Source organism: Podarcis raffonei, chromosome 7 (genome assembly GCF_027172205.1).
Source record: "Podarcis raffonei isolate rPodRaf1 chromosome 7, rPodRaf1.pri, whole genome shotgun sequence".
Lineage (NCBI taxonomy): Eukaryota > Metazoa > Chordata > Lepidosauria > Squamata > Lacertidae > Podarcis > Podarcis raffonei.
In genome coordinates this window covers 46,349,621-46,456,318 of record NC_070608.1, presented here as the reverse complement: position 1 = coordinate 46,456,318, position 106,698 = coordinate 46,349,621, and the positions used below count along the sequence as shown (strand labels likewise).

The window sequence follows — 106,698 nt, the reverse complement described above, 5'->3', positions numbered from 1 at the left end:
TTATTTTATTTTTATTAAAAATATTTATTTTTAATTTAAAATAAATCAAAAACACATTTGCTTAGGCTACATTCACCTCATACATTTTAAGTACATAACTTCCCCCAAACAGTACCCCTCACAGAGCTACAATTCCCAGCATCCTTAACAAACTACAGTTCCCAGGATTCTTTGGAGGAAGCCATCTTCTTTAAATGTACAGGGTGGATGCAACTTATGAGTGACGATAAGGGCCACCTTCAAGCAATACAAAATCAAGGCAAGCCAGCAATGCAGGTGGGCGGGCATCAATAACAGTCTCAAGGACCTGTCTACCCATTGGGCAAGCCAGATTAATGACTCAAACCAAGTCTTGATTGGAGTACAATATAGAAAACACAGGGATGCAGCAGTTTGTCAGTGATGCCATCTGAATTCCTCATAACTGAGTGAAAGAGGGCCAAACTACATGTGATGTTGATCAAGTGTTTTGCCCTTAACTTGGTTCCCCCCCAAGAAATAGGGTGGGGGCAGGGGAGATTCTGGCCAGTGTTTTGGAGTGGGGTATCAGGGAGCTTTAAATCTTTAAAAGGTAAAGGACCCCTAACAGTTAAGTCCAGTCACGAAGGACTCTGGGGTTGCGGTGCTCATCTCACTTTAAAGGCTGAGAGAGCCGGCATTTGTCCGCTTCACAGACAGTTTTTCCGGGTCATGTGGCCAGCATGACTAAGCTGCTTCTGGCGCAACGGAACACCGACACCAGAGCAGTGCATGGAAACGCCGTTTACCTTCCCACCAGAGCGGTACCTATTTATCTACTTGCACTTTGATGTGCTTTTGAACTGCTAGGTTGGCAGGAGCAGGGACCAAGCAACAGGAGCTCACCCCGTCGCGCGAGTTCGAACCGCCAACCTCCTGATCGGCAAGCCCGAGAGGCTCAGTGGTTTAGACCACAGCGCCACCTGCATCTTTAAATCTTAGACCTATGCAATTTGCATTGCAAAAAAAGAGCACCCACTGAAGCAAATGGGAACTTTTCATCATGCAAATTGCAGAAAAGTGAGGGCCTCATACAAATCAGCAGCAGTAGGGGGCAAAGGCTGGAGTCCTCCTACTCACCTATTTTAGAGTCTCAATCCAGATCACACTCACACACTATTTCTGAAAGAGATATTGTGCCCTTAGCATTACATGAAGTTTGGCTGCCATTCCAGGGGAAATGAGTAGTGTGGAAGCAACCCAGCTACATCCAGGAAGCAGGAATAATCTTGCATCATAAACTAGCAGTGTTATGACAGTGAGCGAGCACAGAATAAGGAAAGCATCTGTTATAAAATATTTGCTATGATAAAATGTGAATTACTGAGAATAAATGATCTGTTAGAAAATGCGTGGATTCCAAATATTAAGGGGGAAAGAAATGCATTATTTTACTCTAAGCCACCCAGGTTGTGACACAGCATTCCAGCCCCAAGTAATATGACATGGAATGCACAAAGGTCTGCAAATTCCTTTGGCTTTCGTTGTGGATGTTAACATAGTAAAAAGTGTGTGTGTGGTGTGCATGGAGGGGGGGGCGAGGGGCGAGCCACTTACTCATGAAATGTGTGAAAATGCCTTGTGGGAATTAACAAATAGTAAATACCCTTTTAGGAGACAAAGATGTTTGAAAGCTTTTTAAAGGGTATTGGAAACATTCAAGAACCTTAAGTCCCTAAAGTGAGAATATGTGTTGCAATTTTTTAAAAAAAAATCTCATTCAATATTCTTAAAACTTACAAAACTGTCTCAAGAAATTTGGTTTGGCATGCACCCTATAATAATAAAATTCCTACTAATGTCTTATACCATTTCTATTGTTATTGTTTGTTTTGCCCAGAGTTGCCCAAAAGTAAATTAAATTAACATGAAGAAAATTCTTTTGTGTGTGTGTCATCCTCTGATCCAGTGATAATGTTCTACATGCAGAAGTAGGTTCCCAAAAACAGATGCGCTCTACAAACCATACAAAAGGCTACTGCAGGAAGCAAGCGAGCAAACAAACAACTACCTCCAATACCCTACCTCCACACACATGCAGCCAAACAAATTCTGGGCACTATTATTGCTGCAAGAATTCCTGCTTGTGCAACTGGATTTTCCCTCCATCTCCTGCCCCTGTGTGTGCCTTGCACGCTCTCCAAATCTCCTTAAGAGGGTTGGGACAAATTTGATTGGGGGTACAGAGAAGAAAGGGAGAGTATTAATTGTACAAGCAGAAATCTTTACACTGAGAGAACATTCATTTAGCGCTACATTGGCTTTCACCCTGTGAGTGCTATAAATTCCAAGAACTTTATCTATTTCAAATAGTACCTGTTGCCACATAGCATTTCTCAGATGGCTGCGACAGAAGGTGCCCCCCTCTCACTGCAGCAATAAGTCTGCTCAGTCAGATACCACCCCAGATCCCTTGTCTTGGGCTAAGTTTGTAATATTGTCATGTTTCCAAAAGTCTAAAGGGGGGGGTGGAATTCCCTTATGACTGATGCTTAAAAGTATCACTTCTTCAAAATATTTTGTATGACCACACCCTACTCATAGCTGCAGCTGAACAGAAGTGGCTTCAGGAATCAGTTACAGTTCTGCCTGAAACTGATGGTTTTTTATTTATTCTTAATCCCCTCCCCCAATCTACATTTTACTGATTTCTGCCTGGAACAGAATTCCACTAAATGGGGAGAGAAGATATGATTTTTGCTGATTCCCTCTGCCCCGCTCCTAAATCTGTTCCATAAAGTTGGGGATCCTCTAGCGCAGCAATGGAGTTGGCCAGCAAGAGAAGGAGAAATCAGCAAAAATTGCCTCCTCCTGTTCAGAGGAGCCTCACCTGGATCTGATTTGGCTAATGGAAGGAGCCCTTCTCAACATAGAACAGCAAATCTGGATCCAACCCTTTGTAAGTTATAATAATTATAAGCAGTATAAAGTTAATTCCAGTTTTAACTGTACGAAGTAAAAGTTGCTGCAATTTAGAATGATGACTTGAAGAAGAAGAGAAGAAGAAGAGTTTGGATTTGATATCCCGCCTTTCACTCCCTTTAAGGAGTCTCAAAGCGGCTAACATTCTCCTTTCCCTTCCTCCCCCACAACAAACACTCTGTGAGGTGAGTGGGGCTGAGAGACTTCAGAGAAGTGTGACTGGCCCAAGGTCACCCAGCAGCTGCATGTGGAGGAGCGGAGACGCAAACCTGGTTCCCCAGATTACGAGACTACCGCTCTTAACCACTACACCACACTGGAAAAGAGTGTCTTTTCTTTAAAATTATCTTACTAATGTGTGTTTTTACAGCTAGGGATTTGACTGCTTTGCTGCCCATTTATTGCTGGCATGTAATTTCATAATGTTTTGAAGTTCTTACATATAAACACTGGTTGTGGTGGGAAAAGATGGAACTCATCATTGAAGCATACATAGATGGAAGGAGAATTGCCGGGAGGATAGGTAAGGACTACTATTGTGGAGAATCAACAGAGAGAAAGTTAGAAAGATGAGCTCACATATATTCTGGGAAAGAAATATTCAGTGGAAGTACTACTTACTGCTGTAAGTAGTAGCAGCCATAGTGAGTGGAGTCATATACCTGAAAGAGCAGAGAAGGAACCTGTGGCTTTCCACATGGCGTAGGACTCCCAACGCCCCTAAACTATCCCTTAACTGAAGTGTACAGGTGCTACTGATAACCTTTTTAAAAAAATATGCTGAGTTGGCATTGTACTGCAACCTTCCCACCTCTGTTACTACCAGCAGCCACCATTTTTTGCTTACCAGTCATGCCTTGACTCCGCATTATCAATAATCTTCTGCGTTCAGCGTTTAGAAAATGGCCGCTGTATAGAAACAAGCATGGTAGTGCCAACCTCCAAGCTTAAAGCTTTTGAATTCTGAGGTTGCTGGCAATGACGCATAGCTCAGGGCAATGTTTAGAGGGAGCTAACCAACTATTAATCCTGTCATAATATCCCCATTACTAGGCTTGCCCAATGTCATGTTAAGATTCAAAACAGATTGCGTTTGAGGGATGTCTTGCCTGCCCCCATATGTTTCTTATAAAGGACAATTAGAAGGATATTAGGGGGAAAGGGGATGGCATGACTCTAAATCTCACTTTCACTGGCTAGGATTCATTTTCCCATTGTAATTTGCCACTTTGCTTTGAGTCACGCTGCCCTCAAAAGCAATGAAGCATGATCCAATATATATCGTTTTACATATCAACTTAAAGAGGAGTTATTATATCATTTCCATAGACCCTTTTAACGTATGAACTGATTTATAAGATGCCTCTCATATATCTGCACAAAGTTCCCATGAAGTAAGACACTGTTGTCGCCATTTTTCAGGGACAGAGTTGTGCTCTTGTACTCTTATGAGCTGGTTTCCTAGAAATGTTTTGGGTGTGGTGGATCATGCCTTCTCCAGCTCTTATTAAGGCCATGGCATTCAACTCTGGGAAGTGTTGGTCCAAGCTGGAAACTCATTTGGACAGAGCTGGATACAAGAAGTTTGGTGCTCTAGCTGAGGAGTGGTGACCACCCAGCCTGAGGGTCTGATTCATCCCCTGTCCCTGGCAAGTGATTTTCTGTAGATCCAAAAACCTCCCAAACATTTTTCTAAAGTTTGCAAACTGCATTGGGGTTCTGCAATGGAATGGAGATCTTAAGTGCTGTGGTGTAAGAATCAGCATCATTTTTCTTTCTTGGATCTACAGTGCAGAATGGGGTCTTTGCTGTCGTGACCATGGCAGCATGATTGTATCAGTTCCACAACTGCTTCCACATTGCTGAGTGCCATCTGAGCACTCAATAGTCTTTGTATGAACGCATCTGCAGAGCTAATAATTTTTCAAGAGAGACCTCCAGGGTGCCCTTCCTAGTCAAGGCAGAAGCCTTTAGTACTTCTCAGAGCACGGAGCACTTTCCAACAGAGCTCATTTCAGATCAGGGCCCCAATCAGTGGAGAATTGGGCAAATTGCCTCCTGTGATCACTGTGAATCGCAGATCTGCAGAGGAGCAGAGAGGGATGTGTTTCAGCACCTCCTGAAAACCTTTCCTCACAATGCGTGCAGGGTGTTTTGATGCACATAAGAACAGCTGGATCGCAGCCCATATCTGTGTAACTTTTAACACAGTTTCACTGATGCATTCTGTGTTGTGGACTTGGTGAGATACTTGAGAATGGACAAACAGCGCCTGTCTGTTGGTATGCATGTTTATGCCTGTGTGTGTGGCCCCATGTACTTCAGCACACAACCCCCGGGGGCTTTGCCACAAGGTGTTAGGCTCCCCAAAAAAGCTTAGCCACCCTTAGGAGGCAAGATCTTCCTATTGATCCTGGAGCTCCTCTCCATCTGTTGTTTCTCCTTCACAGACACCTGCTTCTCACACATTCCTGCAACAACTCTTTGCTTCCTGAGCCTGCTGATCCTTAGGGACTGGCAGTCTACTCTTCACCTACCATCCTTCCCAGCTTGCCTTGCATGCCACTGACCCTCAGCTATCTATTCTGCCACCACATTTGCTACCATGCGCATTGAGCTTTCCTTTCTATGGTGGAGCTTGACAGAAACATGTATAACCCAGAGCTGAGAGATGATTGAACAGCTATTATGTGTAAGTCCATGCATTTCATTGCCAGAATGTGGGCCCTGCACAAAGTTGCCCTAGACAGCAGGCAAGCCTAGTAGATAGATCTGCTTTGCTGGGATCTAAAACCAGGAGCTGACTCTTGTGACTGGACAACAAATCCAATTAGTTCACAGACCTGAGATAGCTGTTTGCAATTAAAATTGGTTTAGAATTTTTAAAACTGTTAAACCACAAGATGACAGTGGGGGGAAGCTACAAATACAGGCAAATGAGGAAATGTTTCTGAACAAAGTAGGGAATGGTTCTCTGTTGTCTTTTCAGTGCCTATTGGAAAGGGTTTTTAAGTAGAGATATTTCCCAGTCTGCATCTGTATTGGAATTGCGTTTGGATGGTTTTGGATGTATTGTTATTAATTTGTTTGCTGATCTGGGTTCCTTTCAGAGGAAGGGTGGCATATCAATGTCAAAAATAATAGGGAAACCTCAAAGTTGTCTCTGTTTCTGCTTCCAAAACTGCATATCTGTTCTTTTCACACAGAGATTCCTTGCTCCTTCCCCTGCCTAAATGGAAGAAAGAATATAGACCTTCTCTACCCTTTATCACCTCTGTGTTCTTGTGCCATGTTAGTTCTCATGGCAACATATCACCTTGAATTTACCTAACAACAGGAGATACTTAACCATGTCAGGGTCTGGAGTTGTTGTTTAGTCATTTAGTCGTGTCCGACTCTTCGTGACCCCATGGACCAGAGCACGCCAGGCACTCCTGTCTTCCACTGCCTCCCGCAGTTTGGTCAGACTCTTGTTTGTAGCTTCAAGAACACTGTCCAACCATCTCGTCCTCTGTCGTCCCCTTCTCCTTGTGCCCTCCATCTTTCCCAACATCAGGGTCTTTTCCAGGGAGTCTTCTCTTCTCATGAGGTGGCCAAAGTACTGGAGCCTCAGCTTCACAATCTGTCCTTCCAGTGAGCACTCAGGGCTAATTTCCTTAAGAATGGATGCGTCTGAAGTTATCACTTCTTCAAATAAAATAAACATTTGAGGCACAAGGATTATTTTGCTTTGAAGAAGATTCCTGTGTCTTGTTCTACATAATCCCATGATGGATTTCTCATGATAGGTGACTTAAATCCTGTGCCAGTAAAGGTGGTAGAGGAGTAGGAGGAGGAGAGTAATAGTTATAATTTGACATCATTATAAGAAAATGGAACTCCTAGAAAACCCACTGAATCAAACTGGACCCCACCAACTACATTCATCAGCAGGCAAATCTGACCATCTAAAGTAAAAATAGCCTGGAGACCAAGAAGTTGTACATCTAGCAAACTCAACACTTGCACACTTTCCCTTTCTTTCTCTCCTCATTCTCTTTTTATGTTTTCATAACCTGCCAATTGCCTTTTTTGGCCATTTCTCTGCCCTCCCCATCTACTCAGTAGGTTATCTTATTAAAAAGCTCAAGAAGATTCCCAATTATCAGCAGACTACCCTCTAAACAACAACATTTATATGTAACAATAGCTGCCATGTATTAACTTGGATAATAAACAAGCAGCCCAATAAAACAGATGAGCGACAGCTATTACATCCAGATCAAATCCATGAGCGACAGAGTTGCCAAGCTCATATGTCACACATAAAACTATTTTTTTAACGCAAACAAGCAAAGTTAATGGGCACGCTCCTCAAAGCTCCCACAGCACTCAGTGTCATTGTGTGAACCTGGGCTTATGATTTGTTTTCCCCAAGCAAACCACAAATGGTAAGCCCAGAACAAATTTTGATTACTACTATACTGATTTGTTTGGAAAGAAAGAAACCATGCACCCAGGTTCATTCAGATGACGCCAACAAGCTAGACTGGCTTGTTTCATCCAGAACATTGTGGCGGCAGCAAGAGGAACTTTTCAGGAGTGTGTTGTCCTCTAGCATGCTGCTTGCTCACATTAAACCATTGTATGACTGAAACTAAGGTTTAATGTGATATGTGCTGGGTCAGTGAAAAGTTAAAAAAAGAGAAAAATCCCACAGTGCAAATTTCAAAAATTACTAGGTGACTGCAGAACTCTGAGGGCTCAACCCCAGAACCATTTTTAAAATACCTGGGTTCATTTCTGGAATATCTTAAGTTATAAGATAGAAACATGCCTCCACATGTTTGCTGTTAGAAACTGACCACTGCATATCTGATATTTCAATTACAGTACCCAGGAGCATGCAAACCCCATTGATTTCAGTGTGGTTTATGAGATTTTGATGCAATATAAAGGATGTGTTTCATATCCTTTAGATAATCCACCACTGCTCTCTTTGCCTGTTAACATTTCACACATTTAAGGATACAGCAGTAATCTAAAGCAACTTGTGCTGTGGCATATCCACACTGATGAACTGCATATGATCTAGATTTTAAATGTTGACAATTTAGATTCCTTCTCTTCAACTGTTTAATGTATATGATTCCAACTGATGCATTTGCCTCCACAAAGAAACAAAATGATGAAACATTATACCCTTTCAGTTACAAACCTTAAGATGTCCATGAGTGTGCATACTATAGTTTATTCTTAAACTGATATTCTGTAACTAAAAAGAGAGCCAATGAAAGATGTCAAATGTTTTTATTATAGATATACAGTGGTACCTCGGGTTACATACACTTCAGGTTACATACGCTTCAGGTTACAGACTTCGCTAACCCAGAAATAGTACCTCAGGTTAAGAACTTTGCTTCAGGAGGAGAACAGAAATCATGTGGCGGCAGCGCAGCAGCAGCAGGAGGCCCCATTAGCTAAAGTGGTGCTTCAGGTTAAGAACAGTTTCAGGTTAAGAACGGACCTCCAGAACGAATTAAGTTCTTAACCCGAGGTACCACTGTAAACTGTTTCATGAAGCTTTCACCTTATTAAACCCGATTGTGGATGCTGTTCTGCATTATAAAATCCCGTCTTGAATAAGAAAATGACAACGTGGTTTTAATTGTCTCATAAATTGCTACTGCCTTATTTATTTGTCCAAAAGCTAAGAAAGATGAGGTAGTGGAAAATGCAGAATTAATAATATCAGTCTAAAGCATCTATGAAGGAGGCAATGGCAAACAAAACACCAAAACATAGTAAACAGATATATTTACTTGTACAATGGTTCAAATATCTTATAAACACCAACATTTCCATCTCTGTTTAATGCCTAAAATGACATTCAGAACTTAGAATTCCATGCAGATTTCTCAAGGTCAAAGACTATTGAAAGATATTTGCTTCATAGCATTCCAGCTGGTCATTTCGTATATGCTCACTTCCTGTGCCTCTTTTATCTGCCTCTATTTATTTATGTCATTATCTGTCAACAAACAAATGTACAAATCAGTTCTATTTTGCTTCTAGTTCTACAGTATGACCATTGAGACTTTAATCAATTTCTCGGAAATTACGTATGATTTTTTAAAGAAGGCATACCAGATGTTATCAACTCCATGCATTGAAACCTTCAGGGTTTTGGTGTAACTAGACGTTTTCTTCCCCGTGCCTGTCAAAAAGAGTTTTAAACAACATTTTTCAATACTAAGCTTTATGCCTGTTTTTAGAAGGCAGCAGAGTTGAAAGATGGTATCAAAGCAAGTAGGTTAAGCTTGACTAATCAGTCTTACCTAGTTCTATTAATAGTGATGGCAGAAACATTATTCCATTATTCTGTAGACTCTAGAGGAAAACTTTTAAGGCAAAGTATAAGCTCTTCCAATATTGAAAAAGTGTAACATGCTAATCCTGAACATTCATACTGTGGCTTCATGTATACATTCAATAAAATGCAAATGCACATAAGTGTGCTTAAAATAGGGCTTCCATCAGGCAAGCATTCCTCAAGTGCTACTAAAAGTAAATTGATTTACTTGAATATGTTCCTTTTTCTTTTGTTATTTTAACCATTAAGGGCAGTGAAGTCACCCATTGGAAAGCATATCTTTAAAATGCTAGCATTGTCTATTAGAGTAAATGATGCCATCTCCTTGAATATACATGAAATCAAGCTTGTAAATAGCCAGTGGCTTGGTCATCTGTGACAAATAAGAATTGCTTCTAACTAGACATATCGTGGGACGTGAGTGGCGCTGTGGGTTAAACCACAGAGCCTAGGACTTGCCGATCAGAAGCTCGGCGGTTCAAATCCCCGTGACAGGGTGATCTTCCATTGCTCGGTCCCTGCTCCTGCCAACATAGCAGTTCCAAAGCAAGCCAAAGTGCAAGTAGATAAATAGGTACTGCTCCGGTGGGAAGGTAAACGGCGTTTCCGTGCGCTGCTCTGGTTCTCCAGAAGCGGCTTAGTCATGCTGGCCACATGACCCAGAAGCTGTTTGCTGGCTCCCTCGGCCAGTAAAGGGAGATTAGCGCCGCAACCCCAGAGTCGGTCACGACTGGACCTAATGGTCAGGGGTCCCTTTACCTTTAGACATATCTGGAGATGAGTTGGTTCATTATTTGCTTTAAAGCTTTCAGTCCTAAATGACTAACGGCACAATTCTATGTCTGTCTACTTAGAAGTAAGCCCCATTGGCTTCAATGAGACTTATTCCCTGCTGCTTGTATAGAGGACTGCAACCTAATATAGCATTAGGTGTGTAGGCAAGCAGTCTAGTAACTTTTGTGTGCTGTTTACAAGGCAGTTCTATTTCCCAGACTTTAACTGATGAAACTATGGAGGAAAGTTTGGTTCAAGTACAGATTTGTATTCAGTGACATCAGAACTGCGTTAAAACAGAAGGTACCTTGGAACATTCACATTTTATGAAATCTTGTTCATTCATACAAGGTATCTTCACAAATTATATGATGTATTCATATCATATATTCTAAACATTGCAACAAGAAACAAAACACAAGGGTGTGTGTGCATACATCCCAGTGGTGTCTCTTTGTGCATATCTCACTTTAGTGAGTACCTGCCATTTACCTGCTTGTCGCTGCAGTCTCACCTGTCACTGATCTGGGCAATCATTTTGGGGAGGGCAGGATTGTTCAGCTTCAGACTTCACCCCCAAGGCTCAGCCCTAACTACAGCACTGCCCTCATTCCACTGACAATGATTGCCACTGCTCTAGTCGTGTATTAAAAACAGCTGCTTCTAGATGGAATTACTTGGGGAAATTAGCTGCCAGGCTTTAGTTTCGATATTCAATATATTGTTTTCTGGAAACCAATTATTTTCTCTGGTTATTTTTTAAAAGTTAGTGAGATGTGCTGATGAATTTTATGGAAAAATAAGTGATCTTCATCTAGGGAACCAATGGTATTTTTATTTTTCTAAGCCTGAATATGGGGACCATCAAGACAATGACGCTGACATTTAAAACATAGACAAATGTAAACAAACCTCTAGATACATTAGCTGGTTCTGTAATGTTTCACAGTCCTGAGGATTTTGAGGAAACCACATTCCACGAAGCTGATCTGCTTCTCAGCTATGCCAGTTTTGCTGACTAGTCTTTTTAAGAGCCAGCATTGTTGTCTAATTGCAAATAAATAATCACAAAACCAATCCAAGCTTGCTGTGCTGTAACAGCGTTATTATTTGTTACTTTGGGGAAAGAGATTTCCCTAAAAAGTTATTGAAAAATTCCATTGTGTTTGTGAACCATAGCAACTGTGATGAGTTAAAAACAAAACAAGCCCCCACCCTGTTTGGTAGATGTTACAAAAGTACAACCAAACACTTTCTGTGCATTCTTATTTCGAGGGGAAACGCAGGAGTCATATGTGATCTGTAGAATACAGATGACTGAAAGCACTCACATTTCCCATCTGTGAGTCTGTCTGCTGTTTCCTTCTGAGCCACTTTACTGGCATAGCCAAGAAAGTTGATGTCAGAAAGCATGTTGGGAAACTGTCACGTTTCTCCTGGGGCAGTAGCCGTGGCTGGAAGAGTGGCAGAGGCAGAATGATGTTCCTCACCTGGCTTCCCAATTCCCAGTACAGTCGTACCTTGGTTCTCAAACAGAATGCGTTCCGGGAGTCCGTTTGACTCCTGAAACTGTTTGAAAACCAAGGCACGGCTTCCATGGAAACATGGAAGCTGGGCCGGATGTTCGGCTTCCGAAAATCGTTCACTCACTTCTGGGTTTCGATCATTCGGGAGCTGATTTGTTTGGGAGCCAAGGCGTTTGAGATCCAAGGTATGACTGTATTGCTGCAGTTAACCAACAGGTAGGGGCGAAGCATGGGGAACTCAGGGTGCAAGACAAAATCGCAAAAAAGCAAAAACAAAACCCCAAAGTATATACATTAGGAGGCATGGGTACTGAGATGCTGAGGATTTTTGTGAGGATCTTTCCACAAAATAAATTACAAACTGATGGGGAAAAGTAGTGGACAGAACATGAAATTGAAAAACTGAGGGAAACAAAAGTCAATATATTTGTCCATCCCAAAACCATATGTAATCTATTTTTTTAAAAGAGAGAGAGAGAAGGGGGATAATATAGGAACTCTTTTAATTACTTAATTAAAGAACTTCAAGATATTCTTGGGCTACCTTCCTAGCATTTTCAGAGTGTTTCCATACTCTTAGTATACTCAGACTGTTAATAAAAGCCACTAACAAATTTACCATACCCCACCACATACAGTGAAGTTATTTAAGTAATTAAAAGAGTTCCTATATCAAGTAACAAAGGAACCCTATGACAGAGGAATGTGTCTTGTTTGTAGATTTTTCTCTTACAGTAAACCATCCACATTTTGAAAGGGAAAGAAGAAGGTTGTCCGCTGGGATGAGGAGTCAGGAAGTCTAATAACTGCCCTTGGCACAGCCACTCTCCTGCTATGTGTCTATTGACCCTAATAATTTTTATTTTAGTGTTTTACTCTTTAAATCAGTTCAGCAATCACCTATACAAAAAGCAGCAGAGGCAAATTTTAACTGATTCCACATGGAAGTCCCTTTGTTTGTAAATGCAGTTGCCATTCACGGGACACATTGTATGGAATGCAATGTTGTGTGGCAACTTTAAGGCATTTTATATATATATGCAGAAACTCATTTTGCAGTTTTAGTTAGTCAAATGTTTCTGTGTCTAATGTCTCCTATAAGGGTCTCCATAGCAGTTCCCAAAGTTACTTCTAGCCCACGCATAGACCCAGTAGCAACTTTTAATAGTTCAATGTATAGTTTTGATATTTGATTCTTGTGTGTTACTGAAAAAGAAAATGTAATGGAACACATGCCTGTAAACACAACTTCAACGTTACTTATAGACTGAAAAAATGGATTTGAATTTTCCAGTGTAATTCTCAGCTATAAATTATATCAGAAATGCAGCAACAGTGTGTTCCGTTCAGTCTGTATCCCACACTTAGCACACAAAGCTCCAGTGCGGCTAACAACAGACTTCTCCTTTTGTTTACCTGTATCTTTACTTCAGGATTGTAAGCCCCTTGGCCAAGTTGCCTATCACACCTGTAATCTGTAAACATGGTGAAAAAGTAAAGGGACCCCTGGCCATTAGGTCCAGTCGCGGACGACTCTGGGGTTGCGGCGCTCATCTCGCTTTATTGGCCAAGGGAGCCGGCGTACAGCTTCCGGGTCATGTGGCCAGCATAACTAAGCCACTTCTGGCGAACCAGAGCAGCTCACGGAAACGCTGTTTACCTTCCCGCCGGAGCAGTACCTATTTATCTATTTGCACTTGATATGCTTTCGAACTGCTAGGTGGGCAGGAGCAGGGACCAAGCAATGGGAGCTCACCCCGTCGCGGGGATTCGAACCACCGATCTTCTGATTGGCAAGCCCTAGATTCAGTGGTTTAGACCACAGCGCCACCTGTGTCCCATGTAAGATGGCACTAAAGAAAGAAAATAGTAAAACAGTACAATTGACTTTTTTAAAAAAGTGACAAGTTTTGTCACTTAAGTCTGTTCCTCAAACCACATAATGAACGGCTGAACCAGGGGTCACCGTCTGCCAGGACAGCACCCAACCTGCTCTGGCACCCATGAAAGGTGTCAGTAAGTATCTTCTCAATGCACAATGAGTGAGAGACTGCTCCTGCTCAGTTAATATTTTGACCGGATCGACCTCTTTTACACCCCTTACAATTGCCATTTTGTGTTATGCCACATCCCCATGACCAGCCATTTTGTGACTAGCCCCCTCAGCAATTCCCCCCCCCAAAAAAAATTCCAGATGTCCCCAATATCCCCTAAAGGTGACCCCTGGATAAAGAGGGAAAACACTGATGCGAATGGGATTCCCCCCCACCATTGAACTATTATGGAAAGGAATATGAAATGCAAGGTAAAACTGTGCAGCTATGTAGACTCTGCTAGATGGCACTGACACATGGATGATAAATTGCCTGTCACCAGCCCTATTTCTCTCTGAATAAAGTTGTGAAAGGGAGAAGCAGGAAGCATGCTTGCCGGGGCCATCCCAGCATCCTACACCCAATGGACAGCAAATGTTTGCACCATGAAAACTGTACCCAGGGAGGTTCCCCATGTGATTTAGAACCCTGACTGTGCAGGGGAGAGGTCAAATATAGGAGAGTTCAGTGACATGGATTTTCTGTCTATAAAATATCCAGTAACGCTCTCAAAAACAAAGTTTAAAAATCTACTTAGTTGCTGTTATTCAGAACTACTATGGGGGCCCTTAAATAGCCATGCAACCATATGGAAATCTGTGATATTCTTCCTGTTGAAATAACGGATGCAGAATTAATCACACATTCCTAACACACCACTGAGGTACCATTACAGTAGCTCTCAATCCAGTGTTTGTTTTAAGCAATATATTTTCGTCCTCTTGCCAATAATAGATTCATGGAATTACAAACAGATACTTATAAAATGCAGATCTAGGAACTATATAATATTACTTTATTGTTATTTTATGTAATACATGAGCTTTTATTCACCATGGGAACACTAAGCTTTCTTTTAATTACAAATTATTAAGTAAAACTTCTGGCTTATTTGCCATGATCACAGTCCACCATATAATTTGAAAAGGGCATCAGATTGTATCCAAACATAAGGTTCCTTTGAACAGGAGGAGGCAATTTTTGCGATCCAAATGCTGATATCTCTCTCTCTCTCTCTCTCTCTCTCACACACACACACACACACACACACACACACACACAGTCTTGGATGGGAGCGAGAGGAAAGTGGAACTTTCTAGGAAAACTATAGCACACATTTGCTGACCTTGTTTCATACTCTTTCCTTTCCCCCAAATGTCTTGCACCATGCGTTTTAAGGATTATGGCATGTCTGATATATGATGAACCCTCAATTAGAGGAGAACGATCAAAAGAAATTATTGCGTACCTGTTCATTACTAGTTATATTTTTTGCCTTTGAAGATGACTCTAGAAAGCTATTCACTGTCTTGCACTTACCATATCTTTCATTATGCTGAAAATGGAAATGTGCTCTCACAGCACAAACACAGGGTATCTGCAGCAGCTTTCATTGGTCCAAAGGTGACTTTAAAATCATAATATGTAATCCAAGCTATTCAGCTGAATGCAAAAACATTCTGCATGCCAAGCAAACAGTGCTCTGGTTTCTCCATGCCCAAAAATTGGGATTGGGGAAGAGAGAAAGAAACTCAACTTAAATAATTTAAAAGTTTGAGCCAAACTGTGTGGTGATCAATGGAATGATACATATGGCAGTCATATGTTTTTACTGGGTTCCAGTTTCTCGTTCACATTCATGAGTTACTCAGTACTACTGATGAAAGCATGTGTGCACTATCTGTATATAACCAGCACCAGCTCCTGGAAAATTGGGCGGTTGTTCAGGTTTGTTCATAGCTGAAGGGTATTTGACACAGCTATACCTCACGCCCTGCAACCTGTTCACTATTCTCTTCCTACTGCTCACTGACACCTCCAAAAGGGGAAAAATGGAAGTACTGTAGAGCAATCACTATGGGATGTCCGTGCATAAGTCTGGAATCTTGGAAACAACACTCCTCTCTTCCTTAGCACCAAAGCTGAAGAACAGTTGGATGAAGATGATACTTTGAAAACTCTAGTGGCAAACCTGTAGCTGTTGAGATGATGTTGAACTCTAGCTCCCATGAACCCCAGGCAGCATGGTCAATGGTCAGGGATAATGGAGTTACAGCCCAACAACCTCAGGAGGTTGATGTTTCCCCAACCCCCTTCTTTGAAAATAAGTCTGATTTCATTGTTAACAGTTTTCATCTGAAAGCACCGAAACATTTATTTGCCAAGCAGATAAATTAGCCATGTCTACATATCTCAAACAAAGTTAACCCTTTTTTAAAAAACTGCATTTTGTTTTCTTTTTGCCACTTTTTCAGTTTTCTGCTTAAAAGCTGTTCTAAACATGTTGCCTAGGATATGGGGAGCTCTAGGTAAGTCACATGCAATTTCAGGTTTAAACAAGCTGCGCTGCATAATTGATTTTTTAGATTCTGGATATTGCTGCACTGCAGTCTTTCTGTGTTTTCATTGTAGTGGCAAAAGTGTTTTTAGCTAACATGCTCGCCATGTGGAAATCAGTGACTTAATAGGAATAACATTACAGCAAAACTTCAGAGTATGCTGGAAAGCTTGCAAACATTAATAACAAAAATATGTTTGTAAATCAAATACACCAAGGTCTTATTTTTGGACTGCTGCTTAGGATTTAGCTTTAAAGCAGACATTTGTTCCTGAAAGAGAGAGCTTTGCAATTTATGTTTCTAATTTGAAGAAGTTCCATAGTTCACCACATACATTATTTTTGAAAGGGCAGTGAGGGAAAGCAAATGCTATGTTAAATCAAACACAGATGAAGTATGTATTACCTTCAGCACTCTACCTTATACTACGTGTGCTTGCCCATACTTTGAAATCATCACCAGAGGCCATCATCTGCATCTTTGCCAACATCTGAGGTTTGGCGTGTAGCTGTTGCAGAGAGAATATTTTCAGTGGTGGCACCCGAGCTTTGAATTCTCTCATTGGCATCCACCCTAATGTCTTCCTGGTGTCAGACAAATATATTTTTATTCTCACAGGCATTTAAACACAGTTGGATCTGTATTACTTGCATGATCTTTATGCTACTTTAAAATATTTTTTTATTTTATTGGACTACTTTTAATGATAACTTCAGCATTTCAGTATGCTGTTCTGATAATGCATTTGAAGGCTGAGATAAAAATCTAAATAAATACTGCGAAATATATTGCATGCATATAGGGTAACTTCTCAATGTTTCCTGGAAATTATGATGATTTAGTATTTGTCTTTTTGATGCATTGAGTCCTGAATCACTTAGGACAGCCCTCCTAGAACAATAAGGTTGCACTGCAAAATCACACACTTGTTATATTCAATAGAATCACCAAGGGTGCTCTGCTGTCTGTGCCAGCACAGCAGCCCCCGCTTATTGGAGTGCTCACTTGCAAGCAGAGACTTCTCGCTTTGGTTGAGAACTTTGTGGCTGACTGGTCCCACTCCACTATTTAAAAACAATGCAGGAGCAAATATCCTTCTTAAAGTGTGATGCCCAGAACTGGGCACAGTATTCCAGGTGTGGTGAATCTGGTTAAGGCAGAATAGAGTAGGACTATTACTTCCCTTGATCAAAACACTATTCTTCTGTTACAGCTGGTTCTTCCTGCCTAAGTGCAGGAAATTTATGGAAATTTATTTTGTTCGTTTGGCCCCAGTTCTGCAATCTGTTAATCCTGATTCTATCTTCTGTGGTATTGGCTACCCCTGCCAGTTTGGTGTCATCTGCAAATTTGGTGATCTTAAAGTCTGAACAGCCCAGATCTTTTGCCCAAGGGTGGGAACCAACACAGCCTTCACCTCCAGATGTTTTGGACTTGCTGGCTGGGCCTGATGTGAGTTGTAGTCCAAAAGATCTGGAGGGAGCCAGGTTGGCCAAGGCTCCTCTGATACATTTGCTGCTGCTGCAACAGCAGCAGCAGAGCAGCATCGCTGTCACTCAAATGAATGGGGAAGCACAGCTTGCAAAGAATTCTATCCACATGCCAGAGTCCCTGCACATGTACCAGAACTGCTGAATCAACATTATATTTCATGTTTTCTCTCTGGAAAGATAGAATGTGTGTGTGTGATGGGGGAGCCAAGCCTTAAACTGGATTAAAACTGATGAAGCTACAGTGGCTTCATCCCTCATAATTTGTCCTTACTCAAAGAAAATAAAACCTGTATGATGGCCAAGGGAAAATGCTTTTCAAGATACGTACCTGGCTCTGTTCCTAATTATACTGAGCTGATTTTGTTATCTAAGCTACTGCAGGTCACAAATGCATTGTGATGCATTTTTTGGCCAGTGGCAATTAACAAATTAAAAGACACTGAAGCCTTGTTAGAATGTCTACTCTCCCGTTTCCCCTTCTTCAATGGATTCCACAATTAATTGTCTTTTTTGACTAGCTTCTTCTAACTTCATGTGCCACTCCATTATTTATAGAGGAGCTGTAGCAGATGTCCACAGTTTTCCATGCCATTAACCCCAGGGTGAGCTGCAAGCACACAAAGGGTGATTCTTCTCTAGATGCCCCTACCCAGAGTTAGGGGGAAATTATCCCTCACAAGTAGAGTTTGATGAGTTCCCTTGGCTCCTGTTCATAAGACTGGCTCCAGTTATTGCCAGGATCATCTCCACCCACCTACACACTAACAGATAATGTTCCAGTGAAACAACAAAAATTGCAAGCCAATGTGTATAGTGTCCTCCTGAGTACAAAGGAGATTCCAAATGTGTGAACTGAGACTTTTTCTTTCTAAATGTATGAATGAACTTGAGCAATTCTGTTCCGAAGGCGATTCTTAAATACATGTGTAGCAAACACACACTTAATGCATTGCTATTCTGAAAAAAAATATATTAAAAAGTGATAGCAGTCACAATTAAAAATTACAGGCCAGATTCAACTAAACAGTTGCACTAGTGGAAGCCAGCACAACTAGCACACTAGTTTGAGGGGTCTTTCCCTCTTCTCCTCCCCTCCCATACATCCCCCACCCAAATCAGTTCTGGGAGATTGTGAGGACTGCTGGGGGAGGGGAAGAGATTGTTCTATCTAGCAAGACGAAAAGCTTGCACTGATGGAACTATTGTAATAGTATGATGTTGAATTCCACCCCATGCCTAAAATATCATTTATCATTAATAAATTAAGGGCTACTGTTTTACAATGTGAAAATGACTGTGTGGCAGGAAAGAGAGACACCTTGACCATGAGACCTAAAGCACACATGGAGGTGCCAAGCATTGCTCCCCCTTTCACAATAATGGCAAAACAGTTCTGTTTCTGCATGAAACATAAGCGTCAATGCCGAACAGTTCATGACATTGCAATAAATGGAGGAATCTGTATGTGCATGCACTAGTTGTTTCATATGTTCATTGGAACACCTGCATGCAGGTTTACTGCCCAAATGTAGCAGTCTTATTCTTTGCATACTAGGCTATGGAATAGCAGCAGGCAAAGCAGGAGGCTATGTAGCAGAGCTGAAATGTTGTCTCCCAGAGATCTGGGTTACTGAATTTCATCAAGGGATTGGGGAGGGGGCGTCACTGTCAGAAATGGAAATAGTAACACACCAGACAGGGGCCCCAATTTCCCTTACTGGCACAATGAATGGAATCTATGACAGTGTCTGGGATAGTTGTTTCCCATGTGTCAGGGCAAATTTGAGGCATCTGTAATGTACATCTGATCTATGTAATCTGCACTGTAAACATCTGGAAATCACTACTGGTGCAATGCTACCACCACCCTTCAATGCTAACATTCAGAAGAGGAGCCTGCTATACTTACTACACAAATGTGTGGGGCTGGGCATTCTGAAAACTTGACTATGACCATTGCAATGATGGGTGTGTTTTTGTGTGCCACCATCTCCCCGCCCCGGTTATTACATTGTGCATGCTTGTTTCTTCATTTGCTCTGTCTTTTAACATGCACATCTCCATGTCTTCCCACCTCACCCTCTAGCAAAATCTATCCAGGAATTAACAGGTGAGCAATTGGGATATTGGGAATGAGAGATGATGCATGGCAAATGGTGTAAGCCAGTGGTTTTCAACCAGTGTGCCATGGCACCCTGGGGTGCCTTGAATGATAGTTCAGGGTGCTGCAGGCAACACTTTCTTTCCCTCCCTCCCTCCTCTCTGCCTCCCAAAGTCTTGCACACCTGTTTGTTGCAACAGCCTTGGCTAAAAGCTCCTTAGGTGAATGGTGTCTCTGGGTCTGGCCAGGAATGCTTCTCAGGCCCCAGTGGGGCAGTGTGAGGAGGCACCTCTTTTGGGGGCAGGATGGGGGCAGCTCAGAGACCAGCGGCGGCAGTTATAGCTGTCCAGAGAACTCCCAAGAAGAGAGGAAACTGAGGAACACTCCCCAAGGGAGAGTGTTTGAAAAGGGATGAAGGGTTGCTGGCTCTGCAGGCAAGGGGTGACATATGCGGGCTCCTGAACCCCACAGGGGTGCCGCAGAAAGAATGTAGCTGGTCAAAAAAGGACCCAAAAGATTGAAAATCTCTGGTGTAAGCAACACATATCCAAAATGTGCAGAGCAGAAAAGGAAATACTGTAGTGCCAATACAGCCTAAGAGAAAACAAAGGGAGGCAGAGTTGCTACTGTAATATAGATTGAGCAATATATTAGAGATTTCTTCCTTTCTTCCTTCCCCTTCTTATTTGGCTGCATATAAACACATTCCCCTTGTCCACTAAGAATACTGGAAACTAGTTTTTTAAAGGGTGTACTGTAGTTTTAAAGGGGAATTGTGCTGTAAAGGGCAAACTACAGTTCCCAGGATTATTGGTGCGTGTGTGTTTTAAATATATGGTGTGTATGCAACCTTCTTCTGGTATGTCTGTTCTTTCTGAAGCCTGCTCAGCTCCCACCCTCTCACCACTACTCCAAAACAATCAAGGTCAAAGAAGAGTAGAAACACTTACTAAAGCAGTTATCCTAGCCAGGAAAGCAAAACATCAAAGGCTCAGTACATTCATAAACAGTCATTTACATGAATTACAGAGGCACTGACCAAAATACTGTATGATCAGCATCATGCTTAAATAGTTTACAAAGCCTTTGTATGCTCTCCAGTTTCAAATTAGGAGGGAGTAGTGTGTTTCAACACTTATTTTCTCTAAGCTTAGTTATGCTTGCTTTCTGGATGGTAAATGTTAATGACTGCAACTGGAATCCGCAAATATTAAAACAGGATACTTGAGTAACAAATCTACTTTTCTTGCAGTGATCTTACCATCTTGGCAAGTTTATACATAATCTAAGGTCCAAACATAGCTGTTGATTGAGGCCACATTCCATAGCAGATAAAAGGAACTACAATGCCTTTCAGATATAAGTGTTTCATCGTCTAAAGAAACATCCAGCTTTTGTACACAGCATCACTTCTTAAGGAATGTTCTTCATATCTTGTATTTATTTGATTCTGCATTTTTTAGGCTTGTTGCTGGTTTTCCAGTCAACCACTTCTAAGGGGACATCACTGTGATTTAGGTAGTGTACACACTATAGCTTTTAAACCACAATTGAATCCTATTCTTTGCCTCCAAGAGTTCTGGGTACTGTAGTTTGTTAAGGATTTCTGGGATTTGTAACTCTGTGAGGGGTAAACTACACTGCCCAGAATTGTTTGATCCTTCAAATGTGCTTTGAAAGTATGGCATGTATGCAGGTTTAGTTAAAGAAGTTCCAGACTGAGGCATTTCTGGGTAAAGCAGAACCGAATCAGTATATCTAGCATGCGTAAGTCCATCACACAGATATTGTGTCAGCTCCTGTAATGATATCTGCTTGTTCAATTGATGGAACTAACACATGCACTACAAACAGTCCGAGACTGTAGCACAGTCTCCCTTCAAACTGGTTATCTGTGCAGATGGGGACCATTCCTCCCACATAAAACTTGTTTAACAACAGCTGTTAAAAGCCCTGGGGGTCAGGGACATTGGCAGTGTGGAAGTATGCTGGAGGGTCCTGCTCCCCTTGTTCATTTAAGGAGACCTCAGGATCAATTTTTGAGAAGGACTAAATTCTGACACTAACTTAAGAGTAAGTCCCATAGGATTCAGTGGGGCTTCCTTCTGCCTAAACAAACATAGGATCAGGCTGCACTTTATCAAGTTTCCCAGTTCAATTTATTGCTTAGGTAACTGGGATGAAGATGACATACAGCCATATCCTGTGCAAGTTTACATAGGAGCAAACTGTAAATCATCTTACGTCCAAACATTCTGTCATAACTGGGTTGTGGATCGGCCTGCTAACACTGTGTAAACCTTTTTTTTTTTAACTTATTCACCTTTAAGTCATTCTTTCTGGAATGTAGACTGACAACATAAATGAATCAATATGCTTAAGAATGTAAACAGGCTTATTAAAAATAATGTCCATGTCCATTTTTCTTTTAAGCAGACATAGTTTATTCTGTGAACCGCCGTTAGACCTCCAGGTATATGGCGGTATTTAAATTCAATAAATAATAATAAATAAATGCACAATTCAGCAAGGCCTGCATTACTGTTCTCAATTTCCTAAAAATCACATCTCGACAATTGCAAATATTGTCAACAAACACTTCATCCGGAAATATTTTAGATCTCTGCTCTCACGATCCTTACTAATACATCTAATTATTCTTAAACAATATTATTCTTTTTACACCAGTTCTGACACATTGTAATGGGAGTAGGAGTCCCCTTCTCAGATGCCAGAATATCAAAGGTTCTCCAACATTTTTTATGGTGTTGTTTCTATGACACCCCTAGTGCCCTGTCATATCTAATGTGTTTTGAAATGAGTTTTTTGTGTATTGTGTAATGCCCAGTAAAAACTATAATGAGTGCACCTGCCTGCAGCATCCTCGGAAATTTGGAACGCGTGAATTAAAATGCAATATAATTACTTCTGATTATGTACCCGTGGAATAGAATTGTATACATATAGGCTGATGCCCCCCTTTCCTTATCTTTTGTTTTGCCATTTTTGTGGGGAGCTGTTGGTATTTGTGGTATTTGTTTCCTTTCTTTATGAATAAAAAACCATACACACGCTGTAAGCACACAAAATGACCAAGGAATCTCTGTTAAAAATGACACAGTCAGCAGCCCCAAATCAAAGGAGATGAAGGCAGCAGCATGCACATTGAAAACAGTATTTAAACGTCTATCTCCTCTGTTGACTTGCAGCCTTGCACCTCTTCTGGTAAGGATGTACAGGTCATCTCCACTTCATCTGCTTTTCAGTATCAACAGTCAACTCCAACTCAGCACTTCTGGGCTGTCGATTTGGCAACGTTGCTTGAAACTTAAAATGGTACTGTCCCGGGGAGACTGCACCATGCAATCCTAGATCTCCTCTACAAAGAAAGAAGCAACACAGCCTATGCTGAAATTGCTCAGACTAAGAGTGTGTAGCTAGAGTCATGGCCAAGGGGTGGAGATGACTGCCCCACTTTGACCTCTGATCCAAGGGGTAGCCAACATGGTGAGGGCACAAATGCTGTTGGACTACAGCTCCCATCTGCCAGAGCTAGTAGGGCCAATGGTCAGGGATTATGGGAATCATAGTTCAGTAGCATCTGGAGGGCACCACACAGGCTACCCCTCTTATCCCATGACTAGAAAACTTATTCGAGGATCTTTTGTGAGAGACTGTCTTTGTCAAATGTTCCATATATTTGGCGTCTACTAGATAACCTCATGGCTTCTCCCAAATAGTCCTGGGAATTGTACTTCTATAAGGGGGGTAAACTATGGCCCCGGGGGGTTTTTTGAGGAAGCCATGCGCTTTAAACTTACACTGTGAATGTTGACTACAACATGTGTGAGACTGCAGAGCATGTTTACTGGCAGGAAGCTTAACTTATCCTATGTGGTTTGTGCATGCGTGACGGTCTGGTGCCTTTGTTCTTATTTTAAACTGACATTAAAAATTGAACCTATGTTTTTCACATCGTTTTATAAACGGGGGGAAACACGTCAACATTTTTTTTTAAAAAGCCATTTGTGCTGTATTTTCGAATGAAGACCCAATCGAAGCTGAAGCGACATTAGCTACTTCTGTGGTGATTCTTCAACCTTCAAGATACATGTGCCTCGATTATTCCTCCATTTATTTATTTTAATTCACGAGAACCGAGACTCCCCACCCTCATGGGACGGAAGGAACGAGCCTATATCAGCAGCGAAGAGCTGACAGTGGCTAGGCTTTTCCCTCGCTTTTAAGTCCATCCTCTCAGAGCGCTTGGGCCAAGAAAGTTTACACCTCCGCCCTGCGCCAAACCACCACTTTTCGCCTCCCTCGGAGCCCGCTGTGGAAGAGTCAACCCCGTGTCGTGGTGACGGGAGAGCGGCTGAGAGTTCAGGGATTTTGCAGGACAGCCTGGAAGTCAGGGGAGGCTGCGGTTCCCAGTGTGAGGGAACAACCCTTCTTCAGAGCTTCTCTCCTCCTCCTCATTCGACCTTCGCCTGAGGGTTTATTATTGCAGACTCTTCCCTTGCCTCAATTTACAGCCCAACTCGTGAAAGAGGCGGGGAAAACTGAAGGTGGGGGGAGAGCTGCGGGGGGAGAACTGTGGAGCCAGCAGCTTTCTGTCGTTTCCCAAAGCGAGCAGAGATTGGAAAGGAGGGGCAGAGGCTGGTCGTGTGAGTTCAGGCCGGTGGGGAGAGTTGCAAAGTTTACTATTCTGAGAGACCAGAGGGGGAAAGGCTGGTGCTCCAAGCAGCTAGTCCAGAGAGCTCCATCCACCCGCTGATCAGAAGCTCCAGGGAGCTGCCCGGCATGAGAGTCTCATAAAGGAGTTCTGTGCAACAAGGAACAAACTTCTCCAGCGTCTGAAAGTTTCCTATGTGGCTGCCCTGCCTGCCAACATGAAAGGTAAGCAAGGGAACAAGGCGTATGGCTCTTCCAGAGAGTGTTGGGGAAGGAGCTGGGCTGTGGGAGCAGGAGTCTGTCAGCAAATGAACATGTGGTGCTTATTGTAGGAGCAAATATTTTTGCAAGCGTGTGCGTGTGTTAAACTGGAGCTGCATCAGGTCCGTGCTCTAGTCCATTAATGATGAAAGCTGCCATTTGTTCCTCGAGAAAAGTCTGAGCTCAGCTACTTGCTAGTTGTTTACAGGTCCCCCTTTTGGATTTTTTTTGGATTGGAAAAATCTGTCCAGGAGAATGAAGTACTCACCCACACAACAATTTCTGCTTTCCCCAGCACATTTTTCTTGACCACCTATCTTTTTTTCGTTCCCCCCTTTTCCCCTCCCCCTGCAGTTTTTCAGAGAGCGCAGTGGGGGGTTGCCAGCGTTTCATGATGTTCTTAGTATTGCTTCTAGACATCTGGCAATGATTAGGTTCTAGCAGAGGCTTAACTGGCTTGTGAAATATACTTGGCATTCCCCCCTCCCCTTTCAAGACTGGAAAATATTTAGTTTGTAGGTTGCATGTGCTGAAAATCTGAAGTTTAAAGACTCGCCTTCACTTACAAATCACACTTTGGCATGCATGGATTGATTATGTTCTATAGCTTGTGACCACTAAGTGTCACTTAAATCATTTATGCTGCAGTCCTCTACCCACGTACCTGGAAACATATCCAATTGGTCTCTCAGTAGCACTTACTTCTGAGTAGATGTGTATAAGAATGCACTCGACAATGAAAATGAAAAGTGAGGACCTCTGAATAAGTTCTGGACTTTGCGCTTCAGAGAATAAGGCATCAAAGAATGATGTTTAGGAATGTTTAGGAAGTAGTTGTGAAGCATAGTTTTTCTTTAGCCACAGAAATAAATCTAAGTAGGCAACAGAAATATATACTGTATAAGGAATCTGTGGCTGAGTATCAGCCTGTTGCTTAGCTTGTGCTGTTTAATTCTAGACGCCAAGAGGGCAGTAAACGTTGTGATAGTTCTTTCCAGAGGCCAATAAGAATCCTGAGGTTGTTGACTTAGCTTGCCAGAGAGGCAGTCTATAGGAGAAAGTATTTTCTTTCACTGAGCCCACACACATGTGAAAACAACTTTTGAATGTCATCTTGTGGGGAGTAAAGTACAGAACATTGGAGATGGTTAGCAATTCAAATGGTCTGTAGAGCCACCCGTACTGTTATTTCTGATAACGCATGGCACTACAGTGGTACCTCAGGTTACAGACGCTTCAGGTTACAGATGCTTCATGTTACAGATTCCGCTAACCCAAAATAGCCTCGGGTTAAGAACTTGGCTTCAGGATGAGAACAGAAATCATGCGGCAGCGGAAGGTCCCATTAGCTAAAGTGGCACCTCAGGTTAAGAACAGTTTCAGGTTAAGAACGGACCTCCGGAATGAATTAAGTTCTAAACCCAAGGTGCCACTGTACTAGGATGGATGTAGTGGCGATAACAACTGAGAGGCAATGTACTTTTGCGCAATACCTTATGATGTTGTTGTCATACTGTGCAAGGAATTAAGTCCATTGTGGGAATGAGAGCGGACTGTAACCCCAGCTTTATTCTAAATGTTACAAAGTGCACTGGTCCCAACAGAAGTTTTTCATTGATTCATGCATTTGGGTATAATTTAGGTCACATGGGGATTTTAGTGTGTTAACTGCATTGTACACAAAACATCTCTTTCCCTTGACTGGTACTGTGTCCACATGACATGCTGCATATATGATAAGCTACCACATGATGGAGATTTGAGGTAGCCGCAGCTATCTTAGGAAAAATGTTGCTTTAATGTTCTCATATGCATGATTTCTGCCTTCTTGCTGTGACACCTATAGCCTGAGTTTATGCATGTTTGCCAGGAAGTAAGCTCCACTGAATTCAATATTACCTACTTTGAAGAAAATGTGCATTGGATAGCAATTCTAGTGAGATTTTTCATCTGGAAAAAGTGGAAAACGTATCTGAAATATTGATGCTTTTAATGGAGATTCTATTCATGTTGGAGGGTTGCATGTTCTCAGTCTTCTTGGTAGGTCATAATGACTCTCTTTCTGTAAGAAATTGCACAATCACTTTGTGGAGTGTTTTTCCAGAAACTTATAAGAAGGCCAGTAAAATGAAATCTTTAAATTACAGAGTTAATGAGAAACATCCTTCAATGAAAATGGCAAATGAACTGGTAATGCAAGAGTTATGAAAATCATAAGCAGTGCCAAAGCACCTTCCCTCTCTCCTGTTGCATCTTTAACACATACAATTGATTTTCCACATTTTTTTGTTTAAATCTCCTCCTTCATAAAAACTTCTGAGCTTTTATGTTTAGAATAATCACGTGTTCTATTCATGAGTAACAGCAGAGTTGACCTGCTGCTGCAGTAAACATCCAACATCCCTAGAGAGCTGAAGATTATCTAAATAATTACATCACGAGTGATTTGCACAAAAATACATTGGGCTGGATCCAATCTTCGTCAGAGTAGACCTATCAAAAGCAATAGGATTTAACTTAGTCATGACTGACAACTGTAAGCAATTTTCACATTGTGTGCCAAAATAATTTGGATTAACAGGTGAAGCACTAGATAGGCCACAATACAGGATGGTTGGGCCATATCCGCAAGTTGGGTTAGTTAGAACAATTGAAACATTATTTATGAAATGCATATAACTTTTGTTTTATTTATATTGGGCTGTGTCCAACCAAGCCATACTCAATAGATTTAAATGAGATATGACATTTAAAGCACATGGCTTCCCTCATGGGAGTTCTAGTTTATCCATCACCAAGCTATAATTCCCAACACCTGTAAGTACTGGTAACTACAGTTCCCATGATTCTTTGTGGGAAGCCATGTGCTGCATGGTGAAGAAGCCAGACTCATCTCTGGGAATGCCATAACTTAGGGGCTGCCACGGAGAATACCCACACTCAGACCACCAACAGCCCAAACTTTTGTGAAAGTAGAACTGCCAAGATCTTCTGATCTCTGCTGATCTTCAGAACTGTTAGGGTCTGTAAGGAAGAAGGCAGTCTTTAATATACAGCATGTAGCAAAAGCAATATGACCTGAGTGCTTAGCTTCCAGAAGTGTTCTAGCTGCCACATTCTGTACCATTTCCAGTTTCAGATCCATTTTTCAAGGGCAGCATCTGGAAGTTCTCTGTTCTGTAGAGATTTGCCACATTAACTTTTAAAACAAGAACTGAAAAAGACCATCACGTAGTTGGGCAAGAAGATACAGTCTCCCTCTAGTCACCATTAAAAGTATTCTAGTTTTGGATTACATAGCATGCCTCCTACACAAGCAGCTCAATTTCCTTGCCAAATTCCAACTTGACTGAATTTAAAGAAGGAAAAGGTCAGAAGATTTTCTCTCTCTTATGAGTGAAAAATCATTCTCCTTGAATTACTAAGTATTCGTTACAATTCTGCCTTGCATTAAGGACATGGTTTATCCATGCTTTGATTACAATTCATAATATTGCAAATTTGCAAATTCTTATCTGTTAAAGATCAAGAATTATTATGGAAATTATCCAGAAACCTGAATTGCATTGTACCTACCCCAATGACTTACAAATGGAACATTTTGGCAGGTAATATAGTAGCATATTGTAGTTAATAACGCAATCTTAAACATGCTAGTACGGGATCATAAAACAAGATAGCAACAAAACAAGTATTCATGTTTCTTGGCGGGAGGATTGGAAAAGAAAATATAGTTGTGAGTAATGGGAATGGATTTACCCATTGAAGCCCATCATTGGTGTATCTCATATTTTCATTCATAAGGGATGACCCTGCATTGTATATCTCTTTATGTATGTGAAACTTCCCCATGAAGTGAATGGGAAGAATCCCCACCTGCTGTCGCAACATCTTTGTATGCTCATTAGAGCACACACATAGATTGCTGGAATTAAACTAGACTAGACGTTTTGGTACTGATTGGCTCTGCAACCCTGAAGCAAGGCAGCATATATTGCACCTAAACATATCCAACAAGTAGCTGCCCAACCCTTCCTTCAGAACCTCCAGGGTGGTTATTTCACTCTGGAAGCTAACAACATTTGGATGGGGGTGGCTATGCCCCCTAGAAAACTGATGGGAAGTAGACACCTTCAATATACATTGTTATATTGCATCTTCCCTTATGTTCAACCTGTATACATGTGCAAATGAAACTACATATTACAAAAATGCTACTAATGACCTCATTCCAAGGAAACATAATCCAGGTATTCTGGAGTTCTCACTGCTCTGAGAATTCTAACAATACAGTATATACCAATTCTCAAATCAATAGCAACAAAAGTGACACAGTTAGGATGAAGAGAATGACTTAGGAGGTGCCCTGTGTCAGGGGTGGATATTGGTCTTTCAAACTTCAGCAGTGCCCTGTGCAAGGCCATAATTTGGCGCACACACACACACCTCTCGCCCTCCATTCTGCTCAGTTCAGTACGACCATCATAGTTGTGATGCCCTCTAGTTGTGCAGTGCCCTCATGGCTCAGTGCCCAATGCAGCAGAACCAGTCATGCTGTCCTAAATCCACCTCTGTCTGTTTGAGCAGAAAGGCGCTTGCATGTGCATAAGGCAAGCGTCCTGAATTCTGTTGTAGCTCATTGGACTAGGGCACAGTGGGTTTCAGTGGGGAGGAGGAACCAGAAAAACCCTGTTGTGTGAGCTGAGTTTATCTTGTGCTTAATCTATCAGTAGCTGCAGCTCAATGTTTCAAAATTCTTGCATCAAGCTATCTAGATTTTCAGGATACTTTAACTTTTCTGCATTAAATTGTTTTGAGTTTTCAAAACATGGGTGCATGAAAAGGACAAAATGTTTATGAGAACTCAACATGGTAAAAACCAGGATGCAGTTCAAGAAGAAGTGAAATCTGTGTGCAAAAATATCCAGCTCTTTAAAGTGAAGCAAGCAATATGGAATGGCTATGTGAATGCATTAGAAGGGCAGGATATTGATCTTTTGAGTAAATAAATAAATGGAACTGGCTGAAATTAAAACAGGCGGAGATTGGAATCTGTTTTTTAGGACTGAGGGATCAGAACACAAAAATACTTTCCCCTATGCACTGCAAACACATCTAGTAAACACCCAGGATAGATTTACTGCATATTTTTAAAAGTCATTATTATAGCATTAAGTATCAAGTGCAGTCTCTTATCAGTAATATGCTGTAAATCTAGGTTTTTAGTGTCTCCCTGTTAGCTGTTCAAATGTTAACAGAAAATTGACCTAGCCAATTCAAATTCTTCATTAGTAACCAAAATAGGAACTTGCTGAGATTTGGTAGAGAAATGAGTTTTGTTTCAAAATCATTTTTTACTGTAAAAGCGTCATGCTTAGTTTCAAAACTCACTCTTGTATACATGTGGTCAAATCCCAATATAGCAGTGAGTGGTGGTTGCAGTTAGATTATTAATAGTCACATTTGCGCTTAATGATTCTCACATTCTGAATACTCTTCACCAAAAACATGTTTGGATTACTATTTGTATTTAACACGACATGTGCAGCAGCTCCCTCTCACATGCGCCAAGAATGACATCAATAAAACTTCAGTAAGGCTGTAACAGTCCCACTGAAATCATACTGAGATTCAAGGAACTCATGGGCCTGACAGACTGCCAGAGAAGGCTGAAAAGCTATATGGGTAAGAAAAGTTTGGCTTCAGCCTCAGATTTTCTTGGTCACACATGGCCCATGACAAATGTACTGTTTAAAAATATAACACCGAAGCACAAATCACACCATTTTACAGATTTGTGTGGTGCTGCAGTACTTGCAAATCTCTGTGTGCGTATTTAAAGTGGAAATAAAACTAACCAACTTCCCTCAACACATCCTTTCTGAATGCCCACTTCCATAAAGTGTTGAGCCATAATAATAATAATAATAATAATAATAATAATAATAATAATAATTATTAATAATAATAATAATAATTTATTATTTATACCCCGCCCATCTGGCTGGGCCTCCCCAGCCACTCTGGGCGGCTTCCATAAAAACCAAAAATACAGTAAAATATCACACGTTAAAAACTTCCCTGAACAGGGCTGCCTTAAGATGTCTTCTGAATGTCAGGTAGTTGTTTATCGCTTTGACATCTGCTGGAAGGGCGTTCCACAGGGCGGGCGCCACTACCGAGAAGGCCCTCTGCCTGGTTCCCTGTAGCTTTGCTTCTCGCAATGAGGGAACCGCCAGAAGGCCCTCGGCGCTGGACCTCAGCGTCCGGGCAGAATGATGGGGGTGGAGACGCTCCTTCAGGTATACTGGACCGAGGCCGTTTAGGGCTTTAAAGGTCAGCACCAACACTTTGAATTGTGCTCGGAAACGTACTAGGAGCCAATGTAGGTCTTTCAAGACAGGTGTTATATGGTCTCGGCGGCCGCCCCCAGTCACCAGTCTAGCTGCCGCATTCTGGATTAGTTGTAGTTTCCGAGTCACCTTCAAAGGTAGCCCCACGTAGAGTGCATTGCAGTAGTCCAAGTGGGAGATAACCAGAGCTGTGTCCCCAGCCCCAAATAAATAATTATATTTAGAGTTTACTCTTGTTAAATTTTGAAGACTGGTAGTTCATAAAAAGAAAATCTGAAAGATACCTAATAATTCCACTTAGATATGCTAGGAGGGTTGGATTAAGGAATTTGGAAGTCCCATGCTTGGTCATGTTTCAAGATCTCATTCACCAAGTAGGATGCCAACCATATATATGCCAAGGAGAGATAGGCAGATCATTATATTTCCTGTTTGTGCCAGTCTCTCAAATGTTCATTCATAAGTCTGTTCTTTCTGACAAAAATGGAAACAGAAGGTGCTCGCTTATTTGGCCCATGACTGGAACAGAAATCAATCCAGTGATTTGGAACCTCCAAAGATTGTGGGAAGCAGCACTTCCTCTGCGGAGGAGGGAAGCCCCGCCTCTAGTGGGGAAGAGCTGCAGGGCTCAAAGGATGCAAGAAAGAGCCAAGACACCGTGCATGAGCAAAGCAGGGAGGAGGGAGGTCCCCCTTTACCCAAGTCCTCCCTGCACAGTAGGTTTTCGCGCAGAGAGGGGAGGCGTCGGATGGGGGTCAAGAGACTACTCTGCTGGGAAAGTTTAAGGACCGCCCACTCTCAGATTCTGCTAGTGACTGAGCAAGACATGGAATTGAGGCATTCTGCATTGTAAATATTTTGCACCAATAATAAAGCCTTTGAAAAAACCAGTGGAGATCTTGCCTGTTCGCTCTCGAGCAACCACACCGATAGGCATAACAGGTCCCCCCCATTTAAATTATGCTTTCTTTGCATTGATTGAATTGAGTGGAATTAATTATGTCATTAATTATGTTAAATTCATAACTTACATAAATTATGTAAAATGACATTAAATAGCAGACATTAAGATGAATAAATGGTATTTGGTAGAAACTGAATTGTGGTAGAAGGGAAACAGCACTAATTATGATGAAGGAAGATGGGAATGGAAGTTGCTGCCTTCTTAAATGGCTATCTGCTCCATGCCATTTCCACATCTATCTGCATTTTAAAAAACTTGTTTTTCATTCATTTCCTCTCAAAGATTCATCTTTACATGTGTTATAAATGGGTTGTATACATGGTTGTATACATTTCAACCCCAAATATATGTTTTATAGGAATTTTGGTAAAGGGAAAATTTGTTCCAAACCATGTGTTAGTCTGGGAAGTGTGAATCAGATCAGTTTATGTAAAATGTGGACTGAATGAAATCTTGGAGCATCCCAAATGCTGAGTACTGCCCTTAATTTGTAACATGAGGGGTCCTAGGGTTCCAGCCAGCCTGCTTAGAAATCTTCTCTTTCTCCCAGAGGTGTGAGAGCTGCTTATAGTTATTCAGTAGTTAGGTAAATGTGGCACATGCCTATAGTTAACTCACTTCATGGCTGAGTTTGAGCAATCATTTCATGGGGATTTTAAACAGTTCTGTAAACTCAATGTGTATTTGTATTTATTAAATGTGTTGCATGTGTACATGGTTTTCTCCTTCTCCAAATTAACATTTTAACATCACAACAATCCTGTGAGCAGTGCCAGATTAAACCCTGTGGAGACCCTCAAGGCAGTCGCAATCTTAGGCTCCCTCTCAAAAATTATCTCCTAATACGTTTTTGTAATTTTATTTCAAGATCAAATCAATATTATTTTGATCCATTGTCGCAGGGCCCCCAAAAGGCCTGAGGCCCATAGGCTGGTGCCTACTCTGCCTCTTTGGTAAGTCACTGCCTGTGAGGTAGGTTAGATTGAAAGAACAGGAATGCCCCATAGTCACTCTATAAGCCACATGTCTGAATGGAGATTAGAATCCAGAGTTCCCTAGTCCTCTAAGCATTACAGTACTCTGGTCTCTGGGGTACTGAACAAATGTCATACTCAAGTGGCATTCGCCGAGTGTAGACAATTCACTGGAGTTTCCTTTGTGATCTATTCTATGCCAAAGAATTCATGCCAAGGATTAATAAACCAAAGGTCCAGGGCTAAATTCCAGCGCCGGGATTCCAGTGCTTCATAAAAGAAGGTGTACCTGACTTCCAGGTCTGGGAATCTAGGAACTCAAGCCTACTTGGCCTTGGCTAGCAGTACTTGTGTTTCATTGAAGAAAAGGAATGCCTCACCTGGAGCCCCACCACCAATTTGTGGTGTCCTTACATCAGCATCTCATGCAGCAATTAGGATGATTAAAACAGAAAAACAAAATTTCCTTTGCTTGACTACTAGACTTTTTAATATTAGCTGTTTCCAAGCAATAGGGGATCTTCATAGACTTAACAGTTTGGAGAAAGAGGGGGTTAACCCTTTTCACAAAGATTGCCCCTCCCCTCTGGCAATTAGGTTTGGAAAAGATGCATTGGTTTTTTTCAAGCCTCATTGCTGAGGAGGTATGTGTGTGAGTAGGATGAATGAATAGTTGTGGGTTATGTGTAATAGTGGGTGTGTGGTGCTTGATATGTGTGGATGTGTATGAAAATGCTGTGTGACTGGGTGCATATGAGTGGGAGTGTGTCTGTGGTGGCCTTTCCACTTTTTGCATGTCCATGCCCACCCATGGCATGAGGCCTCTGGAAGTTTAGCCACCATGGAATGCAGGTCTGATGTAATACATAATTAACTGCTGGACTTAATTGTCACAAGATGTCATTTTTTCTAGACCCTACAACAAAAAAAGATTAGTCAGATTCATAGAGGACAGGCTTTGTCAGTGGAAACTAGGCATAATGGTGTTGTTTTTAAGCCCCATTCTGAATTTGGACCCTGTTGCACTCCTAATTATATCTTTTAGGGGACTTAATGGGGCTGAATCCTTTCCCACATACTCTACCTGCAAGCTCCCTTCTCTTCTCACTTACTTACCTTGTAGCAAACAGCCTCTCCCTCTGTTGTCTGGCATGCTGTAGCAGCAGCCTCTACAATGCAGTCATACCTCGTGTTGCGTTCCGCTCATTACGGAATTTCAGCTTACAAAAGTGTTTACTTCTGGGTTCACCGCCCACGCATGCACAGAAGCAATCTGTGCGCTTTGCGCACACGCAGAAGTGCTCAATCGCGCCACACACATGCACAGAAGAGGCGCTCTAGTTGCGGACTTTTCAGGGTGTGAACGGTACCCCGAAACAGATTAAGTCCGCAACTAGAGCATTGTACCAGAAACCCTGAGAAATGTTGTCTAACAGACTTATGTGCCTTAAGAAAGTTGTGTTTTCCAGGGCTTCTGGCACCACTGCAGTGAGAGAAGGTGGCTTGAGGAGTCCAGTGTCAGGCAGAGAGGAGCCATATCAGGCACCACAGCTCTGGTTCAGTCCAAAACAGAGAAGAATAAGAATATGGGGAGAATTACTGTGTGCCTTGTGATGCAAACATATTATGAATGGGAAAAGTTTGTATCTTGGTCTAGGTGTTTTGAAGTTTGGCTTCGTTGATCATTCAGGGGAAGTATACTTCTGACTGGAAATAAACAACAGGTGACTGTCACTGTTGTGCCCTGCTTTTAGTGCGTAATATTTCTGCTGTAACTGCAAAAGTTGCAGCAGTATTTTTTCAGATTACAGCTCATATACAAGTTCTTTTAACATGTTTCTAATTTAGCTAGTCTCATACTTGTTTTCATTCATGCTGCTTGTTTATTTAGAATTAGAAAATGTCATGTATTGTGTGTTCTCGTTTGTCTAAATTGGTCAACAATCCCAGTAAATTAATTCGATTTGTGTCCAGCTTGTGAGTTTCCCAGAGAAATCTCAATGGCCAGAGTCAGGACTAGCAAGCAGTCACCTTGTCTCTGTTGCTTTGAATAGGATGTTGCAGTATATGCAGCCAACACTTGCACCATCCTAACTTGACTAAACTTGAATAAAATCCTTGAATGACAAAGTGTGAGCCTCAGCTTTTGATTCTTAGTAGATTTGGCCCATAATCTTGACACCAGACATTTATTTATTTTACTCTTTATTATTACATTATATTCCACCTTTCCTCCAAGGAACTCAAGGTGGCGTACATGATTCTCCCCTCTTTCCATTTTAATCTAACAACCCAGAAATTGTTGGATTCCAGTTCCCATGAGTCCCACCCAACATAGCCTATAGACGGTAAAGAGGGTTATTGTCCAAAACGTCTGGAAGATACCAAGTTAGGGAAGACTGATACAGATTTAGGCACAACTTCTGCAAGTATGAGGCAGAGGTTCTTTTTCATTCACAAATGATTAGTGCTGAACTTCCTAGGTTTCTTAGAAACATCTTTCGGATCAGTAAAAAGGTCATGGTGGCTATGCATAGATCATGAGTTACCTAGGCCATTTTCAGATAGCACACAACCATGTATTCATATTTTGAAAGCAGAAACACATGCTGACATACATTTATGGCTCTGTTTCTGTATTTGTCTTAAAAACACCACAAGTGCACGCCATAAGCAAAAGATTTAGCATGAATCATTACAGAGTCTTACTGCCAAGCAGAGAAAAACTATGCTTTAAAAAAGAAGTCACACTCTTATAAGGTTGCAAAACTAATTAATGCAATGGTCCAGGATAGCTAAATAAATTCCTGGCAACGCTGTTGGGCAAACCATGAGTAATTAATTGGCTTAAACAAACCATCTAGTGTTTGGGGGGTGGAGGTGTGGATTTCCAGAAACAAGCACAGCTGGCTATTTAACTCTTTCCAGGCCTTACATGCCAAGCTCTACTTTGCCTTGCAGATCTACTGTAGTAATGACCGCTCCCCGCTTAAAACGGGGGGCGCCCTTTGCGTGGACGCGTGCAGCCCCTAGATCTGGAGCGGCTCCAACAGCATAGGCTTGGCTTTGCCTTCCCTCAGGTGGGATACCTGGAGGTCTCCGCCTACCTCAGTCAGTTGTCCAATCCCACCTGGGGGAAGCGTTGCCAAGGAGACCAGGCCAGGTAGGGGAGGGATTACCTGCCCACACAATAGAGGGAGGATCTTACCTGGGAATCCTCACTTGGCTCCAGAGCTTCTCCCACCCTACCCACCCTCAGTTAATGTCTTATTTTGCAGGTTAACTTTTCTTCACAGGTTTTGCAGGTTAACTTTTCTTCACAAGTATGCGGGCGCTGCTACGTTAAGGTCGCTGTTAAAGGGCCGGAAAGGAATTTCCCTGCATTGGCAGGTTTCGCCTTTCCCGTAGCAAAACGTCACAACTTTGGCGGTATCAGGCTTTGGGCGGAATCCTTTAGTCCATCTTCCTCTTTGCGGCGGCGATACCAGGGTTCCCCGTTAAAGGGGTTTTCTGAAGGGAGGCTTTGACCGTACGCCGAAAGGTTGTCATTGCTCTCCCCTGCGGCGGCGGCGTAACGGGGGCGGCTATCTCTGCTTGAACATATGTTTTCCAGAGCCGGCCCATCCCCCCCACACACACTGGATAACCCTGATGCTCCCTAGGTCCCCGGCTGGGGACTGGGGAGGGAGAACGCCCAATGCCTGAGCCAAGGTCTACCCACATTTGAAATTTAATAAAGTTGTGGCCAATTTAATCCCATAGCACGTTGTCTTGAGTCGTTATTCCACATGACGGGACCGCGCGGGATCTGGGGACTCCGCCTGTCCACGCAAAAGCACCATTAAGAATTTCACTTACTCACAGCACACATTCTTTGTGTCTAGTCATTCAAATTAGTGTTGATTAATAATAGAGCTGAAGCCAATACAGCTGTATGCCCTGAACAACTGCACTTTCCATGTTAATAACTGTCTTGTGCCATGTGTCAACACAAATGCTAAAGTTATAATGAATGCCAGATATGTTTCTTCTGCATTAAAGACATGTGCTAGTGGTGTTTGGAATGGAAGAAAAAGGGTGAGGAAAGGATAGTGTCATATCAGTAATAGGTAATGGAATTGTTGTTTCTTTCCTTATTTGGTAAAGTCCAAAGCAATTTAATAATTTCTATTGTTCTCAAGAAAATACAAAAGGTAATATATAAAGGTAGAGGTAAAGGGACCCCTGATCATTAGGTCCAGTCGTGACCGACTCTGGGGCTGCGGCGCTCATCTTGCTTTATTGGCCGAGGGAGCCGGCGTACAGCTTCCAGGTCATGTGGCCAGCATGACTAAGCCGCTTCTGGAGAACCAGAGCAGTGCACGGAAACGCCGTTTACCTTCCCGCTGAAGTGGTACCTATTTATCTACTTGCACTTTGACGTGCTTTCAAACTGCTAGGTGGGCAGGAGCAGGGACCGAGCAATGGGAGCTCACCCCGTCACGGGGATTCGAACCGCTGACCTTCTGATCGGCAAGTCCTAGGCTCTGTGGTTTAACCCACAGTGCCACCCGTGTCCCTGACTAGAAATTACACTTCTGCCTACAAGCCAACAAGCAATCTGAAGCAGATTACACGGAGAACATAGGAGCCAGCTGCACGGGGCCCTGGGTCCCTGGGTACCCATAATAATAAAATTGTGGGGGCTGGGCACCCACAAAGTCAATGAGAAAAGCCAGCAGGTAGCAGCGGCGCTGCCTCCAAGAGAGAAGCAGTTCAGCTCTGTCCTCCGCAGCCAGCCAGTGAGGCCCTCTTTTATGGGGGGGCCCTCAAACACTAAGGCAGTGTCTCTGCCTCTGAGTCTGAGCCCATCACCACAGAAAAGGGTCCCTCGCTGGTTGTAGGTAGGAGGAGCTAACACCACCAGCCGCCACAATGCAGTATGTGCATGTGATGTCTCATGTCCATGCTGTGGTGGCAGGCACCCACAATCTTAAGGACGAGATGGCACCCCTGTTGGACAGCAATACTGGAAGCAAAGTCCCTTAATATTGACTGGATACTGAAAACCCTTAATGATAGCAGCAAAATAAACCCCACCCTTACATGGCACTCCAAAACCAATCCATATTAGGGCAGGAGATATATGTGTTCCAATGCTGGACATACATTTTTTGTAGGTATGCATGCAGACACAAACACGCACACCCGGCTTTGAGTGTATGAAGTGTGTAAACTTTCTCTCTTACCTGCCAGGGTACCCAGTAATTTGGCATAGTAGTTTCATAGAGAGTATGTCAGGGTTCAGTTGTAGATCTCAACAGCTACATAAAACCACTGGCAGTTGTTGTTTACAACTTTCCCCTTTTGGGCTGTTTGGTTTCAACAAAATTGTTTTCTATGTCTTCTTTATTTGTTTTTAATGTTGTCAGTTGTTGGTGTTATATTAATCTAACTTATTCATTCTATATATCATCCACTGATATTAGTGAGGCCTAAATTAGCCATGACCAATTTATGTCCCACTGATTTAATTGGGTCTACTCTAAGCATAAATATCTGGATCCAACCCAGCAAGTTTAGACACTTAGCAATTTATAATAAATGATGATGTCAGATAAATGAAAACCTGGCAAGCCTGCTGATTACAGGCCTCGTTCTGTCTATGGAAGAACTAGACCACATGAAGCATAAGATCAGAAACTTCAAAGCATCTTGCTAGGAGGTCTTCATCCTCATTCATAAAAGATCCTTCTTTTTTCTTCTAACACAGGACAAGGGTTAAATCTCTGTATTTGTTTGCCTTATTGTAGTTGCAGCAGTGATGTATTTCAAGCCAAGTATAGCTTGCTTTCTTGGATATTGTTTGGTAAGTGAAATTAGTCTGTTCTATTAAACTATGTGCTGGACCACCCAATAATTTCCACACACAAGCTGCTGAGCATGACCAGATGGTTTTGTACTTTTGATTCCGACAAACAGAACTCCAAAAGTTATGTATCAACTAAAGATAGATGTTTCAAGGGGTGGGTGGGGAAAATGCCCTTGATATTTTTCAGATCCCACTGAGGCAAAGATTTCATTTAAGTGCAAATTCTAAAAAGAATTGTCTACAAATGTTCAGTTCAAACATATATTATCGTACACTATATTATATGCCAGAGACTGTCATATACTAATATAAAATTCTACCTTTGTTTTTTATATGTATACACAGACGATTTTGCAGAAGAAGAGGAGGTTCAGTCCTTTGGCTATAAGAGGTTTGGTAAGTTAAATCCTCACATTTTCATAGTGTTTAAACTGAGAAGAAAAACTTCTTCAGACATAGCACAAAAGTGTTGTGAATGTTTACAACTAGCATGTAATTCACACTTTAAAAGGAAGAGACAAGATATTTGACTGGAGGTTGAAAGTGTTGGAATACGTTTGGAGAAGATGTGTTAGTTGTATAAAGTTTACTTATTATAGGGAACTGTTTTCATCACTTGCTTATTTATGTCATTGTTTTTGCCAATCATTGTGATTCAGAAGGAATCGTTCTTTACTAGCAACAGAGAGCCATGCCATCTTGATACTATGACTTAAGTCACTTCCTGACATTGGTCTTAATAGTGACAGTAGCAACAAGAGAAGGCATGAAACACAAAGTGCATTATAAAAGTATTGTTTCCTGTTGTGAGTCTGAAGTACCATCACTGTTCAGGTCCAACAATAGCCTTCCCAACTCTGTGCATCTCCTGCTAGCCCATGTGGACTAACACTGAGCAGAATGGGGAATTTCCCCCTTCCCCTCTACCCATGTGGTTTGTGAGTGCTTGGTATCCTTACCTAGTACCTTAAAGACCATTTGCAACAGCTGATGATAATTAATTTATTAATCACCTTATATCTATATATATCTCAAGTTGATTTACAGATTATCATAAAAGCAGCTAAAACGGTTTTCAAAATAGTACAGAAACAGCTGAAAATATAACCACATAAGCTTTGTGTAAGCGAGTCATAATGAATGCTCAGTAAACAAGACTGGAGGAGCCTTGAGTTTTAAATTGGAAGCCTTTCCATTGACTTCCAGCATGGTGGCTTTGTAGTGTATGAAAATGTAATGTCCTGTGAATAATTTAAAAATACTGCTCCGCAATACAACGAAGTAATAATTAAGCATTGCAGCTGAGAAGCATTTTCAAGATCTATTATGTGACAGAACAGGTACAAATATCTTAAGTTTTCTTTTGTCCCCCATGAATTGACCCACTTTAAACTATAGTAAATCTCTTCTGATGATTTCAGAAGCATCATATTACTAACGAGAGAGACAGTAGAGTGGGAAGCTTTTATAGTGTTGGCAGCAGGAAGGAATTTAACAGACTGAACTAAAACAAGGAGAGGGTAAAGGCATTTTTACCTCATCCCCCCTCTCCTCAAATACACTTCAGGGACACCTCCTCACTCTAGGATTCTGTGTTCCTTAGAGGTTGAAGGCAATCTTATATTTGGAAGAAAGCCCTTTTAAAATAGTCTAAACAGTGAATTTTCCCTCCCTCAACAAACATGCAATCCCACATCCTCTGTCCGTGGGATCACTAACTTATTGAGTTCACTTGAAATGCCAGATTATGCTACCATTCCCTGCAATAGGCAAAACCATAGTCTCGCTGAATTGAGCCAAAAGAGTATTAAATAACAACCAGTGTGGACTCTGGCCTTCTTTGAAAGTGCTTGGAGAAATATGAGCTTGTAGTGTGTGCTCTCTCTCTCTCTCTCTCTGTGTGTGTGTGTGTGTGTGTGTTTATTTAAACAGTGGAGGAAAGTCACAAGGTTAGGAGAAGTTCTTTGTCTAAATTTTCATCTTCTTCTGCATTTAAATTAGCTTAGAAAGTAGATGACTGAAGGGACATGTTGAATTCACGAGTCGGAAGGAAAATAAAATAAAATAAAACAAGTTCTGTACAAGTTCAGCGCCATCCAAGGCTTAAGACAATGAAAAGAATCTAAACATCTTCCTTAAAACATAGAGATTGTATGAACATACATATAAGTGCAATGTGTCAGTAACTCCTATCTATGAAAGTTTGTTGAAGTACAATCTCCTTTTGCCAGTGCCACATACCTCTGACTGCAAGAGGACGAGACCACAACATGAGTAATTGATTTTCCTGGCATGTCCCTGCTTATAAAAACTCCCCATGACATCTGGTTGACCTCTGTCAGCAGATGCAAGAATGCTGAGTTAACTGGACCACTGACGTGACCCAACCTGGTGATTTTTATGCTCTTAGGAATAGCTCCTCAGTGACAGAATGGTGTGTTCATCCATTCCAGGGATACTATGGTGTGCAAAGGAATCGCCAAGAGTGACCGGTTTGCTGATTCAGATGTTCATTATTCTAGTCTGCCGTGTTAACAGGATATAAATGACAAAGCACCTTTTCTTATCACTCTTAGTTAGACATCAGTCAGGGAGTAGCTTCTTTGAAGGCAACTGCTCCAGATAATGAACCAGAGATTTATGTATATTCTGGGAAGCTGCCACCAGAACGAACCCCTTCCTAAACCAGGAACTTTTTGTTTTAAAACACCCAGTGAAAAAAATTGTGGAAGATGACTTGTCAGAGATAGAGTTATACATGTACTTCCAAAAATTCCCTTTGCTATTTATTTATGTATTATAAGGGAACATTGGTTTTGATGATACATAATTGCTTTGCATTTTAAATCTAGAATTACACCCATCACGATGGTGATGATAATGATACCATTTTCCTGGTTGTTCCAAATTGTTGTTCTATGAGGGGGTGTCCTGTGCAGAGCCATCATCATCATCATTATTATCCCATTTCCTACTGATAGTTCCCATATATTTTCACCCATTGCAAAGATGTCCCTATAGCAAAAAGCTACCACCACCATTTTGTTAATTATTCCTCTATAGCCCTAGTATCAGAGGTAGTGTTATCATGAATTCGGGGGGGGGGGATCTAGAAAGTTGAAAAAACTATTTTACAAAATGTTTTGATGGCTGTTCTTTGCTTCACAATTCTCATGGTCATGAAGAAGAATGGGGCAGCTGTGTGTACCATGCACTGTTTTCCAGCCAGTGGTTCTTGACCCCATGGGTGTCACAGGATGGGTTGAAAAGAAATTAAAATGATGTACTAAACCAAAGTTTATATTTACACAAATATATTTTAATATAGGAGTACAACATTCTTTTTCAGTCCTTCAAAAAGATATGTGTGTGTGTTTGGCATCCACTAGATAGATAGATAGATAGATAGATAGATAGATAGATGGTTTTGTTGCTTTGTTGCAAAGATATGATGCTGCAGGTGGGATGCAGCTTTTTTTATAAGTTTGTTTCCAAGTGCAACAAACATACAGTATACCTCAAATAGTTACAGTATTTTTTTAGCTTTGCCTTTGGGTTAATATATAGTATCTGCAGTACTACACACAAATATGTTACCTCTACTCCATTCACAAAAAATGTTAAAATTACACATTATCAATTAAAATACTTTTTAAAAAGTGTGATTAAACTGGCCACCTTATTTTGAAGAAATAGCTGCCTTGAGGGACCCAATCTGGATTCATTGCAATTTTCTGCTGAAAGTCACTTTCTTTAGCTGATACCCAACCCCACAAGGCAAACAGCATCTTTGGGTACAAATAACAGCCTGGAGTGGTGGTCACAAACTATCTGGGTGGTGGTCACAAACTATTTTTCAAGTGCAAAGAGGATCACTAGTCTAAAAAAGTTGAAAGACTCTGATATTGTGTGGGGTACACACACACACACACACACACACACACACACACACACACATGTTCTGTAGATTTGCTATGATTCTGCTGACCTTAAATCACAGTCCTAAGGAATGTTACCATAGTATAGACCAAGTTTCCCCAACCTGGTGCCCTCCAGATGTTTTAGACTAAAATTCCCAACTGCTGATGTAGAAGATAGGGGAAGGTAGGGGAAAGCTGCTATAGAAAGTGCAGAAGTAAATTACTGAAAATTCTTCATGCTTGGTTGCCTGTGGCAGAGCTCAAGGAACCCCATATTGCTTTTCTGTCAGCACAGTGAAACTGTAACCAAGCCTTTATCCAAAGTGCAGAGATCCTAAATGCTAGCCAAGAAACAGCAGGAATAGTAATTTTATTTAGTCTTGCCTCTTTTGAAAATGTCATTTGCCCTTTTGCAATGAGCTATCCAAACAAGGAAACAAAACTTTCTCTTGCTTGTTTTGAGCCCATGTGGCTTTCTAGATGAATGCTTAAGCATGTAATGAAAGATATAAGAAATGGGAGACTTTGGTAAAGAAAATATGGAAGAGTGTTGAGCAATAGCTTCTATTTTATTTTCCATTTTCCATACATAGATTGATGCCAATGATTCTACCAGAAAACCTTAGTGTTGGGGATGGGCAGTGAAGCTGAATTTGTTCAGTGAATTATTGGAACTTCCAGAACAATTCATTATTTGGACCTGTCTGCGTGAGGTGTTCTTAATGTCTCATTTTAACATGAAAAAGCAAATTATTATTTTTCCATTCTCTAAGGTGTTGTCTAATGTTGTCACACATACAAATGCTTTGTTTGCCTGATAGAGCTGCCAGGTTTTTGAAAGACAGCTTTCGTGGAAAAGAGTGGGGAAGGGGGAAATCAGAGTTAAGCACAATATATCTTCTTCAGTCAAACGGCATGACTTTTGAGGCAGCCACCAGCTGCTTCTTTAGCTGTCTTCTTGGGTTAAAGTTGTCCCTATTCTGAATGAGGCAGGCCTGTCTTGGTTACTTCCCAAATGGTCATTATAAACATGTAACTGCTAGTCAAAGTAAGATACAAGCCCTTCGCAAAATTAAGCAACACCCATTTAAACATGTGGCAGTCTGCCTACACAAGCTCAGTAAAACATGTTATGTAACAGATTTTGGCCACTGTGTTTAAAACTCGTGTGTGTTTTTCCAGTGGCACCATTTCTTCTCACTTCTGTAAGAATACACCTTCTCCCCCCCCTCCTTTTTAAAAAAGTCAGTGATAAAGACTTTAATTTTTTATATTTTTCTTGCATACACCTGACCATGGAACAGTCCAAGTAGATACGATTTCAGTGTGTTACTTGTACAGTGGTACCTCAAGTTACATACGCTTCAGGTTACATACACTTCAAGTTACATACACTTCAGGTTACAGACTCCGCTAACCCAGAAATTGTACCTCAGGTTAAGAACTTTGCTTCAGGATGAGAACAGAAATCGTGCTCTGGTGGCAAGGTGGCAGCAGGAGGCCCCATTAACTAAAGTGGTGCTTCAGGTTAAGAACAGTTTCAGGTTAAGAACGGACGTCCGGAATGAATTAAGTACTTAACCCGAGGTACCACTGTATGTGCTTTCATATATCCATAAGTTACGAGTGAGACATTTGTTCATACACCTGAATGAGCACACCCACAGTGCAATCCAATCCATATCGGCTCAGAGGCAAGTCCATTGAACTGAGTGACACTGAGCTCAGCCATTGTTTATTTTACATCATGGTTTAGTCAAGAATGTGTCTGCTGCCTCCAGGCCACACACACACACACACACACACACACACACACACACACACACACCAGTCCAGCTTATCCCTGTGAGCAGCACAAACAAGCCATAGTATGGTTTGTTATGTTGTGCAAACCTGAATAACAAACCGTGAGCATCAAGCCAGAAATAGGCCCAGATTTGTTCTTGGCTTATGGCTCATAGTTTGTTTGAAACAAACTACAGTCCGAGATCACACAGCACGACAAGCTATACTATGGCTTGCTTATGCCATGCACGGCACCTGCAGAGGTAGGAAACATATTCACAGTTAAGACATAAAATGAGCACAGCTACTTCTGGATAAGTAGGCATAGAATTGTAGTCTTAGGTTGCATGTAAAATGTTGTTTTTCTCAATCAGAAATCATTCATGCTCATCTTCAGCATGTGACTTTCTAACTATATTGATTCTAGATCCTATTGTCCACAAAGGCTGGGTGTGGTTACTTGATTCCCATTTGAAAACACTCACCTTAATTACGTAATCCACACCTTTTCCTCCCTGCACATGATCCAGCTAAATAAGGAAGGAAGTAGTGATTACATTCCTGGTATATGCCCACCCACAGTGTTATTGGGACTGCCATTTGTTTTAATCTGTTTTCAAATGGGCACACTGCACAGTAATGCAGAATCAATTTGCAATGAGCTTTTATTTTCTGAATGAAACCCGTCTCTCAATAAGTAAAATACTTATTCAGGGGCAAAATACTGTGTGTGAACTATGTGGGGGGAAAGCAAATACTCAGTCACCGTTGATTCTGGAATTGTGTGTACGGAGTCTTCATTCCTAAAATCCAGCCTGTCTTGATGTAATCTACTCATTAAAGAATCCTAATAACGATCAGTCTCCCTCTCACACAGACATGTGGTTGAGAGAATCTTCTATGATACACAGTGCCTTTGTTAAAGAGTCTGCATCCTCATTATGGCCATCCAACCTTCTGTTTTGTTGTTTACTCTTAAAGATAAAGGGTAAAGGGACCCCTGACAATTAGGTCCAGTCGTGGCTGACTCTGGGGTTGCGGCGCTCATCTCGCTTTACAGGCCGAGGGAGCCGGCGTACAGCTTCCAGGTCATGTGGCCAGCATGACTAAGCCACTTCTGGCAAACCAGAGCAGCTCATGGAAACGCCATTTACCTTCCCGCCAGAGCGGTACCTATTTATCTACTTGCACTTTGATGTGCTTTCGAACTGCTAGGTGGGCAGGAGCTGGGACCGAGCAACGGGAGCTCACCCCGTCACAGGGATTCGAACCACCGACCTTCTGATCAGCAAGTCCTAGGCTCTGTGTTTTAGACCACAGCGCCACCTGCGTTGCCTTGTTTACTCTTAAATGTAATCCTATTTCAGCTTTCCACAGAAATGCATCCTATTTTAGCTTTCTTCATACATACATATAGACTAAACCTTTATTTTGCTGGGCTTCTCTCTTAATTAAAGCAAGCAAACAAACAAACATTGAGAACTGTCAGTGATCAACAGGTGGATATGGAGAAGAATGGCAGGTTGTACTAGTTTCTCCAAGGTCAAACTAACGTCCTTTTTCTAGTACTTTTCTGGTTGTTCAGCTGACCATGACTGCTTGGGGAATGATATGCAATAGGGAATTGGGAAGCTCTGTCTTCTGCTTTCCTTATGTGCCTAACATTTGAAAAGTACACTATACTAAAAGCATGTTGTTGCTATTATTTCTGGGCCACCCTTTCTCTCCATTAGGAATGTAGCACAGTGTACAGTAGGACCTCAGGTTATGTTACCCGAAGGTAATGTAAAGTTTAGGTTGCGAAAGTGGCCAACCCAGAAGTGTTTCACCGCATGCACAGAAGCGGTCTACCGCCGCGTGCATGCGTATAACAGTGATCCTCAGGTTGCGAAAACCTTGGGATCCAGCCAGACCTCCAGAACGGATCCCGTTCGCAACCAGAGGTACCACTGTACAATATCATCAATTAGCCCAAAGCGCTTATGGTCAAAACCCATAAAAACTCCCTGAGAAAGAAGCTAACTTAAAACTACAATCCATATTACAACTGATGGGAGCATCTACCTTCCAAAAGTCCTGGTGAACTTGTACGAATGTTTTTCGCTGACACCTGAAGGCTACCAGTGAGGAGATTCCTCCCCAGGGAAGAGATTCCATAATTGGGGTGCTGCTACCAAGAAGGACCTGTCTTGTGTAATCACCCTTGGGCCATCACCATTGGCAGCAACACAAGCAGAGCCTCTCCCACTGAACGTAGGGTATGGGCCAGAACATACTGAGGGAGGCAATCTTTTAAATACTTGAGCCCATAGAAATTCAGGGTTTTGTACATCAGTACCAACACCTTGAATTGGTCCCGGTAGCTCACAGTCAGCCAATGCAATGCTTTAAGGATGCTATTAAAGTACATAGTCAAAATCCACTGAAAAGTCCCCCTGGCATACCTCACGGAAATAAATGAGAAATGAATGAGGGCCCTTCCATGCTTTTATGCAATTCATTTCCTTTGAGCAGTGGATTATGGCTTTTATGATTTCTGAACAGAGCTCCATAAATTGTTGGTGAATACTTCATAACACAATTGGCCTTGGATGACAGTAAAGTTTCTTGTATCTTGAATGCCACAAAGGCACTTCAATAAATGAAGAGAAGGCAATTTCAGATTGTACAGATGCAATTATAATGGAAAATACTACTAATAAACACATGTTTTAAAAAATCTCTGTAGTGGGTGAAGTAGGAATATTTCTCTAGCCCTCTAACCAGCATCTGGTTCATACTCAAAGACCATGCTGTAATATTGGCAAAAAACCAGAGGTCATCCTTTACCAATGGAAATTGCTGCAACAAAAATGATATCATATTTCTTTAGTACTCCTTTTGCCATGGCAACAGCATTATATTGCATTAAGTCAAATGGAATTTTATTCCAAAACATACAAATAAGTTGGATTACTACTTCCTACATTTTTTAGTATGAAAGCAGAATTTTCTCCTTGGTTTCTGCAACATGTTTTTTTTAAAAAAGTATATTTCATATCTTGTGGAAAGCACGAAGAAATATTTGTATTCATGATTTGAATAGGTGGGTTTCCAAACACCATCAGTCCAGTAAATCTGCAGATAAACAAACAAACTCATATCCCAGTTGGGAAAGAACTTGACAGCATAATGTCATAAGGATCAAGCTAATCGGCCTTTTCATTTTAAAGAGAACTTCAAGATACTTGGCTCAGTCAGTTTCATCACATGTTCCTAGTCTGGCACTCCAATATTGTGCAGCTGGTAGCACAGGAAATATCATGGGGGAAAGACAGCAACATGTCCCCTAGGATAACTCTCTGCCACCCACTGTAGCTGCCCATTATAGTGGATTATCTCTAAGCACCCTAATGTGCTTTGTGGACGAGCACATGATCAGTCTTGGATCAATGTTGTCCAAAGTGTTATCTCTACCACATAGCTATATTTGTGGGAGTGCTGGCAATTAAAATATTCTTTGCTATCTTGGAGTGCATCATACTGGAAATACTAGGTAAAGGTAAAGGGACCCCTGACAGTTAAGTCCAGACGCGATCAACTCTGGGGTTGCAGTGCTCATCTTGCTTTACAGGCCGAGGGAGCCGGTGTTTGTCAGCAGACAATTTTTCCGGGTCATGTGGCCAGCATGACTAAGCTGCTTCTGACGCAACGGAACACCGACACCAGAGCAGTGCACAGAAATGCCAATTACCTTCCCGCCAGAGCAGTACCTATTAATCTACTTGCACTTTGATGTGCTTTCAAACTGCTAGGTTGGCAGGAGCTGGGACCGAGCAACGGGAGCTGACCCCGTCGCGGGGATTTGAACCGCTGATGTTTTGATTGGCAAGCCCAAGGCTCAGGGGTTTACACCACAGCGCCACCCACGTCCCACTGGAAATACTAGCAGGTGCCAATTTAGTATTAAGACGTCATCCAAAGATAATTGTGCAGCATGGCTGCTTCAATGATCTAAGACTGTGATAACACAGCTAAATCAGCATGCACAAATTCTGGGTTCTGCTGTATCAACCCCACTTTTTGACTACCTTACGCATAGGGTAGCTTGGAATATTTCTTGCACATGGCAGAAATATTCCATGCCTGTAGCAAATCACAGCCATGACACACTGAAGTATGTTATAAACAGGTCTTCAGTTTAGCAAAATTCCAGGTTATTGGGGAGGTCTCCTCATCACTCAGAAACTAAAAACTTGAGACAGTCTGCTTCCTTACTTATTAGTAAGTAGTAGTGCTTTAACAGACGAGTAGAGCCTACTCCTAAATTATTGTACCACAGTGGAAATCCTGTGTGGAATGCAAATTGTGTATGCAAATTGTTTGATGGAATCTGATGTTTATATAACTTGGTTAAAATTATATATAGCGATATGCTCTTAGAACTGTAGAGTTAATCTAGTACATAAAAGGCGACCTGTTTCCTGTCTGCTAGGATGCATTTATCTCAGTCACCAGTAGTTAAACAGTCCAGCCTCCAGTTTTTGTTGGCACCAGGTTTAATAAAACCGAATGAAGACAGCTATATTTTTCGGTCCAGTGTTTGATGTGTGTAGTGCTGAGAACAGCAAAAATGGAGAACAAAGTGCAACAGAGCAGGAACAACAGTTGTTGCAGAAACAGTTGTGGTTGGTGAAGGCATCTGATGCTTCAAAATTTGAAAATCCCCTATTGTGGAATGATGAAAAACAATTTGTTGTTGAGCAAAATATAAGCTGAGTTTTTCATTATAGCAGCATACCTCTTCCCGTTGTTTTGGACACATTTCCTCAAAATACATATTTCTAATACTCATTCATAGAAAGAAATATTAAAAACTTCAACTGCTCCAACTGGCATGTATTAAAGTTCTCTCTTTGCTCTGACTTGAATTGTTTTGGTTTATATACTGTACTTAACTTCATCAGATTGGAATATGTGATACAGACATATTTCAAGACAAGGTTAAAAACATCTGCAGTTTAGAAACAGGGTCCCTAGGGAGGGTGTTAAATCCAGAGAGTGCTGATCTGTTTCCTGTCTTTGTTATGATTTCTCCACTGTAACTGAATATCCCTCTGAGCTACAGCAAATGAGAGTTATCCTAGTACGGCTGTGTCAGCAGTCCAAGAATTGCTGGCATTACCTCCCCCTTTCACGTATTCCTAGCTAACTTCCAGAATCCCAAAGCAGATTTTTATTCATTTACATTTTAAACTGTTCTATCAGAGGTTGCTTTGAATGAAATGGACATTTGCCTCATGCTCTCATCCTCTGTATGTTAAAAGAACAAATGTAAGTCTTAGTCCAGAGATACCTATGTACCCAGAAACATAGAATTGTAGAGTTGGAAGGGACTACGAGGGTCATCTAGTCCAACCCTCTTTTTCCCCACCATGGGGCACGAACCCATGATCCTGAGATTAAGAGTCTCATGCTCTACCCACTGAGCCAACTGACCAAAACTACACAAGAATGAAACACAAAACATTGCTCAGTTTAAGACACATTGCATGTTATGTCCAATTAAATTAAGACAACCTAGTCCTGGTCAGGTATACCCTAGTACAGAGCTTTCCAAACTTTTCAAGTTGGTGACACACTTTTTGGACATGCATCATTTTGCGACACAGTAATTCAGTTTTACTAGCAAACCAGAGGTTAAGCTAACCCTTTCCAACCCCAAGAGGAGCATGGGGAGCATTTGTGCAACACACCTACACACTGCAGCTGACACACTAATGTGTCGCGGCACACAGTTTGGAAAGCTCTGCCTTAGTACATTTAGTGAACAAGAGGACTGCAGTTGTGCTCCACTCAGAATTCAGCAAGGTCACAGGACATCCTTATAGGATTCTCAAGGGGGAAAGAAATCTGCCAGAAGGTGTGTAGTCAATGGTTGGAAAAACCCATGCAAGGCATAGCAATAAATGGGTCAACAACATAACAGAAAGAGCTGTCCATCATGGTTCTGCAGACGTCAGTGTTGTGGCCAGTACTCTTCACTATGTACAACCAGAGTTCATTACATTAAAAGTATTATGTCCCAAGATTTAGGAAGTAATATTATTAGGTTACATAGCACTGGTAACACAGTGGTACCTCGGGTTACATACGCTTCAGGTTACATACGCTTCAGGTTACAGAGCTTTGCTTCAGGATGAGAACATAAATCGTGCTCCGGCGGTGCGGCGGCAGCAGAAGGTCCCATTAGCTAAAGTGGCGCTTCAGGTTAAGAACTGTTTCAGGTTAAGAACAGACCTCCAGAACGAATTAAGTACGTAACCAGAGGTACCACTGTATATTGTTTGGACTGTGCTGAATAATACATGTCAAACAACTTGGAAAAGATTCAGAAATGTACATAAATGATAAAAAATTTAAATGAAAGACCCTGCAAGGACAGGTAGAAAGAACTGGATTTGTTCACCATATGTGGAAAAGAGTATGAGAGGAGGATCATACAGTACAGTTAAAAACAGACTAGCTTTAGATCAAGTTGCAGAAGAAACTTGTAATTTTATTTCTAGGAAGTTTTCAAGGGAAGGTTGGGAATGCTTTACTACAGGACTTACTGCTTCCCATTCACTGCCTTCCACCATACAATTTAATGATCGAGATTAGAACAGATTTGTTTAAGATGTTCTGGTTTCTTAGGCAAAGAAAATTAAATAGCTGTAAAAATATTGCAATATGATTGTGGAATTGGTTTGGATGATATCTTTGGGTCCCAACAAAGCCTTTGTATTTGAAGACTGAAGTAGAAAGGACTGCTGTTAGCCAGGCCTGTAAGCACTTTTGATTTTCATGTCTTAAAAGTTGGAGAAGAGCAGGTGTGTTACCATTAAAGACAGCTGGATGATGATGCTTTTTCAAGAGGGGATAGGCCTTTACCATCCCTTCAACTGGCTGGAGGCCACATCACCTAGTATGCAGGAGAACAATAAACCAAAGAGCTAGTCTTTGGTCTTTAGCTGAAGCTGGGAGCTGGAAATGAGATGTAAAGGCTTGTCTTCCTCTGTGATGAATCCAAAGCAATGACTTTGAGGACCCCACCCCCATAAAAACCTAATGCAAAAGCAAGATCTGTGGAGTGTTAGTGCCATGTACCTTTCTATCTTATGCCCAGATCATATATACAGTGCTCCCAAGGCCAATAAAGTGAGATGAGTGCCGCAACCCCAGAGTCGTCCGTGACTGGACCTAATAGTCAGGGGTCCCTTTACCTTTACCTTGGGTTAAGAACTTAATTCGTTCTGGAGGTCCGTTCTTAACCTGAAACTGTTCTTAACCTGATGTACCACTTTAGCTAATGGGGCCTCCCGCTGCTGCCATGCTACCACCACGCGATTTCTGTTCTCATCCTGAAGCAAAGTTCCTAACCCGAGGTACTCTTTCTTCGTTAGCAGAGTCTGTAACCTGAAGTGTATGTAACCCGAGGTACCACTGTATGTGTAAATAAAACAATATATCCTAAAGACATCACTGATTACAAAATTATTGATGGTAGTACCTACCAAACTCATAGTAGGAACTATAGATTTTGGCTGTGTGCTACTACTAGAACAAAACTGAGATGTTTATAGCTCATCCTTTCATCTTGTAGCTGATGGTTTCCCCCCGTTGTTTACTTTTACAAACTTAAGTGATAATTTACTTTAAGACTGGCTTTGCAGTGATCCTTTCCTAAATCCTTTGTTGGGTGCCGGAAGATTATACCTCCCCTACTGGGTTAATTTTGTTTGTTTGTTTTCATTCTTCCTTGGTAGAGAGATGGACATCTGGCAGCTTTTTGATGCTTTCTGTAATGATCTACGTGTTCTCAGGCTGCTTAAGCTGCCAGGGCTGACCGCCACTGAAAGACAGCACAGCTAGTCAGCATATTTCTTGGTCTTGGAAATACACTGCTTGGAAAGTCTGGAACTCACATTGCTTCGCCTTGAACTAAGCAGTGGAGACTAGCCAATAGATTTCCAGTAAACTGTACATATATTTAACACAGAGGAAGTATTTGAACCATGCCCTCTGTGAGACTTCTGCACAAAATGAGAATGGTGCCAGAAAAGACACCAGTTCTAGGAGTGACATGCAATTTATATGCCCACTCTTCAGGGTAGGCAAAATATATTTTGAAAAAATGAACTTAACAGACTTCAGTCCATTAATTTCAATGGATCTGTCCTGAGTGTTAACTTAGTTTGATACAGCCTACTGTACATATATTTTGTGCAGGAAATGTAAGATTTTCCTTGGTTTGTCCTACTGTTTCTTGCATTTCAAAGCAACAAATAACAAATTCCATACCATCAATTTTCCAGAAATACTTGTGTGCAGAGGTGGACTTAATACATTATGTGAATAATGCATTTACTCATCCTTGCTCACATCTGTAGTTTCCAACAATACTGAATACCTGAGGAACAATTATATGTTAATGTGAACAGCATTGTTGTTGTTGTTGTTGTTTTAAAAATTGTATCTTGTGTTGCAAACAAGTTTATTATTGTTGTTTTTGTATCTTTTATTTTGAAAATAGAGGTAGGTAGGTAGGTAGGAGGAAGGGAAGGAGGGAGGTTGACCTGAGGGGAAGAAGAGCCTGCTTTTATGTAATTGTCTTCTCCATCTTCACAGAGATGGTGATCAGTGCTGCCTAGAGATTACTGTACCAATTATAATGCAGTGAATGCACCTGCCTGCTGCAGTGTGGAAGTATTTATCCCTTACAAAATCATTTTATGAATGTGGACCTGATATGGAAAGGCAGTTTATATGCAGGTCTGTTTCTATTCCTGTGGGTGATCCTTACTAGATCGGGGTATAACTTTGATGCAGACAGGCTTCCTTACAAACACACACATGTTCTTTTAGGATAGTCACTAATTTTTTTAAAAAGTATTTTGACAACTTTTCTGGATGTGGTATAGATGCAATAGCTACGGCACTGATTTTTTACTTTAATGGTCTGAGTCATAGTCTTGTTCATATACTATAAACCAGGGGTGGAAAGGTTTCTTCAGCTTGAGGGCTGTATTCTTTTCTGAGCAACCTTCCAGGGGCCATATGCCAGTCAGTGGAGAGTGGGGGTCAGGGGCAAAAATGGGTGGAGCAACGAATGCAAATTTCACATCTGTACAGCAGGCTAGTTTCTACACACATTCATACACACACTCTTACAATTCAGACAAGGAAGAGACATTTCCAGATTTCCAGAACACATTTCAACCAGGCAAACACTCAGGGGTGGGTGGGGGTGGGGGTGCATGGGTGGGTGGATGGATGTAGCAGGGCCAGTGAGGATGTGGCCTGGGGAGAGGGCTAAGAGAGATTTCCAAGGGCCAAATAGAGAAGCCTGGAGGCCACATCAACATCTGGTCCTGAGACTCTCACCCCTGACATATATTGTTTAATAATGTATGTCCACATATCAAATAGTAATAATTGTTCCTCCAGTGAGCAGAAAATGCATTGCTTTTGCACCATCTCTCAATTAAGATCACATCATGAAAATCCAAGTCTTTCCATTAAGAATAGTACATTCATGGTAGTTCCACCGAAATAGCTAATTTGCTTAGTTTCTGTCTTTCCCATATTGATCTGAATAAACCACAGTTTAAAAGAGTGAAGTAACTTCTTCATAATTGGCACCTTCACTGCTGTTTTTACTTCCAAAAGGAAGAAAATAGGGCAAGGGGTTACTCTTTTGATTTATTAAATTCAGCAAATCTGTGTTATATAGCTTAGAAGCTTGTTAGTTTGCTAGAACAATTTCCCGGTTGTTTCCATAAGAAATATTTCTGGCTCACATTCTTTAAACAAGCTGATTGTTTTGTACAAGTCCAAATTCACATGCCTTTCTAAGTCCTAGTTCAATGAGTCAAGACAATAGGAAGTGCTAGTTTCCTATTACTGTAATTGAATGGAATCACCGCTTTGTACAGATTTGGATTTGAGAAGCAGTCAGACAGATCTCCCATTATTTCCTCTGCAAATATAGGAGCTAATAGTGCAATCAAATGCATATATAATATGAAATAAGCCCCGCTGAATTAAATGGAGTTTACTTCCAATCTTAGGTAAGTGAATATAGCTTTGCTGATTGTGTTGTGTAATACATATAATTTTCTAGTGTGTGCGTTTAAATAAGCATATATATTAATGCCAGGAGAATGATGGACAGCTGTACTGCACATGTGGTAATGATAACTGGGTGATAGATTGCCACCTCACCTGCATATGGCATAGAAAGCACTGCCCCTCCTCTGGGGATACTTGTAACATTCCAAGCTCATGAGTAGCTTCAGGCTGCTGCCAATTTTGTGAAAACTTAACTGGAGAAAAAAAAACCTCTTCTCTCAATACATAGATTTGTTCCGTGATATTGTACTGAATTCAAGTCAAAACAAAATGAAGAATCCATATGTAAGAAGAAGATGGGTGTTGCCTGTGTTATTTTTCTAGAAAAACAGGTGCCAGAACTCACCATGAACGCCTCTCTTGTTCTCTTATAATGGCAATGGCACACACCTGAGAGGTGCCAGAACTGAATTCCAGTGAGTTCCAGCTGAAAAAAGCCCTGGGTACTGCCTGAAATACCCTGGGTATTAGCTTGAAAGTTAGAATGTAAGGATCACATTTCTGTCTCTGGCATTGCTGGTTCTATCAGCACTAGCACGGAAGATGAACCAACTGGTTGTTGAAAGTATCATATTCACATGTAAGCAGGTTTTTGAGTTTATGTTTCTTCCAGTGTTTCTGCTTCATTTTGGCATAAAATGAGTAACCAACCTTTGGAGGATGAGGTTCCTGAGGCAAATGAACCTGCCAGGGTTATCTATTCATGGATAGCAAAGCATGCAATTCGGGTCTGCTTGGTTGATTTCCGGTTTCTTAAGAAGAGCTTTTCAGCTAATTTTCTTTCTTTTTCTTTTTTTTACAATAGTTCTAGATTCTATGTAGAAAACAAAGTACTCATTCTCCATTGATCCTAGAACAAAATGTTGTGTGTAAGCAGCCTATAACATCTGGAAGCATTCCACATAACATTCTAAGCAAGGAAGTTTATTAAATTCCCAGCAATGTTAGGTGTGTGATAACTTAATTTCCAATAAGGTTTTTGACCTTGCTCAGCAGGTTCATGCACAGCTGGGAACAACATGGAACTGTTTCTCTTTTAGTTTAAGAGGCAGCATTGATCGATGTCCTCTTGGCTGGCTAAGAATCAGGAGGTTTTGGTAGAAAGCATTTTGCACCAGATTGGCATGTAATTATGATTTGCTTTTGCTGAATTTAACAGATAACTATGCAGCCAGTTATGCTAAACCTGTTTCTGGATGTGTATCACCTCAGATTGCTGGTCACATTACTGAAGGTTCCTACATACAAATTTCCTACGTTCAGTCCATCTCCAAGAAATGCTAGCATTTGTGTGGAGGGAATTTTTTGTACGGAGGAACATTGACTCAAGAGAGTCTGAAGTGGTTCAGTTCAGATACAGTTCAGAGAACCAGAGATTTTAGGCTGATTCATACAATTTAGTCTCTTCATCTAAAGGTAATATTGCATTTGATGTGTGCTATTTCAAGAGCAGGGATGTGAATGTGGGGTATGGATTTTAGATATAAATGTATGTACTGAAGCAGCAACAGTTTCTGGCTGAGGTTTTTTTATTTTGTTTTTATGCCCTTTCTCTCTTACCCCTTTCTTCTCCTTTAAGTGGTCCTGTTCTATATACATTGGTGATATAAGGCTATTTTGCAAAAATATGTTAAGTATTTTTCCTTTCAATTAAAATAAAATAGAATTTTGCTGGTGAGGAGGAGGGTAATATTAATATGCATGCATCCTTGGTATCAGCCACCTGTAGTCAAAACATAACCTATGAATTACAAGTTTCCCTTTTGCTCCTTAACAAAGCATTTTGTTAATGAAAACACCTCTCCTGTTTATAAAATAGGGATGGAGCACTGTGGAGACAAGTTACAGAAAATGAAATCTTAATTTGTGCACAGAGCTACAAAAATGAACGATGGACACTTGAAAATGTGCAGGGGCCTGTCCTGCAGTTGTTGTGACTGCAGTTACCCATGAGCACAATCTACCAAAAACATTACTGCTGTGCATCAATTTTCCATTAATATTAGTGAGATTTGAGCAGGAGTTTTGTTTAGTTGCACAGCAGCCCAAGTTGGTTGGTTACTTTTTTTCTTTTTCTTTTTTTTTTTTGCTTTTAACATGTATCCTTTCCCTGTTAACATAAACTTTCTCATTTTTATTCCATCCTGCTTTGCGAAAAACCAAATTTTCTGTTCCAGATGACCTGGGTTTAATTAAATACAATCGCAACAATGTCTTGTCAGTGCTTAGCAACAAAACACATTATGTGTCTCATAAGTTACCACAATGCACAGGGGTAGATGGCAAAGTTAGGAAGATAACTCAAGCTGATACATAACAGAGACACTAGCTATACAGAACTATTCTGGCTGACATACTAGGCATGTTAGTCATGGACCATTATTATTGATTTAAGTTTCCTACAGGTACAATAAAGAAACTAAGCAGAAAGGGTTCTCCTAGCTGCCAAAATGACATCAAGAGGCAATTTAACATGTGCATGATGTGATGATATGCACATAGCACGATTTTATTTCTTCTTTGTATTATCCACAAGAGGGGAGGAGATTTGGCTCCTCATATAAATTATTGAGACCAGCATAGCAAAGCAACAGCAGGTGGAATCAGTCATTTATGTCCAGCCATGAATGTATATTTAGTTCTCCCAGTCAGTGTACAGAATACAGCCGCTATCCTTCTCTGACCCTGTCTGACCCATTTTGGGTCATTTGTTCAGTTATTATGCATAAGAGGCTACTATTCAGGTTAATAATCCTTCAAAGTCTATATCACCACAACTTGTTAAAATCTGTTTAATTTGAAACAATCAAGGATACATAGAGCCCCAGGCTAACCAAGTGATGCTTGGTTTTACTTTATAAACAACAGCCTTAAATCTCCCCAGTCTATTTTTGCCCATCTAGCCCAGTATTTAGTCCCTGACTGGCTGCCCCAGGGTCTCTTTCACATCACTTGGCATGTGATCCTTATAAGCAGAAATTCTAAGGACTGAACCTGGGAACTTTCTGGATGCAAAATGTGCTGTACAACTGCACATTGTGAAGTTTAATCAGTGTCACTGATTCAGACACCTTGATGAAAAGCTGCCTAGGGCAACTGACAGTCAGGCCCAGGCCTGGATTTGAATTTCGGACACAAGATGAGCCTAGCTAGTATTAGCCCCTGAGAACTGAAATGGAACTCAAAATCTTAAGATCCATTTTCCAGTTGGCTGAGGAACCAGACCAGCTCCCCTCAACACATAATCTCGGCACTGCCATGCCTATGCATAAATACACGTAAATGTATTCTGCATGTTCTCCCCTATTCCCAGGTCATGCTGCTCTAGAATGTGAGTCAGAAGCTAGAGTCACATAGGAATGCATACCTCTGAGCACCTCATCACTAGATATCTTGTGGCTGGGTAGGAGAGCTGCCTCCATTGAAAAGTAGTGTGTTTCATTTTATATTTTACTACACATGTGAAATACTTTGCAAATTTAGAAAAGGTGTTCCATAACAGTACTACATTTTTATTTCAGACAAGTCATTGCTGCATATAATATTTGAACAAATTTAAATGTGACATTATTAAATGTGCAGTGATAACATGGAAATGGTGTCTGCTGTAATGGTTTCACACATGTAAGTCATCACATGGTGTTTTTGCTACTGAGTAATGAACATGAATGTTTGAATTCACCCATTCCTGTATAATAGGAAAATAGTCTCCAAAATTCTCTTGTCTCTTTACTTAACATTCAGTTCTATCAACCACAGACTGTTATTCCCTTAAGGTGGAAAGGAAGAGGATATGGAAAGTACAGCAGCCAACTTCCTAAACCTGATTGACACAATTTGCTGTTCATATCAGAGAATTAAGTGCATCAGATTTGTATCAGAACAATATATAAATCTTGCCCCAACACTTGCCATCTTCTTTCCGCACCGTTTGAGAACCACTGCAATAGAGGGATAGAGAAAGTGGAGTCCTGCAAGGATTGATATTGAAACTTGTGTTTTTAAACTCGTTCATAACTGATCTAGAGTCAAGGGTGACTAGTGAAGTAGCCACGTTTTGCAAATGATACCAAATTTATCTCAATGAAGGTGTTGACCCAGTGTGCAGCAGATGTAGAAAAAGTCATATTCCATGCCTGGGATCCTTAGAGAAAGGATTGAAAACTTGAACTGCTAATAGCATAATTTCATTATACAAATCTATGGTGTGACTACACTTTGAATACTGTGTACAGTTCTGGTCAGCTCACCTCATAAAGGATACTGTAGAGCTGGAAAAGCTACCAGAAAGGGAGGCCAGAATGATTGAGGAGATGGAGCAACACCTGTGTGAGGAAAGGTTACAGCAGGCTTCCTGAACCTCAGCCCTCCAGATGTTTTTGGCCTACAACTCCCATGATCCCTAGCTAGCAGGACCAGTGGTCAGAGATTATGGGAATTGTCTCAAAACATCTGGAGGGCTGAGGTTGAGGAAGCCTGGGTTACAGTATCTGGGGCTTTTTATTTAGAGAAAAGGAGAGCTGTCCCTTATTTGGAGGGACAGTCCCTTATCCCAGCGCCATGTCCCACTGCTGTCCCTTATTGATGGATGTCCCTTAAATTTCCTGGGTTTCAAAGGAAGCAGCTCCTCTCCCTCCCTCCCTGCCGGCCAGGGAGGAGGGAGGCTCCAACTGTGTTGCTTGGCTGCCTGGCCCACCCCCCTCCAGCCTCCTCTCACCAGCCTCGGCCCCCGGGAACCCCTCCCTGCTGGGACTGGTGGGAGCCTTGGGCCCTTCCGCCACCATCCTCCTCGCAGCTGCTGAACTGAGCGTCTCTGCCTGGGGCCTGCCCTCTGCCTGTCACCGCCGCTCCCGCTCCTGCTAGGCCATACTGCGGCTGTGCCGCCGAAGGACCCGAATGAGATGGGCAGCCTGGCATGGTCTATGAATTGATGAGGAGCCTTGAGAGGAGAGCGAGGGCAACCATAGAGAAAGCAGTTCAGAGAGAGGAGGAAGAGGAGAAGGCGGAGGCGCGGGCAGGTGTTCCAAGGGCTACAAGGGAAGGACCGCAAGCACTTCTCCCATAGATTTGTAGTGGTAGACTAGCATAGATGGTCTGATCTGCGGGTTTACTTCGGGCGCTATTCCCCCCCTTCCTCCCGCCCCACCTGATGGAATTGAGAGCTGCAGATGGAGCACGAGAGAAAATATACAGAACTACAGCAGCAGCATCGTAGCTTGGACTTCGTTTTGCACAAAAAGTGGTTGCTGCTTGTAGTTATTTAATTGCAGTGTTTCATCGGCTGGTGTCTTGAGCAGCAACCTCTGGAAACGAAGGGCTAAAAACCGGCGCTGCTCTCCAAAATTATCTGCTTGACTAAAATCCCTTATTTCGGCTGCTAGTCCCTTATTTTCAAGGCGGCTGGTCCCTTATTTTCAAATCTGTAAGTTGACAGCTATGGCCACGCCCCTGAATCATGCCCCCCGGGGGGGTGCCAGCCACACTCACGCCTGCTCTCCGCCCCCGGTAGTGGAGCATGCAGCTTCGCCACTGGACCCAGCTCCCAATCTGCTGCTCCTACAGCCTCCAACTCTGTGTCTGTATCACTACTGAATTCAGGGATCATGACAGTCTGTGTGCTCTTAGATGGGAGAGTGAATATACTGAAGATAAGACCCATTAAGTTTATGAAACTAAAGTACATTGTAGAGCAAAATCTCACCACAACAGTGAGAGTTCCTAAGATGTAATAGGAAAAGTCTTGAAGAATTGCAAGGAATAGATAAAATGCAAAGGTAGGAGCATCTGAATCTGATTTAGAAGGTTTTTTTAACAAAACAAAACAAAGCAACTTGTAAAACCATGTGTGAATTTCAGACTGGGTAAAAATAAAATAAACCCACATTACATACCTACTTCAGATCAGGAAATGCTACTATCATGGCGACAGACTGTCTTTATTGCCACCTTGGCAAGGAAATTGCAAGGGTAGGCAAGCAAAAAACGCTTCTAATGTTTGATGCTGGCCAAAGTGAGCATCCATTATATATGATGCCACCAGATCTCACATCTTTCATTTGTGGAATACAAATTAAGAAACTCAAAACAACTTTCTTTGGTAACACAATAAAACAGTAAGCATGAAGACTGAAATTTCAAAATTAGTGGAGAATTATTTTGGCTTCCTTGGAGACTGCATCTGTAAACAATCAGGCAGAAGCTTTTCCATAAAACAACACAGAATAATCTCAAAGAGCATTTAAAGTCTGCAGCATTTAAACAAGATTTTTAACCTATAGGGAAGCCAAAGTCAACACAATACTTCCTGCACATAAAAGCTTGGAATGTCATAGCCATGTGGGGGCAATAAATGGCTAATATATTTGCATCCTTTAAAGGAAAAAAGAAAATCTGTTGATATGAATATTGGCAGAAAAGAAAGAATAATGTGATTTATGAAGGGCTGACTGGAGATATTGGCAATTGTGGTACAAAAACAAGCCATGTGAGATAATTCTGAATTCCCAAAGATCAAAAGCTGATTTGATCCAGAGATCAAATTCTATAAAACTAACTAGAAAAAACTACTACTAACTCTATTTTATAATAGGTCAGAGCAAGAGGACAGAAGTATATAATGTGGGATGGTCTACCTAATACTTCAAAGCCCCGCCAAGAGGGGCTGGGGAAACCCAGCCAGATGGGTGGGGTATAAATAATAAAATTATCATTATCATTATCATCATCATTATTATTAAAATTAAGAGCTGTCACTCAAGATCCTAGACTCATTTATCATGATCCAGTTCTGGGTAGAGGCATCTGAATGTGCACACATGGCTGATAAAGCTATCTCACTTAAAAAAATAAGTATCTGTATGCTTTCTTTTATATGCTCATATATGCCCTTTCCATTAAAGGCAGATAACCCCCAAAATCTGAATACACATTTGCACTCCAATCTCTGCTTTGGGGTAATTACATGAAAGTCAGGATAAGAGTTCTATACAGTGGTACCTCGGGTTACATACTCCGCTAACCCAGAAGTATTACCTCGGGTTAAGAACTTTGCTTCAGGATAAGAACAGAAATTGTGCTCCGGCGACGCAGCAGCAGTGGGAGGCCCCATTAGCTAAAGTGGTGCTTCAGGTTAAGAACAGTTTCAGGTTAAGAACGGACCTCCGGAATGAATTAAGTACTTAACCCGAGGTACCACTGTACTATACACCTACCTATTCCTAACTCACTAATTTTAGTGAATCTTAGGTTTGGCTGCACCTTCTGTGCATGCAGAAGGTCCCAGGTTTAATCACCAGGTAGGACTGGGAGAGGAGCCTGTCTAAAACCCCAGAGCGCTGCTGCCAGTCAGTGTAGACAATATTGAGCTAGATGGACCATTGGTCTGATTCGGTATAAGGCCGCTTCCTATGCAGATGTAATGTTTTATAAATGGAACTCACAACATGAAACATAAATTCCACAATGGAAAGGGTGTGTCTTCTGTCAATGGCAGCTTCCTTCTTAGAGTAAATAGCAGCCTCAGAGGGACAATTTTCATCAGGACTGCAGTGAGGTGGGGGGAGCATTAACCTCTGCCTTCCCATGCTCTGTGGTTCTGATCCTGGGATGTTTCACTCCCTGCTTCTTCTTTCTCTAAAAAAGGCATGTGAAATATGATCATGGATTGGCTGTTAATCTCAGCTAAAGAATGTTCTATGATTGCATTATGTTTTACTCTGAGCTTACCAGTTATACAAACAAGTAATGGATTCTTCACCCGTTAAGTCTTTGCTTTAAAAAGTAATGTTATAAATTCATTTGGGCCTATCTTTATATAATAGAAGTAATCCTGTAGCAATGGTATCTTATGTACTCACATTTATTTCAAACTTTTGATTTCCTTCCTTTTAGATATCCTCCTAGTCATTCACATAGCGTTACTTCCACTTTATTGGAGGCACCCTTGCTATCAATACATAGGCTTTTACCCAGACACCTTTACTTAAGCCAAGACATTCTTTCAGATTTCTAGCTGGTTCATACTCCACCCCACCCCCAAAACTTGAAATATGCCATTTTTCTTGCATGTGTATATGTTGACTAAAATGAATTTTTTTTAATGAACCTACTTGCAGATCAATACCATATGTGTGAGAATGTGTGCCTTGGTTCTATTTCTTCTTTGCAAATAGTGAAAGTGATTTAAAGAATAGGACTGTCAAGTCTTCTGATGCTGGAATGTACTTGAATGTACATTGGAATGCACTATCTCTTATAGACAGATATTTGGCAAGCAAGCAGGCTATTATACTTTAAATGCACTTATTTAATAAGTACATTCATTCTGAAAGTATAAATAATTTTGCAGGAACCTTGTTAGGGGAAAGAGAAGGAGCACATTCACCAACATGAATTAAATATCCTGCTAATTTTCTTTCCTCTTTCATAAACTCCAGTTTGGAGTCATAAATTGGCTTATTTCCCACAAAAGGCAAATTGTGTCTCTTCTCTTTCCAGGTCATCCACTATTACTAATGGGTTATAGTATTAAAACTTCAGGCTAATGGTATGGCCCAACAATCCTGAAACTCTTTCTAATTTTCTCAGTGGTCTGAAAGATTTGTTTTGACATTCTCTTTCCGATAATATGTTCAGAAATGAATTACAGCTTTTAAAAACTGTATTTTTAATACCGTTTTTTAGAAAACCTTTTAATACTATTTGTACCTACAAAGGTTCCCAGGGAGCCATACTGCTTCACTCACAATGGCTGTATACAGTGCTTTTTTCGGGGGGACTCAGGGGTACGCATACCCCGAAACACTTTGTGAATCTAAGTTTGGCTTCATTGAGGGGCAGTATTTCAATATGAGTAGGAAAATGACAGTACCCCTAAACCTTTTTTTTTTTAAGGAATAAAAGCACGGGCTGTATATCTCCAGGTTTCCTGCTACAATCTATTAATTCCAGAAATGTTTCTGGAGCAGTGAGGAGGTGTCCTGCTTTTTTGTGCTACGTATATTGAAATAGTGCTGCTTTAGATGGCAATAATGTGATAACACTGGGGATGTATTGCAGAAGAATTAATGAAGTAGAATGATGTGTGGGTGGTACAATATAAATCCACTACAAATGCACTATTATTGCATCAGTGACATGTTGCGGAATATACTGCGGGGGGCGGGAACCATTCTGGAGGGGGCCATTGTCTTACCACTAGGAAAACTGTCTCCTTGGTCATGATTCCTCATACCTCATTTGGTGGGGGCACTTGGAGTGGAGACTTTGACAATGAACTCAGGGTTCAGGTAGGCTGATATGAAGGTGCAAAGGTCCTAAACTGTAAGTTTAAGTAATTAAAATTACTTAAATTAGAAAGAGGCCTCAGTTTCTCTGGGTTATGGCCAAGTAAGTCCTACTCAGAGTAGACCCATTGAAATTAATGGATCTAAGGTACGCATGAAAATAATGGGTCTACTCTAAGTAGGACAAACATTGGATACAACACTCTGCATCCAAAATATTTATTGTGGCATATAAATATTTGTATATGTTACCTATATATATATTTGCTCTATTTCAATTATTTTGGTCATTTACAGAGATGAAGATACCTCAGTTGTGAAGCATCATAACAGAACGCTCATTTTTCATAATCATTTTTAATTATTTGGATCCAAACTAAATTGGCTGAAATTAGTGGAGTTAGTCAAGACATGTCCTAATGATTTCACTGGGAACTAAGCTCAATTAAATTGGTCTGGATTCAACCTGGTGTCTGTTACTTCATTGATTTGCTATGTGAGTAATGGAATAGTAAATCAGCCTTGCAGATACATAATATAGAAATTATGGAATTCCCAAATTATGGAGTCTACCCTCTTTTTGGTGTAGTTTAATTAGGTGGGTGGTATCTCTGAAACTATTGTTATACGTTGTGGGTGGTGAATGCTTATAGCAGGAAACATAGCATTTTCCTCCTTGTATTTCATTTGGCAATCTAATGCCCACTTTTGGAGAAGCCAGTGTCCCTGGGCTCAGTAGGATGCACTTTATTCCAAAGTGCATAGATACATAGATTTAGATTGTTAGAGTAAGGGTGACTTCACTTTATTTCTTGGATCTTGTTTCTTTTAATGCTGGATACAGAACAGTAGACAAAGGCATCCCACATATTTACTATCATGAGGGTTAAATAACCAAGGCTAAACAAAACTTTGGCTTTTCCATATTTAGTGTAACGGTGAGCTGTGGCTCCAAACCTTTTCCTCTCTGAGTATAGCTTCTTAAGAAAAACAAATATAACTATGGGAAGAGCTCTTAGTATAAGAACTTCCATATGAGACCACTTTCTAAGTATACCAGTTTTTATACCTGAACTTGATCTTTAAATAAAAAAAAAATGCCATAAAATGAGTGATGGGTGAGATTTTGTTCTACAAATTTTTTGGTTTTTTTAAGTTAAACACAAAAGCAGTAAATGTTGTGTTGGCTTTAGAGAAAGGAACAGCATGTGTGCACATTCAAAATGTGAAGAAGATGCTGCCAGACAAGACACCCTCTTGGAGCCTTAAATTGTCCTGTTTATTGGTTTATCCCTGTAGAAGCTGAAGACCCTGGAAACATAAAAGAGACAGACATTCTCAGTAAAGTGGACCAAAAGCACAACCAAAAAGACAAACCTGGGGGGGGGGATGTGTTTGAACAACTGGCAAATCTCCCCGTTTCATCACTTGTATAATTTAATTCAAAATAAGTAATCAAGATTACAACCTGCCTCAAATGTAGTTAGTAACTGTCAGGGGCTCAGGAGCAGAAGCGCAGGGAAGAGAGGAAATGGAGAGCGAAGGGGAGGAATCCGAGGGCAGCGTAGGGGAGTATGACAGTGACCCGAGAGATTCCATGAGCTTCTCCAGCGAATCAGAAGATTCCCAGAAGGGGGCGCCGATGGTCAGGGCAAGGGGGGTCCCAGGGGGGACACACCAGAAACAAGGGGCCAGCGGGGACTCCCAAAGCAGCAGCGGGGGATCAGGACCAGCTTCCCCACCAGAGCGTAGTGGCGGGTCACATGTGTCAGGACCAGCGTCTCCTCCAGCGGGGAGAGAAGATGAGTCAGGGCTGACCACGCCTCCATCGGAAAGTGGGGGAACGGAGGGGAGGTCAGTTCCAGCTAGCCTCCCCGAAAGGGGGAGCAGTGACAGCAGCAGTGCAACGGTCAGAAGGAAGGTTGCAGGCTGGGCGCGCGCGCCAAGTTCAAATGTACAGGCGCGCGGGACAGCAGGAAACCCGGATTGGGAACCAGGTCCTAAAGCCCGCCGGAGGGAGGGGGAAGATTCAGGGGACTCAGCGTCAGAAGAGTCTAGGAAGGGCGAGACCCCGACGGACAGGCGGAACCAGAGGAGGAAAGAACAAAGGAAGAGGTGGAGCAAGGCTAGAGTCTTAAACTGGTGTCTGGGGGGAGGAGATTCAGACGGAGCTTCAGCGGTCTAGAGTTTGAGACGTAGGGCTGCACGCTGCGGCTGTGAAAGTGAAACTGAACTTCAATAAAGACTTTCGTACTTAACAAGGAAGCGGCGTTGGTCCTTTGTGAGCTGGGACCTCGGGCAGCTCTGACAGTAACAGATACAGGCAAAATGTTTAATAGCTTGTTTAGTGAATTGTCTGTTGCATATATCTGCCTTCATATATATTCGCATACATTCATACTAACAGACTCACAAATGTTTTGTGACGTTTCTAGAAAATTGATGTAAATGTAAAGAGTTTAGGTCAACAGTTCAGATTGTTATTTTCACTTCTCTGTGAAAATGTCTTACCATATTTAGAACACTGTCCCCTTTCCAATTAGATATTTCCACCTCTTTTCTGATTAGTCCATTTGGATACCTTCAAAGCCTTTATTTTTATTTGGCCAGTAAAATAGTGGATAGTGGTTTCCATTGAGAGTAGCACAGTTCTGAAATAACCATTTTCTGCTTCAACGTTGGTAGGAATGGACCGATCATGTTTATACCTCATACTTTCTCCCTCTTGTCAGGGCTAGTTTGCCTGCACTATATTGCAAAGCATTAAGCATTTTTCACCATGCACCATCACCCCTTTCATGCCAGATAACTGACATTTATTTGGCAAGCGCTTTACCTTCAAACCTCAGCCTAGAGTCAAATTTTCTTTTGCATTGGGTCTTCTCCATTTCAGGTTTGATTTAGTTAATAATTCTTGGGAAATGTGTGATTCCAAATATCATATATGTTGCAGAAAGGGCTGACTACTGCCAGAAGAAGCTGCATCACTGTCTCTTCTTCCATGATTTCAGATCTATGACATTACTGGAGTTGCATAGGTAGACCTTCCGATTCTAATGCAGTTGGGAACAGGCATTTCACCTGGTCTCTGGGATGGTTTTCAACATAAAATGGAACATAAAATGTGTAGATGACTTCTACACTTTTGTTTTTTTACCATGGAAAATGAACAGGCTGGAAAATGAATTGCAGGCACCCAGTCACCCATCAACTTTATTTCCCTTTTCCTAGAATGCCTCTGGGCACCATGTGGGGGTTCTTTGCTAGCTTTTCTGTTGGTTGGTTGGTTGGTTGGTTGGTTGGCTGGTTGGTTGGTTTGGGAGTGTTTTGTCTGGGTTTGTTTGAGGGGTATCTCTGTGTGTTTGATTTGTATTGGGCTAGTAGTAGTGGTGGTGCTGGTGGTGGTGGTTGTCAGAGCTTCCGTACGACCGAGCTGTAATGGCTCTCCTTCTCCGTCGTATCTTCGAAATCCATTGGCCCGTTGCTCCGATGGTGATTAATGACCTAAACCTTTAATGAGGCTTCAGGCACACTCCCATTACGCAGAGTACCCAAACAGCAGCAGAAGAGCGAGAAATGTGTGCTACATTGCTACGTTTATTTCTAACTACGCAGGACAGAAAAGAATATGCGTCTGCTCTCTGTGAGAGACAGAGAACAACAGGAAACAAAAGAAACAGGAAACCAGTAACTTCAACATCCGTCTCTCGTCTCCCGTGAGACTTCCAACAGTCTGGAATGTCAACAGAGTCTTGTGACTCCAAAAACTGCACAGTGGCATAACAGAAATCTAACAGTGGTGATGGTATTTACCCATCCTTCACCCTAAGGTCCCCTGGCAGGTTACAACAATATATGGAGCTGTTTCACCTGTTGTGTTTTGGAGGAAGGTTCTGGAGATCACCTGTTGTTCTTCTGTGAACTCAGTATTCTGTGATGCCCACCACAGTTTCTTAGATTTCCAAATTTGCTGCTCTGTTCAAAAAGGTTGGGAGGTCCCTGAGCTACAGAATGAATCAATAATATGTGTCAGATCCTTCTGCAAAACAACCACCATAAACTCATTTCAAGTCCTAGAGTTGCCTTAATAGCAATTCATTGATCCACATAATTCATTACTTCATTGGGCAATGTGCTTTTCTATTGTTGCCATAAGCTTGTGCATAAAGGTACTTCCGAATAGGGTCTTAATTTGCAAATGGGTTGTTAGCAACAGATGTTTTAAGTTTAGATTTTCCTTGGAAAAGCTACATTTGGATTAAGTGGCGGAAAGCAATACAGGGTGGCATTTTGATGTCATCAATGTGCACACATGAGGAACACCAATCTCACAATAAACACCTATCTGGAAGCACCCCACGACTAAACCGTAAAAGGAATATTAGTGAACTCTCCCTTTATCCTCTTTTTTTTAAAAAAAAAAGCTCTTCTAAAATGTAAACCAGAAAATCCAGACAGCTCTCTGGTTTAGGCTTGTGAATTAAATCCATCTCCTTTTGACAGCCACATACATGTGAAATTGTAGTATTTGAACTCCCCACTGGGTCCTGAATTTCAAACAACCATAAATAATTCAAACCTAAACTTATAGTCAGCCTTTTTTGAGATTCAGGAATGTCACTGTTCATATATTTATGAAGTGCAAGAACTTTTGTTATAAGGAAATGGTGGAAAGGAGATATTTCTAAATCAAAACTGTTTGTGCAGTATTTAACATTTTAGAATGAAACAGTTCCATGTGTTTAAGATATTTTGGCGTATTGCTGCAAAATATATCTATACAGGCACATACATGCTGCAGTTTCGTTGTAGCTAAGGATTGAATCAGACACGATGCTGATGATCCATAATTAGAATCTCCTGGAGGTTTTCAGTATTTAAAGCAACAAAGCGGGGGAGGGGGAGAATCAAATTAAGGCTGTTGTGCTGGTACAGAGGGATTAACCCTTCCTTCTCACTTGGGGTTAATCCACATTTCCATTTGCCCTGCCTCTTGCCCCTGGGGAAAACCCACTGGCTACTACTGATTGGAGCAAATGTCAATCAGGTGTTCTCCAGATCGACATTTGCTCAGATTTTGCACTAAGAAGCAAGTAAAACCTCTCGGACCCATGCTTTCTAGGCAAGGAATAAGCAGAAGGATGAATAAGCCCACAATATTTCCAACTGAATTTTCCCCTATCCCAGAGAAATACTGTACATTATTCCACACTCACACTGTTTCTGGGTGTGGATTTCAATCAAAAAAGTATTGAGGGGGAAAGAGTTGAAACCCCTCTGACCAGGATCACAGTCTTAAACCTGTTCACCCACTCTCTCTCTCTCTCTCTCTCTCTCTCTCTCTCTCTCTCTCTCTCTCACACACACACACACACACACACAGAGAGAGAGAGAGAGAGAGAGAGTGTCTGTTACTGCTTTAAGCTTTAAAAAGTGATAGATTGTATCACAGGTTTCATGCCATCTTGTCTAGTTGAGCTCTGAGCCATGAATCAGAAAGTGCCCTGATTGTTAAAAAAGAAAAATGAAGTATAAGCTGGCATTTTGGTGATGGTAATATGTGGTGGTGGTGGTGGGGAGCCTCTTCAAAAATTGCACATGTGTGCATGAGTAGTGTTTATTCTACAGTAAACTGGAAATACTGTACATTTATATGAACATGGCTACTTTTCTCAACCAGTGACATGATTTGAAATATTGCTACAAAAGGAAGGCTAGTACACTAAAGTGGGGCCCCAAAAACAGAGTAAATGTTAGTCAAACAATTTCCTATCAGTTTTCTAATCATACTATCCAGATTTCAGTAAGGTTTTCTTTTTCTAATAGTTGGTAAAAACAATAGCTACCTGGTTTGAAGTTCTAAAACAGAAATGGGGAGCCCTCAGCCCTACTGATGTTAGGAACGTGCAAAGTTGCCTTACACTGAGTCAGACCATTGGTCCATCTAGCTTTGGCAGCCAGCAGCTCTTCTATCCCCATCAACCCTAGCCAGCATGGGAGTGTGGAAGTTGTACTCCACCAACATCTGCAGAGCCACAGGTTCCCCACCCCAGTTGTAAAAGCTCAAGGGGAAAGCGTGGTGACTGTGTGTGATATTAAAACAGACACAGTACCTGCCATTTATGCTTTGTAATAGCTATAAATAGTCAATCCCCAAACTACATCATCATGATCCCTCCCAACATGTCAAGAGAGTGTTTGGCTGTATTTCCCTGAGAAAATGCATTTAACAGATGAAAAGAATCTGTATGCTCAATATTTGAAGTGGGACCAGATCCCATTCCTTAGCAAAGCCATATGGCTGTAATGTAGCCAAAACAGAATATCCATCCTTAAGCCATATTTTGTTTCCATAGAATCTAGTGGGAAACCTTCCAGGGACTTCCAAAGCAAGCAAGCACAAGCTCTAATTTTTGTCAATAAAGGTGTCATATTCAGGTTTTAGAGCATACTTAATTATCATTCTTATTTATATAATTCTCAAATTGTTTCTCTTATACGGGAGCTTTTACAGAGCAGGTTCGCATGTAATATAAGCCAAACCATGGCTCAGCATGAATGTGTGAGGGGTCTTGGACAGCATATTGTTGCCACGATAATCCTTGCCCAGTCCTCCTGCTACTGTGTTGCTGTGAGCTACCCTACGGATTGACTTAGTGTGTTATCCAAACCCAGGTTCATGGTTTGTCTCCTGCAGGCAAACCACAAATTGTAAACACGAGAACACATCTTTGTCCTGCAGTAGAGTCCTGATGAACACCTCTTCACTTTGCTTCAACCTGAAGCTGCTGTTTCCCCCAGTACAGATGCTGACGTTTTTTCAGCTGTTACTAAGCAACACCATCTATTCCTATCTGGACAACACAGATCAGACTAACACCTGACTGCAACTATGGTCACACCCACAGTTAAAGTACATTAGAAGCACATGCCTTTCACAAAAGAATCCTGGGAACTGTAGTAGAAGACTTGTGCTTCTAATGCATGGTGTAGATGTGACCAAATGGCAAAAACTACACTGTGAGGATGAGGCCAGCCACAATGTCATGTGTATAAAACACAGATATACATGCATGCACAATGCAAAAATTAATAAAAAATGACTGGGGAGAATGCAGCATATTCACAATGAATAGCCTTAGGGGCTGGATATATGAAATAAATAAAATACGACTGGAGACAGAGAACATAGAACAGACGTCAAGCACATGGCAAAGGACGGAAATATATAGTGGAAATCCACTGAGAGACATCTGTGAATGCTGGACCAGGAACAGCAGAGACTCCTGCATGATTTCAGTGTGAGTCTGGCCCAGTTGTCAGGGGTAAAACAGGAAACCACATATCATGTGGTTTAGAATGTCTGGAGACAGGGACATATAGACAGTGTTTGCTACAGTACCCAAGCCCAGTCGAAGATGGGAAGGTTGTTATTTCTGCAGAAAGTTCAGAGAACCTCATGCGCAAGCTCTTGGACATCAGTGACAGGGAACTTTCTGAGAAGGCGCTGGTGGGCATGAACCCTTCCCACACCTCTTCCTTTTGAAGAAGGGGAGGACAAGGCCTATCCTGTGAAGCCATGGAAGGATCACATCCACAATCTGAATCTGCAGGAGTCACTGACTGGCCACTCACATGGTATATGATAAGCCATGGAGAGTTTGGATCCAGAAAAGGCACAAGAGTAATGGTATGAGAGGGGAGGGCTGAAGAGCCCCAAATCTCCTAGAGCCAGATTCAGCTCTAAAAGGGTTAAATTATACAGTGAAGTATATTCATGCAGACTGTATTTAAAGCAGTCTTTTGGAATGTTCGGAATGTATTGTGCTTATGTGAGGTTTTAACCTTCCTGCAAAGAAGCAAAAATTGTGGGGGTCCTGGAACGACAAAACACAGAGAAGAAGCAGATGTTCGTGGCATGAATTACATTGTATCCTTCTATGCTATTGTGAAAGAGAATATTTACCTCCATTTTCAAAATTCTGTAATGATCAAAGTTTTTGCTGTAGAAGCATATAATCACAGTATTGTTTGCTTAATTTGAATCGGTATTTGAATTTTAACCCTCCTCGCTGTGTTTTTGTTTGTTTGCTTGCTTTGCCCTCTTAGGGTTGCTTAGCCACAATGCTAGAGTCAAAAACACAACTGGCAGAATTTCCCTGTCCAGGGATTCCCTGTTTACAAATTCACCTTCCATCCACAGTCCCACCCATTTCTGAAGTTCTGAATGGTGTTAGTTGAGTGGGGAAGAGGAGTCATCAGGTATTAGCTGATAGGAACTTGGTTTTATTCAGAAAGAGTCCAAGTCCTGGGATGAATTGGTACTACAGCATTGTTTAAATACCATCATGTGAGACGAAACAAAAGGTCATGACTCTTATGTTTATACCTCTACTATTTACCCCAACACATAAATTGTTACCAGACTCTTAATGGCTTTAAAAACAATGCGAAAGCACTTCATACAAAAAGGCATTTCAGAGTTCCGCAGTGCTGTATATAGAAGGCACTGTCGTATAGTATACTATAAACAGCAGGCTAACAAATCACAACTGTAGTTTGCCTTTTGTTTCTTTTGCAACCTTTTCGCAAACTCTTAAGAGCCATTGCAAGCAAACAATCAAAGCCACAGGAATGGAGACAGTTGGGGAGAAGCATAAACTGATGTGGTTACTTCTTAACTCAGAGGGATGGTGGCTTGCATTCTCTGGGTAAGTAAAGCTTGTGTCGGCCTTTTCATTATAAGCCGTAATTTCTGAGTTACTTGCTTTACAGACTCTGTGGCATATTCACAGAAAGCAATACCTGTTCCAAGAGAAGCTAGACTTCTGCAGTCAGTCTTGCAAACCACTTTCCTAGTTGAAAGAACCAGTGGCTGCTTCACTAATCATTCTACCTGCTTTATCTCAACAAGCCATTGCAGAACAATTCTGGAATGCACCTGCAAAATGATTTCAAATAGTCCAGCATGGACTACTTAAAAACTAGAAATAAACAATGGTTCTCGCTAATTCTTTAAATATGGCAAGAAGCAACTTGTTTAAAAGCTAAAAAAGAAAAGGCTGGTATCTTCCCAGCACAGCCTGACCTTTGTCATCCAGCTATACTAAGGGTCAAATAAGGCAATATACCATATGCATGAATCACTTTTAAATTAAATAGTAGCCATGGGAAACTTGATCCAGATCAGGACCTGGGGTATAGGGAGCTTTAATCCTTTATTTCCACTCCTGCTGTGGTCTTGACCTAGATTGGTGTCCCCATACTTTCTATTTGTATTGGAAGTAAATTCCCCCATTTGTGCTAATGGCAATGAAAATAGCAGTTTAAGGGGGATCTGTATTGGGATCATATGGGGAGGGGGAGAGTTAGGGTGACCTAACTTCCCAGAAATACCATGTATCCAATTCAGAACCCTCCTACACTGGCTATTTATGTTTAGGTCGCTTGCTGGGACTGAGGGGTGTTGTAGTTTAATTTGTAGCTCTGTAGCTATACTTGATTGGAAACCACAGGCCCTGCCCAAGTTCTACATGTCTATGTCTGTATAAAAAGGACCCCTGACCATTAGGTCCAGTCGTGACCGACTCTGAGGTTGCGGCGCTCATCTTGCTTTATTGGGCGTTTGTCCACAGACAGCTTCCGGGTTATGTGGCCGGCATGACTAAGCTGCTTCTGGCGAACCAGAGCAGCACATTGAAATGCTGTTTACCTTCGCTCCAGAGCGGTACCTATTTCTCTACTTGCACTTTGACGTGCTTTCGAACTGCTAGGTTGGCAGGAGCAGGGACCGAGCAACGGGAGCTCACCCCGTCGCGGAGATTCGAACCGCCGACCTTCTGATCGGAAGTCCTAGGCTCTGTGGTTTAACCCACAGCACCACCCGTGTCCCTTCTATGTCTATATAGGAATACACATGATACAGAACATTTATAAATGAACAGATGCATCACAGAATGAATACTAGTTTATTCAATAGGTTGTGTTTTGTTTTCAAAATGGCATTTTCTAGTGATGAACCAGCTGTTTTAAAGTTGGAATGTGCCTGATGTGCATGGACTAGGCCAAAAGCACTGCATTAACTAAACATACTCTTTGGTATTAAAGTGGTAGCAAAAGAGGAGGAATTCAGGCATATTTGTATTAAGCTTTTGACCCATCTTTACTGAATGCTTTCTTTCTGCACTTATGGAGTCTTCCATATTGTGTTCACAGATGTTCCCTAGTGACATGAAATGAGACTGTGTGTAGCACATGTGATTAAACATGTCAACTGCAGATATTTCTACAGGGAGACACAGAAACTCTCTGATAATCAGATGGTTTCCATCTGGTGATAGTGATTTAAAAAAAAAACTTTTCAGCAGCAAATCAAATTAATTCTGCTATCTGCCCTTGTTGACAGACCCAACTGAATGCCATGCTAACTTATTTCTGGTGTTTCTCTTTGTCACTTGCAAGTAGAGTTGATAAACTGCTGGACTGGTCCACTTTTAACTCAGTTTTTGCACTAGGTTCTTTATCTGGGATTGCCGTGATGCATTCAAATCGTTTCTACAGAGAACCTTTGGTCCTAAAAATTAATTACAGCATCAATCTGTCCAGCATGGACTCACAAAACATTGTTTTGGGGTTTCAGAGCTACTGTCTTTTTAATGAATAGCTCCTCCTTACTCTTTTCCTTTAAACATCCTTCTCCCTCTGTGCTTAGTTTTCTCACATTTCTGAATCAGGCCATAGTCAACTCCTGTTTTATAGATCAGTGGTAGAGCACCCACTTTGCATGCAAAAGGTCTCAGGTTCAATCTCTGGCCTTTCCAGATAGGGCTGAGAAAGACCCCTTTGTAAAACCCTGGAGTGCTGCTGCCAGTCAACAACAACATTACCTAGCCAGATAGTCTGACTCCCTATGTTCCTGTGTGGAAGGGGAGACCTTTCCTCCTCTTTGCAGCCAGAACAATTGTTCGTAATTTTAAATTATTATTTCTTACCTTTGACAGCACAATTGCACCAATAAAAATGAAGCTTAAAAATTCCCATTTGCTCTGACTGCCAATTCAAGAATTTTAGACCACACAAGCAAACAAGAAGAAACTAATTACAGTGGTAGAAGTCACTTTAAAAGGGGGGGGGGAGGAGAAGGAAACTACTAATTGAAGAAACAGTTGCAGGAAGAAGCAGAGCATTTGCTATGACTTACTTCTGAGTAAGGAGGGACGCGGGTGGCGCTGTGGGTTAAACCACAGAACCTAGGACTTGCCAATCAGAAGGTTGGTGGTTTGAATCCCCGCGACAGGGTGAGCTCCCGTTCCTTGGTCCCTGCTCCTGCCAACTTAGCAGTTCAAAAGCACGTCAAAGTGCATGTAGATAAATAGGTAGCGCTCCAGCGGGAAGGTAAATGATGTTTCCGTGCGCTGCTCTGGTTTGCCAGAAGCGGCTTAGTCATGCTGGCCACATGACCCAGAAGCTGTAGGCCGGCTCCCTCAGCCAATAAAGCGAGATGAGCGCCGCAACCCCAGAGTCGGCCACGACTGGACCTAATGGTCAGGGGTCCCTTTACCCTTTACCTTTTTACTTCTGAGTAAACATAGTAGGATTCCTCATGGAATGGAATTGCCAGATTCTGAAATGGGGAATTTCATTTTATATCAAGTTCTGAGTAAAACCAGCATTTTAACGCCAGCTGTGGCTGACAGTGGAAAAGCAATATTGCAGAAGTTCCAAAGGACCCTAGTGTGGATGCAGCCTAAGATTCTTTAATTTTATAAATGACAATCTGCTTGTTTGACAACTCTTGATCTAGGAGTTCTTGGCTATGGAGTTCATTGCACATTTGTTCCCAACTTGCTCATCAACCACCACAGATTCACCTAAACATATATGGTGATATGCAAGCTTGGGATGTGCAACCCCAGTCAAACAAACAAAACACTACAACAGGCTTGGTGACCAGATGTGGCTCTCCAGGCATCTCTGTTTGGATCCTGGCATTTCCCCCAGTTCATGTGCTCCCCAGGTCATGCCCTGCACTGGCCCTGTTCCATCCCTTTCTTGAGTGCTTTTGCCTGACTGGAATATGTCCTTGAATTATGAACATGTTTGTATGGACGGAGGATAGAATAGGTGTTAGAGATACATGGGTGTGAGTGTAGAAACCTCTGACGTTGGTGCGGTTGGAATGTAGCCTACTGTACAAAGGGAAGAATCACATCAGTTGCTCCACCTACTTCCTTCTCTGGCTCCACCCAATCGTGGGACACAGCTCTTGGAAGGTCACTCGTCTAGCCTTTGGCCTGAAAGATTCCCCACCCCCTTCCTTACAAGCTGGAAAGCACATTAATATCACCTATCACAACAGCTGCTTTAGAACCAAAGACAAACGGTATCTCCAGAACTTGGGATTTATGTTAATGGAAAAACAATTTTGGTGGGGACAGGGTTACGTAATGTCATTGGGTTACAGCCAGAGTTTGTTCCCACTGAAAACAAGTTGCATAAAGTTAAGTTGTGACTCATTTGTCCCTTTGATTTCAACTAATTAAGTCTGAATCCCTCCAACCCATTTTTCCTATATACAGTAGATTGATTAAAAAGGGAGAGCGAGAGAGAGTTTATCAGTAGGTAAAGTAACACCAGTGATGAAAATAAATGTCTATGTGTTACTTGTGAAGACTGAAATAACAGGGTGACTAATTTAACTTGGGGTGTGGGGTGTGTGTGTGTGTATGATAATCATAGTTTACTGGGGTCACATAGTCTTATCTCTTGTTAAAGAAGCATCTTCTACAAAGAGAGTAATAGTCTACAAATAGGTTTGAACTTTTTCAGTTAATCAGTAGTGGGTCAGTTATTTCCAGTATGGTGAATTTGAACTAAATAAGTGAGCATTTCTAAGGAAGGGAGGAGAGGGAGAGAGAGAGAAAGAAAAGGGATGGGCATTGTTGTTGAGAGTGGCTTTCCACACACAAATGTGATTTGTATTTGCATTGAGTGGATTCTCTGCTACATACCTAAGTGTTTTGATATAGTACTTGCACTGAAAGTAGGTGAGATTGTTTGTCTGCTGGATGAGATGTCTATTCTTGATGAAATTATGGATGAAACCAAGGGGGCTGTTTATGTGAAAACACACACACACACACACTTTTGGGACACCTGCCACTCCTGTATCCAAGAGAACTGTAAAATAATAAGACTGTGAAAGCAAACTGGCTTTTAAAAGCTTGGGAGACTAAATGGAAAGCCACGGGGTTGACTGACAGGCTTCCTGAGCTTCATTTAGTGATCCCTTCATGAATCTGTTTCAAGACAGAGGTACAGCTTTATTGCACAGTTTGACACTCTAGAATGGGCCATCTTAGTTAAAAAGCTGCGAAGTGATTAAATCTGATAGTGGGGGGAAACCCCTGAGACAAAATTTTTGGCAGTTTTCTACTTCATGTAGAGTGCTTCAGGTCAGAGAGGTCCTGTAAATAGCCCAGTAATGGCTGGTTCCTCAGCAGGCATAAGCATGTGCTTTGAGTTTGCAAAATGATTCAGGAGCATGCTGTGAGATAGCTACTGATAACAAGCAGATGTGAAGCGTGCTTTTCAAAGTGGGGGGACCTAAGAAAGGGGAGCTACACTAGACATTAGTTGAGTCTGATTTTGGTAGGCATGATATAATTCCCATTATAACTGCTTTTGGCATTAGTGTAAGCTTTAGGGACAAGAAGAGCAAATTTGAAGGGGAAGAATGTGTCCCTTTCCTGCAGATATACGAGACCAAAAATTGCATAGGCATTTAAATGGGTTCTTTATTTATGATCTTATCTCAAAAGATTATGAGAAACAGTTTTCCAGTGACCTATAAAAGCTTTCCTTTCTGTTTTATAATATACTGAAGCATTTTAGTAATGATCCATACCCACTACCACTTTAAAACCAAAGGTATGAAAATCCACCCCTGTGCTTGGATGTGTGTGTTTACTTTAAAAGGCTTGTGTGGTTTTACCAGAAGGAACCTTTCTAAATATGGCCTGTACTAACTCCCCCTAAAGCAAACATCTCTGGCTTTGCTGGCAGAAGGCTTTGGGTACTTCATCCGTACCACAATGAAGTTCCACAGTATGCTGATTCACATGATGGGAAATGGAAAACCAGACTTCTTGGCACATTATATAAAGAGTGAGTTGCTTCTTGGTGGCTTGACAGTGTGCTACGAATGCACTGAACTCCAAGAATGCACTGGTGGACATGTATGTTGTATGCCTGAACACATTAAAAATAAGATAATCATAACCTTATGGGCCCAACGGCAAAAATTCTAGCCACTGTCCAGGAAACTGATGCAGGGAGGAGCACCTGTGACTAATTCACCCACACTCGATTCTTTAAAAACCATTTCAGGCATGTGTCCCTCTCTGCCACTGCCGTTTGATAAATCAAAGCAGGGGGACAGGGACCAAAGCAGGTGCAATGGCTTAGTTTGGGGCAAATGTCAGAAGCCTGATGTTGAATGCTGCTGCCAGCTCTGGTTACGTTTGTTCTTAAGAACACTCAGATTGAAAAACTGACCACATTCCAAAACCTGAGTCTTTTTTTTTTTTTACAGAGGTCAACTGCTGCTCAAAATTGATGCTACATGCAAAGTGGATAGGATTTTTTTTTCCCTAATTGCACAATTACATTATATAGTGATTGCATCCTTATTGGATTCACTGTTGCAGGCATAGACATTTTATTTTCTCTGCCTTTCTGTTTGTTCCTCTAGCAATGAACAAACTCAACTCTGGGGCTGTCTCATGTGCTTATTTAGCACCTTCAGCACTCCAGACGTCTAGCTTTGGAACCAATTATGTATCAAATGAATCTTCCACATCTGGGACAAGGAAAGTGGAGGTGCCCTCTAAATTTCCAGGACTACACTGGATCCCCATAGTTCAGGGTTGGGAACTTGTGCCCCTTCAGATGTTGTTGTGCTACAACTCCCAGCATTCCTGGTTTTGGCCATGCTGGGGATGGGAGTTGGGGATGGGAACAATATCTGGAAGGGCACAGGTTCCTCACCCCTGACGTAGCTCGTGTGAGCAAGCCAAACCACATGAGGCAGAAAAATGCAAAGAAGTCTGAGGGTTACTACCATGGGGATAAGAGACCTTGTACAATGCTTCAGTACACACAAAATGGAGTTTAGTAAAGAAGCAGTGGGGGATTAATTCTTTGATAACCAAAGCTGAGTTGTAGCTTTGGGGAAAGATTAATCTGGCTGGGCTCCCCAACCCCCATTAGTGGATTGAGAAGAGGGGCATGTAATTGAATCAAGACATCAGATTTTCGAAGTAATTGAGTGAGACATCAGATTTTAGAAAACATTTAAGGTGGGAAAGCTACTGAACCAAGAACCAAAATAGAAATTAGACCTAAACATTTAAAATATATTCATAAAGAACCAGGAAATACATCAGTAATTCCATCTGGCCTTGAAAGAAAACAAAAAAGGGAATTAAAATTTAATTTTACATTTATTTTGAAATCACATTGGCAGGCAAAGAATAATATGGCTGGCTACAAATCGTATGTCATTTTCTTTCAGCATATTTTGAATGCAGAACAATTGTGTGATTGTTGGGGCAAAGTCATTTCAAACAGGTTGCAAGAACTCCTAAAGGGCAAAGTGAGATCTAAGTGTTTCTCTGCAGTAGAAGAGAAATCAGTAAGGCCCAATACACTCCCAGTCCAGATTGGGGACTTACACTGGTTTTCTATTTAAAATGGCTTCCTTCTGGGTTGTTCTCTCTCTCTCTCTCTCTCTCTCTCTCTCTCTCTCTCTCTCTCTCTCAGCAGCACCTTCAGGGGCAAATAGCAACCACATGGGAGGTGAATTTCAACAGAAAACCAGTGTGAAGCTCAAATCCAGATAAATTTTGGGGGAAGTCTGTATCAGCAAAGATAAAGGAAAATACCATATTTACACGAATATAATGTGCACCTCAGTTTTCAAAACATTGAAACCAAAAAATTATTTGCTATGTCAGCTGTGTTTTTTAAGTTTGCTATTGAATCTAATGTGCCATCAAATCTAATGCACATCCTAATTTTCGCAATGTAATTTGGTCAAAAAAGGTGCACATTACATTCAAGAAATATGGTAGTGTGATTATACATAGGTGGCATTACACACCTATCAGATGCTATATGAAAAAACCTGCAATCAAACCCACTATGCTAGAGATGTTTCCAACAGTTGGGATCTTATCACATGTGGTGGAGCTGCAAGAATTTTCAATATCTTTGGAGTTTTGTAATAGATGAAGTAAGTCTTATTACAGGTAAAACGGTTCCCTGTGACCTCATATTAGCATTATCAAACTTGTTTACTGAAGATGTAAGATACGTAGTGGTAAAAGAATTATTAATCCTTTTTACGGTGGCCACCAGAAAGGTTTTAGCTCAAAACTGGAAGACAACTGCTAATTTGACACTGGAGCATGGTATGAGAAAATCTGGAAGATAGCGCTCGTTGAAAAACTAAGTTTTACAAATACACCAAACAAAGAAGATTTTGAGGAAACACGGTACATTTTTATTCACCACACCAAAAGCAAAAACAGGAAAGGACATTGTTGTCAACTCTTGGCAATCTCTGGAGTAATCTGCTAGATAATGAGCATGATATTGCCTAATACCTACTGTGTCTGTGTGTGTGTGTGTGTGTGTGTGTGAGAGAGAGAGAGAGAGAGAGAGAGAGAGAGAGACAAATGGTAAGGAGTGGGAAGTAGGAGTTCTTTTGAGTTAGGCAGTAGTTAGGCAGTTTATCTGTATTTATAGCTGAAAATGTATAAATAAAGACTATAAAGACTCCCTGTTATTTTTGCCGCAACAGTCCAACATGACTACCCCTCTAGAAATAGATAGATTATTATATTAAATAGAAATGCAGCAGAAAACTTCAAGTATTTATTTTTCAGATCAGCAGGAGACAGGTTTAATTGTTTCGAAGCCAGGGTGAATTTTAACTAAATGTTTAGTGCACATTTGCCTCCAGGGCTAGAAAGTGAGATACTTAAAGCTAGAAGCTGTGAGGAATTTATAGATTGTAAAAGGCAATTATGTTGACAGCTTTACCAGCTGATCTGTCAAAAAACAAATGACAAGGCAGTTTGTTAAAGAATAGAGACACATGAAATGTCAAGGAATCATAGACTCTTACCAAGGGTCATCTAGTCCAACCGTGCTGCGACCTTACAATGGATGGAATTGTTTCTAAGATCATTATAAAAAGGGCAGTCAAGGAGTACGGTATATTAAGCTGCCTAGAGTAGTGCCTCTAGTTAAGAACAGTTTCATGTTAAGAACGAACCTCCGGAACGAATTAAGTTCATAATTAGAGGTACCACTGTAGGGACATACTATTCCATAATAACAATAATTTTATTATTATTTATACCCCACCCACCTGATTGGGTTACCCCAGCCACACTGGGCAGCTTCCAACATATATAAAAACATAATAAAACATTAAACTTTAAAAACTTCCCTATACAAGGCTGCCTTCAGATGTCTTCTAAAGGTTATCTAGTTACTTATCTCCTTGGCTCAGGGGTCACATAACTCCATACCCTCCAACAGTTCTCTGATGAAAATAGAAACATCCAAAGCAAAAGCGGGATATTCTGGGGTTACTGAGCTATATAGTCCAACCAGGAAGGAAGGGGAGTGAGGAATGTTGCACATGTGAATACAGTGGTACCTTGGGTTAAGTACTTAATTTGTTCCGGAGGTCCATTCTTAACCTGAAACTGTTCTTAACCTGAAGCACCACTTTGGCTAATGGGGCCTCCTGCTGCCGCCATGCCACCGGAGCACGATTTCTGTTCTCATCCTGAAGCAAAGTTCTTAACCTGAAGCACTATTTCTGGGTTAGCGGAGTCTGTAACCTGAAGCGTATGTAACCCGAGGTACCACTGTAATATATGTACATGCCTCTCTGGAGGACTGGCATTGCCTTCATATTGCTTGCTGTTTTCATAACAAATGCTCTGGTTGACATCCAAACAATGTTAAGCCCATTTTAAGTCACATGATTTTAGTGGGAGACGGCTAATCATGTGAGTAATTCTCCCACTGGACCTTAAAAGTGTTTAGCTTTGGCTGAATCGTGCTCATGGAATTCTTGTTCAGAAGTTGCAGCACACAAATTCTTTATGATGGTGATGGCAACTGGTGATTGACAGTGTATATCTTTACCATTCCACATCCACAGCCATGTCTAGAGAATATTACTCAAATTAAAATGACTTTCCCTGTTTTAAATGCTGCATTAACAGTGCAGTCCTAACCTCCTGACCAGCCTTGTTGGGAATAGGTTGGTGGAGTTGTCCTTCTGATGGGCTTGTCTGGCCTGACCCCATTTGGGGTCTGCGCCATATCCATATTTGTGCTTAAAAATCCACTTTGGAGTTTAAAAGCCTTTGGTAAGATTGCGTTTTTGCAATCCTCGCCATTTAAACTGGCAGTTTAAAAGCTGTCAGCCCTAGGAGTTTAATTGTCTTGGCACATTTTTGTGGTTTGACATCCTGCTGTAACAAATCTGTGCTTTTCCTCAAAATGAACTATAGCAGTCTTGAAGTTCATAATGTTTGGTTAACATGGAATTCAGACACTTTGTGTGTGTGTCTTTTTTAAAATTCCCCCATGTTGTGGTTGAGTCTTTTTCTTCTGTCCTTTCAATTAAGATATGTTGTATTTAATCACAGTAGGGTATTGTTTGGTGGTTCCCTATAATTAATGGCTAAGGCTGCTGAAGTGTGTAATTAGGCTTTTTATCTATTCATTCTGTATCTCTGGCCTACAATGAGCAAGAGCAAAGTCATAAGCAAAATGACTGGGTTATAAAAAAAATAAGTGAGAGATTATGGTCAAACTGGATAATGAGGTTTCTTCCATTCAGTGAAAAGGTTTGCGTACAGTACATACAACCAGAAGTATTTCCTTTTATGAAACTCTTCTAGAGAAAATAATGGCATCCTTTTGGGACACTTTATTATGTCAGATATGGAAGAAAGGGGATGTGGATGGCGCTGTGGGTTAAACCACAGAACCTAGACTTGCTGATCAGAAGGTTGGCTGTTCAAATCCCCACGACGGGGTGAGCTCCCGTTGCTCGGTCCCTGCTCCTGCTCCTAGCAGTTCGAAAGCACGTCAAAGTGCAAGTAGATAAATAGGTACCACTCTGGTGGGAAGGTAAATGGCATTTCCATGCGCTGCTCTGGTTCGCCAGAAGCGACTTAGTCATGCTGGCCACATGACCCAGAAGCTGTATGCCGGTTCCCTCAGCCAATAAAGTGAGATGAGCGCCGCAACCCCAGAGTCGTCTGCGACTGGACCTAATGGTCAGGGGTTCCTTTACCTTTACCTTTTATAGGAGAAAGGATTTATGAAGGGATGCAGCAGTTGAATCAGTGGTTTTGCAAACGAGATCTTTCCTGCCCCTTCATGTGTACAGAGCTTTAAGAAACTGGGCCAATGATTTTCAAAGAGAAATAAAAATCCTATTGAAATTCAATGGCATGGATGCATTTATACTTGTCTGAAAGACCAAATGTTAGCATATTTCATGAGGTTCCCACTGGCAACAGTTTTTCTGCCCCTTTGCACATATTTTTATTTTAGCTTTAATCTTTTATTTTATTTTATTTTATTTTATTCCTTTATAAATGAAAATCTTTCAATAAAATATCAATTAACACCCCCCACCCTTTTTGGCCCTAATAGGGCTTTCCAGAGCCAGTAAAATCTATTTTAAGCAGATGAAGAACGTCATAACTGCCCCCAAACTCTTTCCCCACACACCCTGCGAAATGATTATCTGAAGCTCAGAACCAGAGTTTACATTTGGGCCTTGTCTTGATAAACAATCCAGATATTAATTTCAACAGATTCTTTAGAGCTTTGTTGCTTTGCTTTGCTTTACATTAAAGATAGGATATTATGTTTTCACCTAAGATAGTAAAGCAAGGCTCAGAGAAATAACTCAATGAGAGAGGCTAACATTCAAAAGAATGACATATGAAATTAAATATATTAAGGAGTCTGCCGCCTTGAAAAGCATCCCTCTCCTTCCTGAAAAGGGGCAAAACATGTTTTTTTTTTCATTCTTGAGTAGTAAAACTGTTTATCTGCAGCTCCAAAAGAATCTGCAGATGGAGACCCCCCACCTGAGAACAAAGTCCCCGGTCACTGGAATGTAATACTAGAAAAACAAATACTACAAAGGCTAGTAACAGGAGGATGTCTTTCTAGCTTGTTTTTGTGTGACCATCTTGGCTCCCGGAGAAAGGGGGTCCCCAAAACATGTGTACCAGCTGGATCCCTTTGTACTGAATTTCAGTCTGTTTAGCCAGATGTCTTCCCAACAGTGACGAAAAAACAGAGCTCTTATTCTAATAAGTCAGGAAACAGAAAAGTGTGTCAAGTGAAAGGAGGCCCATTGTCTCCCATCTGATATTTATTAAACGTTGTTTAAGTCAGCAATGAGAAATGTGCAACATCCGGAAGTGACCCCGACTCTCTGGTATGCTCAACCAGTGACAAAAGTCTGGGAGCAGCTCAACATTAAAGCCATGTGCTCAGATTGCATAACAGAGTGTGCAAACCATGGGATGGTAATAACAAATGAAAATCTGATGCAGACTAAGCTCAGTTCTGCATGACTTAATGTATGACCTCTAAACAAAACCATGTATACAATACTAGTCTAACAAAATGTCAAAAAGCTCTTAAGAATAAGATGGTTCTTGCACACTTCTTTTTTCATGCAGAAAAGTTTCTTTTAATATCAGTTAAAAGAAAAGCACCCTTGTGTATGCACATATGATAAAAATGAATATATCTGCTTTTTGAAATGCTGCAGTTTTGTTAGCTGTGTTCAGATGACATTTAAAGCTAAGGTTTAGCATTGCAAGAATGAGCCTAGCCTTCCCTCGCCACCCCCAGATTTATCCAATGCTCCCTGCTGCAAGGAGGAGATCAGAAGGTTCCAAGTTACATTTCAGATTAAATGCAGTTTAGAGTTGTCATCAGAGCCCTATAGTGTAGCTAACTTTAACTATGGTTATTGAAAACAAGCTAGCTTCATAAAGTTCAATTTGAAGTTGCCTCGTTTCTAGTAATCATAGTTAAAATTAACCACGGTTTGTTTGGATTTGGATGATATGACAAGCTGTGGTTAATAAAAACAAAAAGGAAAGTGAAAGTTTCCAAACCCATCCTTACCACAGGGAAAAGGCGAGTGCACAAGTCCAGTAAGAATGCTTGGCTCATTCTAAAGAATAGTGTAGCATTATGCCTGAACCCCACTGGTTTTCCACTAGTGTGAGGGTTCTTAAACTGTGGTCTGTGCACAACTGGTAGGCCATTAGTTTTGTTCAAGTGTTCCACATCATTTCTGTAGCTGAAGAGGAGTTGAAGATAGGAGGTGGCACACCTATAAGATTAAATATTCATTCTTATTTTTAGTTGCCTTTTATTTCCTTGAATTGGTAAGAAAACTAGAAGAAATAAAAGATCAATAAAATACAATTTTAAAATATCATACAGCATCTAATATAGAGCATTATAATTGTTACAACAGGCAGGAAAATCATTATTTCGTCTGCCAAGACCCTCAGCAACTTCAAGTGGTCCCTAGACAAGAAGGTTTGGGAGCCACTGCACTGGGGCCTTCATGGAGCAAGGATGGTTCCACAGTTCTGCTGTTTTTCTAACGGAAACCTCCAGAGAGCACCAGATCTTATTGAAAGTATCCTGGGAATGCTTACTGTCATGGTCCAGGACACAGATGTGAAAATTTAAAAGCTTAACAGAATAAAAATGTAAAACACCTGAAAAGCATTGAAGGTGAAAAGCCCGAAACATGAAAAATGACATAGAGTTAGATCTAAAATCTTCATTTTCTTTTGCAGGCATTCAAGAAGGAACACAATGCACCAAGTGTAAAAGCAACTGGGCACTGAAGTTTTCCATCATACTGTTGTATATATTATGTGCCTTGTTAACAATAACAGTAGCCATTCTTGGATACAAAGGTATGTATCACATCTATAACAGCTGCCTTTTGAGTAGGAATCCAAGAAAAAGGGATGAAAGGAAATATTTATAAATAAAAGGATTTTTCAGATTCAGTATGATATGATTTCAGAAAAGGCTATTCTGATATATATTTCAGTATTAGAACTGTTATTTTCAAAGACTTATTAATATACATTCATCCCGATCTGTACATATTTACTTGTAAATAAGAGCCTGTTTATGCAGTTGCAACATCCAGAAATTATGTACATATGGCAGGCTATTAGGGAATGTGTACCATCTGCGCACACATGAACTTAATTTCTGCAATCCTTAAGCTACCCAGGCCTTTATTTTTTTACGGATAAGGGTCACAGAAATTAGGAATATATGTATATGTCCCAGGTCACATGTTATTTCACATGTATAGTGAATTGTACACAAACAGTCCTTGAAATCCTACCAATTACAGAATTTCCAGCCTTAGACTATGTTGATTACCAGGGAACTGACTTTCATGTAAGTGAGCTTTGGAAAAGGAATGTAAACTTTGGGAGAGAAGAAAATTCTTTGTATGGAAGAGGTTAACATATATTCCATTGGGAACTCTATCCAGGTAAATCCATCTTTGTCAACCTTCATGAGGATGGAGCCTTCATTCCCAAACAAATATATTGTAATGTAATTCCTGGAGATATTTTGTCCTAAGGAATTTTGTGGTCGTGAAACTTCTAGTAGCAATTGGCTGAGCCACTGAGAGAATGAAATTGTCAACAATATTAAAGTGTGGGGGTTTTTTAACCCCACACAATATCAAATGTTTGGGGTGGATAAAACTTTTAAACACTTGTTTTGTTCTTGGTGCCATTTCAGGAGATTTGGCAACAGGGACAAGGCTTCCTATGGTGGTGCCATGACTCTAGAATTGAAATGGGGGAAGTCAAGCTCTCTAATTAGTTTATGCCAACTCTGTTTAATGGTGTAGTCCTTTTGAATTATTGCTAAGATACTGTTTTTATTGTTCCAGTTGTAGAAAAAATGGACAATGTTACTGGAGGAATGGAAAATTCACATAAAAGATATGCTGAGAAACTCACAACAGTGGAGGGTGACCTGAAAAAATTGGGTAATTCATATGCAAACAAAAGCAGTATGTTAATTATTGTTTAGTTTATTGACTGATCAGATTTCCTTGTCAGTTTGTTGTTGTTTAGTCATTTAGTCGTGTCCGACTCTTCGTGACCCCATGGACCAGAGCACGCCAGGCACTCCTGTCTTCCACTGCCTCCCGCAGTTTGGTCAAACTCATGCTGGTAGCTTCGAGAACTAATCAGATTTCCTTGCCAGTTAATTAGTACTTAAACCCTATTCAAGAGCAGTGGTGTTGGTTTTTCAATGGAGAAACCTATATTGTTGGAACTATTCCCAGAAGGGAGGAAATATTTTATGCCTAATCTCTTGCAGAAACCCAGCTTGTCCCACGCATAGGGATGGAAGAGAAATCAAATTCAGTTCACATTTAAAGATAAACCTTACCCAGTTTGCACTTTCCAAAAGAATTCACAAACTGAAACGTAGCCATCCTTCAAAGTTTGCACTTCTAATAATTTTGCAATGGTGTTCTGCAGGCAATGCCGATCTCCATGAGATTCATTCATATGTACTCTAGTGAAAATTAGGACCTCTTATGGCACCAGTGGCACTTAAGTGCACCATTGGGTTTTATGTTAAAGAAAAAGGAACTATCAGATTATGTTGTCTTAAAGGAAAAGGGGCCGTTATTCTGTTCTTTTGGCCATATGCCAAAATATTTTTGGTTTGTTTCATCTGTTGAATTAACAAAGAAGCAAACTCTATTAAAGCAAAGTTCCTCTGCTAAATAATAAGCTACAAAATCACCCCTGAATTATTATTTTTTTGCTCTCCTTTTTTTTTTTTAGATTACCAAGCTGCAGAGAAAGCTGTGAGCACCAACACAGAGCTTTCAAGCTTCAAGGCTGACATTCTGGCCCTCCGCCAACAGCTTCATGAGATTTCAGAGAAAACAGCAAAGAACAAAGATACACTGGAGAAGTTGCAGGAGTCTGGGAACATGTTAGATGAGCGGCAGAGCCAAATGAAAGGTGTTTTGGATAGCAACTCTTTCATGATTTTAAGTGTCAACAAAACTCTCCAAGCTTACAATGGCTACATCAACGACCTTCAGAAAGACACGAGTAACATTCAGACAAGTTTGCAAAGTCAAATGCACTCACATAACATAGTCATCATGAATCTGAACAATCTCAATCAGACCCAAGTTCAGCAAAGAGATCTTATTAGTGCTTTGCAGAGATCTGTGGATGATACAAGTCAAGCTATCCAAAGGATCAAAAGCGACTTTCAAAACCTTCAGCAGGTTGCCCTCCAAGCACGGAAGGACACAGACTGGCTCAAAGAGAAAGTGCAGAATTTGCAGACATTAGCAGCCAATAACTCAGCTTTGGCCAAAGCTAATAATGATACACTTGAGGATATGAGCAGTCAGCTTAGCTCATTCAGTGGACAGATGGAGAACATCACCACTATTGCACAAGTCAATGAACAAAGTTTGAAGGAGCTCCAAGAACGCCATAAAGAATATGAAAATGGAACATCTGCCAAGTTTAGCCAGCAAGAAGACCGATTTCAAAACTTTGAGAAAGATATTGTCAACATCATTAGTAATATTAGCTACACGGCTCATCACTTGCGGACACTAACTAGCAACCTCAACGATGTCCGGACAACATGCACAGATACTCTTAGTAAACATACAGACGAGCTGACTTTTATGAACAACACATTAGCTAATATTCGCCTGGATGCAACTGCTCTCAGGATGCAACAGGATGTGATGAGGACAAGATTAGATATTGAAGTATCCAATTTATCTGTAGTAATGGAAGAAATGAAGTTGGTAGATTCTAAACATGGCCAGCTCATTAAGAATTTCACAATACTACAAGGTGAGAAATGTCTCAGATAATCCACTATACATAGTGCCAAGATACTGACTAGTAATGTTTGTTTCTCCCTGCAATGTTAATATCATCATAAATCATGGCCATGGGTGCTAGTGCAAGTGGGTAGCACGACTCACTCAGCCTAAGCTGTACAATTACTGTTGTGCCAGAAACCACAATATTTCTGTCCCCCTCTGTGCATTGCTTAGGAAGCACTTGTTCTTTGTGGTACTACATCTTGAACTTTCCAATCTGGTGCTATCTGAATTTCTGGGACTGAACTACTGAAGGGTCCTTACTTTTCCTTAACACTAACTTGGCCAATGGTTCTGCACCTAAATATTCTGTAGTATGGCTGCATGTGCTTGTTTGATAGCCTATGATGTTCTAAATTGTACTTGCCTTTTGACTATGAACCACCACCTTGATTAACTTGGCTACAGAATGAATACATGGTGTCTGTTTCATAGAGTGCATAAATGCCTTCTTATAAAATACAGTTTCTGCTTTCTGCATGTCTGCCTGTGTTCTCTGCAAGTTTGCTGTTGGTCTGAGTAGCCGAAAAGGAAATAGTGCTACATATGCATGAAAATGGCTGTATATTTTATGCCCAATCTGTTAAATTTGACATAAAGTGTCAAAGAGAGGTCAAATCTGTGAGATAGGCCGTAAAACTTTAATCACTGGGGATTCAAAGCATTTTTATTTTTGAGGTGATTTTTAACTCAGTATATTTCTGTGTTAGGGAATGAAATAGTAAATGTTATGCCCTCTCCTCTAAGTGGTTAGTTAAAGATAATTACTCAATTAAACACTCTTCAAGTTCTACTGTAGGATTTCAAAAAGTTGGAAGATGTGCAATGCCAAGAAATACCAAGAAACACAAACAAAATCCCAAATGATATGGGATGTCTGTACTTGGGGGCAGGGGGTGATTAATGCTAAATGCACATTTCCTGAACAAAGTCAAATAAAAAGTCAATGAAAAGCAGCAGAAGGGAAAGTTGGGCATTACTGACTGCCGAAACATGCATAAAGGACATTGGGAAAAAAGTTAATACTTTGATAATGTAGAACTACTTTTCACGTTAAATGCAGGAATTAAAGGCACCTATTGGTATGTGGCACTAGATGAGATATAGTATATATATGCTATTGTGGTGGATTTTGAAGCACAATTATGTGGAAGCCCACAGTTTCAAGTATTTCAAAATTTAATATAAATTGTGGATTAGTTTCCACTCACAGAAATAAATGTAAGAAGAAATAAGCATTTTCATCAATTAATGTTGACCAGTTGATCTTGACCTTCCTAACTTAATTTGCAGCTTAATATTCCCAACAATTACCTATCCTCTTGCATTTGCCTGTAATTGAAATTTTGTACCATCTCAATCATGGGACGCGGGTGGCGCTGTGGGTAAAAGCCTCAGCGCCTAGGGCTTGCCAATCGAAAGGTCAGCGGTTCGAATCCCCGCGGCGGGGTGCGCTCCCGTTGCTCGGTCCCAGCGCCTGCCAACCTAGGGGTTCGAAAGCACCCCCGGGTGCAAGTAGATAAATAGGGACCGCTTACTGGCGGGAAGGTAAACGGCGTTTCCGTGTGCTGTGCTGGTTCGCCAGATGCAGCTTTGTCATGCTGGCCACGTGACCCGGAAGTGTCTTCGGACAGCGCTGGCCCCCGGCCTCTTGAGTGAGATGGGCGCACAACCCTAGAGTCTGTCAAGACTGGCCCGTATGGGCAGGGGTAACTTTACCTTTACCTTTACCATCTCAATCAAATCAGTGGCTTTTCTCTATAGGAATTAATTTTTAATACATAATCTAGTAGGTAAAGGAGTGTTTCAGCCCTGAAATACCAATTCCTACTTAGGTGGAAATGAATGAAAAATATTAGTTGCACTGTCCCCAAACAATTCAGTTTTAGCAAAAACAGTATCAGATAGTTAGTTAATGCTGTGTTCAGAACATTCTGAAATAGCCACTAAAATAAGTTTTTTGCTGGTTTTTCATTTGTTCTGATTATCAAGAATTTGATAGGTATCGACTATGTATCCATTTGTTAACTCAGGCATACCTCCTGACATGCAGTATGTGTGCTATTATACCATAGACATAAACTCAAAAAAATATGCCGCAAAGCCAACAGAGGTAAGTTTTATCCTCCTCCTTTAGTAATGGAACTGGAGATCATCCAATGCAGCGGAAAGGTGGGAGATTCAGGACTGACAAAAGAAAGTACATCTCACACAGCATAAAATTAGAGAATTCATTACTACATGATGTACTTGAAGGAAACCAACTTAGATGGCTTCAAAGGGGGATTAGACAAATCCATTGAAGATGAGACTATTTAATGGCTCCTAGTCATGATGGCTATATGCTACCTCCAGTATCAGAGGCAATCTGTCTCTGAATACCAGTTCCTGCGAATCATGTCCCAGGCCGCTGTGAGAACAGGACCCTAGACTAGATAGGCCTTTGGTCTTACCAGCAGGGCTTTTCTTATGCTCCTAAACCTGTTCCAGTCTCTTTGCCCACATACATATACACAGTCCTTGGTACTGTGATGCAGCACTCCAGTGTTTTTACTGTAATTTAATTTTATTATATAGAACTGCCATATTAACTTTCGCCTTATGTTCAAATTATTTCAGGACCTCCAGGCCCAAGAGGTCCCAAGGGGGACAGAGGCCCCCAAGGCCCTACCGGCCTTACTGGGCCCAAAGGACAAAAAGGAGAAAAAGGTGAACCAGGACCACCAGGACCTCAAGGTGAAAAGGGACCAATTGGACCAGCCGGACCACCGGGTGAAAAAGGCGGGAAAGGTTCCAGAGGTTCACCTGGATCCAAAGGCCAGAGAGGTTCAACGGGGAAGACTGGTCTGCCAGGACCTAGTGGAGAACCAGGACTACCTGGACCACCTGGCAAAGATGGCCCCCCTGGCCCACAGGGCCCCCCTGGGCCTCAAGGTCTACAAGGAATTGTTGGGGAGCCAGGAATACCTGGTCCACGTGGGCTGCCTGGTCTGCCTGGTGCACCTGGAATGCGTGGACTACAGGGCCAACCTGGACCTCCTGGCCCACCAGGTCCAGGAATACCGGTGGCACTACAAAGCGAGGCTAATGGTAAGCTCTTTGCTCACATACATCTCTACCAGTCTGTCTGTGTCTCAAAGTGACTTATAGTCAAATTGTATCTGATTTGCCCTTTATACTTGTCAGAAAATAGATTTAAAGGCCGGATTGTTAGAAAGATATGACTGCAGCTCTATGAATGGAAATGCCATTCAAGTTATATTCTGGAGTCGGTATTGTTTGTCAAATTGATTGGATCCTAAATTGTGGAATGTCACTGTACTACAATACAGTGGTGTCCAGACATTTAGGAACTGATCACATCAATTCAGGTATTTATGGGGGCCCAATTTTCTATCGCTCACTGGCTGAACAAAAGTGTTCCATGTTTCAGGTTGTCCTGTTTACTGGAAGAATTTTTCGGGCAATTGTTACTACTTTTCATCGGAAAGAGCCATTTTTGAAGACGCAAAGGCTTTCTGTGAAGAAAAATCATCACATTTGGTTTTTATAAACAGTAAAGAGGAGCAGGTATAAACCGCATCTGATACTCTGACAACTAGAGGTGGAACCTCAGCAACATGGATATCAAAATATTGGTGGGGAATAGCAGGGGTTATTACATAGCTCAGTTTTCCAACAGTTCCAACTCCAAACTCAGTAAGGGCCTATTTGCACAAAAGAGTGACGTGGGGAATTTCATGGCTGTTGCTGATAAAGAGTACTAGTAACTTCCTTAAAAAGTGCCGACAATGTTTATTTTTAGGGCCAAGCTACATGGAGCTGTGCTTCATCTCCTGAATTTTTCTTTTACTGAATTGATTAGACGTTGCCAATTGTTGAAAACAGTATCAGTGAGTGAGGAAGTATCACTCTTTCCCGTCATACTATTTTCCCCAGTCAAAATTCTGCCCTATCCATGGCATTATTGGCCCCACAGGGGAAAATAATACCTTTTGCTTTCTAGACAGTTGTCAGTGTGACACCTGTGTGATATGCACCCAAAGATCCTCTCTGGTGCCCACACAGTGCTGCTCCCCCCAAACCTCCCACCTTTGAAATTAAACTTGAAAAGATAATTCTTTTGTAGCTAATTAAAGGCTTTTTATCCAGCCTAACTGCTGGTGAAGGGGAGAGTGGGTATTCACGTCTGTGGCTGTGGTGTGTGCCTGCATGCGAGCATGGTTGCAGTGTGTGCATGGTGCTCACAATAGTTCATCCAGTTTGCAAATGTGCCCATGGGCACAAAAAAGTTGGCGACCCCTCTACTAGCTTGACTGAGGGTGTGGAGGTTAATGTTGATTGGAAAAACAGCACCAAGAAAATGTGTTGAACATACCCTACCCTTTCCCTCCTACTGCTTTTTACCAACTGGCAGACCTCTTCCTCACAGCTATATTTCACTAAAAAGAAACGGAGGAGAGGTGGGAATCACCCATGGATCTCGCAAGGCATGTAGCTCGACTCTATAAGGGTGCTTGCTAATAGGCAATTGTCTGAAGCAAAAGTGGTCACTGTTTAATTAATATTTATGTTAACTATAATTTGATAATTAATAGGTTATAAGCAATGGAACTCAAAACCACCAGTAGTCAACTTAGAATAAAAGGGACTCGAGGGACTTTTATGCCCAAAGACTTTACATGTTTTGAGATATGGAATAACGCAACCAGTACTTTCTTCTGTACACAGCAATGGCTAAAAAAACAGGTTGTTGCAAAAGGCAGCTTCTGGATTGGCCTCACGGACTCAGTGAAAGAAGATGAATGGCGATGGCTGGATGGAACCTTACCAGAATATATGTACGTGTAGGAAGGATATGAATTGTTCTTTGTTTTTGCTACTGTTCTTGCTATTGGATTTTTTATTTGTCACCATGCAGACAGGATGCTGCAGATGGGAAAGAGTGCTGCCACCCTCTGAAGAAATGCTTTGCCATAAAATGTTGTTATCTTTTGCTCTTCTATACTCAGGCTTTCTCTCTCTTGTATTCACAAGGTTTTATTTTCTTGCCAAAAAAGAAGATGGATCATTGAGTAAAAGAATCATAGAGCCATAATAAGTCAAGTTTGTTAAGGAATTTTATTGCGAACTGGGGATAGAGTAATCACAGATATTTTTTATCTTGGACTCATTCTTCATTTTTTAATAATTTGTATTACAACTGCCCATAAAGAGAGGCCATAATGTTACAGGAAAATATTCTCTATTATTTTCAGTGAAACTTACTAGAAGATCAAACTGAGCAAGCTCCTTTTAAACTGTAATCAGGGTGTTCAATGTTTCATTTAGGGCCAAAGTTGGATCACAGAAACTGAAATCTGTTATTCCCACCAAGTGAAATAATGCCTGTCTCCTACAGACACAATCTGTCTAACATTTGGCACTTTGTTAAGGATGTAACACAAAATTGGCTAGTGCTGTCTTATCTTGATGAAATCCCCAGTTACTTAACTGAAATCACCTTCCTAAAACAAGCATAACTCAACATGAAGTTAAATCTTTGAATTCTCAGTGTTCTAGATCTTTGAAGATTTAGTGTTCAATCTTTGAGAGCAAATGACCAAGTGAAGTCAACAAAGGTGATACCTCTAAATTCACATTCTGTCTCTCTCAACACATCCTGAGCCCTTCATATCTTTCTATGAATTCTATGTGTATATAAATATTAGAACATAGTATCCTTCCACTTCTCTTTAACCCTGTCAGGTTAGCAGGCTTTTTATTGAATTTTCAAAAAAGAAACAAAAACAGTCAAATAATACAAACTAAATTAGAATAAATCAAGTCCAGACCAAATCAGTGGTTAGACATCCAAGCAAATAGATTTGTATGAAGAGCCTATATATTAGGGAACTTCCTATCTTTATTGTGTTTATGGAAAGTCACCTTCTCATCTGCTGCCAATTGAGTCATGTCCTCTGTCCACAGTATGATGGGGAGGGGGGCAGGTGGAACAGACTGCTGCTTCCAGTATTGAAGCATTAGACATTTATCCACCATGAGTGCCTTTAGAAGCAGTTAAATTATCCTTCAATCGAATATTAACATCTATAAATCAGTGAGCTATTCTTGAGGGGCGCCATATCTGGATAGAAGGGCAGAGGAAAGTATATTTTAGTTTATAAATTATAAATATGCTGTGCTTGATTCTAATACAAAGGGCTCACATTTTTGAGAATCTGCCATAGTATGTGGGGATAAAATATATAGGGCTGTATAGTGGGAGTTTGCTTGCATATTGCATGGGAGGTAAGGAAGTGGACATGATAATACAGCCCAAGTCACATAAAAACAAAATATGAAAGAAGTTTAAATATGAGAGGTTTGAAGCCGTACCTAACTTGCAGTTTCACAGGCAGAAAGCCAGGCACGCAGAGCTGTTCCTACTTTCATTTGAACCACAGATTGAAACTGTCTTCATTTTTAGTATAGAGTGCAATTTAGGGAAGTACACTTGCTGTTTATCATCTGAAATCTGGGAGGGTCTGATTTTATCTGAATCCAAATTGCCATTTTATTTCTCTCTCTTTCAAACACAGAAGGCATAGACACATGTGACTTTTTATGCAGCACCTCTGAACTTTTTTCAGTGTTTATCTTATGTTGTGTTTTGCATGTTCCTTTGTGATCTAAAGACCAACAGTCACTTCAGCTAAATGTAATTGTCTTTTTCTAGAAAACTTGGTGCCTTCCTAAAATGTCACTCAGACTCCATGAGCTCGACAAACATGTTCTTGAATCCTTATATTATTTAGCTTTGGGTGCTGTGCATCCACTTCAGCCAGCAGCCACAGCCCTGCACATAATAAGCTGTTTCTTCAACACAGATGATCCTTTAAAATCCTGAGATTGGCAGCACATTCCATTTAATAAATCAAGTGATTTTGGGCCCATCATGTAAAATTTTCAGCAGAATACTAACTTACTCTGTAAAGGCTAAAGGACTTGTTAGGATTTTTTGTTCATTTCCAATCTGAAATGTAATTTGCTACACAAACAGTATATTTTTCTTCCAAAGATGCAACAGAGGGTTGAAGAAACATAGGCAGAAAAGCCATCTTTGCCAAAGTGTTGGCTGGTTAACTGTGAATATGCCTTGGGTTTGTGGTATTTTAAAACTCTTATTTCCATGTATTGGATAACAAGAAACTACCAGTTTGCTTTGATTTGGGGATGCATATGCAAATCCAGCAGGAAGACATCCTTATGTCACAGTAGCTTATCTGCAGCTGCAGAGGAAGCAGCTAAATGCTGCCCCATGACTACTCCATCCCCTTCTTACGCATCCTTGTCCATCCCCAAATCAGAACAAAGTTCATTGGACTAATTTTAGGTCTCTGAGCTTCGGCAGCTTGTTGAATTGATTCTCTTCTCTGCAGCCCAGATGTTTTCCATTTCCAGGAAAGAGTCATGCATTGTTTGTTATAAGGAGTATGTTTTCTGCTCAGAACAGACTGTCGTTATTTTGTTTTTGTTTTTATTATTCTCATCTGTCCCAGTATCACATGATGGTTTGCTATTTGTTTTGCGGAATGATCTATTTTCTGTTTTGTTGAAAGAAACTGGAGCGCTGGACAACCCGATAACTGGAAACATGGCCATGGACCTGGGGAAGATTGTGCTGGGTTAATCCATGCTGGGCTTTGGAACGACTTTCACTGTGAAGATGTTAACAGTTTTATTTGTGAGCAGGAGATGGACAAAGGTATGCTAGAACCTTGTCTAGGATCAATTCTCATTTGCTACAAGGGCCAAATCCCAAGCCAAGTTTAAACAGCTGGAAAAAGAGGGGACCCAGTCCTCTATGCATATGACTAGTTGGTTGGAAGCCCTTAGAAGACGATTGCAGTTCAACCCAGTCATGTACAGATCAAAGCTTATTTATAGTTCACTTTCTCTTGTTCAAGCCATTGAGGTTTTAAGGTGCTGGCAGGAATCCAGAGACTGTACAGCCCCTCTAGTCCCCCTCCCACACATTGGAAATATGAGCTCCATGTATTTTGCACAGTTCGTGTCCAAAAATATACCCACCTCTTCATGAAGCAAAATCTATACAATAGATTTCTCTTTCCAAGTTACCACATAAGGACGCCTTGATGCATGTTCAGGATTCAGAAATACAAGTATAGCTTTAGCCACAACAACCTGGGGTATATACCGTCCACAAGATTCAGTTTCAATACCAGAAGGCACAGATTCAGTATAAAGTGCTTTGAAGGCTGTTCAGTTCAGTCCAAATCCCAGTACAGTAAACTGAATTGTCTTTCCCATTCACTATTATTGAAAAAATTAAAAATAGTTGTAACTCTTTATCCTTTGGAAAGAATTAGATGAAATTTTCAGACATAATAGCATCTCCTGAATGGATAAAGTCCAATGAATTGCATTGTGTTTTGTATTTTGTTTTTGTGTTGGGCATCTTTACATGTTTGCTTTGTACAAGAAACAAATGTTAATTTTTTTGTAACTTTTGGGCAGAATTGGATCAAATTTGCATGCCATTAGCCTCTTCTGAGGTGATGAATTCTGTTCTTAGCCTATTGTTTTTTTAAAAAACAGATATTATGTTTATAGCACTTTAATGCATTGCTTTTCCTTTCCTGCTTTAGCTGAAGCTCTGGGATTGTAATAGGCTGTGAACCTTATAAGAGACACAAATGAGTGAGATTTCCTGAATGATGAAGTATCCTCTGGGACAGAACCATCACCCAACCAAAAGGGGGAGCACTGAGAACATTGATGAAAAAAATTCATCAGCACAATTCGTCCGCCTTCTCTTCTAATTTTTCAGGGGCTTTACAACGTTGCACAAACGCGTCAATTGGAAATACAATTGGACTAAACCAGCTATAGATCCTCTTCAACCACAAAACATACAGATGCTGAAGATTTATAAAACAATGGACTATGCCAAGATGACTACAAATCATGACTTTTCCACAGGAAGAAAAAAAGAATACAAACCTACTGTGTAAACACAATAGCCACTTGCTAAAATCCCAAATACTGGCAAATTATATAAATATACATTTATAAATATATATAAATTTTATATATAAATATATATAGGCCAATTCTGATCAGTAATATAGAATATACTTTTAAAATTTTTGTATTTTTGTACAAAACATTTGCTTACTACAATGGTCTTTTTAACTGCCTTTTTATATAAATATAGTACACAGAAGCCAAAGAAAATAGCAGTGATACTACTTATAATTCACTAGAAATGATTGTCAGGTATAAGTCTCATCAGTTTAAAACACAGTTTTGTTTTATAGATAAATATATATGCCGGATAAATTACCCTAGCTTAATAACTTTTGAAGTTGACTGTAGGTGGCATTTGCCGTATTTTAGCAGTCATCACCAATCTGGTGCCCTTCACATGTTTGGAAGCATAGCAGTGCTGGCTGGGACTGATGGGGATTCTAGTGCAAAACATCTGGATGCCACCGCATTGGCTAAGCCCAGCATAGAGCAAGTTGTGATCCCAAAGATAGATATGATGCGGTTGTCTAATACCATTTTTCTGATTTGGTTCCATTTCATGTGATGGAATGACTGCAAGATATGCAGAGTAAACCACATACAGATGGGAGCCTAACAACTGCTACAATGCTGTCTTCAAAGAAGTGGTGTCACCAATGAGTGCAGAGGCCAGAACTCAGTAGCAGAGCAGATTCTTTGCATGCAGAAGGCCTCAGGCTTAGTCTCTAGTATTTCCAATTCAAAGGATCAGTACATAGTGATGGGGATGACCTCTGCTAAAGACCTTGGACAACTACTTATACTGGGCCAGATGGACAAATAGTCCCAACTGTTTTAAGACAGATTCCTACATTCCTGTTACTGTATCTCCTTCCTATCTAGAAGGTTTGTGTTGCCAAGAACTCAACTGTAATACAGACAAATGGAAACCTAAAGCCAAACTAGGCAGTTCATGCAGTTCAATGTGTGTAACTTGTCCTCAATGTCTTTTTGGTTGGTTGGTTGGTTGGTTGGTTGGTTGGCTTACCCCAAAAATATTTGAGAGGAGCTAATGGGCAATGGAACAACAGTACCCTTTCCTTTTTAGCCATGTTTCCACTCCAATCAGTTCCTCCAAGCTGCACCTCTTTTCTCGGCAGGGAAGAATGGCGTCTTACGGGATAGATTAAGTGCCTCCTTTCCCAGTGCTGCTCCTCTGCTACTTGACAACCATTCCAAAAGGGGTTTGAGTGCTGTTGTTTTTTAAAGACACTGAAGAGAACTTATATGCATCTGCTTCTAGTTTGGTCCTCAGCTGGCACAAATACTGGCATTAAGACTTCCTGTGCAAACATAATGTTCAGGAATGAATTTTGCTTCAAGTAAATTTTGTGCTCAAAATAAATGACATGTCGCACATTTTGACCTTCATGAGAGTTACGTGAGGTTTGTGAATGGATGGCACCATTCAACTGTTTGTGTGTGTTTAGATTTGCTAGGAATGACTTGTGATTACTTCTGTTGAAAGTTCACAGCACCTAAAAGGGATTCCTTTAGTCATGCAGCAAGCAAACTGATCATGTGCAGAAGCAAATGCAGACCACAAGTTTGACATCATATCTAGACAAAGGAGGAGGACAGAAGACATGGCTCGTTCCAGAAGGAGTCTCTAGCCAGAATAAGTCTCCAACCATTCCTTGTCATGGTCCTTTTTCCGTTCATTTGGGAAGCTATTACATTCTGCACTCTGTAATCATGCCAACCAAGATAAACAATGAAAAACAATGTGCAACTGTGAAACCAGAATACCAGAATGCTTTGGCTTCTTTACACAAACAATTCTAGAGTAAATTCAATATTCATGGCATAGCACACAAGACTAACCATTCTAAAAATCACTTACTGCACCATACCTACCTTTCAGTCTCCTGCCTGACCACTGTTCTGCCATGTCTTGCTGTGCCTGATCAATTATGGGACATCATGACAAGTCACAGGGCTCACAAAATATTTACACTATTCGTTTTTTAAAAACATTTCAAGGAATATATTTAGGAGTAGAAGGAAGTTCAGAACAGCTTGCAAGAGGCCCTTTCTCTGAGGAATTGTTCCTTCAGTCAAGCCTGCAGTTACTGTTTCCTAGAGATTGGTGCCATCTGTTCCCACACAGATCTGACCAGTTCTGTACGATGCAGCTGATAAATCTGCAGACAATTCACACAGGGCCATATGAGTTGAGCTGACACTGCGTTTGTTGAGCACATGCTGAAGTGATCATGTGCTCAATGTATGCTTTTAGCAGATTTGTGGTACCATGGGAAATGTCAAATGAATGCAAGGTAGCTACATGCAGAAGCCCTTTGGCCTCTGCCATACTTTATAAAGGCCAACTCCACCCTTTTCAACACACTAATTATTCACATGAGAGCCGATTCCCCAAACCTCTCAGTACATGGGGATTGCAGTACTGTCAGTCAGTTCTAGCTTCCAGTTTCATTGCCCCACTTTTTGTTGTGTGAATGACCATGTCACACAAGCACAACCTTTTTATATGATATCCCAATCACTCAAATCCAGTGGACTGATTGATGCATGATGTCAATCCAGGTGAGCACATAGGCAGTAGGACTTGGAGCTATCGTGGAGTTACTGATTGAATATGGCTGCCATTTGCTGAGAAAACAGGTAAATTTGGAGCACTTTGGAACACCACTTTAGTATACACAAACATGTTCTTCCTCTTTCAAGTGCACATCAGTAATTTTTTCAGCAAGCTGCAACCAGCACCACGTGTGTGTGTGTGTGTGTGTGTGTGTGTGAGAGAGAGAGAGAGAGAGAGAGAGAGAGAGAGAGAGAGAGAATTGTTGTGGAGGTGGGGGGATGATTAACAAAATCAATCCTCCTGGCAAACTGGGAATATCCCCTCACTCATCCAAGTTTAGGATTTTCCACCATTCTTCAGCAGAGTTTCTTTTTCTTTGAGAAAAATAAGTGGCTCATGTAAATGTAAACAAGCTTTAATAACAGGTAGGCAGCCATGTTGGTCTGCCGTAGTCGAAACAAAATAAAAAATTCCTTCCAGTAGCACCTTAGAGACCAACTAAGTTTGTTATTGGTATGAGCTTTCATGTGCATGCACACTTCTTCAGATACCAATAACAAACTTAGTTGGTCTCTAAGGTACTACTGGAAGATTTTTTTAAAATTTTGTTTCAAGCTTTAATAATAAACTGAGAGAAAACTCTTAACAAAATAACATAATGAGAGAAACTAAAACAACATCATGGGGCAGGTCTGAGGCAAGAAATGAGAAGAGGCAGTTGATCCCTCTTAACTGACATTCATAACTGAACACACACTGAAGGGAGGGGCTGATTCTGGAGCAAAACACAAGCCCCACCCACCAGATACCAAGCACTCTACTATTCAAATTAGGCCCCAGTGTTTTTCTTACAATAACAACATGTTATTATAGTATCCCTAGAAGTATGATGGAAGCCTTCCAGGGATAATTGCAAACATCTCCATGTAATGATTACAATACCTTGGCCTTACTGTAGAGTAGGGTACAGACAAATTATTTTGGAGAAACAACTTTATGCTTTCTCTGTCCCCAAAGAGCTATCAGTGTCTCTAGGTTCTCCTAATTGCACTTGGCTCTGTGTGTTTTGGTTCACCTTGTGTCTGTATGAACCAAATACATTACAGTATTTTGGATGATTTCACTGATGTGATCACATTAACAAAGTTGAAAAACTTAAAAGTTTATACTCCTTGAGAGCAAGGTCAAAGTATGCAATCAGCCTAAAATACACAATGAAATGCAGAAATTCCATAGTAAAGTTACTGAAGACTGTTTTGTTTTGTTTTGTTTATGTACCAATTGGAATTCAGTATTAATAAGGCTGTAAATGCCTTGTGCTAAAGAATGTGTTTTTGTAACTCTTGCTAGAAACCAGAAGGAAATTACTTAAAGAACTACAAAAATCTGTCAGTCATTTCACAATTAATTAGAGTGTCGAATTACTTGGAAGATGAGGCTTTTTAAAAGCTGAATCCCTTCATTTGCCATAAAAAAAACTTCCATTTCTCTTTATGCAATAAAAATGTAAGAATGTCATTGTGAAGTTCTCCCCATTGAAGGATTTGTGGCACCACATCACAATCTTGGATTTGCATGCAAGGAGGCACACAAAGGGGGGGGGGGTTAAAGCAACAGAAGTTAGAGTAATGCACGGATGGAGGAAATGGAGAGGGGAAACGGCAGTTTTATACAAAGGCAGAGACTTGAATGAAGCAAGGATGGAGGGTAACTGAGAAAAGGTGCCTATTTTAAACACTGGCAGAAGTTTGAGTAGAGCAAGCAGGGAGTGGTACTGAGGGCGGGAAGTGGCACTTTAAAGCAAGGTCTGAATACAGTGGTACCTCAGGTTAAGAACTTAATTTGTTATGGAGGTCTGTTCTTAACCTGAAAGTGTTCTTAACCTGAGGTGCCACTTTAGCTAATGGGGCCTCCCACTGCTGCTGCTGCTGCGCCGCCGCGTGATTTCTGTTCTCATCCTGAAGCAAAGTTCTTAACCTGAGGTACTATTTCTGGATTAGCAGAGTCTGTAACCTGAAGCGTCTGTAACCCAAGGTACCACTGTACAGCGAGAAGGGAGTTTGGAAAAACTCAATTTGATAACTTGTTGGTCTTAGCTCCTGATTTAGAAGATAAACCTCTCCTCTCTTCTGTCTTTTCTTATATCTATATTTCCTCTTTTCTTTGCACCCTACGCATTCTGTTTTAGGAACAGGGGTGGAGTAGGTACAGGATGGGCGGGGGCAACTGTAATCAGATTGATTATTTATTTAAACCCATTTGAAAATAACAGTAGAAGCAATAAAATGCTATTTACAATGTTGCATAGCAGATGATAATCTGCGTAACACATGATGATAAGCCTAAAGGGACAGGTCTTTTTTCTTCAAAATATTTTTTTTATGGTAATATGGCTTTTTCTCATAACAATATATTAACTACCATATATGGTGTAAATCAAAGCATAAAACATATTCACGCTAACTAGAAATCAGGTTACTATAGTGTGGCTTGTCAACTATTCTTATTGTCTTTAAAGATAAACGGCTTTCCTTTGCACTATTCTCGCATGACCACTTTGGAAATACTGAGTAAGCTGCTTAAACTAATCAGGTGATCTCTTATGCATAATCCAGTCAAAGCAGAATGTGGTGGTAGAATTGTGAGTCAGTGTGGGACAAGAGATTTTGGAAAACAAATGTTCTATGTCATTTTCTGAGGGGAAGAAATGTAAAAAATGAAAAGGATGCCTAAATGAAAGCCTCATAAAGGGTTAAAAGAATATCTATGGGCCAAGATCCATAATTAGCTGTATAGTGTGTATGCCAAGCAAAACTAAGGAAACTGGATTTTCTTTGATATCCATGAAGTAAAACTTCCCAGCCTATGGATGTACATACAATGGATTCCTAAAAACCTCTATTGTATAATCGGGAAGGGGGACAGGCTGAAATAAAACATGTGCTGTTGTTATTGTTGTTTTTAACAGCCAGCCTACTTTGAGCTTCAGCAGAAAAAGCAAATGGGAAGTCACTATTATACAAGTACTGAAACAAAAATTTTCAAGGGATTGGCCTTTTTAAATGCATTTGGCCAGTTTTTGCACACTTTCTTTTTTCCTTTGGTTTATTTAAGCAGGCAACAAAATACAAGACCTTAGTGGGCCACCGTATATGGATTGGGCTTGGTAGCTCACAAGCTTGTGTAGGGCTGTATTAGTCATTATTCAGGTTAACAGAAGCATGGGTCAACCCTCATTATCCTGGAAGAGTACAACTGGCGTATTAGGTGTAAGTGATAAAATGCACTTGTGTTACAGCCAATGAAAGCCTCAAGCCCTCTCTTTGTGTTGCATTTGGACCATACTTGTTTTCGGTACAATTAAATATTTCTGTTTCGAAGATATTTTGGACTCTCCTTGGAAAGAACCACCTATTATACAGTTTTAATAATTTTTATTTGCTGGCACTGCCATCCATCCTATCTGCCTTTAGCCAAACTAAACATTAGGCTTTTTTAAAGAAGCCGCTCTTAAGTGACTTTGGTTACATGGTATCCGTGGTTTCATGTAACGTGGATTCCTTCTGATTTTCAAGGTTGTGGTTTTACACATGAAGGTTTTTAATTTAAGAATATTCTACTACGGTGATGCCTTCGAGTTTAAAGCACACTTGCTATCCAAGAAAAATTATTTCCTGTTTATCGTAAGGTGGGTGGACCAATGCAGGAAATGACTCATGAAAAACTGGGAATGGCTAGGCTAGCTTGCTTTAACTGAATTAGATTCTTACTTCATCTGAACAGCAAACATACTTTGTCAGAATGGAATATGAAGAACAGTAGAAGGAGAAGCAGCTTCGTTATAAAGCACGAGAGGGATGGGGAAGCAAACATCTATTCAACTGAGCTTGCTTAGGGCATTCCCTAGGATTAGTAAGTACAGAAAAATACTTCCAAATAAAACATGCCCTTTACTAATTTGAAAATGTACCAGCTGTGCTGAAACAGAACCAACGTGACCTCTATTTGGATCACTGATGCAGTCAAAATGCCTTGCAAGTTTCTAACACATCAAGCCCAAGCTGGAAAACAGAAGCCAAACAGTACATGCTTGTTTTCTGGGTCCGTTCTGACACCTACTGGCACAATAACCAGTTGCAGCAATGCTGTTACAAATAAGTACACTTAACAAAGTGTTCTTATGCCAGGAAGTGGAAAAGTAAATAAAATCAGAACATCTTTGATGTACAGTTATCCAAAGGAATAGTATTTCTTTGATCCATTGATTCCGTTTTTTAAAAAATAAACACACACTATTTTTCCAGCTAGCCAACTGGAATAACAACAACAAGGTTTATTGGTATGCATAAAAACAAGTGACTCAGTCAAGTCCAAGCACATTTTTTTCCTTTGAGCCTCCTGCAAATCATCACAGCACAGTTCCCAGTCAAGTGGGGGAGGGGAGATAATTGCCTTGTGACAGGACCTTTTGTCAATATTGCTTTCCGTGATTCTGGCCTGTTTCATTTCCCAATTCTTACCCATTTTACTTGCCTGCTTTTCATAGCAAATGAAATTGGCAAAGCTCCTAGGTGTGTGCTGCAGAGCTCAATAGTGCATATGCTGCTAAAACTTAATTTGCGGCCTTTGTGGACTTTTCCCTAAAGCTCCTAGCGGGGGGAGGGGGCGGTCCCAATTGTACTGCAGAAAGAAAAAATAATCACAGACCTTCCCAAGTGTCCTATTTTCTCAATGTATGTGGGGATAGGGCTGCTATGCATCCGGATTTTTGTGGACATTACTGGGATTCAGGGTGGGGGGTCATACCAAAAGGTGGCGTATTGTTCTAGATCTTAGGACAATTGTTTGGCTCAGCAACTTTGGTGTTTGTCTAAAAAAACTCAACAATTTTGAGGGTGTCCTGGTTTTTACTTTCTGAAATAAGGCAACTTTGGCCACCTCATGAGAAGAGAAGGCTCCCTGGAAAAGACCCTGATGTTGGGAAAGATAGAGGGCACAAGGAGAAGGGGACGACAGAGAACGAGATGGTTGGATAGTGTTCTCGAAGCTACCAGCATGAGTTTGACCAAACTGCAGGAGGCAGTGGAAGACAGAAGTGCCTGGCGTGCTCTGGTCCATGGAGTCACGAAGAGTTGGACACGACCAAACGACTAAACAACAAGAAGTGGAGCAAATAATAATAATAAATTATTTATACCCCGCCCATCTGGCTGGGTTTCCCCAGCCACTCCGGGTGGCTTCCAACCGAATATTAAAAGGAATACAGCGTCAGACATTAAAAACTTCCCTAAATAGGGCCGCCTTCAGTTGTCTTTTAAAAGTAAAATAGTTGTTTATTGCCTTGACATCTGCTGGGAGGGCGTTCCACAGGGAAGGCACCACTCACAAGTTCTGATCTACAAAGGAATGGTTGATTGTTTTGTTTTCCTCCCCAGAGGTATCCGATCAAGAAGAAACCAAAATGGATGAATGAACTTGCCCGCTTGTACAGACTGTTATCGGATGGGGGCCTCTTGGTGTCCCAGTGCTTCATTGGCAGCAGGGAGAAGCCTTTCACAGTTCCTGCCAATAGGTTCTGGAATGCCCCGCCAAGGAAAGTTCTCCTTGCCCCCTCATAAAACATTTTAGTGTTTTAATTCTGCCAGAAACTGTTTTAATTGGGAACTCTGGATTGTTACTTTCACTCTGTGGTTTTTAATTCTTCCTAATTAGCTTTTTTTATATGGTATTGTTTTTTCTTATGGTTAACCACTGAAGCCTTAGAGGAATGCCCAGAGGAAAATTATTTGGGAGGAAGGTCAAGTTTTCAATTAAATTTATTCAGGATATTATCTCAGCTATGTAGATAAACTTTACAGCTTTACAAACCAGTCATGTGAATCGCTCTGAGATCTATGGATGAAGGGCAGTATACAAATTCAATACGTGAAACTTCTACTATTTTCTACTATTTTCAGAATTTTATCTTTGACTTTTGTATTTTTTAACTATCTTTTTTTAGGTCACTTTGAGATATTACTTTTCTTCTATAAATTAATTAATTAATAATTTTTATTTTATTTTTTTCATTTTTTTCTTGCAATCTAAAAATGAAAAGGGAATGAGCTTTTTAGTCCACACTGATGGGGGGAAAAAATCCCACAACTTGCAGTGCCACCACTGAGAATGTTTCTTCTTCT

At 41.0% G+C, this 106,698-nt stretch overlaps 1 protein-coding gene across 3 annotated transcripts; it reads left to right on the top strand.

Annotated features, from left to right (window-relative positions):
• The first annotated feature begins 24,214 nt into the window (after positions 1 to 24,214).
• Positions 24,215 to 99,346, top strand: COLEC12 (collectin subfamily member 12). Of its 3 annotated transcripts, XM_053396420.1 has the most exons (10): positions 24,216 to 24,517; positions 39,041 to 39,091; positions 85,781 to 85,903; positions 86,914 to 87,012; positions 87,827 to 88,873; positions 91,525 to 91,995; positions 92,339 to 92,475; positions 93,637 to 93,746; positions 96,507 to 96,652; positions 97,557 to 99,346. In XM_053396420.1, exons 1-10 carry the CDS (start codon positions 24,511 to 24,513, stop codon positions 97,574 to 97,576), a joined length of 2,211 nt encoding a protein of 736 aa, XP_053252395.1. In that variant the 5' UTR covers positions 24,216 to 24,510; the 3' UTR covers positions 97,577 to 99,346. The 3 variants fall into 3 exon arrangements, 2 of the variants coding, with proteins under 2 accessions (XP_053252396.1, XP_053252395.1); XR_008331494.1 differs by lacking the exons at positions 92,339 to 92,475; positions 93,637 to 93,746 and having other exon boundaries at positions 24,215 to 24,517; XM_053396421.1 differs by lacking the exons at positions 92,339 to 92,475; positions 97,557 to 99,346 and having other exon boundaries at positions 24,215 to 24,517; positions 96,507 to 96,613.
• Positions 99,347 to 106,698: the final 7,352 nt, after the last annotated feature.

Excerpts from the sequence above, each read along its gene's own strand:
- COLEC12 (XM_053396420.1), top strand. Across the intron at positions 93,747-96,506 it reads GGAACCTTACCAGAATATAT|AAACTGGAGCGCTGGACAAC; the intron begins GTACGTGTAGGA and ends TTTTGTTGAAAG. Across the intron at positions 96,653-97,556 it reads TGAGCAGGAGATGGACAAAG|CTGAAGCTCTGGGATTGTAA; the intron begins GTATGCTAGAAC and ends TTCCTGCTTTAG.